This window comes from Mustela nivalis (assembly GCF_964662115.1).
Source record: "Mustela nivalis genome assembly, chromosome: 5".
Taxonomy (NCBI): Eukaryota; Metazoa; Chordata; class Mammalia; order Carnivora; family Mustelidae; genus Mustela; species Mustela nivalis.
The window spans coordinates 82848468-82950282 of record NC_139024.1 but is presented as its reverse complement, the minus strand read 5'-3'; the positions used below and the strand labels follow the sequence as shown (position 1 = coordinate 82950282).

General features: G+C 52.5%; 1 protein-coding gene across 4 annotated transcripts; it reads left to right on the top strand.

The window, feature by feature from the left end:
• The first annotated feature begins 11700 nt into the window (after positions 1-11700).
• CPNE5 (copine 5) lies at positions 11701-100492 on the top strand. 4 transcript variants are annotated; one of them, XM_082732108.1, is made up of 22 exons: positions 11701-12475; positions 26608-26648; positions 27436-27482; positions 48296-48399; positions 50055-50094; positions 50328-50404; positions 52146-52205; positions 54337-54387; positions 54681-54744; positions 66512-66615; positions 71216-71320; positions 78408-78449; positions 80031-80106; positions 85837-85890; positions 89480-89541; positions 93510-93556; positions 95027-95208; positions 96042-96169; positions 96405-96507; positions 97094-97151; positions 97583-97656; positions 98794-100492. In XM_082732108.1, exons 1-22 carry the CDS (start codon positions 12381-12383, stop codon positions 99010-99012), a joined length of 1833 nt encoding a protein of 610 aa, XP_082588234.1. In that variant the 5' UTR covers positions 11701-12380; the 3' UTR covers positions 99013-100492. The 4 variants fall into 4 exon arrangements, with proteins under 4 accessions (XP_082588234.1, XP_082588236.1, XP_082588235.1 ...); XM_082732109.1 differs by having other exon boundaries at positions 12281-12475; positions 54340-54387; XM_082732110.1 differs by lacking the exon at positions 54337-54387 and having other exon boundaries at positions 12272-12475.
• The last annotated feature ends 1323 nt before the right edge of the window (positions 100493-101815 follow it).

The window sequence follows — 101815 nt, the reverse complement described above, 5'->3', positions numbered from 1 at the left end:
GATGTTTGTCCAACAAGACATTGGGGGTAGGGAAGATTTTCCTAAGAGCATGGGGCAGTCAGCACCATAACCTGACCTTCAGCCTTGTCAACTAGTGGTGGCCTTGGAAGAGTGAAGAAATTCAAAGGATGAGCTTTAACTGCTTCTGACTTTGGCGGCTGATAATAAGCTTTTAGAAAATGTCCTTCTACCTTTAAAAATTTTTTTTTAAGACCTTATTTATTTATTTTAGAATGAGAGAGAGACAGAGAGCATGATGACCAGGGGAAGGGCAGAGGGAGAAGGAGCAGCAGACTGCCCACTGAGCAGGGAGCCTGACAAGGAAGGGGCTCAATCCCTGGACTCTGGGATCATGACCTGAGCTGAAGCCAGACATTTAACCGACTGAACCACCCAGGTGCCCCTGCTCTTTTGCCGTTTATTCCCACCTTCGTACACGGGACACGAGACCCGGCTGCATGGCACTGAGATCCTGTGTGGACACCAGGGTGGGTACGGTGGTGTAGGTCACACATATCACAGAAAGTGCAGGGGAGAGGTCATCAGCAATTATGACATTGAAGGATAAGGGCTCTGGAATCAGACTGGGGTTCAGATCCCACTTGGCAGCAGTGTGAAGGACAAATTTCCCAAGTTCTCTGTACCTTAGCTTCCTCAACTATAAAATGAGGATTATGGTCTTGACCTCACAGGGTTATTGCAAAGATTTAAATGAGCTAGAACAGGTCTCTAGAACAAGCACCAGCATTTAGAAAACAGCCCGTGGTACCTGAAGCCACCATACACCTCTCCTGCCTCTTTATCCCAACGTCAGCAACCTGACCTTGTATAGCTCTCCCTTCCACCGGGCTAGCCTCTGAGAGCAAAGCCCTTGTCTTGTTCCCCACCGGGAGCCCTTTCAGCACCTTATGCAATTCTTTAAGTTATTGCTGGATTAATCAAATTTAATTCTCTGTCAGGAAAAGATTAAGATCCATTTGCTGAAATAGCCTTACCCATCTCTAAAGCCAGGCTTTAGCTGGTATGGCAGCAAAGCATTTCCACTAAGCCCTCTGGAAGTCCTCAGCTTGATTTATTTTTGGATTTGTGTCTCCAGAATTTGTCAAAATAGCTTTCCCCACATAAGGGAAATGATTCCTACCCCCAGATCCTCGAGCCAATCTGAGCCGTCCCTGTGGCCCCTTCTGGCACCACATTCTTGCAACGTGTGGAGGAGGAAACATTGAAAAGCACATCTGTTTGAGTGGCAGAGTCTACTTCTTTGGCTTCATGGCCTCAGAGCCTCATTGCCTGTAGAGTAGGTTACTACTTTAGCTCAATACCAGAATAGGGATTTTCCAGTCACATTCTTTTACCAATAAGAGAAAAACAAAATGCAGGAGAAGAAAACTTGTCATGGTCTTACTCTAAGGTTGGCTTGGTCTGGTTTTAGAAATTGGATCTTCTCTTGTTCTTCCAAATGGGCAAGATTCATGATCTCTGACTACATCCCAAACCACAGATGTGCAGTTTGAGGCAGTTTGTGGACAGACACATGTGAGTTTTTGTGTGACCTCTGGTGGAGCACTTTACCTCTGGAACTTGGTTTCCTTATTTGTCAAGTGAAGATTAGAACCAGGCCCCGTTAGCCCTCAATTTCCGAATCTAGGTCATTCTGAGAAGATTCCTTCAGTTGCCAAAATTTCCGCTTATCATGCTGTTCTCGAAGTCTGCCACTAGGGGCCACTGTGAATACAGTTTAGCCTTGCAGCTGCTTCAGAAGGAGAGGCCTACCATTGCATCTCAGGATGTTACTAACTGGGGCCTGCCAACCCTAGATGGGGAAAACCAGCAACTAACTATTCAGACTGCAAGGGGCCCGAACTGAGATGTCAGCCTGGCAGTAAGTGTGTCCTTCGGTACATGCCGACCAACCCTTGTTTCTGTCTAGATGGCAGGATAGGCCGAGGCCTTGCGACTGCGGAGCCTGGTTCTGTAGCATGCCTCAGTATACAGAGGCACTTTCTGTTTAGCTGCTTAATATTCTGCTTTACAACTGAATTCATTCTTTCAGCAACTAATCTTGGAGCCCCAATTTGATACCCAGCAATAGAAAATGTTTTTACAGAATCAAAGTCAACAGAAGGAAGCTTACCATGAAAAGTTCTTGTTACTCTTGTTCCATGCTCCATGGAAGATTCTTGTTTGGATTTTTCTCTTAATCCCCCACCTCAGTCTCTTAAGGTCAGCCTTCGTATGCCCATTTGCAGATGAGCAACCCAGAGACCAAAGGTAAGTAGCACAAAGCCTTGAGTGGACTGAATGAATGAATACAACATCTGGTCCGGAGTGAATGAATGAATATAATATCTGGTCTGGGGTTGCATGGCTAGTAAAGGCCAGGGCTAGGACTTGAGCTTGGGAACTCCTGATCCCAAGTGCAGCCCTCTTATTTCCACTTTTAGCATATGGGGGAGGACAATGGCATACACAAAAAGAATGATCTGGTGGTGGGGCAGGGCTTAGAACCTGAATCTCTTGCTTTGCAGGTGGCCTGTCCAATCTGACCGTTGCATCCTAGGGTGTCCCCAGGCAGAGGTGGCTGGGGGAAGCTCCAGCCTTAGCCATCTCAGAGCTCCTTCCCAGCAGTCTGAACCAGGCCTGTGGAGGCACAGCAGGAGGGAAGCGGGGAGAGAATGACCCTAATCAGTGTGTTTATTGGATCATAACTGTATTAGCCTCACAACTCAGCAAATCTCCCAGAAATCACTTTCCTCTCCATGAGGATCTAGCCGCAGCTCCATTAAAAGCTGCTGGCCCACGTGTACCTGTGAGGAAGCTCTTGTAGAGCAGAAGCAGCGGGGGAAGAGGGAGAAGCAAGATTTCTACTTCCTCATTACACTGAAAGGGAAAATGGCTATTTCACATTCACTGTAGAGGAGAAACCCCTGAAGGAAAGGGAATCCGAGGTTCACGATTGTCTTGTCGGCAACATTCGGCTCAGAGAAAATGTTCTCTTTGCGCCTCCCTTTTTGAAAGCACTTGTGATGCTGTTTAAGATAAAACAAGAGTCGGGAAGGAACTTGTGTTTGGGGAGCATACCAGGTGCCAGATGCTTTCCACATATTATTCCATTGAAGCTCTCCAAAGGCCTGTGAACAAGGCATCATAATGCCCCATTCACAGAAGCATCCATTCCACGGGTGAAGGCCTCCTCACTCAGTGGGCTGGGCCTCGGCAGGGCTGAGCTTCAAGCTGGGGGTCCGCTCTCTCCCTCCGCCCTACCTTAACCTCCCGTAGGTTCGGTTTCTACCTTTGCACCCTCCTCCTTCCCCTCAAAAAAAACCATGGAAACTAGTTTTCAAACCAGGTCACTGTGCACCCATGGCAGCTTCCTTTGCCCAGCCTCTGTCTAGACTGAGGACTAGCCCCCCACTCTGGTCTCAAAACTTTAATGATTTGATGATGGTATTTTTCTTCCCTGGTCGCTCTCAGCACATCCTCATCTAATTATTGGAGGGAGTGGTAGTATGGGTATTATTCCCACGCAGAAAAGTAATGGAGGGGGGTCAAGGTTACAGCGTGAATGGAGAAGCGGGCAGTCTGCCTCCAGCCCCTCAGACATGCATGCACGCAGCCTCCAAGGCCGTCAGCAGCAGCTCTGGGAGCCTGACACCTGAGCCTCACCCTGGCTCCTGATAGAATTATCAGAGAACTGGGGAACACATACTTCCCGTAATCAGGGCAACTTTTCTTAGCCAGGGCTGGAGGGGAGCAAGATGTGAAGTGTGTCTGATGAGCTCCTCTTCCAGGGCAGGGCCCAGAGTTAATAAAACCCAGGCAAATCACGGCAGACAGCTGGAGATGCAAGCAGGCGAGCTCCAGGGGCAGGGCTGCAGGGACGTGAGCTGCCACACAAAGCCAGTCTCGTGGCATCTCGTGTACGTTTTAGTTTTCTTCAGCGGCCAGGCAGGCAAACACAGACAGCTTGGCATGAAAATTAATTTAGGCCTTAAAAAAACTGTTTCATCCTCAGTGGATTTTTAGGCCGCCCCACTCCAGGTGCAGCCAGGGGAGACACTAAGGAGCAGTGGTGACAGAATCTGAGGGATGGGGCAACCCCGCAGCCCTGAGCCCATCAGCTTGAGGTAGGGAGGGGTAGAGAGTGCCGTGGCCGAGGCAGGCCCTAACAGCAACCGGGACAGGGGACAACGGTAGGGGAGGGAGGTTTCTGGGAATAGAATCCATCAAGGCCACCCAGGTACAAATCCAGCTGTTCTGTCCTTCATCCGGGCATGAACATGCCACTCTGGAACGTGACAAGTGTGTTGGTTAGAGGTTGGGACTTCAGGGAGGGACACAGTTTGCTTTTTTTAAAAAGATTTTATTTATTTATTTGACAGAGAGAAATCACAAGTAGATGGAGAGGCAGGCAGAGAGAGAGAGAGGGAAGCAGGCTCCCTGCTGAGCAGAGAGCCCGATGCGGGACTCGATCCCAGGACCCTGAGATCATGACCTGAGCCGAAGGCAGGGTCTTAACCCACTGAGCCACCCAGGTGCCCCCACAGTTTGCTTTTAAGTTCATGAAGAAATGTGAGGACTCACCCTCCATTTCCCAAGATGCTCAAACAAGAGGAAATGGGCTTAGATCAAGTGGAGAGAGGGTACAGGAGGCTGGGGAGCAGACTGGCTGACTGGCAGTAATGTATTCAAATGCAATTAAGTCCAGTGAAAACAAAGAGGGAGGCTGAGGCCCGGGAAAAGTCAGGCTGTGGAGGACCAAGACCCAAGGCTTGCAAGGCACACCCCTTGCTAGTGGGGAGAGGAGAAAAAAAAAAAAAAATCCACCTAAGAAAAGAGTTTTGGAAGTTCTGTGGAAGGAGAAACTCTGTCAGGTTGGAAGAATCCACTTTAACTTCTCGAAAGTGCTAGGACCTGAAAGATGGGGAGGATTGGGGCATGGCAGAGAGGAAATGGCAGGAGGAAAGGCCAAGGGTAGCCTGGTGTGGCCAGTTCTGGTTGGGCATAAAAGCCCGATGGTGGGTATGGGGAGGAATCCCCTTGGCTTTTATTCTGGAAGGCCCAGAGATGGCACATCTGTGTTTACCAATCAACAGAAAGTCAAGGGGGCCCATCTCTTCCTGAAGGAGCCAAGGTGAGAGAAGATTCTTGAGACTGATTTTTTTTTTTTTTAAGATTTTATTTATTTATTTGACAGACAAGAGATCACAAGTAGGCAGAGAGGCAGGCAGGGGGAGAGAGAGGGAGGGAAGCGGGTTCCCCGTTAAGCAGAGAGCCCGGTGTGGGGCTCGATCCCAGGACCCTGGGACCATGACCTGAGCCAAAGGCAGAGGCTTTAACCCACTGAGCCACCCAGGCGCCCCCCGAGACTGATTCTAATCAGAGCTCCTGTTAGTTTTTCTTTCTGGTTACTGCCTTTTGGTAGGACAACCTTGGGCCAATCTCTTCTCTCGAGGACTCAGTTTCCAGACCTATAAAGTCTAAGTCGAGTTATCTTCAAAGGCAATAGCACGGAGCTTTCTAATATTATCACTAACAATACCAAGCTAAATACTGGATTTAACTATTGGGGGGAGGGTGACAGACTATGATGTCTATGCTGAACAAAGTGAGAAGTGGGTCAAGGCCCCAAACACAGATCAGGTGTAGACTGGTGAGGGGCTAGGGGCCTGGGCCATGCTGGCAGTGGCTAGAGCTCCTGGTCAAGCCCTGAAAGAGGCCTGGAAGGATGCCGCATGGCGTTGGGTAAAGACAGGACTTTGGACCCACACAGTCCTGGGGCTGCATCCTGTTACCACTTGCCTGTGTGAACTTGGGCAAGTTAAGGTACTGAACTACTTCAGACCTCAGTTTCCTTATCTGTAAAATGTAGCAGATAATGCCCTTATTCTACAGGTTTCTCGAACATTAGTCCCAAGCACGTGCCCCAATTCCACCACACACCCTCTGAGGAGACGGGCTGTCCCTTATCGCTCTATCCCTGGTGATGAACTAGTGTGGCTAGTTTGCACAGCTGCTTTGCACAGAGGAGTAATTGCCAAGAGAGGCAACGGCATCTCGGAGTTAGGATTAAATGCATGACATGTTTAATTCTACCTATTCTACCTATTCTATGGTGGGTTCTCCGTAAAAAACAAATGCATAAAAAATTCCTTCCCATCTCTGTAGTACCAGCCAAGGGGCCCAGAGATTCTTGGTCTGACAGTCGTCACACAGTTCAATGACTGAAGTCATTATAGATCCTTAATATGTATCTGCTGGACAGAAGAAGGCTAGATGAGATGTGTGTGGTGGGGAAGACTGCCCCCCTGTTTGGGACTGGTAGGTGGAGGCCGAGGGTCCTCCTGAATGAGCCGAAGTTTCAGAGGGAAGGGGTGGATTTTTTTCATTGAGTCATTTGACAAGCTGAGCACCTGCGATGTGCCAGGCACTGTCTTAGGGGTGGGAATGCAACACTGAATAAGGCAAGGTCCCTGCCTGCATAAAATTTACATCCTAGTGGGACACAGACAAGGAAAATGGTATAAGGGACAGTAAAATGGATCGGAGAGCAGAGTAATGAGGCACTGTGTTGGGTGGTGTGGTCAAGAAAGGGTCCATGCAGAGGGGGCATTTGGGCAGAGACCCAAGGGACTGGGCTGAGGGAACAGCAGGTTCAAAGGCCCTGAGATAGAAGTCGCAGGGCCAATGAGAAGAAGGTCGGTGTGGCTGAGATGGTGAGGAGAAGAGAAAGATGAGAGGACGTCAAAGAGGTCACAGGGAGGAGAGGGGACTGAGCCCGTAAGCAGTAAGTCCTCGTATCAAAGAGTGAGATGGGAACCAGGGAAGGATCTCCAGCAGAGCCAAGCCATAACCTGACTTTGGTCTCAAGTGGATCCCATGCTGCTGGGAACATTCCAGTAACTAGGCTGTGTGGGGTGGTAGGTTCCCCTGACTTGGAAAAGCCTGAGTGGCGGGAAGGAAGAAGAGCGCAGGAGAAGGGAGAGAGGAAGCTAGTGCTCACTGGGCCACCACAGATGCCAGGCCAGGAGGAGGTGGAGGGGCAGATCCGAAGGCAAGAAAGGCTGCTGGGTGGACAGCAGAAGTGCCCTGGGGCTTCTCTCTGCCCTGATGACAGCTGGCCCCAGCTAGCTGGTGCTATGATCTGGGGAGAAGGGGAAGGGAGGGACAGTGTGGGGTTCTGGTTGGGATGGTAGGGCGCCTGGCTGGAAGACTGCCACCCTCAGGGAAGAATGGGGGCTGGAGGTGTAGAGAGCTGTGGACAGAACATGGCTTCTCCCCACAACTTCTCAGGCAGGTCCTCGCTGCTCGTGGGTGCCTGACCTTGCTGTTTTTGGTGGCATTTCTTGTCAGGGGAAGAGTTCAGGTGACCTTGAGCCCATCGTTCTCCCTCTCTAAGCTTCTTAGTTAAAGAAGGGGTTTAACTCAGTGGTCTCCAACCAAGCCCCTTCTAGCATTTCTATTAATGGATGGAATCAGACACTACATCTCTCCCACCTCCCTACTGCCATGGTCGTTTCAGGTTTCTGTCATACCCTCTATCTTTCCTCTTCTCCCCAGGGCTGCCATGTACAGTAGTGGGGAGGGGGGGTATTCACTGCACAAGGACACACAGCCAAGGGAGTAAGTGGAGGCTCAAAGCCTGCCCACACTCTGCTCAATGAGCCATGTGCCCTGTTTAGCTCAGCGTTTCATTTACCCAGAGTAAAGAACACATCTTTCTAGTTTGCTCTAAGTTGCAGGATGGACAGTCCTCACTGCCCTGTCCCACACAGAGCCCTTCTTCTGCTCTTCTGTGTCCCTTTCCTCCTACCATCACGAGTCTGACCCAGGGCAGATCTGAGGGCAGCATTCACACAAAGTGTCTTGAGAAGGGTGGGCAGCAGCTGGCTCCTCTCTGAGGCTCTCTGCCTCCTAAACCCTGTGGTGCTTTTCCTCTTCTTATCAATGCTGCAAGTTGCCTCTCAAAATTGCTCTGCCGTCATTAACACCGCGGATTAGGTCAGACGAGACCGTGTTTGCAGTCTTGGATGGCAAAGGCAAAGCGCTGATGCTGATTATTCCAGATCTTCTGGGCATGGCCCGTTCCGTGCTCATAGTTCTTAATCAGAGGGACGAGCACTGGTTATGTGGCCGGCGGGTGGGGTGGGGAGGTGGGCGGAGCAGGGCCATGGTCAGTTCTAATCTGGCTGCCGGGCCCAGACAACACGTCTGCAGCACTTGCTGGCCTGGCGGCCAGCTTGCCTGAACATCACAGGTGACCTAAGCAACTTGGCATTAGCTGATGCCTCAAAGAAGAAGTGACCCATCCGATGGCATGCCTCTGGCTGCTTTTGAACCATGAGTGATTCATCTGAGCAAGGAATATGAGCATTTGGCCTTAGGCCTGATCAGCAAGCTTTGTGTTCTGGGGTTCATTCTGTTGGCCCTGTAGCTGGGTGGGGAGGTCTTCCAGACACCAGCCGTCCTTCGGTGTCCCCTTCTGAAAAGCTCCTGCGACTGGAGGAGGCCTTGCATCGTGGCCCCTCACCCCTGGCCTTGCGTTCTACCACCTCCCCCGTCATCCTGTCCTCCAGCCACGCTGCCACAAAACAGCATTCCTCAGCCACTAAGCCAACGACTGACCAAAAAATTGGGGCATACACACCCCTGCTCTGTCACCCCTCTGGTGGACTAAGTTTGAGGCATGTTCTACCTAGTCTGCCAGAGCTCCTCAGTGGGGATGAGCCCTAGGCATCCAGGGATAACCGGCTTGGTAAACCACCTGTATTGCCTGCTTACCTGTAGTCTCACCTCTGTACTCTCCTCCCCAGGGTGTTTCCTTCTTTTCCCAAATACACCACTCACACTCCAATCTTTCTCTCAGGGTTGCTTCTGGGGGAACCAAACAGACATCACCTTCAACGACCTACTCAAGATCACCTTTATTTAAGAGAGAGAGTTCTTGCTCACAGAGGGAAGGGGTGCAGAGGGAGAGGGAAAGAATCTTAAGCAGGCTCCACGGCGAGGACAGAGTCTGACACAGGGCTCAGTCTCAAGACCCTGAGATCATGACCCAAGCTGAAATCAAGAGTCAGATGCTGGGGTGCCTGGCTGGCTCAGTTATTAAGCATCTGCCTTTGGCTCAGATCATGATCCCAGGGTCCCAGGACCAAGCCCCACATCAGGCTCCCTGCTGGGCCAGAAGCCTGCTTCTCCCTCTTTTACTCCCCCTGTTTGTGTTCCCTCTCTCTCTGGGTCTCTGTCTTTGTCTCTGTAAAATAAATAAATAAAATCTTTAAAAACCAAAAAAAGAGTCAGATGCTTAACTGACTGAGCCCACGGGAAATCCCCAGACCACCTCTTTTTGCACTTTCCCCTGACCGTCCCTGTTCCCACTCCTGAGGCAGAACTGTTGGCCACTCTTCCATTCCCAGGGCCTTTATAGCTCCTTCAACAACATCCCTCATGCTGCACTGTAGCTTAAATGTCTGCAAGTCCTGGGATCCTTACTAGCCTGCAGACTCTTTAGGGACAAAGTCTTTCTTGCCTCTATATTCTTGGAGCCTAGGACAGCCTCTGGCACAGAACAGGTACCTGAAACAATGTTTTGCCAAAACCCAGCAGTGGAAATACAATGACTGAGAGGGAATGGAGAAACAGACAAGTAGAGAATCCTTCCAGAAAGAGGCCCTGGGGCTGCTCTCCCAGGTGCTGTCACATTGCAAGGTAACATGATAGAGCTTCAGTCTCACTACTCACCTGCTGGACAACCTTTAGTGGCTCCCTATGGTTGGGAGTAGGTCCCTGATTTCATAGATGGTTTTTAAGACCATCATCTGGCCCCATCCCAAGAGGCAGTCAAACTTGGGTTCCAACGACCAGGGTTCAAATTCTCACTCTATCAGTTCCCAGCTGGAGGTTCATGGGCAAGTTCCTTAGCCTCCCTGGCCACTAGCTTCCTTATTTATTAAATGCAGACAGTAATGCCTCACACCTGTAATTATTTTTTGAGAATTTAAAATCATATATGGTCATTGTAAGATATACTAAAACCACTGAACTGTATAGTTTAAAATGGTGAATTGTATGGTATGGGAATAATAATATGTTTAAAAAAAAAACACAAAATTAAGCATGGATTCTAAGGGGTAGGCTCTTTGAAAATTGAAAGGTGGTTATCAAGAAGTTTCCCAAGCGGCCCTGGCCGTGGGCCAGGCACACAGTAGGTCTTCAGTAAGTACAGCTGGAATGAACAGATAACATATACCACAAGTATGTCTGGAAAATCGTCTAGGAGAGGTATGTGGGGGGTGGGAGGGTGGAGGGCATAGAAATTCCAAGCCCAGAATGACATCTCTCAGGAAAGGAGGCCGGAATTAATCTCTGGGGAGATAGGGCCACAGGCTCAAACCGAGAGTGGGGCCTTTGGACTGGGGCTGCCCCTCTGCCCCCTTGGTGTCAGTCCCGGGTGGCAGAAGGAGTCCAGTTCGACCCAAGCCGTGGGTAAACGGGAAACACTTAACCTAAGCCAAGGAATATGCTTTTATATTCATCTTTGACACTCTGGCTGTTTCTCCTGTTCTGAGAATTGACTTCAGCCAGCGGCTGAAGGCAAGGACCAGAGGGCGTGGCTTTTCCGGGTCCAGCCTCAGGCTCTCCGCAGCCCGGGGAGTGGGAACTGGGGTGCGGGGGGGGGGTCCCCTCCTCCCGCCAGTGTCAGGCTGTGGGCACAGTAAAAGGGGTTCCATCTCAGCAAAGCTTGCACGGGGACTGAGGAGGGGCTGCGGGGGATTTTCTGGAGACGAGTTTATGCATGCAGCCCCCGGAGAGAAGCCACAGCGCGTCGACCTCCGGGTCTGGAAGGGCCTTGCTGAGGCAGAGTGGGGCCTGTCCCGCCTTGAGGCCATGAAGGACTTGGCTGGGAGTTGGGGGTACCTGAGAGGTACCTCTACTGTCCCCTCGCTCCCAGGGGAGGGATCAGAGCCCGGCACACAGCAGGCGCCTACTCGGTGCTGGTTAAATAGGAGCCCAGGTTAATCCGGCCACCTTTCAGTCTGGTGGAGGAAGCTTCTAGACCCCAGGGGCTGGCTCAGCTGTGTAGTCACGACTGGCCGGGGATGGGGAGGGAGCTGACGTGTGGCTTATGTGGCTGGCTCCCGGTGGCCAGGCCCCGTGGGAGCCAGAGGAGGATGCGGAGAGCCCGTGCACAGACCCTGCCTAGGCCTAATGGCCCTCCGCGGGAAATTGAGGAGGCCCCTCGGGCCATTGGGGTGGTCCCCACACCCCTCCGGAAGAGATGTGATTCTGTTTATAGGCTGACACCTGCCACCCCCACCCCCCCGTTGGACGCACCCTCAGCAAAGAGCACCCCCAAACCTCTTGGGGGGTGATGTCTCTTTTGCGCACATCGCTCCCACTTAGTCCCGCACGGACCCTTCTCAAACAGACACCCTTTGATTCTCAAACCCCCCCTTTCTCTTCCAGTCGGAAACCCCTGAGCTGCTGGGGGTGGGCGCAGAGGGAGCCGCTCACCGCCCGGACCGTCTCTGGGTGTCACCACCCCCCAGACTCCCAGCATCTGGAGCCGTATCCCCACGCCCGCCACGCGCACGCACACACACGCACACACAGAGACTCACGCTCACACAGACACACTCACACCCGTGCGCAGACCCCGCCCGCGGCCCCGCCCCGGCCCCTGCGGGCGCCCCCTCCGGCGCTCGCGGACCCGGCACGCAGCCCGCCCCAGCTGGCGGGAGGCGGCGGCTTCGGGCAGATTTGATTTTCCCGCAGCCCGGGCGCCCTGAAGCCCGAGCCCGAGCCCGAGACCAAGCCCGTGCCGAGGAGGTGGCGCTCGCACCGGGTCCCTGGCCCCGCTGCCGCCCGCGCCGAGCTCCAAGGAGAGGCGGCGCAGCCTCGGCGCTCCGGGCTCCGCGCTGCCGGCGTCCGGCCACCCCCGCCGCCCGCGCCGGATCCGGACCCCACGCCCCTCTTCTCTCTTCCCTCTCCCTCACGCCTTCGGTCCCCACCCGAAGCTGCACGCCCCTCTCCCCATACCCTTCCCCACGACTCCGAGCGTCCCTCCCGGTGCCCTCTCCCCGCGCCCCTCCGCCTCTCTCCGCTGCGCCCCAGCTCCCTGGGCACCTGGCCCCTCTCTGCCGGCCCCCCAGCCTCCTCGTCGCGTCACCCGCACCCCCTCCTCTATCCGCGGCCCCCGCTCCCTCCGCCCCCCCCTTCCCTCTCTCACTTCCCACGCCCCCTCTTCGCGCTCCTCTCTCCTCCCTTTGCCGCCCAGCGCCGGCTCCGGAGTTGGGGGAGAGCCCAGGGTTTCAGTCGCTTTGGAGGAGGCGTGAATCGCGCAGGGATTGACTAATTGGGGGTGGGGGGCGCGGTGGGCGATGGAGCAGCCCGAGGACATGGCGTCGCTGAGCGAGTTCGACTCCTTGGCGGGCAGCATCCCGGCCACCAAGGTGGAAATCACCGTGTCCTGCAGGTGAGCCGCCCGCTGGCCGGGTCCCCCTGCCCCGCCCCTGGACCCGGAGCCCCGCGGCCCCCGCCGCGCCGACCCTCTACCCTCGCGCGCCCCCTTTCAGAGTGTCCTTGCCTCCAGGACCCCCCCTTGCCTGTCCAGCGGGAGCCCCTGCCCAGCCATGGGTGGTGACGGCGGAATGGGAAGGCAGGCTTGGGGTCGTATCGCGGAAAGTTTGGACTCCAGGCGGCTGCGGAGAGGAGAAATGCAGACACAGGAACAAGGGTCCAGACGCCAGAGGAAGGAGAAGGAGGTAGTGAAAGGCTATCCCAGGCTATTTCTGATCAACTCCTCCCCAAATGGAGAAGTGAGTGATTTGCCCCATCCTAACCAGGCATAAGCAGCCTCTGCCTTTTGTGCCCTTCTCTCCTCTCTTCTCCCTGCTCGTTTGCCCCAACACCCTCCTCTCCTCCCCGCCCACCCAGTGTCCTAGACCCCAAGATTTAAAGCTTTTCTTCACCTCCAACAGCAAAACTGACTCGTGGAAAGGGATCAGATTGATTCATTCATACTGAGCTGTGGATAACTGATAATAACTTCAAGGGGCATCATTAAAAACAACAACAACAACAACAACTTAGGTACAAAATCTTAAGCGAAAGGACTACAACACTGAGTGTGGAATTTGAGAGTCCAGTAGGGGAGGGGAGGTGTGTTTTTGTGGGCTACCACCCCCAAATCCTCGGTTATGTTACAGACTTTGGGGGTATCTCCCCCTGTTTCTCCTATCTGAGGAGAAGGCTGCCCCAAGCAGTAAGTGGGTACTGGTGGAGAAGGGGGATTTTTCTCTAGTTCAGTCATGGCCTCGGGCTGGCCTATGGTCACTACCTGGCTGGGGCTGTGAGGGGTACTGTGGCCCAGGCATAGCCCCCTTGACGTTCCCCTGGAGATGCCATTCCTCCCCCCTCAGGTGACCAACAGCATTTCCCTAGTCCTGGCTGTATGCTTGTTCCAAATCGCCCACCTCATTTTTTGCCCAGGTCCCTCTCTGGTCAGACCCTCCACTCAACCTCACAGCCTCCCAACCCTCTTTTCCAAAGTTGTGGCACTGCTATGTGTGTGTGTGTGTGTGTGTGTGTGTGTGTGTTGGGGTGGGGTTGTAAACCGAGCCAGAGGTACTGGGCTGATGTGTGAGAAAGGGAGGGACTGAGGGGATTTGAGGGTGAGTGGGAGTGAGGGCTGGTGAGGTGGACCACAGTCCCCCCACCCCCACCCATGCTGGGGCCTTCCTGGGTCTTCTGTGATAGCTCCCACATGTCTCCGCTGTGGTCCTGCACATCCCTATCATAATTATCGCCCGACACCATTTGCATCTTGCCATTGCGCTGCTGGGAGATTCCTGATGGCCCATTAGCTCTCATCTCACCTCCTCAGCCATCAACAGTTGCCAGGGCCTGCCTTCCCTCCCTTGTGAAGCACACACCCGATGCTCCCTCCTAGCTTGTCAGGCTCCTGTCAGAGCTGTCCTCTGGATCCTTGTCACCGCGGAGCTCTGAGCAGCCTATTCCCTGTCCTGATTTCACCCCTCCTTCATCTCCACCAGTTCGTGTCCCCCCCATCCTGAAAACCCTAGCCTCATGCCCCCCACTTCCAGCCATCTTTCTCACCCATGAGACACCCAGCTCAAATCACACAATCTTCTGTGTTCTCTGGGTCCTGAGTCCTCAGCGGGGGGTCGGGGTATTACAGATCGAGTGCTCAGCCTCTGAAGGCAGTGTAGACTTCATCCCTCCTCCCCCAAAACAACTGTACAAAATAAGCATTTGAGGCAGGGATCCCTACCCTGGCTTTGACCACAAACCCTCCACTGTAGTGGAGAGGAGACAAGGCAGAGAGCGCATGGCGCAGTGGCTTCGGGGTCGACACCTTGAAATGGATGCTGCTTCACCCTTTGCAACAAACTTTTAGTCTCCATCGCCCCCATTTGACAAGGGCACACAAAGAACCTGCATTCTAGAAATCTTGCTGAGGGAGCTCCCGTGCTTAGACGAGTGGTTGGCATGTATTCTCCACAAATACTTTTGGAGGAATCAACTTCCAGAAATCAAGGGTTGAGAAGCACCCAGTACACTGCTTTGCACTAGCTTGGCATGTGGTAGGTGCTCAGTAAGTGGTTACGATGATTCCTGTAAGGCAGTAGTGCTTGGCCCCTCCTGTTTGCTCTCTGAAAGTGGAGGTGTCCAAAGGACTCAGACCTTTTGCTCAAGAAGTACCTATGGATGCCTCCGAGTGCCTGGGGAAAGTGGTTTGGGATCAAGTCAGGGATCTCTTCCCCCTCAAGAGACGTGACCCATCAGCCTGAGGAGGGCCTGCCTCGGGGCTTCTGAAAGCCACAGGGGTGGGAAGTGGGTTCTGGGAAGAAGAATGAGGAGGCAGGAGTCACCTGGAATAGAGGGGAGACAAGAAAACAGTTTGCGTGGGCGTGAGTTTGTAAATCCATCTCTTTGCCTCAATAAGGTCCAACTACCTGGGTTCTAGAAGAGAGAGAGAAGGAAAAGGGGGAGGGGGCGAAGAGGAGCATGGGGAGGAGGGAGGGCTGCGCAGAATGTCTTTCTTCAGCATATTCTACACTCCATGGTCATAAGTCTTCCTCCATTGTATCCCATGATCCTGACAGGGTCCCAGGAGAGGAGGCTAAGGGATGCCCTGCCCTGGGCATCCAAGTGACACATTCTGGTTGGGCAGGAAATAGTAAGGCAAGCAGAGGGTTTGGTGGGGTGAGAACTCCAGTAGGCTCTAGAATGGGCAGCTGGAGTTGAGGGGGCCCAACATTTCAGGTAACTGGAAACTAGCATTTCTGGGAGCCGGTTACCATCCCGCTGTGCTCTGCTTCTTAGGAAGGTCCCTGCCACCCCCTGCAGCCCCAGGAGGCTATCTCTCTGCACTTGCCTCTGGGAAGACCCAACCCCCCACCATGCTTAGCCTACAGCACTCCTCATTGAGCCCAGCTGCCTGGTAGAGGGGCACATTTGAGCCCCAGCACCAGCCAAACCTCCGCTAAAAACACCTGACACTGTGAGATGGGTCATATTTGTGTCCCTGCTTTGGGTAGAGTATTTCTTAGACTGAAGATCTATATTGTCCACTCCCAAACAGTGGTTGTTAGCAACTTTGGTAGATTCAGGGTCAAATATTGTAAAGCTTCTGGTGGTTAGGCTCAATGGTTAGGAATGTGGGCTGTGGGGTCTCTCTACCTGGGTTCAAATCCCAGCCCTATCCTTGAGACATTGCATAAATGACTCAGTTTATGAGTCTGTGCTTTAGTTTCCTCATCTATAAGAGATGCGCACTAATTCTTCTCCTTTTTAAAAGATTATTTATTTATTTGTTTATTTAACAGAGAGAGAGAAAGAGAGAGAGAGAGAGATCACAAGCAGGCAGAAAGGCAGACAGGGGGTTGGGAGCAGGCTTCCTGCCAAGCTCTATCCCAGGACCTGAGATCATGACCCGAGCAGAAGGCAGATGCGCACTAATTCTTATCATAGCTATGAGGGTGAAGTGGATTCATCCACCAGTGGTAATTTGCCCATTATTTGACACCTGAAAGTAAATTTTCAAAAAAAAGTCTGTCTTTCTAGCTGGGTCCCAAGGTTTGTCTGGGTCCTGGAGATCTGATCCATCGAGAGATTTTTATTTGCCCCTCCCCCCAGCTTTATTGAGATATATTTTACATATTGTGCACATTTAGATTTTCTGAGGGGTTTTTTGGGAGTGAGTAGGATAGATGGTTTGTGGAACCACATACCAGCAGACATTATAGAAAATGTGAGCCTCAAGCTTCTCCTCCCTCTGGCCCTCTGTTCCAGACCTCTCCTGACTCTTAGCCTCCCCGCCAGACCCAGTCAGAAGTCAAGCTATCCAGCGTCCCATTCCCCAAAGTCCTCACTGTTTTTCAGGTCTCTTTATGCAGGGATCTGGACCAGCAGAGTGTGGCTTAGAAAGAGTGATTTGCATTTTTTATGTAACAGGAAACCTTTGCACTTCCACGGGGTCCTGCTGGAAGAAGGGGTGCATAGTTTCACATGGTGGGGCTCCTGAGACCCATCGGGAGGTCGAGGAGGGGAGGGTCCAGAGGTGGGCAGTTGCTGGGCCCTGCTGGGATCCCTCAAGCAGCTTCCCTGTCCCTGCCAGTGGGCGGGGCTGGTGGGCAGCTGTCATCTCTGCCCCCAAGATATTTTCTGCTGTCTGTTCAGGTTGGTGGTTTGCTGCCCTGGGGCCTGAGAGGCAGCCTCGCTCAGGAGCCTGGGCGTCTCAGAAGAGGGTGTGAATGGGCTCTGAATGCTTTCTTCTGACAGGCTCGGGGAGGTTGGCTTTGGGGAAGGAAGAGCCTGGGCACTGCGTGACAGCTGTCAAAGCCAGAGCTAGGAAAAAAAAGGTCCAACCAGCCACTGAATATTCCACGGCCCTCCTTACGGGGGGATGGAAACAGTGGGCTTTACTGAGTGCTCACTACATGCTAGGCGCTTTACATCTGTATTAGGCCGAACCATATGCAGTTGCCTATATTCAGCTGTTTTTGACCTACTTGATTAGCAATTTGGCTCAAACTGAGATTATGATGTTAATTTCCAATTGCCACCTAATACATTACCACAAAGCTAGCGGCTTAAAGCAACAGCCGTTTATAATCTCACGGCTTCAGTAGGTCAGAAACGTATCTGGCCTTTCTGCTCAGGGTCCCCCTGAAAGCAAGCTGTCTGCAGGGGCTGTGATCCCAATCTGAGGCTCAGGGTCCAAGCCAAGCTCATTTAGATGGTTGGCAGAATCCAATTCCTCACAGCTGTGAGATGGAAGTCCTGTTTTCTTGCTTGTGGTTGGAATGGGAAGGTTCTCAGCTCCTAGAGGCCACCCTCAGGTCCTAGCCATGTGGGCCTCTCAAAACATGGAGGTAAGGAGCCTTTAGGAGAGGCTCCCCAGTCTGCCATGACAGGATCCTTTCTAAGTAACAGTAATCACAGGAGTGAGTGTCTACCCTATTACCAGGTCCCACCCACACTCAAGGGGAGGGGATTATGCAGATTTGTATGGGGGTGGGAGGGTAGAACTCTCCCGCACCATCTTAGATTTCTGCTTTCCTGCAGTTACTGTATCTTTTTAACCTGACCACAATCGACAATCAACAACTGTGTAAGGTAGGGAGTGGTATTTTCCCTTTTTTGCTGATTAGGAAACCAGAGCTCAGAGAGGTTAAGGGACCTGCCCAAAGTTATAGTTAGCATATTTTGGAGAAAGGGCCCCAAATGCAGTTTCCTCAGACTTCAAAGTCTTGAGGCCTTCTTGAGGTTGGGGGTTGGGGTCTCCATGGGGTCATGGTAGGGGCCTGGGTACCAATGATAGTAGTTGTCATCAAAGAGTTGGTGTTCTCTCTCCTGGGATGGGAGAGGACTTCCTTACTCAGTGATGGCCTCTGGCTCTGTGTGGCAAATCCAGAACTGGAGAAATCCCCAGGGAGCAGAGACCAGAGAGTCGTGGGAGGGCAGCCAGCTTTCATGTAGCTTACCATTCCTTCTCTCCCAGCTCACAATTCTCCCTGCTTAGACCCAATTCTCCCTGCTTAGACCCATTGGTAGAGATGACCTACCATTGGGAAGAGAGGGTGGGGAGGAGGTAAGGGGAATAAGACTGGGAAGCTTTGGAGCACAGAGGAGTCAGGTTCAGCTAGGAATCCTTTGGCTATAGATATCAGAAATAGTGGCTCGAACACAAAATATATTTATTTTTCTCAGATCACAGTGAGTTTGGTGGTAGATTGTCTCAGTGTGAGTTTGTCAGCTCACTTTGCTGTCAAGGACCCAGCTAGCTGTATTTCTACTCTGCCATCACCCCAAATGGTGGACCTCTTTCTTACAAAATGGTTGCCTCTGTTCCAGGCATCACAACCACATCCAAAGATAGGAAGCAAGGAGTGTGACTGGGTGGCTCATGGGTTAAGTGTCTGCTTTTGGTTCAGGTCATGATCCTAGGGTCTTGGCATTGAGTCCTGCTTTGGGCTCCCTGCTCAGTGGATGTGGGGAGTCTGCTCCTCCCTCTTTTGCCCCCTACACATGTTCTCTCTCTCTCTCTCACTCTCTTTCTCCCCCTATAAATAAATAAATAAATAAAATCTTTTAAAAACCCAAACAAACAATAACAACAAAGGTAGGAAGCAAGACAGAGGGCCAAAGCCCTCTCTTTGACAAGTTCTTTTTATCTGAAATTTACCCTCCCTCCCCAAATCTCTCACCACATTTGCCCTTCTATTTCAGTGGCTGAAGCCAGGTCTTATGTGCACCTAGACTAACATATTCGTTAGCAAGGGCTGCCATAACAAAACACCATAGAATGAGTGGCTTAAACAACAGAAATTTATTTCCCACTGTTCTCAAGGACAGAAGTCTGAGACCAAGGTGTCAGCATAGTTAGGCTCTGGAGAGACTGTCTTCCTGGCTTCAGATAGCCACCTTCTCACTGTGCTATTCCATGACAGAGAAAGAAAGAGTAAGCTCTCTAGTGTCTTTCCTTGTAAGGGCACTAATCATGAGGGACTCACCCTCCTGACCTTCAATTATCCTAATTACCTTCCAAAGGCCACGTCTCCAAATACTGTGACATTGGGGATTAGAGTTTCAATATATAAATTTTAGGAGGTACACAATTCAGTGGATAGCAACAAGGGACAGGAACCTACCCTCTAGGACTTTGAGTGTTTTCACCAGACACTTGAACTAATGTAGATTCTGTTAGTGGGAAGAGAGTGAGGCATGCTTGCTGGGTGGACAGCCATGGCCTCTGCCACAGGAGAATTTCAAAGGGATCCATAGGCTACCTGAGCTCCCTGGAGGTGTGAGGGGCCTAGAGTTTGGTGTCTCTGAGGACTAGCTCTTCAGATTTTTCTGTGGTCAGTTGACAGCCCATGTTAGGTGACCAGGGACTTATTTTCCAAGCTGACTACCTCTCTTCCTGTTTCCTGGGCAAGAAAAAAACCACTAAAAACTTAGTGTGATAATTTGGCAAACATTCATGAACAAAGCATTGCAGGGTACCTCTGTTCTCTACTATTACTCACTTCTGATGACCTAGCATAGTGCCTAAAGGTCCCAGTAGGAGAGCTGTATGCCTTTGGACACTGAAGAATCCTGGGCAGGACACTGAAAGTCAATGCGATTCCTGGCTTATCCTCTCTTAAAATCTTGGCCAGGTCATTATTTCTTTTGCCTCAGTCTCTATTTGTAGAATGGGGGGAAATATTGGTCCTGTCCCCATTCTATAAGGTTGTTATGAAGACAAAAGAGATTATATTTGTGAAGTTTTATATAAACTGGAGTGTGCTAAATAAAATTAATAATGACAATAGGTACCAATAACTGAACGCTACTGATACATTCATTCCTTCAGTAGTTAACACTGATCCTTATTTGCTATTGAGAGTCTTCACAGTTTGAAGTGCCGAGGATATAGTGGTGAACAAGACACACAGACCACCTCAGAGAACTCCAAATGGTGTGGTGTGGTAATAGAACAAATACATACTTTTAAAAAAATTAATTCAATTATGTCTGATAGGGACAGGTGCTCTGCAAGTACGTTTGGGGTTGATGGGGACACTTTAGACAGGACAAGCAGGTGACATTGAGCTGAGATCCAAAGGATGAGAAAGCCAGCTGGGGGAGGATCTGGAGGGAAGGTGATTCAGATAGGGAGAACAGCAAGTGCAAAGGCCCTGTAGCAGAAAAGGCCTTGGTAATGCTTGCAAAACTGCAGGGAGGCTACTGTGGCTGGAGTAGTGTGATACAGGGAAGGGAAGGAGAATGAGATTAGAGAGGAAATGGGGGGCTGGGAGAACGGTGTGGAGGGGGTGTTTGGGTTACGGTCTTGTGACCCATGCTAAGGAGTCTGATGTCCTAACAGCATTTCGGGGTTTGGGTTGTTAAACAGGAGTAATGCGATCTGACTCTCTTTTCTTTTTAAAAGATTTATTATTTATTTGAGAGAGAGAGAGAGTAGTGGGGAAGGGGCAGAGGGAGAATGAGAGAGGGTCCCAAGCAGACTCCATGCTGGGCTCCATCCCAAGACCCTGAGATCATGACCTGAGCTGAAACCAAGAGTCAGATACCTAACCAACTGTGCCAGCCAGGTGCCCTGATCTGATTCATTTTCTAAAAACTTTCTCTGGTTGCTGTGAAGAGAATGGCTATTGGTGGGTAGGCTAGGGTGGGGAGAAACAGGAGTTGAAGACTGTTGCTAGGCCAGAAGCCACCGCAGCACCCAAGGGAGAGACAATGGTGATGGTGGTGTGGGGGAGATTGGACAGACTTGGAATGTGTTTTTGAAGGAGAAACCGTTAAGACTTGATGGATAGGACAGGAGGGGGCATAAGGGCAAGAGGAATCCGACAGACTTCCTGCATTTCTGTTTTAAGCTATTGCCTTCACAATAGTGGAAGGCAGGGACATGACCCCATGGACAGATGAGGAAACTGAGGTAGCTTGTCAAGGGTCACAGCGTTACCATGTGGCCATGCGGGGGGACTCAGCGTGGATGCCTCTGAGGCCAGAGCTCATGCTCTCTTCCTTTGGCCACATGGCATGGGAGGGATGATTGTTGCAGTAATTAATAATAATAATAATAATAATAATAATAATAATGCAAATAGTCTCAGGAAAGAGAGCTCTTGAAACCATGTGCAAATTGCTTTTTAGACCTTGGTGAGGTGGCTTGGCAGGGAGACAGAGCTTGCGGGTGAGGAGCCAGATCTGAAAGGGGAGATGGGCGAGTGCCAGGGGCTGGGCGCCAACATCCCTTTCCTCCCCAGCTCCCTTCTTTTCATGGATGGCTTCTGCATGTCTGGGTGGAGAGCAGGGCAGGAGGGAATGGTAGCCCTCCAGTTCCTCTCTGCAGCTGTTCCCTTTGGGAGCAGCCCTGATGAGGTCAGGGGCAGGACACGGGAGAATAAGATTGGGAAGGGGTGCTGCTGGTTGGAATGGGAGTTTTGGGAGAGCCTGGGTTTGGAAATGCAGACACTTCCCATGGGCACCTCTAGATGGGTTTGGGCTTCAGAGTTCAATCTCAGCATGTTCCCCCACAAGGTGGATGGTACTGTGCGCACATTTCAGCCCCAGCTTCCTGGCCTCTAGAATGAGGTGATGCCAACCTCCTGTCATTGATACATAGGGTAAATGGGGTGTCAAGGGTTTAGTACCCAACAGAAGACTTGGTGTAGACCATATCTGCGATTAATGTCCCCTGCTCCCATGTTCTTTGCCTGCCTATGGTGTCGGCAGGGCAAGGCGTTTGAGGCTGAACTGTTCTGTGGGCAGGGCTGTGTCTCCCGCCTCAGACTGCAGCTCCCTGAGGACACGGCCATATCTTCTGTCTCTGACTGGAGAGTCCCAGCCTTTACTCCCTACTCTTGTAAGCCCCAAGATGGGAGTGCGGGACCCTCAGGCTCCCTCCTTTAGTACCAACAAAGAGGTCTTATTATAACCTTTCCATGCTTTCTCTCTTTGCTGGGGCCCTGGAGACTTCTGATCTCAGCCCCCAGTGCATGGTTGTTTTCTTGCGGCCATTGAATTGAAAAATGATTCCTTGGGGGAAAGCAAGGAGGAAAGGGGCCCTGGGTTCCGTTTCCTGGCCTTGATTTAAGGAACAAAAGAAGCTAAGCTCCAGGCTGCTGTGCGGACAGCTGAAGGGTTTTATGCTCTTTTGGGGAAAAAATACATTTGCCTGTTGGAAAAAATTTCTCTTTGAGCTCTCCAAAGACAGAAAGTGGAGAAAAAGCACTTAGGTCTGATCTGTCTATGCCCTGTGGTTAGGGCCCTGCTTCGGGCCAGAAGACCTGGTTTCCTTCCCCTGGGCTTCTTGCTGGTGTGTGTCTGTGGGAAATTCACCCACTGTCTCTCGGCCTGGAAGTCCTCAGTGTGTTGGGGTGAGGGTCACGGAAGAACTTTCTGGTGCTGCATGGGTGTACATTGTTACAGTGGGGGAAACTGAGGTCCTCAAGACTGCTGCCATCAGAAGCATGATGTGTTTGGGTGTGTGTGGGATGAAGGTGGGTGTGTATGGTGGAGAAGTTAGTTGAAACCTGACTTCCAGGGCCTCATCCAGACCTGCAAAACTGGGCCCCGGGTAGGGGCCCAACCAAGAATCTACCTTTTTACAAGGAGGGACAGGGGCGAGTCCCAGGAAGTGAGGCTCCTGAGGGGGGAAGCCATTATCTTAAGGCCACAAGAATAGGCTCAGCGGGCCACGGGGCTTCAGGTAGAACAGGCATTGAGGTGAGGCACAGAGAGGAGCGAGTGTGAAGGGACCAGAGAGGGGTGTAGGACGCAGGGACTTGGGCAAAGGGGCAGAAGGGCCTCAAAGCTGAGCAGGGGAGAGGACAGGAGACGAAGGAGGAGCCTGAGGCTGAGGTGAGCAGGGCTGTTGTTGGCCAGTGGGGTGATTCAGCACAGACTCACAGTGGGGTGCTGGGGGCATATGCGCTTGTGGGGGGAGCTTCTTTGAACAGGTGAGGGCAGAGGTGGCTTGTGTTGCCCATCCCTGTGTGTCTGTGGGAAATTTTCTCACCAAGGGAACCTGAGCACCCCCCATGAGGGAGACTGCCCTGCTCAGCACCAGGCATGGGATGACCAGTCCTCTGAATAGCCCCGCTTTGCGCAGATGCTCCAGAGCAGTCCTGACGAGAGGAACTGTGTTAGTCCTACTTTTCTGACAAGGAAACTGAGGCACAAGGAAGCCGAGTCATTTGGCCAGAGTTGGGATGTGAACCCAGGCACTTAGCCATCAGGCTGTGCAGCTAACAGAAAGTATAGGGGCCGTCCCTGAACGCGATCGGACACCACGCAGGTGGAGAGACAAGAGCCTCCCTCTGCCATGGGGCCATTCCTTTGGTCTTCCTTCATCCAGCCCTCTGGCCCCCCCCCCTCGCCCCCGCCCAGCTCTGAGTCAGGTGCAGAGCTGGCCCGCAGCAGAGGTCCCTAGCATGGAGGAGCACCCACCGGTGTGAGAGATCGACACGCCCCTCATTTTGCAGCCCAGGGTGTGCTGAGCAGGGACGTGGGGTCCTACCAGTCAGGGGGTTGTGCACTACAGGCCAAAGAGAGCTCGGTCGAGGGGAGGAGAGATGGTTGTTGATCAGGGCCTGTTCAGGGCAGGCAGTGTGGAGGAGGATAGATTGGAATGAGTCTGGAAGGATGATGAGGATTATCTCAGCAGGGCGGAGGGACTGGGGTCTTCAGCCTCCTCAGGGGCTGTGGTGAGCTAACCCAAGCCGCAGGACTCAGTGAGAGGCCTGAGGCCATGGGGCAGGGAGCCCCTGAAGCTACGTGGCTCGTTCTATTTCTCATTCCAGATGTGTCCCTCTCGCCCAGCTGGGAGGGTGGGCGGAGCCAGGGAAATCCCTGCTTGCTTGTCTTTGAAGCTAGGACCCCTTCTCTCCTTCTCCCTCTGTCTCTCTGTCAGTCGTCTTCTGTTTCTCTGTCTCTCTCTCTCTCTCACACGTACACACACACAGAGTTCGAAATCCAGGGTCTCACTAGCCTGAACATGACAAAACCTGAGTTCCAGAGCCAGAGCCAGACCCTGGAGAAGTCAGAGATTCTCTCTGAGTCTCATATTCCTTTAAAAAAAAAATTATTTTATTTTATTTTTGTCAGAGAGAGCACAAGCAGGGGGAGGGGCAGGCAGAGGGAGAAGCAGGCCCCCAGCTGAGCGGGGAGCCTGATGTAGGACTCGATCCCAGGACCCTGGGATCATGACCCGAGCCGAAGGCAGCTGCTTAACTGACAGAGCCTCCCAGGTGCCCCGAGTCTCACATTCCTGATTTATAAAAGAATTGGAAAAGGTGACCTCGGAGGTCCCTTCCAACTTGCGTGTTCTAAGCTTTTGAGCTATTGTAGAATTTCATTATAGAATACAAAGATAAACCCCGACACTCTTTAATAAATTCCCGGTCCCCCTTCTTTATTGCTTCTAGCTCCTCACCCTGCCTCAGATTTCACCAGAATAAAGGTTCCTTTTTGGGGTGAAGGCATTTTGTCCTTTACTGAAATCAAGACAGGCATTCGTGTCCCCTAACCTAGCATCCTGCAGGAGGAGAACAGGTCAGCCCTCTTCGGTGTGACTGAGCATATGTAAAAGTGGTATCTCACCTGGCCCTGAGCCCCCGCGGCCACCCCCTACCCACCCCTTCAGCCACCTTGTCTGTCATTTCATCTGCTGCTCCCTGCAGGGGCCTGGGAGTTTTATCAGATGGTTTCCAAAGTGACAGCTGGCTGGGAGCAGGTCTGGTGCAGGAGCGGTGGAGACCAGCAGAGGGGGTGTGTGTCTTGGGGTCATGGAGGGCTAGCTGGGGGTGGCTGCCTTTTGGGAAGAGATCCCTGAAAGAAGAGAGTGGAACAGAGGTTGGGGATCTGGAGATCCCCCCGCCCTCAGAGACACCGCTGGGAATCTTGGGGACTGAGGCTGGGGTGGCTCGTAAACATAATCAGGGTCTCCCCAGCAGCAGGTGGCAACTGCATCTGTCTGTCCATCAGCTGGTCTTTGGCTCCCATCTCAGGATGAGGGGCAATAATTGACTGTGGGGTCAAACTGCCCTATAGGCTGTCACTCTTGATGGCTCTGGTGAAGGAGCCAGGATAAGGACTCCTTACAGGTCTTTCTGGCTCTACCTCTGTTTGTTCCCTGCCATTCCCTGGGCCTCAGTCTCCCCCTTCTCTGGGAGAAGATGAAACAGATGATCCAGAGCGTTCCATCCAGCTCTGACAGTTGGAGTTTGGTGGTCAGGGAGACACACAGACTAGTGAGAATTGTTTCTTCTTTCTGAGAAAGGGGTTCATGTGGAGTGGAGGGAGGAGGAAGAAGACCCTTGGGGACCTCTGGGCAGAGCTTACTCATAGGATGGAGTCAGGAACAAGAGAATGGAGGATGCCTGGCAGCTACCCGGGGTCGGGGGTGGGAGAGAACAAGAAACTGGGTATTTATCCCCCAGATCCTGCCCCCGGGGGCGGATAAACTTCCTGGTATTTGCAGCTGGCTTGCCAGAAAGAGCCCTCTGGAGAGAAGTAGCATAGGAGGAAACCCTGGGTGTGTCCAGGAACTAGAAGGGCTGAGGAGATAGGATAGGGAGTCCACAATCTTTAGGACTGGCTCTATGGTACGATGAAGAAACAGACGTTCAGAGAAGTGGAATCACTTCCCAGACTGAAACTGAGGTTCCAGTGGGCTGTGTTGCTTTGTAACAGCTGCATGTCACTGTGGAATGGAAGACACCAGAGGTGCAGGACCTAGCCCTGCCTGATCCGTCTGTGCCTCCACTTCCACATCTGTAAGATGGGATGATGCCTGCTCCGTACTGACCTTACAGGACTCTGTGAGAATTGGGAGCTAGTACTTGCAGAACGCTTAGCTACGTGCTTGACCCATCCCTGGGGTTCAAGAGCGGGGGCCGTGATTACATGGAAGCAGAGCAGGAGCAGCGGGCCCCCTCTTCCACACCTCTCAGTCCCTCAGTGTCTCCACCATCCTGCTGACGTGCTTCCAAGTCTGATGATCAGGGCCACGTGTTAGCTCCCGGCCTTGGCCTTGACCACAGAAGGACCCTGTTCCAATGAGTCTGCATCCTGTGGGAAGTTTCACTGGTTCATCTACCAACATAGGTGACAAATGCAATAAACTGGCTCTACCTAGAGCCCGCAGGGAATTATGGGACACTATGTGGCTAAGTTTTGTTTGCTTGTTTTACTTTTTTTTTTTTTTTTTTGAGAAGTAGAGATGTCTTACGAGGAGAATTTCTAGAACAGGCTAAGCCATTGGGCAGATGGAGATGTGGCTCAAGAGTGAGGTCCTGCAGGATGTGGGGTACCCAGAGTGCATGGCATGGGTTGGAGGGTAAGAGTGGACAGCCACACTCCTCAGGAAGCAGGGCTGAGGGGCCTCCAGGGCCCGCTCTGTGCCTGCTTTAATGAGCACCCAAGAGATGTGTGCCCAAGGAAACTTCTCTTCCTATTTTGCCTGCGGCCAGGCCTGAGGCGGTCTCTGGGTCTCACCCTGGGCCTGACTCCCCTGAGACCCTTCTCTCCTCTGGCTGTGCTAACTCTTCCTCTCTCCCCCTCTTTTAGGAATCTCTTGGACAAAGACATGTTTTCCAAGTCCGACCCACGTAAGTCCTGCTCTGACACTAATAACAGTAACAACAACAGCAATGACATGGTGACGGATGGTAGTGACACACTTGAGCCCTTCCTGAGCTCTAATGAGGCGCTAGGCCCCTTTCCCGGCCCATCCAGGCTGTTTATTGTCTCACTGATACTGTCTGGAGGAGAACTGGGGCTCTGACCCTTCCCAGGCCGCAGGAACCTATGAAAATTCAGCCCAACCAGGGGGGCTGGTGGGGGTCAGGGTGTCTGGGGGCCAGAAGTTCTCAGTCCCAAAATGCAGTACATTTCAGAGCCCCAACTGGCTGTGGTCTGGGGTGTTGACGAGCACTGATTTTCGAGTCCAGGGATCTAGCCCTGAGCAATGCCATTCAACTCTCTGACCTTTGACGGGTCTTTGGGGAGCCTCAGTTTGCCCATCTGTGGAATGGGGCTGATGATAGTAATAGGCTTCATGAAATTGCCTTGGGCTCTAAAAGGATGACTGATTTGGGTTTCAGATGCTCTCTCCCGACACATCTCTGCAACCCAGTCCTTCACGTGCCCTCCATCATGTTCTGGCCTAGATGTGAATTACCCTCAACCCCCTCCACGAGGGTCCTTCGAGAGGAGGGTCCCCTTCTATATTCTAGGCCCCCTTCTCCAAGCTGACCCCCCCAACTCCAGACTCAACAGTGCTGCCCAGGCCAGAGTCTCCTGAGGTGCCCTTCCCCTCCAGAGATCTCCCCATCTGGAGCACCCACCTTCCTCTTGGCCTGGGGTTTTAACCCTCTTTTTCTCCTCTCCCCACAGTATGTGTTATGTATACTCAAGGGATGGAGAACAAGCAGTGGCGGGAGGTAGGTGGTCCTTTCCCCATCCCAGACACATCGCCTGTCCCTCGTTGTCTGTTTGTCTGACTCTGGAGACATCCCACCTGATGTGTTTTGAAATGCAGCATTTAGGCCCTTGGGAAAAGTAGTAAGGTGGGAAGAACATGGAGTTTTATCCCTGCTATTTTAGGAAGAAGCATGGTGGAGGGGAAATTTCCTGCCCTGTGTAAGCCAGGCTGAGGAAGAGGTACACTCTTGCCTAAGGGAGCCCCAGTCTGGGGCGGGGGGGACATAGCTGTGCCCTCAGCAAACCCCATTCTGAAGGGGAGACATAGCCCTGCCTCAGGGAACCCTAGTCTGAGGGGGGAGACAGGAGACACAGCCCTGTTCTCAGGGAACCCCAGTCTGAGGGGGGACACAGCCCTGCCCTCAGGGAGCCCCAGTCTGAGTGAGAGACAAAGGGAGTCCAGGCCCAACAAAAAAGACCTCCTCTGGTGGCCTAAGACTGGATATAGCAGCTGGTGCCCCGTCTCATCTACCCCGGCCTTCGTTTGGTGTTCGACCAACGTGAACATTCAGTTAGGAGATTGCCTTGCCTGGAAAGCTTCAGTGACTCCTCTCCGTTTTGAATCAAGTCCCAGCTCTTTAGCGGGGCTTCCAAGCTCTGCCAAGAGCCTGGGGAGTCCCTCCCAGATGACAAGACCAGAATGAGAATAGCCAGTAAAGCTTCAGTAACCCAGGGGCGCCTGGGTGGCTCAGTGGGTTAAAGCCTCTGCCTTTGGCTCAGGTCATGATCTCAGGGTCCTGGGATCCAGCCCCGCATCAGGCTCTCTGCTCGGCAGGGAGCCTGCTTTCTCCTCTCTCTCTCTCTGTCTGCCTCTTGTGATCGCTGTCAAATAAATAAATAAATAAATAAAATCTTTTTTTTAAAAAAAGAAGGAATGTTAAAAAAAAAAAACCCACAAAAAAAAAAAAAAAAAAACCCAGCTTCAGTAACCCAGACTTTAGTAACCTCATCTTCCTTGTCTGTGGCTTGGCCAGAGCATCACCTGTCCTTACGCCATCACTACCCCTTACCCCCAGACGTGGTAGGAGCAAGTGGCTAAAGGGGGTGAATTTTATCCATAAAATGTATGGGAAATATTTCCACAGGGGCTGGGCTAAAGTTTACTTTTTTCGCCTTCTCTAAGACTCTGAGCCAATTAAAGCGGAAACCAGATTGCTGAGGAAACATTTAGCCTACTTAAGTGAACTAATTACTTTTGAGGCCTTTTGGCCAAGCTTCATAGAAAGCAGCAGTGTGCTAATGTCAGAGTGATTCATTCAGGAAAGTCTGGAAGGGCCTCTTCAGAAGGCACTGCTCCGTTGGCCATTAATGACATTCAGTAATGTCATAATTGTCCCCATTCGGGTCAGGGTTCCTGACTGTCCCTGAGACGTCATCACCACCTGCACCATTGGGGCAGAGTGGACGAAAGGCAGGAGGCCTCGATGCTGGCTCTAGCCCTTTCTGGAGGTGGAATCTGGAGCAAGTTGCTTACCCTCACTATGCCTCAGTTTCCCCATATGTAATATGGGGATAACACTGCCCTGGTACTCCTGTGGCGAGGGCGAAACAAGGCAATGGATGGAAGGTGGCTGCTGTGTAGTCATTGCTCAGTAAATCGCATTGCTTGCATCATCCAGAACGTTTGGAGCCTCCCAGTCACTCCCACAATGGGTCGATATTTGCAACAGTAAGCACTGATATGTCCCAGGCAACATACCAGGTGCAGTGGGGAAAGAAGGAGGTAGTCAAAAGAACAGAGCTTTACCAAAAATGTGAGCTGGCCCTGGAGTTTGCCGCCGGGAAGGGGAGAGTCACCTATGTGAATAAATCCTAACGGAGGAAACAGGGAGTAGAGAAGTATCAGTGAGAGTAAGAGGGGGGTTCACGGAGAGAACATGCTGACCAGCATGCCATGTTTCGCCAAAGCACTTTTGATAGCTTGTTGGACTCTCACAAATCACATGTGATGAAACGCAAGGCAGGGAAGCTGGGGGCCCAGCAGCACAGCTGGTGGCAGAAGAGACGGCACGGAGGGGGGGATCCAAAAGGAGCAGGTCAGTCCAGCGCCTGGGTAGCTGGGTGAGTAATAAGGGGCTATTTATGAAGGAGAGCTCAGGGTTTAGGGAAGCCATGAGGGGTGACAAATCACCAGGCTGGCAACAGTAGAAAGCCATTACTACTCCAGGCCTGAGGAGGTCCGTGGAGGCCAAGGTTCCTGGAATCCCCGGGGAACCTTAAGATGAGCCCGGGCAACCTCACTCTCTTTCCACCCTCTGCTCTCCTGCCGGTGCCTCTTCCTGGTATAAACCCCACTGGGAGCCCCAGTGGAGGGTCTCCCTCCTGGGCACAGGGCAGGGTGGACAAGCCAGTGGATCCAGAGGGACAAAGAGGGACAGTCCAGAAGGGACAGTGAGCAGATGAGCGAGGTGGGACAACAGAGAGGAGGAGGCCACCGAGGGCGACCTGGCGGCTGTTGGGCTGAGGACAACTGGGACCATGAGGTCAGAATGTCAGAGCAGGAGGGTCCCAGCCCCAGGGACAGCCAGTGCCACGCATAGCCTTCAGGGGTGACGGTGGCTGAGCTCAGGCTCTTTCTGGAGAAGGGAAGATGCACGCAGACATATTGGGGCCCTGTTTCTTTGCCTGATTCTCTCTATGACCCGCAGAGGACAGTATTAGGAATGGAAAATTTAAAGCAAAATCCGGAATCCATCTCTGGAACTACCCCTGTGGTGGAAGACTGCTTTTGCTCGTAAACAGGAACCGGCTCCCACCTGCTAGTTCATTGCAAAATGTCTGTTAGCAGAACCTTGGCCGAGAGGTAATCAGCCTGTGACCAGGAGTCGTCAAGTGCGGGCACGGCAGTTTCTGCAGGCAAGGTCCAGACCCCAGGGTTTGCACAGGCTGCAGAGGGATGAAAGCTCTTCTCTCAGCCCCTGGCTGTGGGGTTTCAGCTGATTTTAACTGTTTGGGTCATTTTAAATGCCTTCTGAGAAAGCTCCAGCTTACAGCACCTAAATCTGTCAATGCATTTTATGAAAATTGACTCAAGATGTAATTTTAGCCCAGGAAATTGAGCCCTATTTGCATCAAGGTTGGCCAGGGCCTTCTGCATGTCCCAGGGAAGACAGGATGACCAGGTAGGAAGAGTCCTAGAAACCTTCTCACAGGGAGGAGGCTGTAATGGGGAGCGTCTCTCCGTTCCCCATTTGAAAAATGTGTGGGCAGGTGATCCCTGCCCCTCCCTGGCCAGCCAGCTGTCCTGGTCAGGGGGGCCCCTTGGAAATGAGGAGATGGATATTACAGAATTTTAGGGTGTCCCACTGCTGGACCCACACTGCTTGTGGGGATTGTCACCAATTGCGACCACGCCCGCACATCCCTGCCAGAGCGCTATTTTTTTTTAAAGTTTTAAAAAAAAATAATTTATTTATTTGACTGAGAGAGAGAGCTCACAAGTAGGCAGAGAGGCAGGCAGAGAGAGAGGGGCAAGCAGGCTCCCCGCTGAGCAGAGAGCCTGATGTGGGGCTCGACCCCAGGACCCTGAGATCATGACCTGAGCTGAAGGCAGAGGCTTAACCCACTGAGCCACCCAGGCACCCCCAGAACACTGTTTTTGAGCAATCTCAGTTCCTGGAACATTCAACACCTGCTGGGAAGGACGGTTCATCTCTAAATGTCAACGAGAATGTGTGGATACCTACTGTGTGCCACCGTAGAATGCCAGGGATGCAAAGGGGGACCACACGCCACCAGAGGAACTCCCTCTGGGTTCTGGAAGGTACCAATTAGGGAACAGCAATAAGAATACTAATAGCAGAGGTGTCTAAGTTAAAGTGTCTAACTTCGGCTCAGGTCATGATCTTGGGGTCCTGGGGTTGACCCCTGGGGTCAAGCCCCTGTTTGGCCCACACTCAGCAGGAAGACTGATTCTCTCTTTTCCTCTGCCCCTCCCCCTGCTCATGTTCTCTCTCTCTCTAAAATAAATAAACAAAATCTTAAAAAAAAAAAAAAAAGGAATGCTAGTAGCAGACACTGCTGTAACAGTGATGTTCTGGGCACGGATTCTAAGTATTTACATGTAGTCACTAATTAAACGCATTAATTAGTGCATTAAATGCACTAATTAAATATCATGCAGAAGGTATTATTACTATTATTATTATTGGCCCCATTTCACAGAGATGGAAATTAAAGCAGAGAGAATTTAAATGTGAAAGGAACTTCTGGACCATTGATGCTGTAGGATATCTAATAGTTATATATAAAGGGCAAAATTCTACTAATCCCAAATTCGACCCTCCCTGGGTGCACAGAGCAAGCTGATTTTCTCTTCCGCATGCTCTTTCTCTCAATATCTGAGGACAGCTCACACAGTCCACTTTGGGGCAGATTTATTTGTTTACTTATAAAGATTTTGTTTATTTGAGACAGAGCACAAGTGAGGGGGTAGCGGCCAGGAGCAGGGTGGACAGAGGCAGAGGGAGAAACACGGTCCCTGCTAAGCAGGGAGTGCGATGCGGGGTCTCAATCCCAGGACCCTGAGATTGTGACCTGAGCTGGAAGTAGACGCTTAATCGACTGAGCCACCCAAGCACCCCAACTTATGGGCAGATTTAGAAGGTGACCATTTCCATCTGTCCTTCCTCTATCACTTTCTCTTGTCCCTGTCCCTCTTGTCCCTCTTGTTACCTGTTGGGTTACATGTTACCTGTTGGCTTGTCCCTGGAACCCGGGTCCACACATCAGTGTTCTCCCCAGAGCTGGACCCACTTCTTTGTCCAAACTGCTGTCCAGACAGGATTCCCCCAGCTCAGACTTCATGATTGGATTTTTGACCCTTGGTGTGAGATTTTGCCTTTATCTTCGTTACGTAGTAGACTTGTCATTTGGTAGGTTCCATCTATTGTTTGGCTGTGAAGATTGTGTTGAATGATGGTCGTGCATTTGGCATCTTGGTTCTGCCTCCTAGACCCCGGTTGGCTGTGGTTGCAGTTCACGTGAATGATAAGGGATTGCGTGGGATGGAGTGTTGTGGTCCCCCACTGGAGACCTTGTCCCAAACGGACCTCATTTCTCTAGTTGGTCTTGGAGGTATGCTGTTCAGCCACCAAGGAGCTACATGATCTGGTTATCATCTATCCTGCGTTTCTCAATCTGTTCTCTAAGCGCTTCCTTGATAACCATCCTTTGCCTTCTCAGATGAGGGCCTGAACTTGATGTCTAGAACACAGCATTCCCATCCTAGCTCTGAGATTTACTATAGGACATGGGTGAGGTCTTTATCTTCTCTGAGTCTCAGCTTACTCATCTGTAAAATGGGACTCGGAGTCCTCCTTAGGAGACCAGCTAAAATAACTCTTCTGAAAATACCGGAAGTACTAATGGCAATGTGCTATTACCCAGCTTGAGCACCCAAGTGCTCTGTCACAGTGGGAACAGTCGTATGTGGAGACCCTGTGGACTTTCCCAAACCCGAGTCCCCTTCTCAGTCTGGGGCTCTAGGACCCAATTGGCTCTAAGGAGTGAGGGCTTCCAGGAAAAGAGAAACATCTCATCCTTGTGTGGGAGGGGTCCTTCCTTAGGAGGGCCTCTTCCAGGAAATGCTGGACCAAGGGAGGCCTTTGTCACTGTGCTGTGTCCAAATAGCATGGCAGTGTGGCACACTGGCACAGTGGGGAACCCCACTCCCTGCCCCTCTAGTGCTTTTGTCCCAGGGTGTCTCTTCATAGTCTGCCCACAACACCCTGCGTCTCTGTGTGGTGGCCTGTCTGGCTCTTGCCCCCTTCCAAACCCCGGTCTTCCCTGGCTCTCACCTTGAATTTCATCCCATGCTCACCCCCAGCAGCCAGCGTTTTTTCTGCTTCTCCTGAACAGAAAAGGGCCTTTTCGTGGTTCCAGTGGCTTTCAAAATCACAGCTCAGCCATTCAGCGGTTTCCCAAGCCTGGGAGACAAACATCAGCTTCTTAGCTTGGTGTCCAAACCTCTCCCACTTGGGCTACCCTAGAATTGGCTGTATGGAGGAACTGGCATGGAGTGAGCCCCTGCAGGTGCGCTCCTGGCTTGTCCCTAAGGCTGCAGCCCTCTGTGAGGAGCTTCAATGGGTCCACATCACAGCTGGGAAACTGAAGCCGGGAAGGTTGAAGCGGCTTGTCCACGGCCACGCTATGAATTGGCTCAGGATTGGGATTCACATCTGTGTGGAAGCCACCTAAGCCGGATGGCTGTCCAGAGCTGCCAGGCTTTTAGGGGTGCCAGCTCTGCTTCCACACAACCTTGACCCTGGAGCCCACGTAAGCATGAAAGCCGGACTCAGGCTTACTTCTGCCCTGTGCACCCGCTGGCTAAGTTGAACCATAGGGATTTGCAGTTTGAAAATTTGGTGAAATAATTGGCAATTTCATGTCATCTGATGGTCAGGTTAGACTCTCATCTAATATTAGCAAGTGGCCCCTAGTGACCTGCTTGTCCTTATCAGCAAAGTGAGGTCCCAGGGCCTGCTTGTTGCCTTAAGGCACACTGGGGGCCGACCAATGAGAGCTGATGTTCCGGCACCAGGGAGGGTCAGGCAGCCTCCGCTGGCAGGAGAGCCCTGGGGTATCAGAAGCCCAGGCCCACTCCCAAGGCATGAGGTCTCTGCAGGTTCTCACACTGTGTTTGTACAAGTGCTTACGGGTTTGAATGGCACTTCAGCCATATGTGTGCCTCTCTGCACCTTCCTGTTGGCGGTGAAAAACGATTGGTAACCTCCTTCTGTGAAAAGGGTTCTCCAGTGCCGGGGAGATAATGTACTGGAGATGATATCTCCTCGTTTGGGCTTTCAAATGTGACAGCCATCCCTAGGATGGATGAAACTCATTAAAAAATTTTTTTTTACTTTTACTTTATTTTATTTCTTTAGAAGATTTTTCACTTATTTATTAGAGAGAGAGAGTGTGTGTGAGCCGAGGGAGGTGTGGAGGGAGGGGCAGAGGATGAAGCAGACTCCAGTTGAGCAGGGACGGGCTCGTCCCTGCTGGACCCGATCCCAGGACCCTGGGATCATGACCTGAGTCAAAGGCAGACCCTTCACTGACTGAGTCACCCAGGCACCCCAAAATTAGCTTTAGATAATATATTATAGACAATAGAACAAAAGCCAAGCTGTTGGACTCCAGGCTTCTCCCACCTGACAGTGTGTCCCCTGCCTTCTTCCCTAGCTCTGTCCTTCCTCTTGCACCCGGACATTCAGAGTCTGGCCTGCTTCCACCCTCATGCTGTTCCTCTAGAGGAAATGCCTTTCTTCGACTCTGAGCTACCTTCGGCCCTCTCTGAGCGCCCCCAGGCAACCCTATCCCAGCAGCCAAGACGGTGGCCCAATAACTCTGATGGTTTAAGGTACTCAAAGAACCAGCCAGGCTGGTTGAAAAATCTGCCATGTTACAGCAGGATTCCTTTAGAATGTGCCTGGTGTGGGCCTGACATCACATCTCCCACTTGGTCCGGATCCTTAGAACGGCTTTTATCTCCAGACCTCAGCGAGGTGACGGAACTTGGCCCAGGTGACAAGGCTAGAAAACCAGGGTTCTCTCCCTATTGAATCACAGAGGAGGGGTGGTGTCGTGGGCAGTTCCTGGGTTTGGGTCAGGACCTTGGTTTTAGAACTGTGTGACCTTGAACAAGGCGCTTATCTTTTTGGACCCCCTGTTTCTCACCTGTAAAATGGGCAACTAGCAATCCTTACTGGCTGGATTTTGTAAGTGTTAGAGAGAACATAGGATAAGGTGGAGGAAACAGGTAGGCGGTTGGTAAGAGGTAGCTCTTGTTCATGGTACCATTGATGGGCTGTGGGTGTCGGGCAACGTAGCACCTCCGTCCCAGGTAACCCCTTCTATATATAGATAGCAACAGGGAGGCAAACAGGCAAAGTAACTTGAATAAGGGACTGTGATATCCTCCAGGGTACAAAGCTGTAGCAGCAAGGTCCCTGCCTTCAGAGACCTTATGGGGAGCTGGGGACACCAGACACAGGTATGGAAGGAACTAAAAACCTTGTTTTCTTCATTCTCGTGAGAGTGTTGTAGCAGATCCTCTCAGAGGCCCCGAGTTCCAGAAGGTAGCTAGGCCAGGAGCTACCCAAGCAGTTTAGATGTGAATTCTCAGCTCTTCACAGCTGGGAGAGGGCCGGGAGGGCCTGAAGGGCTTCCAAGGGTAGGTGACACCAGATTTGGGAATTGAAGGATAGTGGGGAGAAGAAAGAGCATTCCGGGAACGGGGCTTGCCATGAGTGAAGCCTGGTGGTGGAAACATTCTGTGTGTCTGAGAGCTGGCGGTGACTCAGTCTGGCTATGGCCCGGGCTGTGTTGGAGGGAGGGGAGAGATGAGCTGATGAAGGGAAGGCCGTGCCCCATTGGGAGCCCTCCTGGGAATACAAGGCCTTCGATTTAATCACAGTTTCCAAAGAGTCAGCAGTCAGTGAGCAAGCATTTATTGTACACCGACCATATGCCACCCACCGATTCAGACATATAGTAGAGAATAAGACAGGCAGAGTCCCTACTCTGGAGAGGCTTATTTATTCAGCAAAGAAGTTGGATAATTTCAGGTATTGTTTGATGAGTGCTGTGACAAAGATAAAAGACAGCATAATGAGATAGAGAGTGACCAGGGTGGAGGGAGTCCCTTCTGAGGGACAGGTGACTTAACTGAGTCCTGAGTGTTACCATGCCTATGTCTGGGAGGGGGTATTCCAGGCAGGAGGTACAGCAGGTGTGAAGGCCCTGAGGTGGGAGCAAGCTCAGTGCACTCAAAGGACAAAAAGAAAGTCTGTGTAATTGGAGTGCTGAGAACAATGAAGACAGTGGGCAGATCCTCTAGGGTTTCATAGGCCATGTAAGAGTTCAAACACTGCTCTGAGTGTTGTGGGAAACTATCTGAGAGTTTTGAGCAGGGTAGGGATGCAACCCCGTTTATGTTTTGGAAAGACAACTCTGGCCACCGTGTGCAGAGCAGATGGCAGGCAAAAGAACAGAAACAGGAAGACACATTGCAGTCTTGTGGAGCTCCTGGTTTAAGACAGTAGTGGGCAAAGGCAGTGGGGATCCAGTTTGTTCAATGGTCAAGAGTTTAGATGCGAAATGAACTCACCCTCTGCCACCATACTCTGAGCCCAGTTTGGGATCCCTGATGACCAACCCAGGACCCAGCCCCAGTCACACTACACAGATCTCTATCAAAAGATTTCCCTATCAAAAGGAACAAGTGGATCATTATTACTGTTTTATAATGGATCATTATTATTGTTAAACTTCAAAGCAGGAGACAAGCCTCACTAGGAGGTGGGCGCCAAGGCAAGCATGGGGCTGGCTTTCTGGGCTCTCCCGTTTTTGGAGAGAGGGGTCTGCCTCTTCAGGGAAAGGTTCCACTTGAGCCTTGGGACCTATGCAACAGGCCCTCGTGGCCTTCGCTCTTGTCCTGCAGCTGGATTTCCAGGGCCCTCCCTTGCAGTCAGCAGGAGCAAGCAGCCTGGGACCGAGGCCTGACTGGGGACCAGACGGGTCACAGGCACCTGCTCGTAATCTTAGGGTTAGGGCTTTAGAATCTGCTTTGGCACAGCCAGGTGCTGTCACTGTGTCCCTTGAAATCTTGACTCTGTCACTTCCTTTAAACTCTCTGAGCTGTAGTTTCTTTTTCCTTCTGTGTAAATGGGATCCCGACGCCTACTCCCTGGGCTGTGGTGGGAACTTGAGGACAGAATCGCTCAGCACAGTGCCTGGCTGTGCTTGACACTTGGAAATATTATTATGCAATCCTGTCAAAGCTGGGAAGAGGCTGTACCCCCTGTCCTGCTTCTCCCTCCGTAGCAGGGATGACGTTTCCTAGCACTGGTATGGTCTCTACATGAGCAATACCCCATAACTCCCCTTAGCCCTCACCACACCCCAGATGAGTAAGCAGAGGCACAGAGGGGTCCCCGCTTGGCCCAGCCCCTCAGCTCGAGAGTGTGGAGCTGAGGTGTGCGATGGTCTTCTGAGTCTGCCCGTCTGGCCAGGCCGCTATCGGAGTGGACTTTTCTAGATCCAGGGTTGGATGTGGTGTGTCAGGGCCAACTGTGAACTTGTGTGTGGCTCCTACTGCCCTCCCCTTAGCCGATCAAAGCTGTTCTGTGAGTTCTGTGTAATACATTCGACAGGAGCCCAAGATTTCCTCTGAAGAAAGGAGTTTGCTTTTCTGGTAAACCCTGAGGTTCTCGAGTACATTGTTTGGCAGCTGATAAATCTCTTTTCTCTTTAGTGTGAATGTCCAGGTGCCTGCTCTTTACAGTTGTGGCGGAGCCACTGAGAGTGTGGGTTCCAAAGTTAGGGTGACTGGGTCTGAATCCGGGCCACCACCTCCCTGGCTGGGGCTCTTGGGCAAGTGCCTCAGCTCACAGCCTGCTGTGAGGAATAAAGGAGCTAATTTTGGTAAAGCGCCTGGCAGGAGACAATGTGCAACAGTGACTCCATAGAAAGAGGCCTTAAGCGAGAAACCAGGGCTTCACCTGGGGGAAACAACCATTGGGGGTATCCCTTCAGACACCGTTATGCCATTCCACAGGAGTGACAGACATTTTGGAGTGCCCTGGAGGTACCAGTGCCTCTAGGGCAGGGCTCACTCAGGGCCCTCCTTGCACAGGTGCCGCTGGACGCTGGCTCAGCCGCCCAGGCAAGATCAGGGCACAGGCTGGTGGAGTGTTTTGCCAGCTACTTGGCAGCTAGGCTCATTGGTAAAAGGGCCATTCCCCCAGGAGCTGGGACGTTTTAACAGATTATCTGGAACAATGGCTAATTAGGAACTAAGCCTTTTGTCAGGAAGTCTTTCATTATAAGCTTGGCTGCGGCTGCTGATGTCTGGGGCCAGAGAGGGAAAATTCTCAGTCCAGGCCTGAGCAGGGAGAAGGCCTTTGGAGCCTCCGTTCTCCTTACTCACCTCTGCCCTTCCTCACCTAGAGGCCTTAAGGCAACGGGAAGTGGTCTGGAAGGTACCAGGCCACAGAAGTCATGGTTCACTCTGCTTGGCTTTAGGCCAGCCCCTTCCTCTCTCTCGGGGCCTGCTTTTCCTCACTCTCCAAGGAGAGGGTGGCTACAGACTCCTGCCCCCGCCTCTCTGTGAGGGAACCTCAGAGAACTTTCCAGACCCCAAACCATGCAGGCCTGGCCTGGAACTAGGTCCTCTGTGCTCCTCCTTGAAACCTCGGTCCTCCTTCCTGGTGCCCAGACCTCAGGCCATTCTCCAGCATCAGGCACCCAGTTGGACCCCTGTTCCCAGCACCCAGCTCGCTGCCTTTTCCAGTTTCTATTTGAGTCAGATAGCTTTCTGGCCTCTAATTTTAATCCCAGTGAACATGATTCATGAGGGGCCAGGGCTGGGCTCTCTAGCAGGGCTTTTAGAATCCCCAATTAAGGAGCCATCAATTATATATGGAAATTATAGGGGAGCTCCGGCTGGGGATGGGTGGGCAGCTTTGAGGTGGAGAGCAGTCTGTCAGTGCTGGCCTCCTTCTGTCCCAGGAGGCATAGCCACTGGGGGCTTTGCAGCTGGGGGGAGGTCTCTGGAGCTTCATCCAGCTGTAATTTGTAAAAAGGCCAGAGCTGCTTAAATCTGGGGCCGTGAACATCGTTCAGGCTTGCAGAGCAACCCACTCATTACTGAGGCAGGGGACCCTGGTGAACACCATGGGAAGCCACGACTCCGTCACTCCTGGGAGCCCTGGTCCTCCATCCCCACCACTGGGTGCCTCTGGGAGGTCCTGCTGGCCTCCTGGAGCTCTGTTCTCTCCTCTATCAAATGGGGGATGACAGTAATAACGTCTCCGTGGGGTCACTGGCGGGGGGCGCTGAATGAGATCACGGGTGTGGAAGGTGTTTTGAAGATGAGGAGTCACGAAAAGAAGAGGTAGGAGGAGGATTTGATGGAAGGAAGACCTGAGAAAAACCTGACAGAGGGGGTGACAGGCTTCTGGGAGAACCAGAGACCACTCTGGGTGGGAACTGACCTGACCTGGGCTCCCATTATAGCCCTTTTCCTAAATAGCCGTGTGACACGTGTCAAAGCACGGTCCCCCCACCCCGCTTTTCTGCCTCTCTCTTCTCATTGCTTGAGATGATTTGATTCCTTCCAGCTCCAGAATCTTCAAGTTCTAAGTCAACTTGTCAATCAGTAAATCCTTATGGGAATCATAGGAGGGGCCAGGAGTGCCTGTGTGGTCTGTAGGGATTGGAATTGTGGGTGGGGGGTAAGCAGAGGAATAGGTCAGGGGCACTCACCTGTGCCCTGTGACCTAAAGCCCCCCAGCAGGAAGAGTCAGCAAGGTGGAAGAGAGAGTTAACATTGAGGAAGTTCAGAGGTTTGGCTGCAGGTAAGAAAAGAACAAGAATAAAGATTGAATAGGACATAGTCCAAGCCTCATTCACAGTACTGACTTCCTACTGGTTAATGACTACATTGACTCCTTACTGATTTGGAACCAGACCAGAGAGTCTGGGTTCGAATCCTGTTTCTCCCACCCACTGGCTATAGGACCCTGGGCAAGTCACTCCAGCTCTCTGGGCCTCATCTTAGTTAACTTATCTGTAAAATGGGAATAACAGCCATGTTTCATAAAGCTGTTATGAAGATTGAATGAGAAAAAATGTGGAAAACACTTAGCACCTGGCTGTCTTTAGGGCTACGTGAGGATTATTCTCAGTATTGAAGATCAGTAGCAGACATTCTGGATCAGGCTCCATGCACGTTCCCTTCTGTCCTTGCCCTGGAGAGGGAATGATTTGCTCTGTCTTAGCAGTTGGGGAAATGCACCCTCTTAACTATTCTAGGTAGCCTCCTGTAAATAATTAGCAACAGAACCCTGGACAGTGGGGGGTCCTAAATCCAAGCCTAGCTACCCCTCTACTTCACCCTGGCTCTGGGCCCCAGGGCCCTCCAGCTGTGGGCATTTGCAGGGAGTTACCGGGGGCTTGTGTGGAAGGAGGGGTCCAGACTTGACAAATCTAGAAGCAACAGAGAAAGCTTCTTTCTAGGCTGCTTTGCTTTGTGCCTCCTAGCCCAGTAGTCGTGTGTCTGAGCAGGGACTGAGAGGGTCAAGGGCTCTCCTCCCCTCCCTCTCCTCACTAAGCAGCCTCCACGCCCAAGGGGTCTTTCCGCTTCACTTTTCCTGCCAGTGGCAAGAGAGTGAATTTTCTCCAGGCCTGGGTCTCTAAGCAAGCATTACACATACTACTGCCTTTTCCTTCCCCCCCTTGGGCTTTGCTGGACCCAAGCTTGTGGGAAGCCCATGGGCAGGGCAGAGCTTAGATCTTAATGGAGTAGCTGTTTGGTAAGAGCAAAGAGACAGCCCTGCATTTTTCTCTCAGCCTTGCCTGTGTGTGGAAGATGTCTGGAGAAAAACCGCTCAGAGCTGGGGCCTTTTGGGCATGGAAGATGAGCAGAGTGTCAGCAGCTCCTGCTGGGAGCCTCTTAGAGATAAGGCTGAGTTTAGCGACCCAGGAAAGGCACACCTCCTGGGTGCCTGGGCCAGGGTTTGGGGTTCAGGAAGGACCAGAGTGTAGAATCACTAATTTAGACTTCATTTTAGGCCCCGGGCTGCCTTCTAAGTACACTACATAAATCAGATCATGTAAGCCTTCAACAACTCTGTAAGGTGTGGATAAATTGTTGTTCCCATTTTACAAAAGAGCAAACTGAAACACAGTGGGGGAAAGGGATTTCTCCTGTCACATGGCCAATGAGAACTACAAAACCAGATTTGAACCCAGGAAGTGGGGCCCCAGACTCTGCTCTCTGTACTTCACTATTCACTGCTTTCTGGGGGAAAACCTAAGATGTGTCTTCAAAGCTAGAATCATAGGTTCTTAAAGGTTTCTGTAGGCATGCTTTCCCTTGGAGAAACTGATGGAAACCAGAGCTCCTTCCCCTGGAAAATGCAGACACATACAGACAGACATTTCATTCGATTTCGGGGAGCCACAGACCCACTTAGAGCTGATTAAAAGCATCAAACTTGACTCTAATCAGGTAGGTGGCCACTTTCTATAAAGCCAAGGACACTGGTGTGGGGAGCCCTGGTCCTGGAGAGCTCCCACTGGCGCCCTTAGGGTGGGACAGCTGTGCTGAGACCCTGCATCCCAGAAGGTGGTCGTGGGACATCAGGTGTCTTGGCCACACAAGTGGGGGTCATGCACTTTATTGGTGACAAGAGCATTCCACGTGTTTCAGCAGAAGGAGGGGGGTGGGGACTGTTCTTGGTTTATGTTCACTTGAGTTGGCAATTGTATGTGTTAGGAACGTGTTTGGTGAGAGAGAAAATAGATCAGTCAGGGCCCCAGCAGAAGAGCAAGTTTCCTCAGTTGGTTTAACCGAGGAGATTTGATGGGTTTCTTTCGAAGGTATGGGTGAGGTGGAGGATTCGAATCTGCAGGAGGTCGCCCCCCACCCAGGACCCAGCACCAGCAAGTAGCTGCTCTCACTCAGGGCTCGAAGGGGCAGTGAGAGGACACAGTGCTCTTGTCTGTGAGTGAGAGGCGGACCATCATTCTGGGAGAAGAAGTACCTCCTGCCAGAACCCAGGGGCCAACGCTGGGCCAGAGTGGGAAGAAATACCCTATCTTCTCTCTCCACCCATCTCCCATCTGCTGGTGCCTCCCGTTGGCCAAACCCAACCCGCAGGGCAAGGGAATGAGGTTCAAAGGGGAAACCGGGTCCCCTGGCGTGTAGAGCAGGACAGAGAAGGAGCTGGGTGGGCAGCCATGAGAGACCCTCTGGCACAGAGAATAAGCTTCCAGATCCATCCAGGCCTTACTGCCAGCCCTGTGCCTCATTGCAGCTCAAGAGGCCCATGTCTTGACAGGATCCCCCACTCCTGGCCTCCTAGTTGGATGTGGAATGGGGAGACCTTAGGGTCTCAGGCAGGGAGACCTGCCTGAACCAGGTTTTCCATCCCAGCCTGGCAGCAGCCCTTGTCCAGAGGGCGGTTTGGCAGGACCGCTGCCCAGCCGGCCCCATAGATGTCAACTTCTGTGTGTAGCAGAGCCCCGGGGAGCCATCTAATTTAGTCCTCAAAGAAGTTTCAAGTCTTCTTTCCCTTTGGGGGTCTCCCTGGAACTGATGATATGTAATTAATGCTGTTTAATTGATATTCTTGGGGCTTAGTCATAGAGGTTTTAGGAGCCCTCGGGAGCATCTTTTGTGGCGTGTTAGGAGCTTTTCCCACTGGGTTTTGTTGCCAAGAACAAGACATGAGCTTTGGAGAGGGTGAATGTCCTGATTTCCAGGTTTCGCACTCATCTGTACTTTCTCTTTCTTTCTCCCCTCCTGGGAGGCTCTTCCAGGCCTTGAAGTCAGGGAAGTCCCCCTCACCTTTATTTCTGATTGCTCAGCCCCTTCCCCGGTTTCACACCAAGCCCTCACTAGTCTGCACTTACCCCCATAAGCAACAGTTCTTAAAGGCTGTCTGTATCAGAATTGCTTGTTAAAACAAAGATTTCAGGGTTTCTCTCCAACGTTGCTGACCAGAAAATCCCTGTGCCCACTGATGTTGGGTGGCCTACGCCCCAGACCATGAGCAGTACCATTCTCAGAACCTGGAGTGTGGACAGAGGAGTTCAGAATGGACGAGAGGGAGGGACAGGCACTTCCAGGGTGCTGGAAGAGCGTTCAGCACTGGTTCAGCTCCGATTATGATTACAGGCGCAAATGGTTAATCCCTCTCCCCTTCGCCCCCAAGCCCAATTTGCCACACATCATTCAGACTATATGCTTCCCACTGCTCCGTGCTAACACCTCATCTGTCCAAGTCCCTTCGGGCTTGGAAACTAATTCTATGTGGAATGAAAAACAATCAAATTGATGTTTTTAAAAGACATCAGTTAGGTTGTTTCCTAATGTCATATTTAATAGGGGTATAAAATTGGAACTGACAGAGACCTAGCGGCTTCTTGGATTTTCAAAATCCAAGTTTGTTTTTTTTTTTTTGTCTTTGTTCCCTTTGTGATTAGCCCAGGTAATGAAGGCTATAAAACATCTTTAGTAAGTCCCTCCTTGATTGTAGATTTCACAGTTGTTTGTGCCCGGCATATGCTAATTACCTCTGCCTGTTGAAAATTCATCACTGCCCAGCCTGGCTCAATGGCCCCCTCTCCTCTCTAGGAGATCTGGGGGGCCTTTGCAGTCCCACTCCAAGTCCTGTTTCCAGGGGAACTCCATTTTCTTCTCTGGCAGAGATCAATCTCTAGGGAATTCCCCTCTATTGAAGCTTCAAGTGCCATTTTAAAAGCGGCGCTGTCATCTTCCCTAATGGGTGTTTTCCTTGGAGTCTCTGCTGAGAGCCCGGTGGGAGAGAGGCGGCACAAATGCTTTCTCCCTCTGGGCTGGGGTGTATCTAAAATCCAGCCAGAGGCATTGTTTAACATATTTCGGGGAGCTGTACACTGAAGAGGAGGTAGAGCCCTTTCTTAAAGGAGGATTCTCTCACACCTGGATGTTTACCCAGAATACTCTGCAAGAAAGCCATTAGGAGAAATTTTCCTTTTGTCTGAAGACTAGAGGTATTAAGAATGAGAGCAGAAGAGGAGAATGCAGGAATTCTCTTAGAACAAGGATGGATTATACATTGTAAGATTGTTACTGAATTTAGGGGATATGCCAGGAACCCAGTCTTAATTGACTCAATATCTACCCCATTGCCTGTACACAGTGGGGCTTTTATAAATATTTGTGAAGTAAATCTCATCTTTATTTGATTTTCATAGTGCTTGAGAACATTAGATGAAGTAAAACTATAATGCGCTTTGGATTACACATACCTGCATTTAGGTCCCAGCTCTGCCTAGCTGTGTGACCTTGGGCAAGTGACTTAACCTCTCTTGATTCTGTTTCCTCACTTCGAAAATGGGTAGGTAGTTACTCACGGGGGTGGGGTGAGGTGGGATGGGGGTGGCAGTGTGAGAATCGAATGAAATAATGATGCACTTGATCTAGTGAGCATTCAGAAGGGGTTCAGTAAATGTTAGTGTTCTTCCTCCATTAGTGGTTCTCAACTCCAACTGTGCATTAGAATCACCTAGGAAACTGAAAAAAAAAACAGTTGTTCAGGCCCCACCCAGGGAGACTGGGTTTCATTGGTCTGTGGCGGGATTTTGAGCATGGGTATTTTTAAAAAGCTCCTATTAAAGGATACATCCTCTCTAAAGGTAAAATGAACACATGGTAAAGATTTGTTTAACTTATTAATTAAATGAAGGAACCAGTAAGATGTTACAGCTGGTTCAGATGACTCAACACACATTCTCTTGACCCTTGAACAACACAAGTTTGACTGGCACAGGTCCACCGATACACAGATTTTTTTCAGTAAATAATTTTTTTTTCATTTAAATAAATTTCTTCTTCTTTATGACTTTCTTAATAACATATTCTTTTTTCTGGCTTACTTTATCGTAAGAATACAGTATGTAATACATATAACATACAAAATATTTCTTAATCAACTGCTTGTTGTCTGCAAGGCTTCCGGTCAACAGTAGGCTGGCTATTAGTTAAGTTTTGGGGGAGTCGAAAGTTATACCTGGATTTTCGACAGGGTGTGGAGGTCCACTCCCCTAACCCCTGCATTGTGGCAGGTCAGCTGTATACAGGCAATCAGGAATGCCGAAATTAATTTAAAAATAGATGCAAAGTTGGTCAGTATCAACAGGACAATAATCAAATAATTGCATTCCACTGAGCCAAATGTATTTACATTTCTACGGATAAGAATCATTTGCATTATGATGTGCTTTCTGCAATTTTCTGTTATAGAATAGCTCAATAATCATGAAGGGTGCAGATCTCTATGAAGTCAGATGCCTGGACCAGTCTGTGAAATAGGACACCCAGTAATCTGTCTTTGTGTCAACATCTTTCACTTTTTGCCCTGGGGGCTTCTGGTGTGTAGCTGGGGAAGACCCTGTTGTAGAGGTTTGTCTATGGCTCTGTTGTGACACTGTGTTACGGTTATTGTTTATAAGTTGTTTCACCAATGACAGAGAAGTCCTTAAGTAAAGGATTCACGTTCTCTTTATATTCATAGCTCAGCACCCAGCTCTTTGTCTGGCCTATAGTAAGTGCTGAAAAACTGTTTGTTGAATCGGTAATTGAGTTGGATGATACCTCTAAGAAGTAAGCAGGACACGTAGTGTTCTCCCATCTTCTGATGAGGAAATAGAAGCTTTCTTCAATCAAGTCCCACAATTAGCTTGTGATAAGCTTGCGACTCAAACCCACTCATCCCTTTCCTCATTCAACCTTACTTCATTCAATGGTTTCTGAGTCCCCAGTGCATACCAGGCACTGAGAGCAGTGACCAGCCTTTGCCCTCGAGAAGGACCTCACAGGGTGCACCTGGGGCATGAAAGGCATGGGCCAGAATGCCTAGGTTGTGACTTGCCCTCAGCAATGATCAGTTGTGGAACCCTAGACAGGTAACTTAGCTTTTCTGTGCTTTTGTTTTCCTATCTGTAAAATGGGGGAGCCTACCATAAAAGAACGAAATAAGGTAAATACGGTGCAAAATGTGTCACGTGGTTCCTCATACTTATAATTACTGGTGACTATGAGAATGGGAGTCTGTTAAACGATGGCCAGTCCTGGGCTGCAAAAATGAGGGGAACTTGGATCCTCAGCTGTTCGAGAAACTTTAGTGGGGTGGGAAGAGCCTCAGTAGGTCGTTGTCAGGGGACATAGTAAGTGCAGCCATAGAGATACCAGGTGCATTATGGGAGCACAGGGGAAAGGTTGGGAGTTGTAGAGCAGGAGCTCCCGGGGACTGGGTCTTCAAGCATTAGCAGTGTTCTCACTTAGGGGGTCCTCTAGGAGGCTGCGGCAGGGGTTGAGTTCAGAAAATGAGGAGCCCTGGCCGAGGTCACAAGGGAGGAAGTGGGTACAGGGGAAAGGAGAGAGGTTCGGTTGGTGGAATTGATAGAGAGTAAAGTCAAGATGATGCCAGATGGAGTGCTCAGATGACCCCACACGTCCTTGGGTGGGAGGTTCCCTTTGCAGCTTTCTAACTTAAATCAGGGTACAAGTGACTACTGGGCTAAGTCCCAGAGAAGAAGATCTTGCCCACCACACAGGAGAGGTACCTGTGTACTGGCATTTTTCTGAGCTGCAGAGCCCCATTAAGGGGGACTAATACTCGGGATTAATTTTTTATTTTGGCAATTACCGCCCAAATTGAAAAAAATGAGTTTATGTATTCAGAAATATTCACAACTTATTTAAAATATTTATCATGCATCTGTCTGTCTTATTCACTTTGTAGGGTTGGTATCATGCCTTCATTTCATGGAACACAGAGCACACTGCTTTTACACTTGATCTTTTAGCCTTGTGTTCCTTTTTTTAAACAAAATATCACCAGAAATGTCCAGTGTATTGAATAGATGTAAGAAAAAAAAAACCAGATGTAAGAGAGAGCTGTTTTGATGGGCCTGATGGCCAGGAAACATGTCCCCACTGCCCTCCTCCATAGTGCAGGGAGACCTCGAGGAGCTCAGAGCCCTGTGAACCACAGTTAAACCTGAGAGTTGTCAAAGGGAGGTCAAAGGGATATTTGTCAAAGGGATATTTGGGAGTGAGGCCTATAATCGGTCTTTTATCAAATCCTCCAAGTGACTCTGGTGCCCAGACCTGGGAGTTACTTGCCTTAAGTCATTTGGGGAGTTTAAGGGGATTCAACTTTTGAGTGCCTAGAGTGTCTGCTGCAGGGAGAGAAAGTTAAATCCGTATATTAGGTATCTGTTGCTGTGTTACAGATTAGCCCAGAGTTTAGCAACTTAAACAACAGGGTCATAAATCTGGGTGTGGCTTTGTGGGGTCTTCTACCTCAGGGTCTTCTATAAGGCTGTGGTCAAGGTGTTGGCTAGGGTCTCAGTTGTCTTGAGCTTCTGCTGGGGCAGGGTACGCTTCCAAGTTCCCTTGGTACTTTCGGGAAGATTCAGTTTCTTACAGGCAGGTTGGCTGACAGCCTGGCTTCTCACTGGGTGTTGGCCCAAGGCTGCTCTCAGTTCCTTGCCACACGGACCTCTCCATAGTGCAGTTGGCTTCCTCGAAGTGAGCAAGCAAAAGAGAGTGAGAGAGGGTCCCCAAGACAGAAGTCATGGTAGTTTATAACATATTTTGGGCAGTGGCTTGTGCTCTATTCTATTCATTAGTAGTGAGTTGTGAAGTCCAGCCCACCTTCAAGGGGAGGGGAGTGCGCATGGGCGGGAGGTGGGGATCTTAAAAGCTCCTACAATCCCTTCTTCCTCCCTTTCATTTACAATGGTGACATCAAATAATTAGTCACCTAACTGTGGAATCAGAGAAGGATGGTGGTCATAGGGGTGAGCCCAAGTTCAGCAGTGGTTCAGAGGGAAGTAAACCTCTCTGGGTGGAAGAATCAGGAAGACTTTCTGGAGGAGGCAGCATTAAAAGGATTTTGAAGAAATGGAGGACGTGCCACTGGCAGAAAAGGGAAAGCCAAAGTGAAGGGCCTGCTCAGGTATTCAGGTATCAAAACCTTGCAACTTGGGTGGAGCCAAATGGAGGTCGGGAGAAGAAAGCCGAGGTTGGATTTGGAGCTGGGGATGGTTTCCATTGTTAGATGGAAGAGCTCTTGCCCTGACTGGGGATAGGGGATGGGGGCCAGAAGGCAAGGCTTCCATTCCTACTGGGGCCAGGACTGAGGAGCTTGGAGCCCCGTGCTCTCGCCTGCCCCACAGCCTGGTCCTGAGGTCCACACCCTATTTTCTCTTGCAGTTCGGACGCACCGAAGTCATTGACAACACACTCAACCCTGACTTTGTGCGCAAATTCATTGTGGATTACTTCTTTGAGGAGAAGCAGAACCTCCGTTTTGATCTGTAAGTGTTTTGATCTGTAAGTGGAAGCTAGTACTGAGGATGGGTCTGTGGGGGTGGGGGGATCATAGATGGGAGAGGAGCTCTAGGACCTGCGATTGGTAGTAGTTTCTCTTACCAAGGAAGGGAATGGGTGCCATGACATTAGAGGGATCTCAGGTTTGGCCTGGGACAAAAACAATTAACTCAAGTTCAGACCCACCCTCATCAGGAGATGGAAAAGAGGTGGGAAGAGAGAACAGAGGCTCCCCACCATTTGTCTCCCTTAAGTGTGGGAGGACCCCAAGCAAGCCACCTGACTCTGGGGGTTAGATCTTGGGGGCTTCCCGGGAGCCTTTTTCTCCCCAGGTGATGGGGACTTCCCCATTGACCTCTCCCTCTGTCGGAGCTTATTCTTTTTTTTTTTTTAAAGATTTTATTTATTTATTTATTTAACAGACAGAGATCACAAGTAGGCAGAGAGGCAGACGGGGGCGGAGGGGGGGGGGAAGCAGGCTCCCTGCTGAGCAGAGAGCCTGATGTGGGGCTCGATCCCAGGACCCTGGGATCATGACCTGAGCCGAAGGCAGAGGCTTAACCCACTGAGCCACCCAGGTGCCCCTCTCAGAGCTTATTCTGGGAGAGGGGTGCCCTCTGGTCTCCCCTCCTGCAGAGGTAACCTGACTTGATGGGGCCTTGGGCATGTGCATGTGTTCCACAAAGGTGCAGACCACCCTTCTGTTGAGGTTAAAGACGATGATGGGATTTCAGTCTGGTGAGCGGGTGCGGGGAGCCTTGTTTCATTGTTTTTCCTAGGCATGAGGATGGTTAGAAAGGACTGTATCCCAGAGGACTGTGGACAGAGTGGGCCAAAAGGGGGTTGGGGGCTTGCAGGAGCAGAGGAAAAAAAATGCAATGGAAGGACATGACTTTGGAGGGACTGAGGGAGGCCTTATAGCCCATCATAGAGAAGACACCATTTGGGGACATTTTGGAGAAAGAAAGTGCTAGAGCAAGGGTAGAGTAAAAAGGACTGCTCCTCAGTGGGAGGCTTTGGGGCCTGGACAGCCAGTGGGGTTAGGCGGGGGAGGGGGATGCTGGAAAAGGGACTGCAAGAGTGGCTCCAGGTCAAGGGAGGGGCCCAGGTGCAGATGGAAGAGGGTAAAGTGTTCATGCCTCTCCTGTTCTTGAGTGAGGAGGCCCCAGGTCATGCTGGGCAGGCCTGGGCAAGGTGAAACCATCAGGAGGTTCAAAGGCAAGGTATTGAGCTCCAAGGGCACCTTGCCTTAGCTGGGAAGATGGGAGAACAGGTTTTGAAGGGCAAGGTGGCTCAACCACCTGAGAACCAGCCAGGGTTGCCAAGCAAGTTTATTTTAGTTTTTCGGTCTTTAACGAGGTATAACACATACATAGTGAAGTACACAAATCTTTAGAGTCCATCCCATGATGCATTCTGTATCTGTTTACCTTCATGTAACCATCAGCCAGATCAAGAGACAGAATATGGCCAGTACCCTGCAAGGCTCCCATGTGGGCCTCCCAGTCGTTACTCCCAGAAATATCCTACCTTCTCAGAGCCTGTATTTGGGGATGTGGGGGTCTTGACTCAGATCAGGGACCCCAGCAGTTCTGGACAGGATGCCCCAGCAGTCTTTACCGTCTCTGTGTGTTCCCTGCAGTTACGACGTTGACTCGAAGAGCCCGGATTTATCCAAACATGTGAGTTCTGCCAGTGACTGCCCAGAAATTCAGAAACTCTCTTCAGTTCCAGAGTCTGGGTTAGCCTCGAGCTTCCCTGGGACACAGACCCATATGTCTGATGCTGCTTCTGGTTATTTCAGAGTCTACCCACTTCTAGGCATGGGGTGATGGGGGAGGTAGGGGGGCCGTGGGTAGAGTGAGTGACACTGGCTTTTTTTTTTTTTTTTTTTTTTTGTACCCTGGGCATGCAGGATTTCCTGGGCCAGGCCTTCTGCACCCTCGGAGAGATTGTGGGGTCCCCTGGGAGCCGCCTGGAGAAGCCCCTCACGTAAGTGTAGAAGGGAGTGGGGCCTGTTTAGGTTGCTTCCCTGGGGATGGGCCAAACTCCCACCCACCCTTACTTAGGTCAGGGTAGGAGCGCAGCAAGCCGCCACTCATGCAGGGTGATTAGGAATAAGGAGACCCTGGAGACCTTGCAGGGCCATTAACCCAGTGAACTTGGAGGGACCCAGGTTCAGTTATTAGAGCCCCGTATTCCTGGGAAGACGTGAGACACTATCTAGTCTACTCCTACCTCCCACCCTTGCCAATGTAAAGGGAAGGAATCGATGCCCAGAGAGGGAAAAGTGACTTGCTCAGGGGCCCACAGCTAGGAAATAGGAGAGCTGGGATTTGAATTCAGGGGTTCTCCTCACATAGCATATCCCTCAGATTATTTACCTCTTACTGTAGGCCAGAGGTGGGTAGGGTGAGGTCCTCCTCATCTTACCCTGCCCTGAAAATCTGCATTATAGGGCTGTAAGTGCTTTTAGGGGAATGCTATTCTTCTAGGAAGACTCTGGGATAAGGAATCCCAAGGCTGCTTCTGGTGGAAGCTGCAGGCGGCTGTAGGGACCAACCAAGGGTAGCGGGACTGCCCTCTCTTGTCCCTATTTCTCAGGAAGCCCTAGGGGCAGAACCCAGACAAAAGGAGACTGCAGACTGGGACAGGTGTCCTGGCCACATGACAGGATGGGCAGGAAGGGGACAGCAGGTTGGGCTGGATATCAGCTCCCTGCTGGCTTCTGCTAAATTCGAACTGGGGGTGCTATCCCCTCGCCATGACCAAGAAGTGCAGAATGCATTATGGTCAGGAACGGGGGTCTCTCTCCCAGCCCCTTGTCTCTGACTCCCACTAACTGTATGTTAACTTCAGGGCCCCTAAGGAGGCCTCTCTGTCCCTGAAAATGTCTCCTTCTCTGGGTTCACAGAGAATAATGATATATGCTATCATTTATTGAGAATAGGAAAAAAACATCCAGGTTTGGAAGGCTCTGACATTTATAGAATTTGGGGTTCCCAGAGTGAGTATGTGTGTCTGCCTATTCGGCTCCCAGATGTGGGTCAAAAGACTGCTTGTCATTCCAGTCTGTTTCTTCCCTGCTGTCCCCCTGCCCACCCATGGTGGACAGGCACACCTGCTAAGTGGATTGAGGAAGACCTCCGCAGGAGACAGCTGGGGAGGCAAGCCTTGGAGGGGGGGGCAGCAGGATCTTGGAGATGATGGATTGGTGAAGGAGGGGGATCTGTTTCCCCTACTGAAAATGTCCTGTGTCTGTCTCATCGTCTCCCTGCTAGACCCATACACAACACCTCCCTTTCCCTGGGGCGTCTCTTCAGGACCAGACTGACATCAGCTTCTCTGATCTCCCGTGATTCTCTCAGCAGTCTCCCCATTTCACAGTCTAGAGGTAGAGCTGTGGTCCTCAAAGCGTACAGCCTTTGGCTGCCACCCCCCCTTAGTCTATGGGGCTGCCTGAGAACTTACATTTCTAACACATTCTCCGGGGATGCTGATGGTGCTGGGCCCCAGATCACACTTTGAGGACCCCCGAGGTAGAGTCACCCAGCACCTCACAGCAAGGTTTGGGAGGAAGACCTCTCTTTCCTCTGGCCTGCAGCTCTTGGTCCTGTTTTGATGTTTGATGCGGAACAGACACCTGTCTCCAAGAATTCTGATGCCAAGTGCTATGTCCTCTCAGGACCAGGGGCTGACTCATGACATGCTCTCTCTGCCTCTCTCTCTACAGGATAGGAGCATTCAGCCTGAATTCCAGGACAGGCAAACCCATGCCAGCTGTTTCCAACGGGTAGGTCAGCAGACATCCTTGGCCCTGGAGTCCTCAGACATCCAGCCGGCTCTGCAGAGGGGGCCTCAGTGTCCAGGCCTGGGCCCTGTTCCCACCACTGTGCCTTCAGCCCCGGTCAGGCAGGGCGGGGATGGGGGGTTGGGGTGAGAGAGAGAGAGAGAGCACCAAGTGTGCACAAGTGCCACTCTGCAGCCGGCCCCTCCCACACCCGGCTGCAGCTCCAGCATCCCCAACCCCAGTGGCTCATGGGACTTCTGGGAGCAGGGTGGGGAGCAGCGGTAGGGGCTGCTTCCAGTGGCCAGCAGGAGCTGGGCACTTGCCCTGCCTCTCTCCCTGACCTGGTTTCTTCTGCCTCCTACCTCTTGCCCTTCTCCGCTCCCTCTGTCCCTTTCTTCGTTTAGCTTCTTACCCCACTTCCCCTCCACTGCTTCCACTGCTGGATGTCAGCCTTCTTTCAGAATAGATTCTGCTAAATCCTTACTTTCTGTATTTGCTCCCTGTCACTGGAGGGCCTGCCTTGCTTGCTCCCCTGGCCTCCACCCCAACCATCTGCTTTTGGAGGGCTTCATGCAACGACATGCAACAAAGACACACCACTCCCCTGCCCTGGTACTCCTTCCTGCTCCCCCTCTCCTGGTTGGAGGGAGGATCCTCATCAGAGGGTGTGGGGTGGAGCAGGATAGGGAATATCTGCCCCCGTCCCGCCCCGGGTGGGGGGCCAGCCTGGAGGGGCTTGAGCATTTTGGCTGAGAAAGCAAAACTCCCCTCTCCTTGCTGAGAGCTCCTAGGAGCCAGGGTCCCAGCCTCTGGGCTGGCTGCTGGGGCCGCTGGATATGGGAAAGGGGCCTCTTGGGGCCCTGGGTGCTCACAGCCCAGGAAGGGTGTGGATGCTTATTTACATGGAGAGTTATGGAAGCTGCAGTTGGAGATGGAGCAGGAGTCTGGGAGAGAAGCAGCCAGGGAGGGCCGGAAAGGCAATGGGGGAGCAAAAGGAAGGCCCTAGGCAGGTGGGAGCGGGTTGGGTCTGGAGGGGAGGGAAGGGAAGATGGGAAATCAAAGAAAGGCCCAGGGCCCAGAGGCAGAGGGAGGAACAGATGGAGAAACACTGGCGGAGGAGGATGGTGTGAGGATTGTCTCTCTGGTCAAACAAATCATGTCTTTATACCCGGGAGGGCCAGACCAGAGCAGGGGCACTCTGCTCACCGGCCCATGTCTAAGGGGACAAGCTGGCAGGCCTGTGGCAGGGGACCCTACTCTGCTCTCGTTTTGTGGAGAGATCTGGGCTGTCTCAGCCTCGGGGGCCAGCGCCCCTGCCTCCTGTACTTGAGAGCCTCTTCCTCCAGAAGCTGGCACTGGGGAGAGCTCCATCAGTGGTTCTCAAAGTGTGTTCTGCCGACAGCAGGCTGGGAGCCTCAAGGCTGGCCTGAGGTGTGGGGCTGGATTTTAGCAGCTTGGGGAGATTGTGAAGGAAAGGAGGCAGGGAGCGAAATGCTGCTCTTTGGGGGCCTTTTTTGGTGCCATGCGCTGCGTGTGCACATTCTTACTCATGGAACCTACAAACATACTCATTCTCTGGGCAAGGAACCCGGGAGTTGGAGAGGTACCATCATGAGTCCAAAGTTAAACAGCTACTGGACAGCATGACATTTTTTCCCCTCCTTCCCAGTGGCCCCTGGCCACACTGGAGACCTACAACCCCGGGTTTGTCCCAAACACTGGACTGGAATGGGCTGGTGCCCGGGAGAGGGGGCCCTCCTGACCCAGTGGGGAGGTGGTCCAGGTTCCCTGGGCGAAGCCCCAGCTTGGGAACTCTACCTCTTGGTGGGGATTCTCTGGGTGGGCCGACTTCACATCATGGTTGCCCACCTCACTGAGGAGCTGCATGAATGGCCATGGGATCTCTCTTCCTTGGAGAGACCCCAGCCAAGGTGTTCAAGGGGAGGTAGCCATGGGAGAGAGCCTGGACAAGCTACCACTGGGAGGATACCAGCCCTTCTGCTTAACTCCCTCCTGCTGCTTGCTCTCCCACCCATGATCAGTCAGAGTGGCTCAGAGCTGAAAGGTTCCAGGACTCTGGGGGTCAGCTGGGTGCAGGGTGGGGTGGCTGGCCCACGAGGTCTTTTGCCCACAGAAGTGGTCTTTGGATGGAAAATTTGAGAACCACTGGTCTGGAAGCCTCCGGGTGAGTCTGGATGCTTTTCCGCTTCTAGGACTTTCATTGCAGGCACTATACTTCCTGGCGGGCTCTTGGGGGAGCAGGGGGTGGGGCAGCTCCAGGCCTGGGGGGCCTGGCCCAAGAAGCAAGTGCCCTAGGCCACACTGCCACAAGTATTTCAGGAGACTCTGTCTTCTCAGGGGCTCTGGGCAGATCTGCTGGTTGGGGAAGGGGGAGGCTGAGGAAGGCCCATTCAGGGAGTGCTCAGGCTTTGTCTGTCTTTGTCTGGCTCTCCATTCTTTCATCTTCTCCTCTCCCAGTGGGGTCCCAGGGAAGAAATGTGGCACCATCATCCTGTCCGCTGAGGAGCTGAGCAACTGTAGGGTGAGTGGCAGAGGGAATCAGGACCGGGTCTGGTGGGGGTGGGGGTGGAGCCATGGCAGAGGGCAGACTGTGCTCCCTGTGACCCCAGGGCCACACGTGTTGTTAGAGGGATCTGAGGAAGTCAGGTCTCCCCAGTTTTACCTGGCTGTCCAAGAATTCTGTAACATCTGAGCTAGAAGTTTGTCTCCTTTTATAGCTGAGCCAACTGAGGCCCAGAAGGCATGGAACTCGCCCACAGTTAGTGGCAGAGCCAGCTGCCACTGGTCCCCGGGCTTCTAGGCTGGGGCTCCTCCATTCCTCGTCATGGTCCTCTCTCCCTGAACCAAGACTGCTTTGGCTCCAGCCCTGGCAGCAGAGGGCTTTTTCAGTCGTGAGCCTGGGTGCTTGGCAGTTAGCTGTCATGTTTCGCTTTTAGCTCTGGAGTAGGGTGACACCCTGCTTGGGATTGAGGGAGTGAGGACGCGTGGTTGGGGTGTGCGTGCTGTGAAGCCAGAGGCTGCAATCCCACGCAGCCCTTGGTTTTGCTCCTTCTGTGGGACTGTGGAGAAGAGGGAGATGGGGACAGCGGAAGGGGCAGCTGAACACACCAGGAGGGGCTTGGGGGACCAGATGGCTAATAGTAACCATGAAACACAGTAACAATGATAGTTGTTATTTGTCAAGGGGTGGGTGTTTTGTGTAAGTTGTCACTACTCCTGACAGCAATCCCAAGAGGTAGGTACTGTTGTTATTCCCATTGTATGAATAAGGAAATTGAGGCTCAGAGAAGCTAAACTATCTGTTTGAAGACAGTAAGTGGTAGAGTCACGGTTCTAATCCGGGTCAACCCAATTCTAAAACGGAGGCTCATTCCCAGCCTTGCATGCCTCTCTGGTTGATTAGGAACCCCAGGTGGGAATGGGTGTGTCCTCAGGAGAGAAGGATGAGGTAGCCAGAGCCTGGGTAACCTGGGAACCCAAATTCATCTTGGGCTCAGGTAAGAGGGCCTGGGAGGGAGGAGGAGAAACAAGATTTTCTGACCTTCAGGGAAGTCAGTGCAACTATGGTTATTTGTTAACTGTAAATATTTGCTATATTAGAAAATAAAATCGATAAATTAAAAAATATAGATTAACTCATTTAAAAATGACAACAGTTTAACCCATTATAGGATAACATAAATAACAACTTTTTTGGAAAAATAACTGTATTTTCCAAAACAAAAGTCATTTAGTGAGAAGAGTGGCCTTGTTTTGGACTTTTTCTAAATCTCTTTAATGTCAGGCTAAACAGAAGAGGGCTATTGTCTCATATCTGTTTCTGTAGTCAATCTGTTGTGATATCAGTGTTAGGTAACTTCTAAAAAATTCCATGTCTTATTGATACTATTACAAAAATAGCTTTGGCCTCACAGACCACCCCTTGGAGGTCCCTGGTCCATACTTCGACAACTGTTACTATGGGGATATAAATTGTTAGCCAAGATTAATTGAGAGATTACACTGAACGGTTTACATGGTTGACTGATTTATCTGTATTATTATAATATGTGATGTAAGACTGTAGGTAGGTAGTATGAGATATTATCATATCTGGTATATTACAGTTTTTATTTTATGGAGAGGTTAAATGACCTGCCCAAGGTCACTTAGCCACTAGGTAGAAGAGATATGAACTCACGCAGTCTGGTTCTAGAGCCAGGATCTTTAACTGCCAGGCGGTAGGGTCCCCAGCTCTGCTTTCGGGGGCTTCCGGTGGGAAAGAAAGATGCAGAATCTCAGTATAATGATGACCGCATCAGCTTATACCCAAGTGCTCGTTCTTTTGGCTTCTCTGGCTGTGTATTTTTGGTAGATCTGGGAACTTGATGGCAGAGCCACACCAGTCCTGACGCCTGGCCCCAGCCGGGGGCTTGGTGTGCAGTAGGCATGCACAGGGATCTCTCGGGAATCTGCAACTGAATGAATGTCCAAATGGTTAGCACCAGATGATGGTGGAAACTCTTACAAGTGTGTATGCTGACCATCTGGAAGTTACTGGGGTTGAGAAAAGGGAGAGGAAACCCAGCTGACATATAGTAGAGCTATTTAAGCTCCCTGAGCCTTGGTTTCTCCACCTGTATGTTGGGCTGATGGGGTGCCTGCCGTGAGGATTGAAGGGGTTCGTGGAGGAGGCTGGGCCTAACAGGTGTCTGCGGAAAGATGGAATCTGAATTCCTTGAAGCCTAACTTGGGTTTGCCCCCAGCTTCTAGCTCAGTCTGTGACTTCCTCCCTAGTTTCTTTTTTTTTTTTTTTTTTTAGATTTTTTTTAATTTATTAATTTGACAGAGAGAAATCACAAGTAGTTGGAGAGGCAGCCAGAGAGAGAGAGAGAGAGGGAAGCAGGCTCCCTGCTGAGCAGAGAGCCCGATGCGGTACTTGATCCCAGGACCCTGAGATCATGACCTGAGCCGAAGGCATCGGCTTAACCCACTGAGCCACCCAGGTGCCCCTTCCTCCCTAGTTTCTAATTAAATCAGGTAATAGAAGCGAAAGTGCTTTGGGAATTCTAAAGCTCCAGACCATGCTGGGTGCTGTCTTTGGTATGGTTTCCTGGGATTGGCAAAACAGCCCGTGTTTAGTATTTATTAGGTGACTCCCCCTTCCTCCTCCTCCCCCACCTCACTTCATCCAGGGGTGGTAGCCGGTTTCCTCGTTCCAAGCTGTTCCAAGGCAAGGAGGTGGGGGGTGGGCTCCCTTCCTTCCTCTTGAGATTGTCAGCTCCTTTTCTTTTGGGGCGCCTTTGGCTGCGTTCTGTCTTTCCCTAGAATACTTGCAAGGAAAAGAGACTAATTCCCAGCATCTGGCTGAATGAAAATAATTACATCTGAACCACTTCGCTTCTGTGCTCCAGCCCGGCATTCAGTGGGAGGATCAAAGGAAGAGGGTGGAGTCTGAGGGGTGGGTTGTCCCCTCCCCCCAATCCGTACCAGAGCAGGGCTTTCTGCTCAAGTGAATACATTCTGCCTAAGTAGACAAACCCTCTCTCTATCCGCAGGGACTGTGTGGGCGGTTGGGGACGAGCGAAGGACTGGAGTGGACTCCGGTGGGTCACCTGCACGCTTTGATAGGTTATAGAAAAAGCCTTGCTCATCAAGATTTTTAAATTTACCGAGAAAGTTGCAACAATCAGAATTTGATCCAAAATACTATTCAGTGATACTTGATGTGGATGATGATGAGCTTAAGCTCTTGAAGGGCCTCTGAGTCACCAAAGATTTAATTATGTTCTGTACCGTCATTGTTCCCTGTCACGCTGACCGACATTTGCATAGTCAGCACAGTTGACCTGAGCTCCTGGTGTTTGCAGTCTGTTTGATCCTCAACCCTGGGGCGGGGAGGTGGGGAGAGGTGAGAGGTCCCAGCCCACAGATACAGAGAGTATGTGTATCTCATTGAGATACACAGAGTATTGTATCTCATTCACTGGCACATCTCACTGTCCAGCCTCAGAGGTCTCAGCTGTGGCCTCCTAATTCTCAGGGAGTACTTCCCTCACCCACGGTGAAGCTGTAAGCTTTACAGTATATGGAATAGCCATGGGCTTTGTGATCTTTGTGGAGCCAGGATCCTTCAGCAGGCGTGGTGAGTGGCTGGGCTTCTAGAGAGTTCCTGGCCAGATAGCGATCTTCAGGGCCTTCCATTCAGGTCCCTGTACACACTGGCAAGGGAGCAGCTCGCCTCTCACAAGCCAGGGAAGTCAAAGCTTTTCACCAGTAACTGCCCCTAACTGCCCCTAGCTGCCCCCGCTCAGAGATCACCAGCCTGCTCATGTGTTCATTTATTTGCTTTGGCAAATAGGCCTTGGCTCAGTTCTTGCCCTCCCAGCCAGCCAGAGTTTCTAATTTAGTGTGAGAGACAGAAATGCCAACCAGCAATCACAGTACAGCAGGGGTCCTTAACTTCATCAGACCCATTGCTTTTTTTTTTTTTTTTTTTTTTTAATAGCAAGTATTTTATAGCACTCTTTACTGTCCTGAAGGAAAATCCATGGATAATACCACATAATAGGGCCAAATACATACAGGTGAAGGAATAAGCCCTTGCGGCTACCTAGAAGAAGATGGGTCCAGGCAAAGAGAACAGCTTGTGCAAAGGCCCTGGGGCAGGGAGGTAGTGATGAGTGACACCAGAGAGGGGAGAGAGTAGGTGGGAATGGGGGCCAGGTAGTGCAGGATCTTGTAGTGGGCCTGCTTAGCAGTTTTGAGTCTTGATAAAGTCAGGACTCTCGCTGTTCTCAGGACAGACATCAGGGAGAGCCTAGTGTCTCCATGCAGCCGAGGGAAGAGTCCTGGGAGAAAGGGAGAAAGATAAGGAGAAAGAGGCAGGTTAAAGCGGGGCGAACTGGTGAAGCTTTTCTGAGACTAGGAAGTATGCAGGTTGATATTTGGGAGAGATGTATGTTGTGGCTAGCAGAGATTGAAATGTCCTGTGTAATCCATAATCAGCAGTCACATACCACCCTTTACAAGTTAGTTTGTATTTTTTTTTTTTTTTTTTTTTGGTCTTCAGAATCATCCCTCTGGTTTAAAAAAAAAGAGAGAGAGAGAGAACAAAACAAAACATTTTTTCCTGATGCTAAAAAATAACATGGTCACAGTGGATATGATAGAAAATACAAAGAGATAATCATTGTTGACATTTCGGTATATTTGCTGCATTTCCTCCTTTCTTTTAGGCATTTATGTACATAGCTTTTTTCCTTCTAATTAGTAGAATATGGTATCCAGATTTATTTTCCCATGTCATTAGATATTCCTTGAAGACCTTTATTTAATAGCTATATAATTCTTCCTCTATCATATGGATGGCCATAATTTATTAAATCTGTTCTCTTAGAGGAAACAGTTTCATTTACACTGCCGTGAACATCCTCCTAGCCAAATCGTTCCATTTTTCTTTTGAACTTTAGCTGATGGATTTTGGTTGGTATCCCAGACACATAGGCTCCAAGTGTGGGAGGGAAAACGGTCAGTCTGGGGTTTTCAGCGTCTGAATGACCAAATCAACAGATGTACAGCTGATGAGGTTGTTTGAGAAGTCAGTCATGAAGACGGCAGAGAAAGCCCAGCTTGACCCCCACGTGGTTATTATAGACAATGCGTAGCTACAGGCCTGATCTCCTAGATCAACTCCTACACCCACCATCTGCATTCGAATCAGCTGTAGGCTACGGGGTCTTCGTGGATATCCCCAAATGCCTGTACCCCAAGCCCCGTGCTTCTGCAGTCTTATCCTGACAGACTGGGGCTCTGGGCCCTTCTGTGAATGCGGGAGCCCTCCCAGAGGTTGCAGCTCACAGAATCACTCTTGGCTCTGGGTTGTGTTCCCTCCTGCTGACGTGCTGAATTTCAGAGTTGGAGCTGACGATTCTTTTTCATTTTAATCGATATCTTTTTTTCTTGGCAAACTTTGAAAAGAAGCCAGTAAATGTCACCGTGTTTCCACCATCTATCGAAAAGTTCTTTTTAGGGTGTAGCAGGAGGGCAGGGTGGTTAAGAACTTGGGCTCTGGATCCAGACCAAATGCCGTTGCTTACTAGCTGTGTGACTCCGGGCAAGCTACTTGACTTCTTTGTGCCCCTGTTTCTTCATTTGCAAAATTGGCTTTTATTTGAATTGGGGATGTTTTATTTGTCACGGGTTTTTGCATTGATTTTGATTTTTCAAGATTCACATTAAAATCTTGATTTTGGGGGTGCCTGGGTGGCTCAGTGGGTTAAATCTCCTGCCTTCAGCTCAGGTCATGATCCCAGGGTTCTGGGCTCTCTGCTCAGTGGGGTGCCTGCTTCCTCCTCTCTCTCTGCCTGCCTCTCTGCCTACTTGTGATCTCTGTCTGTCAAATAAATAAATAAAATTAAAAAAAAAAAGAAAAAAAAATCTTGATTTTGATGACTGAGCTTTTGGGGGCCTTTTAAATTTTTGTACCTCCCTTACTATTGTTCTGATCCTGGAGCATGCCAGCAAGGCCCAGCTTCCACTACTCCCCCCCAACCCCCATGTTGCTACCCTCTCCTGGCCTTCAGCCCACCAGCTGCCCTCTGGGTCTGAACTCTAACCTGCAGGGGCCCTCTCTGGGTCAGGGACAGCTAACAAGCTACAGTAGGCCTGGCCATCCGGAAGTGAATGGCTGTTTGCTGTAATCTCGCCAGCAGCCTGATTAACATGCGGAAAGATGCAAATTGAGGCAATCCTGCTGTTTTAGAAGAACTTAATATGTTTTTTAAAACGACAGGGCGAAAAGGCAGAAATTGCAGGAAATTATATATTGCAGGAGTTGTTTATCTTCACAGTGGATTTCAGAGATGGTTCTGGTTTGGGAAGAGCATTTCACGTGCTCGGAGAGCCCCACCCTCCAGCTGAAGCTTCCAACAGCGGGACCTCTGACCTCAGCCTGGATTGGCTGCTTCCAAATCCTGGGGGCCCAGTCCATCTATCGCCACTCCCCATACTCTTCCTGGGGTCCATTTACCAACCTGCCTTTAAGGGGAGCGGTCAAAGCAGCGGTCAAAGCCTTGTCCATATGATATGACTATTGACCTAACTCAGAGCCACCTTCAAAAGCGCAGTCCCTGGGGAGGGCGCTGGAGGACAGGCATTAAGGAGGCTGCATGGTGATGGACTGCGTGTTCTAAGCAACTGAGGAGTCGCCGAATTCTACCTCTGAAATTGATAATACACTCTATGTTCATTAATTGAATTTAAATAAAATAAAATGAAAAAGAAAAAAAGCAGAGTCCCCAGATGGCTACAGGGCCTTGTCTCAAGGACTCCCCATGGGGGTATGTGCACCCAAATGGGAAGAAGCCTGCCTTGGTCATACCCCAGAAGTCTTACAGGCAGGTCTGTTTTATCCCTGTGGATATGGCAATGGCACCACAGTACCGACGATCACAAGAGGCTTTGGGTGAACACTTCCAGGTCTAGACCGCGTTAGGGAGGGCGGATCAGGCTGAGCAGCAGAAAAAGCGGCCAGCAACACCTCACGGATTTGCCACCGGTGGGAATGAGGTGTGGCTCCCCAGAGGATTTTTCCAGTTAGCTGAATTTCAGAGCCAGGCTTTTTTTTTTTTTTTTTTTCCCTTCCCCTGTAATTTTAACTAGTTTGCACGGAGGAGGCCTTTTCTAAAATGGATTTCACACTTCTCTGACTCCTCAAACTGAGGCTACAGAACATAATTAAACTTATCAGGATGATGCGGGGTCATTGTGTGAAATCTCAATTATTAAGCTTTGGAGCTAGACCGTCTGGTTCTGATCCCAGCTTCTCCTCCAGATTGCTGTGTGGCTTCAGGTAAGGGTGTTAACCTCTCTGGGCCTCAGTTTCCTCATCTTTGAAATGGGACTAATAATAGTTTCTGCCTCATGGGATTGGTGAGAGGACTAAAGGAGCCAATAGCCATGAAAGGATATGCTGGGCACAGAGCAGGCAGAGCCATATTCTACTGCCATTTTTGTAGGTAGACACCAGTGAATCATTGTGGTTGCATAGGGTTCAGCCCAGGAGTAGATGGGCGGTCCACAAGCATCGACTCCCATTCTTTTTTTTTTTTTTTAAATAACATTTAGTATATTATTTGTTTCAGGGGTACAGGTCTGTGATTCATCAGTCTTACACACTTCACAGCACTCACCATAGCACATACCTCCCCAATGTCCATTCCCAGCCACTCCATCCCTCCCACCTCTCTCCACTCCAGCAACCCTGTTGTTTCCTAAGATTAAGAGTCTCTCATGGTTTGACTACCTCTCTGGTTTCGTCTTGGTTCATTTTTCCTTCCCTTACCTTATGATCCTCTGTCTTGTTTCTGAAATTCCTCATATCAGTGAGAGCATACGATAACTGTCTTTCTCTGATTGTCTTATTTCGTTCAGCATAAAACCCTCTAGTTCCATCCATGTCGTCGCAAATGGCAAAGACTTCATTTCTTTTGATGGCTGCATAGTATTCCATTGTATATATGTACCACATTTTCTTTATCTGTTCATCTGTTGATAGACATCTGAGCTCTTTCCACAGGTTAGCTATTGTGGACATTGCTGCTATGAACATTGGCATTGATTCCCATTCTGACAGCAGCTCCATGCTCCACACTGTGGACTGGTGTTTGACATTGGCCCTTTGCTTTACTCCCCCTGACGGGGTCACAGGGGGCATTCCTACTCCATTTTTCCAGAGGTGACCACTCAGGCTTAGGTGACATCGCTTGCCACAGGCTGCTCAGCGGATAGGTGGCAGAAGTGTGGCTCCAAGCAGATGGCCTGGGCTCCTGCGTACTGTTTTGTTTCAGGTGTGGTGTGGGGAACAGTGGACCTCCGAGGGGAGCACTGAGTGGTCCTGGGAGTGATGAGCTGTAATGTTCTACATCAACTGTTCCTCCTTCCCTTCCTAACCTTTCAGGGCTTTGAGGGCTTCTCCTAGGAAGCACCCATAAGGGCTTTGGCCCCTGGATTTTATGGCATTGCTTTTGGCTGTTTCAATATATGTAATAATTTTCGAGTCAGTCACTGCAGGTTGCTGCGTGTGGCTTGCCTGTGTTCATTCAGTTGACCTCCAGATGCGAGGGGTCACACCTGGAGTTCCAGACAAGGCATATGCTGGGGAGGCTGCAGAGGCTTTGGACTCTTGAGTGCCAGCCTTCTCCACTACCACCCCCATCCCCATATGCTCCCTGGGGCATCAACACCGAAGCCTAAATCACCTGGCATTAAAAGACAGCATCGCCCCCCGCCCCATCCAGCAGGTTACTTTACAGATAAGGAAACTGAGGCAGAGAGCCCAGAACTCAGCGCGCCTTGCTGGGCTGTACCCCCTGCTGTCCTCAGCAGACTCTGAAGGTCAGTGTTTTCTGGTGCCATGGCCCCCTTCCCCCATGGGGAGGAGGAAGAGCCGGCTTCGTGAGCCCATGAGCAGTGCAGTCCCGTAGGTCCTATGCCGCCTATGCTTGGTTTAAAGGCCTGCTGTCCCATTTTCCGTTTGCCACTGGCCTCACCAATTCTATAGCCAGCATTGGGAGCCCACCTTGTCCTAGGCCTCCTTCTTTTCTAGGTCACAGAATAGAGCTCCTCAAGGAGGCATTTAAAATGCTCCCTCCCTCCAACACAGGATAGGATTGGAACTTTCTGCTGTGGAGATGCAGTGACTGCAGGGGGCAGGTTTAGAAGGTTAGAGACCTTTCAGCAAGGCTGAGGGGGAAAGCCCCGCCTCGGTGACCCTCTGTGTGACCTTGGACACAGGACAGGATTTAAAACCCTCAGTTTCCTTATCTGTAAAATGGAGAGAGTAGCAGAGTTACTTCATATGGCTGTTGTGCAGATTCAGTGAAATAATGTGCATAAAGAGGAGGCCTCATACAGTGACTTGCATGTAGTAAGTGCTCAATAAAGAAGTCGGTCTTTTATTCCAGGTCTGAAGTCCTAGATTTCTCTGGAGGCTTAAGATTCCTGGGTCTCCTAGGCCTTGCAAGCCCCCAGTCCAACTCCTGCTTCCTCTCGGGTGGGCCGTGAAGAGGGACAGGAGGAAAGCCATCATTACCTGGGCCCCTCTGTGTGCCTCAGCACGGCCCCTCCTCAGCATCTCCCTTGAGGGGGCACTTGCGGCCCAGGTTAACCAGAGGCCAGCCCCTCCCTGTCCATACCCACCCCAGAGTCGGAAGAAACCAGAGCAGCAGACCCCATGAACTGGACAGCGCTCTCTCTCTCAGGGAGCAGAGTGGGGTGCCAGAAGAGACATGGCTTGGAAATCCATTCGTACGCGTGGAATTGCCGGTCTACCAGTTGCCCACTGGTGATCTTGGCCAGGGTAGCTGCTTCCACCCCCTGGTTCCTCATTGATAAAAAAAGCAACAAAGGATTACTTCAAGGGCTAAAGGTATAAGGAGCTCAGTGACTTGGCCATGCCTACGGTATCTAATAAATGTATGTTGAATGAATGAATGAGAAAAGGGAGGGCTGCTTTGTGTTTGCTATTGTCAGGTGTCCTGAGGGAAGGTGTGTGAGGGGGTGGGGCTGGGGCAGGGACACAGTCCACTCCTGTCATGGGTACAGGGAGGGGCAAGGGTACAAATAACCATGATAGCTTGCATGTTCAAGGCCCCTGGTGTGCACCATACCCTGTTTCCAGCACTATCATCATATTGACTCATTTCAACCTCACACCAAGCCTATGAGGTAGGCTGCCAGTACCCAGTTCTACAGATGAGAACACTGAGGCCAGAGAGGGTGAACAACTTGCTCTAGGTCACACAGCTAGAAAGGGACGGAGCTGGAGCAGGCAGCCTGGCCCCAGCAGCCATATTCTTTTTTTTTTTTTTTTCCCTCCCAGCAATCATATCCTTAACCATTATACTATCATACCCACCCCCAAACCTTTGGCCATGTCCTTCAAACTTGGGGAAAGTTACCTTTTCATCTCTGCCACCATTTTGGTTCTCACAGGGCTGTAGGACACTGATCTCATGAGACTGGCCCCCCAGTGAGAGGAAGGGGGCAGTGTGAGAGCTAGGTGACTTCCCGACAGGCCCTGGCTCTGAAGGGCAAGCTGGGCCCCAGGGACCTGACGACAAAGCTCCCAGCCCTGGCCACCTGGCAGCTGATTTGTCCGGATGCAGACCTTTCAGGTTGAAGAGGCCATATGGTGATGGCTGGAGAGGAGGATGTGGGGGCACTTCTGCCCAGGGCCCTGTCAGCCGCAGCAAACTGAGGGATGGGGGGCCACGGAGGGGTCCAGCAGTCCTCTCCGGGGCCTGGGTAACTTCTTTGTGCTCTTGGGCTGAGTCAGGGCAGTCAGATACCAGGGCTCTGCTTCTCGAACTTGGGGGAGTCACTCCATTCTTTGAGCCTGAGGCCTCTTACCTTGGAGAGGTGGGTGGGTTTCTCATGGGTTAGTGGGCATGAAAGTGATGTCTCATTTTTTTTTTTTAAGATGTATTTATTTGAGAGAAAGAGAGCATGTGAGCAAGGGGAGGAACAGAGGGAGAGGGAGAGGGAGAGGAAGAATCCCAAGCAGACCCCCAGCTCAGCACAGAGGCTCCATCCCCTGACCCTGAGATCATGACCTGAGGTGAAACCAAGTGTCCGGTGCTTAACCGACTGCGCCACCCAGGAGCCCCAATGATGTTTCATCTTGACCGTCTGCTGGGAGCCACCCGGTGTGTGAGGGGATGAGGCAGTGTGGACAGAGTGAGGGCTCTGAGGTTGGCAGACCCAGCTCAGAGGAGCCTTGGGTGAGCTGATTCAGCTCTCTGAGCCATTGTGTGAAAAAACAGAGTTGAGGCACATCAACACTGATGTGACTTCACTCTGCCAAGGGCTTTGCCTCTAGTCCTTGCAACAGCCCTTTGAGGTGGGTGCTGTGATCAGCCTTGTGGTACAGAGGGGAAACTGAGGCACTGAGGGGTTGCCTCCCTTGTCTAAGGTTGCACAGCTAGAAAGTTTAGAACCAGAATTCAAACTGGGGCAGTGGGTTCCAGAATCCACCTGCTTCACCCCCAGCCTCTGCCCCCTACCCTGCACTGCTCCATCAGACCTGCCCAGTGGGGTTGTTTGAAGATGGAATGGGATCCCCCAAGTATTAGCCCAGGGCCTGGCCCTTCATTGGTGCAGGGCAAACAAAACATGCTATCCTTTAACCAGCTTGGGGCTCGAAATCCTTCTGTTTTCCAGGGCCTCGGGACTGTGTTTCCACGGGGATTGGGGCACCCTCCAGCCTTCTCCTGCCTCACACCCTTGTTCTGCCTCCTTCCTACCAGGATGTAGCCACAATGCAGTTCTGTGCCAACAAGCTGGACAAGAAAGATTTCTTTGGGAAGTCCGACCCCTTCTTGGTGTTCTACAGAAGCAATGAGGATGGAACGTGAGTTCCCTGACCACACTTCACCCCCTTTCCAGCATCGGGCAGGGAGGGGTGTGGCGACCTGCCAAGCAGGGGGGCTTGGACTTGCTTCTTTCCAGTGGTACCTGGGCCTCCTACTCAGCATGGAAGTCAGGGGCTCCCAGTGGTACCCTGACACGTGGTTGGGACCAGTGGGAGGTAAGGGCAACCCCGAAGCCAGGGTGCCATTCTGAGGGCCTCAGCCATGGTTGTTGGAGGTAGAGGGGAGTGAGCGAAAGCTGGGCTAGGGTGGGAAGGAAGGATCCCTCCGATAGCCCCTTCCTTCTTACACATAAGTCAGCGCATATCTCCAGCCCACCCCTCCTCTGCCCGCAGCCCTCGGAACACCCACACTAACCCACGCACCCCCCCACCCAACTACCACACGCCCAGCATGGCAAATCAGGACCCTGTTACCTGCCCAGCCCCACACCTTGCCAAAGGCTTCATTCAAAACTGCACGCGTCTTTAAATCCCCCATTTCCTCCTCTCCTCTCCCTAATCTGGAAGCCACCCACAGTATGACGGAAACACACACAGCGCGGCGGCAAATGTAGGTCAGCTGTGCACACGGATGCTCAGATTCCAGGTTGAGGGTCTGGGGACCTCTGTCCACCCCACCAGCTCGCTGTGTGACCTGGGGCAAGTTATGCCCCCTCTCTGGGCCTGTTTTCTCATCAGGAAAATAAGCCAGTTGGATGAGGCAGTCTCCACCGTCTCTTGAAGCAACATGGCTTTGGGAGGCTGTGGCCACTTTGAGCTGGGATGCTGCCGAACCAGGAAGCCATGGGGTCAGGGAGGTTAATTAGAAAGACACTGCTGGAGAAGGAGAGGGAGAAAATGGATCCATGGGGAAGGAGAAGAGAAAGGCAAGAGAAAAGCAGAGCGCAAAGCAGGTGTGCCCGGAGCAGAGGGCAAAAAGGCCTCCGCCCAGTTCCCCTGGATTCTGGAACTGTGTGTGTGTGTGTGTGTGTGTTGGGGGGCAGGGAGGAGTAGGAGGAGGTGTGTTTCAGTTCAAGAGAAAACTGATTTTAAAACCTGAACGAACAAAACAAGGGAAATTAGGTGTGATCATTTGCATAACAAAAGGAGTCTTTGTCTCACCAAAGGACTCCCAGCAGGATTTCTTTAAATAATTCTTGTTGACTTTGACTTGACTTGAGGGAGGGAGGGAAAGGGCCCAGCGATGTTCCGGGCGCCCACGGAAATGTCCACACAGGTCCCCTCCAGAGAGCCAGTGCCTGGTCGGGCCGGGTTTGTTTCAGAGGTGAAGGCCAGCGGGGCCAGGAGAGAGGGATTGGGGTTTAGGAGCAGCGGAGGGGTGTGTTGCAAAGTGTTTGCCAGTGATTGTTCTAGCAGAGCCTGTGTAGGATGGGTGGGGAGGGGGTAGGGAAGAGGGAAAGACTCGTGACTGACACCGTGAACAGGTGGGAGGTGCTGCACCGCAGGCGAGCCTTGCTGGGGGGAATGCAGGGAGGAAGTGGGGAGGGGAGGGCGGGGCAAAAGGACAGTGAGCAGACCTCATTGGGCAGTACTGGGGTGGTCACTGAAGTCAGAGCCCCTTCCTGGCAGTGGAGCTGTGGGAAACCCAGAGTGTTAAAAATGGCAAAGGAGCTGGTCCAATGGGGGAGGCGATGGGAGTTTATTTGGGGGTGAGTTTCCCTTGAGGCACGGGCTGGATCTCTCCAAGGGCAGCAGGAGAAACCCACCCAGAGCCCCCCAGAGGGTGGGGCTGTCTGTGGGCACAGGTCAGAGGCTGACCTGGTGGAAGCAGGGTGGTTACCCAAGGTTTGAGGAGAGACCAGTAGAAGGTTCGGGTGACATTACCAGTTAGGAAGAGGTCAGAAGGAAGGTCAGTGAAGGAACCCAGGGAGTGGAATGTCCTGGGGGTAAGGGGAGGAAGCGCCCACGGAGCACCCATGGAGCTGCTGGTGCTGTACCTACTTTGTCTTCTTCAGTCCCGGTCACCCCTCCAGCTCTGCCAGTCTGCCAGGCTGCCCGCTGTGTACCTTTAGGCAAGTCTCTTAACCCAATGGAACTTTCTGGAATGATGGGAGTGTTCTGTCTCTCACCATCCAATACAGTCGCCATTAGCTACCGTAGCTGTTGGGTATGTGCAAAGGGTGACTGAGGACTTTAATTTTTAATTAAATTAAACTTTAATTTAATTTAAAGGTAAATAGCCCCATGTGGCTAGTGGCTACCATATCGGACAGTGCACCTCCCCAGCTTGGTTTCTTGTTATGTACAGTGGGGATAAGCCTACCACCTTCCTCACAGGGTTGCTGTGAGGACCAAGTGAGTTCATATGTGTCATTAGAACAGGGCGTGGCAGTATTAGCTACTGGATCCACCCCCCCAATCATTTTACAGTGAAGGGGAAGCTCAGAGAAAGTCTCTTGCTCAGGGAGGCACAGCTGGTAGCAGGGGTCCTAGGACTGGAGCTTCACCTGTTAGATCCTCGGGTTCATGGTCTCCCACATCACGGCCTGAGCGGATATCGGGGTGAATTGAGTTGAGCCAGAGATGTCTGCAGGACCATTTCCATGCCAGGGCCTGGCCCCAGGGCAGCTGCAGCAGGGAGTCCAGGGGTCTGTGGATTTGGTGGTGAGGGGCTTGGAGGACCTTAAAAAAAGCAGCTTCAGATCAGAAGCCCGAGGGAGGCAATCAGGCTAATAGTGCAGAAGACCTGGTCAGGATACTGGTTGGCAAGGGAGAAGAGACGGAGAAGTCGGTGGGTCCAAAGAGATGGAGGGGCTGGGAGGGTCCACAGAAGGTGGGCGTGACTGTTCCAGGTAGTAAGTCTCTGGAGCCCAGCCCCAGGCTTCTGCGCAGGCGACCTTCCCTCCCTTCACAGCCCAGGGGTGGCTCCTGATTCTACCTCTCACGCCCTCCTCCCCAACCCTTTTGTCTTCCTGCCTTACCTGCCTGCCCCAGCTTGGGCAGCCATGGCCCCCTCCTGTCCCCGTCCTCATTCCCATCCTAGTCACCAGCTCCAGGGTGTGTGGGGAGGTCTCCCACATGTATCTCCACACTCCAGTGGGCGGGCGAGAAGGAGCAGAGAAGAGAAACGCTGAGCCGCGGTGACAGGAATGACATTTTGACTTGAAAATTGCCAGAGAAGAAATGGCAGAGGCTGTGTGGGCACGGGCGGGGCCCAGGCGCTTTCCTGCGTGACCTTTCTAGGCTGGTAGGTGGCTGGGGTGGGGGTGGGGAGGCTGGGAAATCACAGGGGGACAGCTTGTGCCCCCGGCCCCCTCTCTGGCTCCTGGCTGCCCCTCTGTGTTGGCAAGGGCAGGCTGCTACGATGCGGCCAGCAGGCACGCACGGGGAGTGGGCAGGGACGCTGGACTGGAGCCCGGCGGGGTAAGCCAGTCCGACACTTTCAGTTTGCAAAGCAGGCTCCTGGATTCAGACTGGGAGAGCCGAAAGTGTCTAAGAGATTGTCTAAGCCAGGGGCCTCACTTTCACGGCCTTTAACGCCAGGGAAAGCTGTGGAACATACATCTATTCATTAGTTGGTTCCTAAAAAATATTTAGCGAACGCTTACTTAGTGTCAGGCGCTGGTCTGGGCACCAGAGATAAATCAGTGATCCAGGAAGACCAAACAAACCCTTGCCTTCACAGAGCTTGCGTTTCACCGACAAACCGTACAAGTAAATAAGGAGACACATAGACTGTGTCAAATGTCAAATGATAACAGGTAAAATGGAAAAAAAGCATGGAAGGGGACAAAGGGATGTCAGAGACAGGGGACCAGGGGTTAAATAAATTTTATATCAAGGCGGGTGCTTTTATCAAATGGGTGACACTGGAGTAAAGACCGAAAGGAAGTGAGTAAGTGAGCCATGGACATGGGAATCTGAGGAGATAACGCTCCAGGCAGGGGAGCAGCAAATATATGAAAGTCATGCACCCAAGGTCACCCCGATTTTAGGGTTTCACAAACCCTTAAATCCCATCCACAGATCCTTCCGCGGATCTCAGATGAGGAACGTCTGACAGTAGCCAACTCCCTGAGTTTATAAGGGAGGATCAGCTTACTCAAGGTCACACAGAGAGGGGGTAGGGGGGCAGAACGCATTATCTCCTGACACTCCCCACCTCCCCCTGGGAATCTCTCTCAACTGTCACCAAGAAATGGCCAGCATTATCTCCTGACACTCCCCACCTCCCCCTGGGAATCTCTCTTAACTGTCACCAAGAAATGGCCACCTGCCTGGGGGGCTCGGTTGGTGAAGCATCTGCCTTCAGCTCAGCTCACAATCCCAAGGTCCTAGATGGAGCCCTGCTTTGGGCTCCCTGCTCACTGGGGAGCCTGCTTCTCCCCCTCCCTCTGCTCCTCCCCCTGCTTGTGCACGCTCGCTCGCTTGCTCTGTCTCAAATAAAAAAATAAAATCTTTAGGGGAAAATGGCTGCAGGTAGTGTCTGGATGCTGCTAGTGACGGGGAGCTCATCGCCTCATGAAGCTCTAGCTTCCACTGTCAGGCAACCGCAGAGGTTAATCGGTTGGCCCCTCTGTTGACCTGGATTCTGCCTCCCTCGGTTGGGGCCTGACACCTTCCGTCTCTTCTTCACCAGGTTCACCATCTGCCACAAGACCGAGGTCATGAAGAACACCTTAAACCCCGTTTGGCAAACCTTCTCCATCCCTGTGAGAGCACTCTGCAACGGGGACTACGACCGGTGAGATGAGACACTGTCCCTCACAGGGGTAGGGGGTAGGGGGTAAGGTGTAGGGTATAGGTGCTGGCTGTCTGGGCAGTGGGGGCGGAGCCCCCCAGAGCTGTGCTGTTCCTGCCGCTTGCCTCCTTGGGCTGTGTCTGCCTCTGTTCCCCACCCCGCCCCGCTGCCCTGCCGCCGTCCCCCTGGTCCTGCAGCCCACTGCTAGTGGGGGACCTCCCCAGCCAGGGGGGATAGGAAGCCAGGGAGCCCCGGTGGGTGTTGGGTGTCCCCGCCTGGAGCTCTGCAGCCTGTGTCTTTGTGATTTCCAGTGGAGGGGCAGGATGGGGGCTCTTGATGCAGGCAGAGGTGGCCACGCCAGCCCCAGCTCCTAGCAGATGGACTCTGGGGAGTCAGGATCCCAAGATAAATGGGGTATGAGGGGCGGAGTATGGAGAACTCTTGGAACTTTCTTGATGTGCGGCAGCCCATCCTGATCACACGTCTGTCGTCTCTCACTGTCATTGTTTGAGTGTAGGTTGTTGGGTGTAGGTACCAGGGACCTGGTTTCTAACTCTGGCTCTGTGAATAAAAAGCGCTGTCAACCTGGGCAAGCTTTGACCTGCCTGAGCCTCAGTTTCCTTATCTGTAGAATGAGTTTTAAGTATCCACCTACCTTCAAGGGCTGTTTAGAAGCTCCCATGAACTTCAACCTACAAGAAAGCCCTGATGTGCATAAAATACTAAATCCCGCATTTTGTCCACATTTATTGATTTACCACCGTCTGCTGGGCACCACGCTAGATGCTGGGAATTCAGCAGGAGACCAAACATGCCGTCTTCACCCTTCGCCCAACCTTGTGGAGTTTACATCCTTGTGGGGGAGGCAGACATTAATCCGATCACCACACAAAGAAACAGATAATTGCATGTTGTGTTGAGTGCCGGGGAGTGGGAGCGCAGTAGGATGGCATCGGTCTGTGTGAAGTTTCGAGAACCTGGCCTGCTTTCCTGTTGATTGCTGTTGCCGGTGGATGAGCTGCCAGATGGGATGGAACACGGGGCCTCTGCAGGCTATCCGGACAGGAGCACTGGGGTGTCACAACGGACCTGGCAGGGGATCCTGGCTGATGCCGTTGGCAAGGGCTCCCTGGGACCCTGCTCACAGTGTCTCCTGACTGGGTACATGTTGCGGGGAGGAGTGGGAAGGACAGTGCGGATGGCCTTCAGACATCCCTGTCTCCCTCCAGGAAACCCTCAGGCGGCCCTGTTAGGTTGCTGATCCAGGAGATGAGGTGACTCCTTTTCCTGCCTCTTAGCTGGGACAGATCCGCCAGTCTGTTCCATGGGCGGTCGCTGAGTACCTACGATGTGTGCTCAATGCTTCGCCTGCAGCTGTGTGGCTTTCAAGGGAATATAGCCACGTTTCCATCTCTAGGGAGCCTCGAGGCTGACCACAGGGAGCTCAGATGTGCACACATCTGCATTTTAGATAGCTAGATAATTGTGCAAAATGAGACTGGAGACAAAAATAGACATTGCAGCCAAATGAAGCCCTGTTACATGTCTGGCCAGTCCTGGGGCTTCCGGGGGCTGTGGAGTGGAAGGACAGTCTGGTTGGAGCAGGAGGGTGAGAAGGAGACTTGGGGAAGGCTGGGAGGTACTGTGGGGGGTGGTTCTGGTTGCTGGAAGAATGGTTGAATTAGCGAGAGGTGACAGGGAAGGGGGGCAAATTGGAGGTTGGGGGATGGGAGAACATAGCAGTTCAAGTCTCACAGGGTGGGAGGAATTGGCATCTCTGGCTGTTGGGGGCTCAGCCGACCCCTGACAACCCTGCACCCTGAGAACCCAGCCTTGTCAGTGACAGTGAGGGGGGTAGTTGGGCTCAGACAACAGGGCTCGCTGTTCAGCCACCAGTGGAAGTGAAGTTACGGGAACACCTCCAGAGCCCACCCCCATCCCTCCCCTTGCAGGCTGAGCCCCAGACGGGTTTCTCTCCAGCATCCAGGACCCTCTCCACAGCCGGGAACAGACTGACCGTGACGTGACTGACAGTGGTGTTAATGGAGGGGGCCAGGCCTGTCACGCGGCTCCTCTGCCACCGAGCTCTAGGACGACCTATGTACCCAACAGCCACTTGGGCGGTGCAAGTGTCTGGAAGGCCCTCACAGGGTAGGAGAGGGAGGGGTTTGTGCAGGAAAACAAAGCCATTTCCCTCTCCCCACCCCCCCGAGGTACCTCTGGTAGCTCACAAAAATACATTCAGTTTAATCTAGCAGCCGTGTCTTCCAAGCCAGCCAGGCCACGGACATGCTGCTGGGTGCTGTGGGCATAGTGGACATCAGATCCGAGCCTCCCTGTTAGGTTACTCCCAGGCCAGAGTGGGAGACTATGACATTATTACTATGACCCCAGGTAGTAGTAGTAGTAGTAGCAGTAGTAGTAGTAGTAGTAGTAGTAGTAGTAAATGCTCTTGTAGCACTTCTGTGGTCATTTATGTATGTAAGCTAATTTCATTCTTCCAACAATTTCCTCTGAAAAAGGTGCTAATACTATCCACATTTTACAGGTAAAGAAACTGAGGCTCAAAGACGTTAACAGCTCACCTAGGATCTTACTGCCCATCAGTGGTAGAACCATTATTTGGAGCCAGGCAGGCTGCCTAGAGAATTTGTATTCGTGTCCCTCATGCTCTGGGGCCAAATGGCTAAGACGGGTGTGAGTGGGGCACATTTAGTGGAGGGCTTGCCCAGGGACTTGGGGCAGGTCTGCTTGGAGCCTGGAGGTGAAGACTTGAAGGCCTGGCCATCTGTCTAAATCTGGGAGTGAAAGGGATTTAGAGGACGTTTGTGTTTGGAGCTGAGGTTGAGAGGGAGAAATGGAAGAGTGACAGGGACCCTGAGGGGGCAGCTGTGTGACAGGCACAGCAGTGCTCTGCCAAGCAGAGAGGAAGACAGAGAGCTGGCAGAGGTGAGATGTCCCAGGTCCTGCACAAGTAGGGAGCAGGAGAGAGACACAGAGATGGTCCGAGAGCTAGGAGGGTACTGGGAGAGGGCGGCTGGGGCAGAGCCCTGGGCTCGGGGAGAATCCAAATAGAAGTATCAACTCCTCCCATGAAGGAGAGAGCTGGGAGGGCGAGAAGCAGGGATCTGTGAGGCAGGAGAGTTTACTTGGAATGAGGGGGTGGAAACCAGTTAAGATGACTGAGTCTTTCAGACATGGGTCAAATTGTGCCCTAATTGGTTTAAATACATTACCCTATTTTGTGAATTTAAGTTTCACGGCAACCCTAGAAGCTGGGCCCTAAGGACATGCCCATTTCACAGATGGGGAAACAGAGAACTAGAGCTTATGTATCTTGCCCAAGCAAGGAGAAGGTATATTTCCCTTCTCCAGAAACTGCCTTCTCTAGAGGCAGAGGTCCACCTCACCTTTGCTGTCTCCAGTTCAAATCCAAGCGAGCCAGCTGGGCAGAGCTGGGGACAGTGGGGCTGGCGTCAAGATCAGAGTTGTTCCAGCCCTCCTGTGGGGTGAAATGGGTGATGACAAGAAGCCCTTCCCCAGCCTTTTCTGAAGCCCCTCTGCTCTGGCCTTGGGCATTCTGCAACTTGAGGATCTATTCACCCTTGAGCCAGCCAGATTCTCCTGCTTAGGCTGCCGTCCCTCACTAACACCTTAATGTTGAATGTGTGGATGTAAAGAGGGTAAGTTGTACTGGGTCCTCCCCTGGAGAGGGGAGATGATTCCCCAGGACTGGGGGCTCTCACATCCCAGAAGCTACACACTTCTGTGGGACTGCTAGAGAAGGGAAATACATCACCCTTGAACCCTACCGCATGCTGAGTCCTGGGAGGGGGCCCAGCTACTGCATATGACCAGCTGACACACGTAGAAGCTGAAGCTGAAGGCAGAGGAGGGAAAGCCTCTGCTGTGTGGCTGTGCTTACACAGAGCTCCACCTTCCAGCGTTGCTGCCTGTCCCCCTGAACCCCAACACCCGTCTTCTTCCCCGAAGCCTCTAAGACTGTTGGGCTGACTCGGTCAGTTTAGGGCCAACCCCTGGAGTCCTGTCAGCCTAGTACCTCTTCCTGCCCTGGAGAAGCTCATTAGGAGAGAGACACAGTTCTGCTCCAAGGAGACTGTAGATAGAGCTGTCGGTGTGCAGGTGTTCAGAGAGGGAAGCCTGCAGTCTTTGCTGGCCTCCCTTGGCCCCGCTGGCTTGCTAAGGCTCACACAGACCCAGCTCTGTCCCCGCAGCCCCAGGCATCCAGAGACCCACAGGACACTGGCTCCTGGCCCCAAGCCTGGCTTCACAGCTTGATTTGGAGAAAGCCCCACCTTCGCCCCCCATCCCCTGCCCACGCTCCGGGCTTCCCTTCATGATTTTGTGTAAGGAGGGAATTGTCACTGCATGATAACTTCACAGAGTTGTGAGATCTCAGTCAGACGACAGATATTTAATAATATTTATATTACCTACTATACGCCAGGCACCGTTCTAGAAGCTGAAGATTACAGCAGGGAACGAAACAACCCACATTTCCTGGTCTCAAGGAGCTGACGTTTTCATGGTGAATAGCAATTGCTTGGGAGACAGGGACTTGGACGAAAGGCTGGAGTGTTTTAGGTGGAGCAGAACATGTGTCCAGTCCTGGTGTGAATGACACATGAATGATGTAGTTGACTTCTCACAATGCCAAAGTGGGTGTGATGATCCCATTTTACAGAGGGGTAAACAGAGTCCCTGGGGCCTTTGAGAGGGCTGGGCTGAATTTGCACAGGAATCTCACCCCTGGAAGTCTCAACCTCAGCAGCAAGTTAAAATTCCCCAGGGAGTTTTTAATACGCCCCCTGCCCAGGCTGTACCCCAGACCAACTGATTCTGAACTGCTGGCATCAGGATTGCTAATACGCGCCCCGCCCTGGATCCAGTGTGCAAATGATGGGGGAGCCCAGCCCTCTCCTCTAGAGAAGGTCGGTGGCTCTGGCCAGGCATTCCAATCAGCCAGGGGATGTTCCAAAACTACCATCCAGACCAACTGAATCAAGCCCTTGCGCCCTGGGATTAAAAACAAGAAACAAACAAAAACCAAAAACCTCCTTAGTGATTTTGGGGGGTATCCAAGGCTGTGTCTGTAACTGGGGTCCTCCTGTAGTTTCTGAGTCTGTGGCTGTCACTGATCCAGTCGCCTGAGTGGCTGGTGTTGGTGGTCTCAGGAGAGACACTCCTTGCTGGGGCCCCGAAAGTCCCCTGCAGAGCTGCATGGGTCTGGGAAGGACTGGTTGACTTTGGCATTGTGGGTCAGGGTCCTGGCTCTGGCCCTGGCCAGCTCTGGGCACATCCCTTAGGGCTTGGCTTCCCCAGCTGGAAATGAACGCACACAGCAGAGCCGCGGGGTGTGTGTATGTGGGGAAACTTTAAACTAGATCCCAGGCTCTGCCCAGAGACGCCAGGAACAGGACTTGGGGCTGTGTATGTCTGACAGGCTCTGTGGTGATCAGCCACATGGCCAGGCTTGGATACCACTGAGGTTACTTCCAGCCTTGTCTTTTCAGGAACTGGAAGTTGCAGAGCCCAGGTACCCAGGCGGGAGGGTCCCTGATTTAAGTAAATTTCCTATGAAAAGCAATCCAAGTGTGGCCGAATGCCAGAGTGGAGAGGGGGAGGCATTTTTACGGAGACCCACCTGTGCGCCTTGTGGGCTCTGCCAACTCCACTAGTATCCTTCTTGAAAAGGATGGTCTGTGGCTCAGAGAAGTTCAGTGACCTCTCCAGGTCCCACAGCATCTGCACTCCAGCCTCTTTCCTCTCTTTCCAGTCACCAGCCCCCTCCCCCCCCTTCAGGGACCTAGATTTTTTTCTAGATTTTTTACCCCACGATTCACTCGAGAGAGACACAGTATTTTGTTTTTCCTAAGAATTTAAGAGGATTCCTTGAAATGACGGGCTTCCATGCCTGCCCCATTTACCTAGATGGTCACAAAAATCCGGGGTGGTGCACGACCTCCCAGACGTTCCTCCATGGGGGGACAGTTGATGCCTGGCGGCGGGCAGATTCGTACCCCGCCCTCTGGCCCCGGGAAGGCTCATCTACGGGGAGACAGCGCCTCCTGCTGGGGGCCGCGCCACCCCGAGGCCGACTTCTCGAAGACCCAAAGACTGGCTGCGGCCCCGGGGCGAGATGATCTATAACTAGAAGACAGGCCCAGGCAGCTGTCTCTGCGAGCCCCAATTCCGACGGAGGCTGGAGACCCCGGCTCCCCCACGCCTCTGGTTCCACCCCCCCACCCCCCACTACCCCGATCCTGAGCCTGCAGGGAGACCCTGGCAGCTGCCCCTTCCCCGGGCCTCCCTGGAGGACCACTGGCACCAAGGGTTAACCCGCGGTCTTCCACCTCCCTCCTCCCACCTCTGGTCTGCTAGCCTGTTACCATGGAAACGGGCTAAAAATAAAATGGGCTCCCAAAGCCCAGCCCCCTGCACAGGAGTCAAAACAAACTAATTAAAGCAGCCAGGCTAAAATATGAAGATAATTACACCCTCACTCAGGAGCCAGTCGTGGCAATGGAAAAGCTCAGCAGGCCATTCCTGACTGGGGGAGGCCCTGGGGCCCTCCATGCCGGTCTGTGCTGGTTCCCCATTGCTCAGACTCCTCGGATGGGGGTCCCACCAGTTCGTAGTCTTGTTATCCCTCCCCAGGAGAGCGCAGGGCTCTGGCCTGAGATCCCAGGGTCCCTCTGCCCGCCCCCGCCATAAATCCGCACTATGGCTTCTTTCTGCACTATGGCTTCTTCCCGGGACCTGTGTCCCATCTGGGGTGGCCAAGGAGAAGGTGGGGTGACTGAAGTCTGAGACTGTTTTTCCATATCGTTCCTGAAACTCAGGCAAGTCCCTAGGCAGCTTTGAGGATGCCTCTGTGCCCAAGACCTTTACTAAAAGGCCTAAAGATAGTTCCTTTGTCTCTGGGGCTGTTGTGTGTCCTCTGAGGGCCCTAGAGCCTGGTGGATGTCTCAGTGCACCTTTCTGGCCCAGGAGCATGGGAGGGACCTTGTCTTCCCGGCCATGCAGGTGCTGGGTCAACCCACCCCACCACGGGCGCTTTGCCTTGCAGGACCATCAAGGTGGAGGTGTACGACTGGGATCGGGATGGCAGGTAAGCAGGCAGGAGGACAGAAGGTGAGCGGGGATGAGAGCAGCCCCGAGGGGTGGTTGGGCCCTCCCCTCAAAGCGGGAGAGCTAGCCAATGCCCTGAGGGGGTGGGCTATGGGGAAGGGTAAGCTTTGATGCACACGAAGGGTCCCTTGAGCCATGAGGCTGTCCCTGAGTTGGGCCAAGCCGGGCCAGGAGGAGGACAGTTCTGTTTGGGTTGTGGGAGGCCAGTACCCTCCCTGTCTGTGCCTGGAAGGGCCCCCACGGAGCAGTGTCACTGGGAATTCATAGATGAGGACAAGAATGGGCCTCTCCTGGCTCTATTCCAAATGTCCTCTGGACTCTGCCATTCTGTGGCACTATGAGGGGTGTTGTAAGGGGACTTTTGCCCCATAATCTCCATCCATACCCCTCAAGTCTGTGATGCTGATAGGGGGTACTGTAAAGGGCTGTGCAAACAGAACTCAAGGTAGACCCTAGACAGTCCAGGTGGCTCGCCTTTCCCTGAGGCCTTCTGAGACAGGATTCCAGTGCCACAGAACCTCTGTTAACTCGCTCTGTCCCCCTGTCCTCTCCTCTTTACCAGTTCCATGTTTCCTCTTACCCCAGAGCTCCCCATACTTCTCCTTCACTGGGGAATACTGGGGATAGCCTCCAGCTTATAGCATCCCGCCATCAAGGAGCTTGTAGTCTGAGTCCCAAGAGCTATAAATACATAGTCAAAATCCAGAGTGGCTTCCAGGCAGAGGCAGGCTCCAGGGACACCTCCTAGGCCTCACTCTCCAGCTGCTCCGGAGCCCCCCCCCCAGGCTGCCTCTCTCGGGGGTGGTGACCCCAAAAGGCAGCCAGCCATGGGAGAGATGGTGAGCGGGGTTCTTCTGCGGACAGGTGTTGCTGCTCTTACCAGGAACACATACTTGATGGGGCAGAGTCCCAGAAAGTGTGACCACCACAGAAAATCTCCGGCTACCTCCACGGACATGATGCAAACGGTCTTTTCAAAGACTGTTACTGGAAAAATGGCAGATACACAGAAAAAGAGGAGTCTAATGAAGGATTTTTTAAGCCTATCATCTGAATTTAACAAGTGTTACATGTTGCCACATTTGCTCTATGTTTTGCTGCTGTAGTTTAAATTACAGACATCAAGGCATTTCTACCTCTAAATATCTCATTGAGAACATCTAAAAAATAAGGACATTTTCCTACAGAACCCTGAATGCCATTATCACACCTGACATGTTGAACAATAATTCTTGAATGCCGTCTAATATTCATTTCATATTTAAATTTCTCCTGTCCTCCCTGAAAGACCCGGCCCTGCAGGTTTTGTTCAAACAAGACTCCAAGTAGAAGTGGGCCCCCTTCCCTGGGGCCCTGCTCTTGGCTAGGTGACCGCTGGCTTTCCTGCTCCACAGGGGACACAGGGCTCTTCCCAGGGGCCCAGCCTGTGTGCTGGCGTGTGCCCCTGGAGTGGAGGTCCTGGGCAGAATCGGGAGCCCAGGGCTGGGGTGTGAGAGTCAGGGAGATGGGCAGAGGCAGTACCCAGTGTGGGCCACTGTCTCACAGAGACCTTCTCTTACAGCCATGACTTCATTGGGGAGTTCACCACCAGCTACCGGGAGCTGGCCCGCGGACAGAGCCAGTTCAACATCTACGAGGTGAGGTGGACACCAGAAGTGCAGGGTTTGCTCTGATTATACTCAACTTCCAGCCACCGAGGACTACTGTGGGCCATGTGCTGGGCTGGGGTTTTCTCGTGTTCTGGGATGTGGCTCTTATTGTCTGAGTCTCAGAGAAGCGAGGGAATTTGCCCAAAGACACGTGGGTCAGTAAGTGGCAGAATAAAGAGGCAAACAATGTCAGCTTGCCTGGCTCCCCAAATCATTGAGTTACAGTGTCCCCACAAAGCGTTCTTCCAACAAGATGGGGGAGGAGGGGTTCCAGTGAGGCAGAAGTTGGGGCTGGGGGAAACCCAGGGTCCTGAGTTCAAGGTGGCTCTCTGCCTTCAATCAGAACAATTTCAGGGCCTGCTGAATATCTTACTGTTTCTGGAAGGGAAGAAACAGAGGAACAGGACTTAGGCAGCCTCCATCTGGATCTGGAGAATCTGGACAAGCCTCTCCCCACCCTGCCAGTCTTTCTGGAGATAATAGTGCTTGCCCTCCAAGGATAGTTTCTGCCGCTGAGTCTTCACCTGTGTGTGCTTGCCCTCCCGGGATGCCCTCTCAGCTTCCAAATTTAGCTTGAGTTCCAGCTCTTCTGGTGGCCTTCCCAGCACTCTGGTCTCGTGCTTTCTTCCCCATGTGAGCCTCATAGATAGTACAGTCTGTGCTAGACCCACTTAACCGCAGATACTTCTTCTTTTTTTTAAAGATTTTATTTATTTATTTGAGATAGAGAGCAAGAGAGCATGAGCGAGGGGAGGGGCAGAAGGAGAGGGAGAAGCAGACTCGCCACTGAGTAGGGAGCCTGGGAACATGAACTGAGCCGAAGGCAGACGCTTCACTGACTGAGCCACCCGGGGGCCCCAACCACAGATATTTCAAACCCTAACAACTGTCTGGGTTCATATCCTGCTGCTATCACGGACTGGCTCTGTGACCTGGGCTATGTTTCTGCACCGTTCCGTGCCAGGCCCACTGAGAATGAAAGAAGTCACTAGGACAGTGTCTGGCCCCTAGTGAGCATGACGTCACTCCTGTCTTCCAGCATCTTCTGTGGAGTGCAAGGAGAGTGACATCTCACAACAGCCCTAGAGATGGGCTCTCTCCCCACAGGGGCAGCCACTCAGCTAGTGACATTGAAGGGCCGGTTTTGACTCCCATCGCAGAGTCTGCGCCACTCCATACTCTCCCTTCTTCACCCCAGGTCTCTGTTCTGAGTGGGCGGGTCGCGAGTTCCACTGGACAGGAGCTCCCTGAGGGCAGACTGGGGGGATAGCCCTTCCTGGAGCCTCCCTTCACATGGGCCTTTGCAGTGCCTTGTGCACCTAGTAGGTGCTGATGGTCCGAGCATGTCCTGAATTCAGTTGAACGAGGCCATTGTGACGATGGAGCGTGGGTGCATTTCTTTGAAAGGGCTCCTATCCTCACAGTTAATTGCTTTGTTTTCTGCATCGGCAAAGGGAAGGGCTGTCTTGTTCTCCCACCTAGGCAGTGTGTATAGGGGGGGAAGTAGGCTCCAGCCTTCTCTGGCTGCCTTTAAGAAGATTTTTAGGGAAGGGATTCTCTCTTGGAGTTTGGCTTTTAAGAGTGCTTGACAGGCTCAGAAGAGGCTGTGATCTCTCAAGCTAAAAGCAGGAAAGGTTGGATTGACTTGTCGTCTCCATCGGAAAACGCCATTGGGTAGAAAAGGAATGAAAGTCTGGCAGTCCAGGGCGTAGGAGGGAGGCAGGCCTTGCCCCCTGGGTAGTGTCACTGGTAGGCCTTACTAGAGTCCAAACTGCCTGAGGAGAGAACAGGCTTCTGCTGGGAAAGACACCCATCTTGGGCCCTGGTGTCGTCACCCTGGGTGTCTGACTCGTATGTCCATCCAGCCACTCGGACTCAGCCTTCCCAGACTGAAGGCACAGGCTGAAGCCTCCCCACAGCTATGCCCACTCCCTGGCCAGCTGGCTCCTTCTCCTGGGCTGCCATCATGGCAGCCATGGCACCTGGGAGTCATCCTTGACACCACCTATCCATCCCCCACATCCACTCCACTGAATCCCACTACTCCTACTGTCCACGGACTCTGACATTTGTTCCCTTCACTCCTGCACCCCCCCCCCGCCATCATGTCACCTGTATGGAGGTGGAGGGGGCTTTGCAACAGCCCCCCTAATGGCCTTCCCCCCTCCTTCCGTCCTTTACTCAGAACTCCAAGGCCTCCTCCAAAATGGTAAACTGATCACATGGCTTCCCTGCTTAACCTTTGGCTGGGCAGCCTATCCACTGCCTGGCCAGGATTCACACAGAGGGGAGGGGAGGAGGTTCAGAATGACGCCCCCACCCCAGCTGAGATCCTGCAGGGCCCATTTCCTACAAGGTGGAGTCCGACTCCTCCCCAGGGGCACCATGCACCCCCAGCCGCCTACAGTCTGCGACAACCAGTGGGTGTGTATGAGCAGACCCATACCTCCCACCTCTAGCATGCCCCCAGGGTCTTACCTTGGCCCCTTCTTTCTGCTCACCACCATGTAGCCCCATTATGTTCTCTGAGGCTCTCTGAACCTCCCTGCTGGCTCAGTTCTGTGCTTCACTTCATGGTTCTCTCCTGGGGCTCCCTTTGCTCTTTTCCCTTTGGATCCTTGGGGACTCCCTTTGGGTATGATTCCTCCTCCAGGAAGCCTTCTCTGCCCGCACACTCACTCTACCCACAAAGTCTGAGGTAAATATCTCTCCTCCGTGCTCCCTCCCATGCCTCTCCCACGCCCCTGGCTATTATTACCTGTTTATCCTACTTCTCACCCCCTTAAAGACCATGAGGTCCCCAAGGGTGGGGGGTGTTGTCTCATTTGCTATTGTATTCCCGAAGCCAGCACAGCTAAGCCAGCACAGCTCCTGGCCCCTGGGAGCAGCTCTGTGGCTTGCTTGCACTGGAGGCCTACCCGAGACCTGCCTGGGGGGCCTTAGGGCCCCTGGGGGTGTGAGAAGAGGGAAAGAAGGCTGAGCTTTCCAGCCTGGGAGTTGGGAAGTTCCTGGCCTGGCCCCTAGGGGGCGACAGTGCCCTACGTGGAACTTCAGGGTGTGGCCCCAAGAGGCTAGTTGGTGGGGGTGGGGATGTGCGCTGGGAGTGCTGGAAACCTCAGAATAAACAGGGCGTTTCTTCAGTGCCCACTTCACATGAGGATCTGAGAACAAAACATGGCTTTAATATTAAAACAGTTATAATTAGAGAGTGGAAATGTGGAATACAGGCTAATTTAAAGTTAACACAGAAGACTTCAAAGAAATGTGCTTGTGGCCAGGTCTTTGGGCGACACCCAGACCCCCAGGAGGCCATGTTTATTCTCCTCAGCTGGGAGGGCTACTTGGGAATACAAGTTTGAGATGTATTCAGTTCTCAAAGTTCCACATCCTCATGAGACAGATTGGGACACCGAGGCACCGTACGGCATTGGAACTTTTCACAAAGCTATCTGTGAACACATCATCAGGGTGGCCTTCAAGTCCGTGGGGGCTCTGAGATTGTTCTGGGCTTCTCTCCCCAGGTACACGATTTCCACCTGCAGAACTTGCCAGCTCTCCTCACCTGAACCTTCCACCTGAGTCCCCAAATCCAGCTCTTCCTTCTGTCTATGTGGTTACCCCTGACCCCTTTCCCTCCAGCCCCCACAGCCACGCCCTGGGCCCGAGGTCTGTGGTCACTTCTTGACAGTGCTGTTTTCCCATAGCTCAGTACCTGTTCTAACAATCCCCAGGCCCTCATTACCTCTTACCTTCGTGGGGGCGGCAGTAGTGGTAGTAGTAAAAATTAATAGCGGCTAACACTTAAATAGTATTCACTACATTTCCAGACCATGTCCTAAACGCTTTACTTGTATTGACCTATTGAATACCCAAACCTCTCTATAAGGTAGGTACTTTCTATTCCTATTTTATAGATGAGGAAACTGAGGCACAGGGAGGTCAGGTAACTTGCCTAGGGTCACACAGCCATTAGGTGGCAGAACCGGGCAGGTAGACATGCCCCTGATGTCTCTCCTTCTCCCCTCATACTCATCTCTACCAGGGCTGCATCCTAGAGCCTGCTGTGATCATGGCCCCCTCCCGGCTTAGAGGTCATCAGAGTTCCCTGCTGGCTGCTGGGTGTTGTTCAGACATTTAACTTGGCATTCTAGGCTCTCTTCCAGCCAGCCCAGTTTGCTCTTCCACCTTGTGGTTCTGCTGTCCTGTTCTGTAGCTGTCTCCTCTCCTCCAAACTATCTCCTCGGACTGGAATGCCCTCCCTCCAGCTCCCCATGCCCAAACCCTTCCTGCTGTCAGTGCCTGCCGTCAGATGTCCTGGGAAGGCTTCGAGGATGCTCAGCGGCCGGGAAGGGTCCTTCCTTCCTCCAACTCCTTTCACGTTTCTGGCTCCCCATTTTTGGTGCCTCTTGTCCTCTGTCTCCTGAGGACATATCTTTCTCCAGCTGGAATGAAGATTCTAGAAGAGAGAAATTGGTGTCCCCCTCTCCCACCCATAAGTATTTGTTAAGGAATGTGTTTGTATTTGTTGTCAAGGTGGCACCCAGGAAGGCAGCACTGACCTTAGGGCAGGAACCTGGTTTCTAATTTTGTCACTACGCAGAGCCCTGTGTAACCTTGGGGAAAAGGCTTCTGTCCCTGGGTCTTAATTTCCTGATCTCCAGGAATGGATATTAACACTCATTCAGACAAAAGAGGCCTCTGCTGATGACAAAGCCGGCCACCCCCATGCAAAAGAACAGGGGATGGGGGAGGAGGGGCCATGAGTTCACCAGAAGCCTAGAGAGGACAGAGAGGGTGTGAAAATCAACCCAACTTGCTTCCTTTGATGGGAGATGAGGGCAAGGTTGGGCCTGAATGTCCCCCATGGAAACAAAAGACTTGGTGAGGCTTCTGGCCCATGTGAAAGGCCCTGGAAAGCTCAAGGGGAAGAGGGCTCACTTCTCAGCCTCCACGCTACCCACATCTTGGACTCGAAGATTCTTTGCGGTGGGAGGGGTTGCTGCCCAGAGCATGGCATGGTGTTCAGCAGCATCCCTGGCTTCTGTCTTCTCCCCGAGTCATGACAACCAAAGTGTCTCCAAACATGGCCAAATATGTGGGAGTGGTGGGGGGGGCAGTTGAGACCCCTGAGTTAAGCACACCCACAAGCGATTTTTTAGCATCTACTAAATAAGTGCTTAGGTCTGGTTTGGAATGAAACTGTTCACATGAGGAACAGTTAAGGAAGTTCTAACTGCTGTGTTGGCAGGGGGGCGTGGAGGGGGAGCCCCCAAGGCCCGAGGACAGCCCTAGGGCTGAATCTCCAAGGAGGAGCAGGGAAGATGGGAACTGGTGGTGGGGGAGGCATTCGGGGTGAGGGGAGCTGTTTGAGCCAACACACAAAGGCAGGCACAGACAGGGCCCCTTTGCGACATCGAGCCTCCTTTGGCAGCATTGGGTGGAGGGCGTGTTGGGGGAGCAGTGGGGAGGAAGGTTAAATAAATATTATTCCTGGTGTGTTCGGTTGTGGAACACTGGATCTAATCAGGAATGCATAAATCTAAATGCCAGTTCTCTCACAAAACCTCCCTGGAGCCTCCTCCCCCAGACCCCCCAGTCTTACACCCCCCATTCTTCTTACTAGGGCTGGAGCCATACCCAGGGATTGTTAGAAGCTCTGGGAGCCCACCCCTGACTGCTTGGAAACGCTCCTGACCTAGTACCTGTTTTCTCCTGCAGGTGGTAAACCCAAAAAAGAAAATGAAAAAGAAGAAATACGTGAATTCTGGCACGGTGAGTAGCCACGCCCCTCTCTGTAGCCGGGTGTGTACATCCTGAGTCCGGAGCTAGGTCTGCCTTGTCAGGAGTTGTGCGTGTCTGTGTGGGCTCGTGTGGGGTGTGGAAGCCAGACCTGGAGAGTTAAGGGTGGGAAGGGTGGGGCAAATGGAGCCACAGCCCTGGGGTGGGGGTGGGCAGCCAGTGTAGACGGTAGATGGGCCACACCACAGGCGCTGTGATACAGAATGAGAAATCCCAGAGAGGAACTCCCATGGGGACTTCCTGCAGAAAGGGAGAGGAAAAGGAGTCGTGAGCATTGAGCCCTTACTCTGGGAAATTCCCCACCGAGGTACTTTTCACAGGTTGTTTCCTTGAGAGGTAGACATTATCATCCCCTTGTCATAAAAGAGGAAACCAAGGCTGCCAGCAGGGAAGTGACTCAGTTAAGGTCACAGAGCCAGAGAGGCACAACCAAGGTCCTAGAGCTGGAGACGGCAGTCAGTGCCCGTTTGCCACAACGATCCTAGGATTACACGAGCCATGTGGCATCTGGGCACCTGCTCTTCAGGACATCCATGCATTTATCCAACAAACATTTCTTGAATGCTGCCATGTTCTAGGCATGAGGGATATAGCTGGGAACAAGACAGACTCACATCTTTACCTTCCTGGTACTTATATTTTAGTGGGGGAGACAGAAAACAAATACATATGCATACATATACCTGTATTTTTCAGGTGGTTATAAGTGCTGTGGAAAAAAGTATAAGAAGGTAAAAGGTTGGGGTGCCTGGGTGGCTCAGTCAGTTAAACTTATGTCTTGGCTCAGATCATAATCCCAGAGTCCTGGGATCAAGCCCTGCATCGGACTCCCTATTCAGCGGGAGACCTGCTTCTGCCTCTCCCACTCTCCCTGCTTGTGTTCCGTCTCTCGCTGTATCTCTCTCTCTTTCTGTCAAATAAAGAAATAGAATCTTAAAAAAAAAAAAAAAAAAAAAAGAAGGTAAAGGGTTAAGGAATGCCAGAGACAAAACTATTTTATATTAAGTAGTCAAGGAAAAGCTTTTCTCTGAGAAGGTGACATTTGAGCAGAGATTCAAAGGTGAAGGAGCAAGCATTGGGGCTACTGGAGAAAGAGAATTCTAGCTGTGGGGATAAGCACATGCTGCAAAGGCCCTGAGGTGGAGGCCACGGTGCCTGTCTCAGACAAGCCAGCGTCTTTCCCCTGCAACTATATTCAGAGTTGTACCCCTCCTGTCCCTTCCTACTATGGCAGTCCAAAGCCCCAGAAGCTAATGCGACCACAGTTAGTCATTGGATTTAAGCAAACTGCAACTCCAGACCTGGATGAGGTCCTATTCAGGGAGCTCTGCGGCTTTCTCTGAGGTACCTTATTGTCTCCATCTGTAAAATGGGTTCATAAATCATCCCTACCCTCCTTACTGCACTGGCTGGCTATGACAGAAGGCTGGAAATTCTCTTTTCACTCCAAGGAGATGAATTGTAATGGCTGGCAGACCCCCAGAACTTTCCCACATATTCCCGTGTCCCTAGGGGAGGCAGCACTTTCCCCAGCTGAGAAATCCTGGATGTACAGCTCAAAAAAAAAAAAGAAAGAAAGCTTGAAAATCACTGATCTTCTTCAGTCTTCTTGAAGATAAGGAAACTGAGGCCCAAAGAGGGGACACGATTTGTCTCGGGCCAGTCTTCAACATAAAAAGTTAGTCAGGGTCCCGGATTTTTTTTTTTTTTTTTTTTTTAAGATTTATTTATTTGAGAGAGAGAGAGACCTCACATGAGCGGGAAGGGCAGGAGAGAAAATCTCAAGCAGACTCCCTGCTGAGCACATGACCTGAGATCATGACCTGAGCTGAAATCAAGAGTCAGATACTCAACTGACTGAATGACCCAGGTGCCCCGGTCCAGGACGCTTATTAAAATGCATATGCCGAGTCCAGTTCCCTAGGGTTCCATTTTAGGAGGCCTAGGCTGGGGCCCAGGAACCTGCGTTTAGTGCTTCTCATACCTTCCTTACTATGTGCAGAATCTTCTGGGGACCTTGTTAAAATGCCAAGAATCTGCATGTCTGCATTTCTTTCTTTCTTTCTTTAAAAAGATTTTATTTATTTATTGATAATTTTTTTGAGAAAGAGCACAAGCAGAGGGGAAAGCAGACTCCCCACTGAGCAAGGAGCCCAATGTGGGGCTCCATCGAAGGACCCCAGGATTATGACCTGAGCCAAAGGCAGGCACTCAACTGACTGAGCCACCCAGGCACCCCTGCATGTCCACATTTGTAGCCAGCATCAGGATGCTGGTGCTGCTGGTGGGGGTTCGGGGACCACACTCTGAGCAGCAGGATCCTGGCTCAATCCGTATGGTCTGGCAAGTTAGGAAATTACTTCATCCGAGGGCCTTGGGGTTCAACCCCACCTGCAGGTTAGACTCGTGTGAGGAGCTTAAAAAGGATCCAAGGCCAGAACCCTACCCCCGAAACTGATGTAACTGGTTTGGGTTCCTCACCCAGGCTGCAGGAGGTTTTCAAAGCTCCCCAGGGAGTCTGGTGGTCATCAGTCAGGGTAGAGGCCACAGCCATAGTCTCCTCCTAGCGAAAGGAGGCTTTGTTCATCCAGGTGCCTAACACCCTAACCACGGCAGGTAGGGTCTCCAGGGCCCAGCACAGCACCCACAAACCCTCCTGTTATTTGGGTTGATGTCAAGCAGAGGCCCTCTCTGGCCTACCCAGAGAGTTTGTAAAGATAGCAGAGCCTGCACCAGTAGGGAGTTCCCCAGATTCTAGGGTAGAGCTCTCCGACACAGGTAAAGGTTTCCTGCCCCAACCTTGCCCCATTTAATTGATTTTGGCAGCCGGGTTTTCACTTACTTGTCCTCACAGTCCTAAATCATTATTGTAATGAGCCTACAGGTAGCTGCCTGTCTAGGCACAGTCAATGCCAAAGCCATCAGGGGGCAGGGGTGAAAAGGCGTCTGCTCTGGGGCGGGGGCCCAGGTCGGTTACCTCCCGGGGAAGAAAAGGCTGCTTATGAGGATCTTGGGTTCGAGAAGGTAGAGACCAAGAGATACCAAACAGGTGAGTTGGGACAAGTGAGACTGAAGATACAAGGACACACCAAAGGGGCATGTTTTTCGGATGGATGGTTCGTGGGACAGGGAGCTCCTCAACATTGGCAGGTTGGTAGTGCCATGTCGGGAAGACCCCCTTGCCTTCTACACTCCATGCCGGTATCCACTTGGGGGAAACTTGTGCTCTTGGCTTGAGCCTCCATGCTTCAGGGACAGAGGGCGGGCCCTGTGGGGGTGCAGGTGGGGTCAAGGTCAAGAGGGCAGGCTCTGGAGTCAGACCTGAGTTCGCTTCTCACTTGGCTGGGTCCTGACAGTGTCCTTGGGCACACTGCCTCCCTCTTTGAACCTCAGTTTCTTTGGCTAGAAAATGGGATAACCATTGTGCTTCACAGGGTTGTTGTGGGTACTGTATGCAGTGGAGTGTGCAAAGCCGGCGGTGCTGCGTGCTCCCTCACTTGCAGCAAACCATCTCCCCACAGCTCTGAGCTCCCCACTGACCAAGCTTCCTCTTGTTTTCAAGGTCACGCTGCTTTCCTTCGCTGTGGAGTCTGAGTGCACATTTCTTGACTACATCAAAGGAGGGTGAGAAGAGATCCAGCCTGGTTTCTTTGGCTTTGGGGAGAGGGAAGGGGGCCCCACATATAAGCATGAGCAGCTCTGGCCGCTTTGAGACTCTGGACATAGCCTGTGAGCCCTGAGCCAACTCTAGTATCTGGCCTCAGACAACTTGCCCAGAGCCCTGGATGCTTCTGGATCCTGAGTGGCTACAGAGGGTGCTCCTGAGCCATGGAGGCCAGTCTGGGTCCCATCTGGATTGCAGGGACGGGACCCCGAGGTGGTAGGGACTCCATGACAAAGAGAACCAAGAGCTTAGGGAAGCAGAGCCCTGGATGAGGAAACAGGAGGCCCAGGCTCTAGGCGCTTCTTAGCCATGAATTTGTTAGATTACTTGGAGCAGGTCACTTCTCTTCCCTGAGCGTCAGTTTCCTCCTCTATACATGCAGAGATTGGAGTGAATTCTAATGGCCGTTCCTTCTCTGAGCTTCTGATGCCTGGTCTGGTGGGGGTGAGGGGCACTGATTAGCCTGCCCAGTGGCAGCAGGGACCTATGGGGGCAAGAGGTGCTGGGGGATGAGCCATCAGAGGGTCCCACAGCCAACAGGTGGTCAAACATGAGCTTAAGGAGCAGAAAGAACCAGAAGGGCTGGCATCCAGGCCAAGACAGGCAGGAGAGCCCGCAGGCTCTAGCCCACAGCTCATAGAAATAGAGACTGACTCCGAACTGAGGTTAGTGTGCTCTGTGCCAGAACAGGGGCCAGGTCAGGGTGTGGGGAGCTGAGAGCCCACAGGTGCAGGCAGGTGAGTGACTACACCTGTCTGGAAAGAAGACAGGCAGGACAGGTGCCAAAGGCTCATCCCAGCCAAGCGGGCACTTGGCTGCCGCCTTTTCCAGGGCAGAGGGAAAAATCGGGCCCTGGGAAGCCACACGTACTCTCCCATGACACCACACCCTGCTGCCTCGAAACTGGTTTCTAGGTTGCAAACTCTCCTTCTACCCGCTGAATACACACCTCTTCACAGTCACCTGGGGGCCTCCCACTGCCCTTCCTCTGAGCGCACTCCAGACCCTGCCTGGGCTCCCTTCCCCCATCAAAACCGCCCCGTTCCCTCGCCCATGAAGCAGCCTGCACTTACATTCTAGAACACCTGCTAATTTTCAAACAGTGCACATCCTATTTATCCTTCTTCTTTGCAAGGCGCCCCTCATGTACAGAACCCAGTGGGCAGGGCGAGGATGATTATGTCCATTTTACATAACTTGCTGGTGGCCACATGCCCAGCCAGCGGCAGGCCTCCTCCTGGCCTCACGTGCGGCATTGCTTCCACAGTCGTGAGTCATCCTGGCCCTGCCTGTCTCACAGCAGCCAGGTGGGCCAAGATGCCGGCAGACACAGTGGGGTGGAAGGGCTGGGTGCTGGGATGTCTCATCGAGAAGGAGCCCTCAGAGGCCAGCCTTCCCTGCGAAGCCGGCGCCGCAAGGCCGGGGAAGGTTCGGCGCTGGCGCCAACCCCAGGCCTTGCTCACACCTCTTCGTCCTCACCAGAGACCAGAGCCGGAGAGCAGGCTCCAGGGATCGAGAACTCGCTCACCTGCATGTCCAGACAGGCAGCTGATGGAGGCATTTGTCTCGGGCTCCTCTTCTCCCTGGCCTCCCTTCCCTGCCCGCCTGGCCCCAGAGGGTGGGAATGGCCACCTGGGCCCTGGCTGTGTTCTGCCCTGCTCTGCCCCAAAGCAGGGGGGCATGGAGAGCCTGCAGGGAGGCTTTCTAGCCCCTTCCTTCGCCAAATCATTTTGGAACCCAGAGCAGGGGAAGACCAGTTTAAGGGGTAAGACTTACCTCTTCCTTCACCCTGATTTGGAAGAGCCCAGCCAGTGGTGTCCTCAGTTGTGGTCCCATAGGCCAGAACCGCCCTCCTGATGGTGGCCCTGGGAGCAGAGCTCTTTCCCTGTAGCAAAGACAAGATCTCTTTACTTCCCAGGGAGAGATGACAACGAACAGTAGATGAATAGGACAGGTCAGCCGCTCTAACAAATAATCCCGTGACCTCAAGGCTTAATACAAACAAAGGCTTATTTTTTTATCCATGGGGTGGCAGGGGTGGGTGGGAAGATGTACCACACCATCGGTCAGGGACCCAGGCTCTTGCCATCTTATTTCTCTGTCTCCCTCAGAGTTTGGAGTCCCCTGGACACCCTGCCCCCAGGCAGCAGACAATGGGAGAGGGCGTGGGCTAGACTGCTCTGGCCAGCAGACCCAGCCCTGGGACTCCTGCTGGGTCCTTCTTCCTCCCTGGGGGACAATGGTTCCATGAGCAGGAGCTCATGCACAGTCGGGTGGAGAGAGGGCTGTGGCTGATCTTACATCGGGCCAACTTGGAACCACCCGAACAGAGCGTCCCCACCTGTGATCCCAGAACCGCTCCTCAGAATCCATCCGTGGAGGAGGGCAGGGATTGTCTGTTGAAGAAGCAGACTCTGGGGCCCCGTCTTAGGCCGACTGAACTGGCATCGTTGGGAGTGTGGCCCTGAGCTCTTCTTTCTAAACCGACTAGCTCTGTGGTCACTGGACAATGAGGCCCACAAGACAAGACTTTATCCAGGGGCTCCTGTCTTGTCAGATTCATTCTGTCAGTATCTAGCCTGGACCCTAGAGCAGCAAACCCTCAGAAAGCTTCAACCCTGAACCTGAATCTTTAAAACCAAGCTTTTTTATTATGGAAAATTTCTAAATACACTCAAAACTAGAGAGAAGGTATAACAAACCCCCAGGCACCCTTCACCCAGGTTCAACAGTTAACCGGCCCCTGGCTATTCTCCTTCAACACATGCTCCCTTTCATTCAGTTATTTTGAAGCAAATGAAGCAAATCACAGTCATCAGATTTTATCCCCCCAATACTTAGGGATATAGCTCTAAAATATAAGGACGTTCTCTTTGTAAAATTCAACTGCAATACTATAAGTAGTATAATTACACCTAAACATCAAATAGTTTCTTTTTTTTTAAGATTTTATTTATTTATTTGACAGAGAGATTACAAGTAGGGCAGAGAGGCAGGCAGAGAGAGAGAGAGGAGGAAGCAGGCTCCCTGCTGAGCAGAGAGCCCGATGCGGGACTCGATCCCAGGACCCTGAGATCATGACCTGAGCCGAAGGCAGCGGCCCAACCCACTGAGCTACCCAGGCGCCCTCAAATAGTTTCTTAATACCAAATATCTAGGCAGTGTTCCAACTTCCTATTTCTCTTATAAAGTTGTTCAGTTAGCTTATTTTAATCAGAAATCCGGGCAAGATCCATATATTGCAACTGGTCGATTTGTCCCTTAATTCTCTTTTCATCTGTTGATTCCTCTAAGCACGCGAGGGCTTGCTAAAACAGAGCCCTGCTCCCCACCAAGGGATTCAGATTCACAAGGTCTGAGGGGGGAGGGGACTCCCTCAGACTGGGTTTTACTGGCTGCTTCCCCTGGCTGTCATGGAACATGTTCCTCTGTCCCCTGTATTTCCTGTACACAGCTGGGAGAGAGCTCTGGAAGCTCAGTTGGATTCAGGTTCAAGTTTTTGGCAAGACAGCAGTATGGGGGGTATTTGGTTCTTCCCTCAGAGATGCATGATATCTCTTTGGCTCTCTTTTTTTGCCAAATAAGCGTTAACCCTGCATCTGACACTGAATTTGAGCGAGAAACACAGTGAGAACTTCACGGGACTCAGGTGGGCCCAGGGGCAGGGTTTTGGGAGGAAATAATTAATTGTCACCATGTGCCCACACAGAACACAGTCCGTTCAGAGAGCTTCAGACACTGCCTTCCTCTTAGGTTCACAACAGTCGTTTGTGGGGAGGCCGTGGCTGGCATGACTATCCCCGTTTTCCAGAACTGGAAGAAGATGAGCGACTTCACCAAGGCCACGTGTCCAGCAAGCTGTGGGGCTGGGGTGGAGGCCGGATTTTTCCCTGTCCAGGTGACTCCCCTGCTGCTCTTCCTCTTCCAGGACCCAGATCAACTTCACGGTGGCCATCGACTTCACCGCTTCCAATGGTGAGTGGGGGGATGGGCAGAGGAGTTGGCTCGGGGCTGGGGTCTGGAGCAGGGAGGGCTTCTCAGAGCTGTGGTAGTTGGTCCTAGCTGGGACCAGCTCTCCCATATTCTCTGGCCTCATCTTCACTGAAAAGGAGGTCCTTAGGGCCTGGGGAGCCAAAGGGATTACCAAGATGGTGAAGGTGTCCCCAGCCTGGACTGTGGTCACTAATCTGGGCTCTGGGCCCATGAGGAGCGCTGGAGAAAAGATGTTTCCTCATAGGATCAAATCTCACATCCTCCTACACAGCCCAGTCCCCAGGCTGGAGGGGAGCTCGTTGGTCATCTGTGAGGGCAGGAATCCCAGTTCCCAGCTTCGTTGGGGCTGCCCCAGCTCCCTTCCCACCGGGGACCTTCACCAGGGTGGGGCTCTGCCCAATTCACCATGAGCGACCAGTGCCCAATTTCACACTGTTGGATACACCTCCCTTGGAGTCTGGACCCCCGCTGGCGGTACTCCGTGCTCACTCTCATGCCTGTCAGAGCAGCCCCGGGTTGGGACTTGTGGGATGGGCCCCAGAGTCCTAGGGTGGTAGGATTCAAGGCTGGGAGGGGCATTGCAAGAATCCCACCTGCTCTGTCCTCACAACACTCCCATGAGGTGGGACTGTCACCCCCACTGCACACACGAGGACCTGAGACTGAGAGGTAAGGACCCACAGGAAGAGCACGCAGCTGGTCACAGGGAGAGACAGGATCTGTTGGTTGGCAGTCTGTGACATAATGCCTTGGAGGAATTAATAAGTAAAATGTGGGCTTTTCTCAGTGGGGATGAGGGCTACAGGGGTGACGTAAGGCAGCAAGAGGGATAAGGGAGTATTGGGGGAGGCTATGATTTTCAGGACGCACACTGGGAAGGGGACCACACTGGGAAGGGGACCCTTGAGTAGATGAAGCAAGCTACACGCACCTATACGGAAAAGTGTCCTGGGGCAAAGGGATATGCCACTGTGGAGGCCCTGAGGTAGGGATGGCAGGGGGCTGGGCCTGAGTGAGGGGAGGGGCTGGCAGGAGGCAAGGAGGGAGGTCACTGGAGGCCTGACCCCGAAGAGCCTGTGGGCTCCCCCGTAAGGACTGTGGGTCTGGTTCTGGGCAAGATGGGAGCCTTCAGAGCCAAGAAGAGGCATGGCCTCGTTCCTTGGGCTGGACTCCAGGCAAAGGACCGAAGCTGAGAGATGGTCTGGGCAGCCGCCTTCCCACAGGCAAGGGGATGGGGCTGTCACAGAGGACAGGAGAAGCCGGTGAGCGGGTGCATGTATTTTGAAGGCTTAGCAATCGATTTACTGAAGGATTGAGGGTGTGGCAAGAGAGAAAGAAAAGAGTCAAGGATAAAGAAAATCACGGGTGCCCCTGGAGACCCCCCTCTGCATTCTGAGCCCACAGTGCTTGGGGTGTCAGAAGCAGCAAATGTTCTCATGTCCCGTGTCGCAGGGAACCCGTCGCAGTCCACGTCCCTGCACTACATGAGCCCCTACCAGCTGAACGCCTACGCGCTGGCGCTGACTGCTGTCGGGGAGATCATCCAGCACTACGACAGCGACAAGATGTTCCCTGCCCTTGGCTTTGGGGCCAAGCTGCCACCCGATGGAAGGGTGTCCCATGAGTTCCCGCTGGTAGGAAGTCCTGGGAGGTCAGACCGAGGGCTGATCAGGCTCGGGGCTTGGCGACAAGCCTGGGGTGGAGGGCTCATCGTCCTGCTCATCATCCCTGCCCCAGGACAGTCAGTGCCCCCTTTGGAGGCAGGGTGGGTAGGTTGCCTGCTGGGGGATGGGTGAGCTCATAGCAGGGCCTCCAGAAGCCCACTCCCCACCTTGCTCACCAGCACCTCCCCTCCATGTCTGATGCCACTCACAGTGGGCTCTGGCCTCCTTTCCCTGACAAAACCAAGGAGAGGTGGAGTGGAGATGTGCTTGAACTACCCGTACCCCCCAAAGCCCCCAAAATAAGGGTAAAGCGGTGTGCACTGGGATAAGACAACTTAGGATGGTCCCAGGAGCTCCCTGAGTTGGTGCTGAGACGGGGGGCCACCTCCTCTCCCTCCCTCCCACAAGCTGGGAGCACTCCATCATGCCAGGCATGGTGTTGCATGCCAGATACAAGAAGACAGATCAGCTGCTGGTCCTTCCAGAGCTGCTCAGACCTGGCAGTCACTGGAGGATGGGGTGGTTTGCCCAAAGTTTCCTGAGGGGAGCAGCCAGGGCTCTCAGGGGGGCCAGTCTGAGCAGGAGCAGGGAGTGGGGCAAGGAGCGGGTTTGGGCTCTGCTTCCCCAGAGTGTGCGCTGCCCGCGGGGCTCCCTCCCCTGCCCACTACCTCCCACCAGGGAAGAGTCCTGGAGATCCCAGGCCCGCTGGCCTTCCCCACCCTGGCTGTGCACAGGCCCGGCTACCCTCCCTCCTCCTCCTCCCTTCTTCCTGGGCTCAGCCTTCCTCTCCTCGGCGCCCCCAGAATGGCAACCAGGAGAACCCTTCCTGCTGCGGCATTGACGGCATCCTGGAGGCCTACCACCACAGCCTGCGCACTGTGCAGCTCTACGGCCCCACCAACTTCGCCCCGGTGGTGACCCACGTGGCCAGGTGAGTGCCAGGGTCCCCAGACGCCCATCCCCAGCGGCTCATGCAGCATCCATCCACAGCTGTCCTCTCTGGAACGTGGGAGGGGCGTCTCTTCCATTCACCCACCTTTCAGGGAGCCCTGACCCTAAAGAGACTCTCCTCCCGCCAAAGAATCCCCCCCACCCCCTGCCAAGTGTTATGGGGGCGGGGAGGGGTGCAGAACGGGTCAGACAGACTGCAGCCCCCGCTCCCCCAGGACCGCGGCCGCAGTGCAGGATGGCTCCCAGTACTCGGTGCTGCTCATCATCACGGACGGGGTCATCTCGGACATGGCGCAGACCAAGGAGGCTATCGTCAATGTGAGCTGGGGGTGGGGGGCATGCCTTCCCACTTCTTTAGAGAAACCCCTGGGAGGAGGCTACGCGGGCAGTGAGATTTGGGGAATGGAAGGATCCTGTGGATGAGCTCTGTATCTAACACCCACCCCCCACATGGGCCATTCCCTCCCGATGCCTGTGGCTCCCTTGTTAATCTGTCTCTTGGACCCCTGCCCCAGACCCCAGCCCATCCCTGCCAGGAGGAAGTGGGAGCCCAGAGTGGGGGAGGCCCAGGAACATGACTCCCCTTACTGGGTGGGCTCCCAGTATAAGGGGCTACAGCCCCAGCTCCCACTTCTGGCTGCCCACATAAGAGATGTCCCACTTGATGGAGATGCAGGGACAGGAGAGGGGATGGGGGGTATCTCACAGAGGCAGACCTGGCACCCATTTCCCCCTCTTGACCCTCTCTTCCTCTCCGGTGCCCCACGGCTATTTCCCTTGGTTCGAGTCCCGGCCCTTTCATATGTTTCTCTGTGTGTCTTCATCCTTCTGTCTTCCATTTCTCCGTCCTTCTGTCCTTCTTCCATGGACCCACCCCATTCTGTCCCTCCTCCCGATCTCCCAGGCTGCCAAACTCCCCATGTCCATCATTATCATCGGAGTGGGCCAGGCGGAGTTCGATGGTAAGTCCCCACCCCCTGATGTTTCCCCAGAGGCATCACGCCCTTGGGAATGACCCTTCCCCAAAGAGTGAGAGCTCCTGGGTGGGTGTGACTGTCTGGGTGAGCAGGCAGGGTGTGAGGGTGTGTTTGTTTGTACAGGGAAGGGTGTGTCAGGGTGTACACCCATCCCATATCCCAAGGCTGTGGGGAGCAGGTCCAGTCCTTCCTCCCTCCCCCAACCCTGGGAACGGAGGGTGGGGGAGCCAGAGCACTGGGCTAGAAGTCAGAGACGCACCATGTTGGGCTCCTCCTATCTCCTCATTTCTAATGATGGGGTCTGGACTGACCATCTCTTCCTGTATTGGCCCGGGATTGGAGGACAAGCCCACTGTCCTGCCAGGCCCGGGTGCCCACCTTAATTCAGTGTACCACCAATGCCTGTTTTCACACAGCCATGGTGGAGCTGGATGGCGATGACGTGCGGATCTCCTCACGGGGGAAGCTGGCAGAACGGGACATTGTCCAGGTGAAGCCCAAATCCTGCCTGTCCCAAGGAAAATGCCCAAGCCCTTCTAGCCAGGCCAACCTCATACCCCCTTTTAGAAAATTCTCTGGAAAGGGGCCTTGGAGGGAGTTCCAGGGTGGTCTGGTCACCAAAGAAGGGAACAGGAATCAATCCTTGGGTCACACTTGTCCCCTGGCGGGACCCTTCCCTACCATGTCTGAGACTTGCCCCCAGTGTTTTTGCCCTGACCGGAATGGTCTGCCAAGGCCTCCCGGAGCCGCCAGGCCTCTGTGGTTTCCTGCAGATCACTTGGGCCCAGTGCTTGCGCTTTCCAGTGTCTTCTGTGGGGCTGCCTTCCCAGTGAGATGGCAAACCCCTCGGAGGCAGAGGAGGCGTCTTTAGTGTTGCCAAAGCCTTCTCTGGGCATTGCCTGGTTCTTTGTATCCATGTCTTACCCTCTCATGTAGGATGGCACACGTAGTAAGCAGACAGGTCTTTGTCCTTCAGGCGTCCCTGCCCAGTCAAGCCTCAGAACGCACCTTAGTAAGCACTCTTGTCTGTGAACCTCCTAGGAGATTGGAAGTAAAGACTGACGTTCCCCAGACCCCCTGGGGTCCTTCCAAGGTTGAAGACCAGTCAGGAGGCTAGACCCCAGAGCAGGGGCAGTTCTGGGAGTAAGGCCGGGGTGGGGGGACCCATGGAAGGAAAGGCCTGGAGGCAGACATGAGCTGAGGCACTCAAGGGTGGGTCACCCTCTGGGAGAAAGCCAGAGGAGTGTGACTGTAGGTGTCCGCCCAGAGACGGAGGAGAAGTAGAGCAAAGGAGACAGAGAGGTTGGGGTAGATGGGAAGGCCCATTTCCCAGAAGCCAGGGTCTTCATCCAGCATTTTCTGATCACTGGCTGAGTCCCTGTGCTTGGTGCCAAGACTTCGGAGCTAAAGGACTCCTGTTTAGGGGTACATCTTGGCATGGAATACGTGCCCCGTGATACCTCATTGAGCCAATGAGAGAAGAGCCCCTCAGTGTTCACCAGCAGAGGGCTGGCTGATGGAGAGGGCAGAGGTAGGGGAGGCATGGTCCTGGGCTAGGAGACTGGGGAGGGGGAGGGGCTGGGGTCCAGCCAAAGACCTGGCCTGACTGTACCTTTCCTCCGGCCAGTTTGTGCCCTTTAGGGACTATGTGGACCGCACCGGCAACCACGTGCTAAGCATGGCGCGCCTGGCCCGCGATGTGCTGGCCGAGATCCCTGACCAGCTGGTGTCCTACATGAAGGCCCAAGGCATTCGCCCGCGCCCCCCACCCGCGGCCCCGGAGTCCTCGCCTCCACGGTCCCCAGCCCACACTCCCCCTGCCTCCCCCCTGCACACACACATCTGAGCGCTCTTCCCAAAGGTCCCTGGCCTGTGGTGGGTGGCTCCCTGGGGGGAGGGGGGACAGTAGAAGCACAGCTGGGGTCCCCAGACCCCCTTGCAATATGCCATGCCTAGCCTTTGTAACTGTGTGTGCCTGGGAGGCCAGCGGGGGACAGGGCCCTGAAGACTCTGCTCTCATTTCCCAGCCTCGTGGCCCAAACCTGGGGAGTTGGAGGGTACATGTGGTGGGGGTGAGTTTTTGGGCCTCTGCCCTTCTCTGTCCCCCGAATACCTGGTTCTAGACCAGACAGGAAGGGGTTAACGATCAGGAGGATTGGGGTCCCCCTCAGTCCACCTGGGCAAGCCCATCTGTTCCTCCGTGGCCCTGAAGCCTGAACTGGGTCTCTCCCCTCTGGGGCCCTAGGATATCCCACCCTCCTGTGCCGTATACTCCTACACTTGGCCCCTGATCTCTCACTCCTCAGTATCTACCCCATCCCTATTTCCAGTGAAGCCTGTGAGGCTGATGGGTCTGCAGGGATGCCTGAACATGTGACCCCTTCCCAGGGACACTTGCATGCCATGGGAGCACAGCAGACCCATGAAGGGGAGACTGTGATGGGAGGGCCATAGGCCACATGATGGGCTAGGAATGGAGGCTTTTTAGATACAGAGTCCTTTCCGGTGCCTCTCGGGCCCAGAAGGATGCTGGCTTTAGATCCATAGGCCTGTCCCTGGTGTGGGCCCACAAGCACCTCTACAGTTGACTCCTGGTTCTAGGCATCCTCTCCTCCCGCCAAGGCTGCCCAGTGCCCTTGGAGCCCAGTCCTCTGCTGCTCCCCTGGAGGCCTTGGAAGGAGCCATCCAGCTCCAGCACTCCCATATTGCCACTTTCCCACAGGGATAGGAGACAGGAGTCCTGGGTTTGAGCCTGTGGGAACCCAAGCAAGGCCCTTCAGTCTTCTGGGACTCAGAAGTAGGGCAAGAGGGTTGACCAGATGGTTCCAGGTTTATCTTCAGCTTCGGTGTCCTGAGAGTTCATTCATGCCATGCCCAGCTTCCCCATCCCACGCCTCAGCAATGTGACCCCTTACTCCAGGCCGTCTTGGCCTTTAGGGTCACTCTCTTCCCTCCTGTCACCTCAAATCCACTCTAGTCCTTCAGCCTTGGGCTGTGAAGTCTGAGCCTAAGCCTCTGCCTCTGCTGTGGGGAAGGCTGGAAGGGTAGATCTCACCCCTGGGCCCCCCGAGCTGCCCAGCCTTTACCCACACAGGGAGCAAGTCATGCATGCCAGCCCCTCCCACAGCATGGGGCCCCTCAGCCCACGACATGTCCCATGCCTGGGTGGAGACCAGGCCCCCAACCTGTCCACTGCCCGACACCGCTTCCCTTCCCGTCATGCATGATGGTGGTGTTTCTATGCTGTCTGGTCCTGTGCCCGTCTCTGAGACAGTCTCTGTGTGGAATTTGCCTTAAACTGAAGTAAATTGGGTTCTTTTAGTAAAGTTCCTTGCTTTCCTTTCTCCTGTGAAGAACAAGTGTGTTGCTGTTTGACAGAATCCAAGCTCTCCTCTGTCTCTCTTCTCTACCTCTATCTAGCTCTCTTCTATTCTTTTGTTCGATTAAGGATTTCCTGAGCAACTACAATGTGCCAGGGCCTGGGCAGGGTGCTCAGGGTATAGCAATGAACAAAACACTTGCCCTGTCTCCGCACAGAGCTCACAACAGACACACAAATAAGATGGGAGGGCGCCTGGGTGGCTCAGTGGGTTAAGCTGCTGCCTTCGGCTCAGGTCATGATCTCAGGGTCCTGGGATCGAGTCCCGCATCGGGTTCTCTGCTCAGCAGGGAGCCTGCTTCCCTCTCTTTCTCTCTGCCTGCCTCTCTGCCTCCTTGTGATCTTTGCCTGTCAAATAAATAAATAAAATCTTAAAAAAAAAAATAAGATGGGAAAACCCAGGAAGCACATAAACAAATAGGTACATAACCTAATTTCAGGTGGTGGTAAGAGTTACAAAGACAAAGAATGGAGAAGAAGGGAGAGTGGTGTTTTAGGTGTGGTGGTCAGGGCGGGCCCCTCTGAGGAGGTGAAGGTTGGAAATGGGAGAAGGAGGCATGTTGGTATCCAAGGCAGGAGGAACAGCAAGTGCAAAGGCCCTGAGGGAAGAGGATACTTCACGTGAAGGGCAGTAGGGATGCTTATGTGGTTGGAGCTGTGTGAAGAGGGGCAGGGGCCAAGGATAGTTCAGGAGATGAGATGAGGGAGGCGAAGAATCCAGAGCACGTAGGCCCTTGTAGGCCATGGTAAGGGCTTCAGGATTACTGTGAGTGAAACAGAGCCAACAAAGAGGTGAGAGAGGTGAGTAACACGATCAGATTATTCTGGAAAACAAGTGGGTCACTTTACTACATTAGATCACTGACTCATCCCTCAACAAGCATTTACTGAGCACTGGTGCCAGGCCCGGCTCAGGTTTGGAGACACTGATTCACACATGGTTGCACCCTCCAAGGGTGACCTCTGCTTTGGAGCAGTGGACAAGGAAATCCTACCACTCTGGGCTACCCATGCTAAGCCCATGGGAGGGGCCAGCATCTTGGGCACCAAAGGGGCGCTCCTGACCCAGCCTGGATGACCCATAGGCAGGTGCCAGGAGCGCTTGTGTGTGATGGGACCACTCCTCTTTTCTGGCGGGATTAGCATGTGGACAGACTGTGGGCCTACAGATGTGCCCACATCAAGTGTGCAAGGTGCACAGCCAGATTGCACTTGAGGAGGATGGTAATCTCTCTCCTCCTGTTCCCTCTTCATATATAAATCACTGTGG

Coding starts and splice junctions, on each gene's coding strand:
- CPNE5 (XM_082732108.1), top strand. CDS start 12,381: ATGGAGCAGCCCGAGGACATGGCGTCGCTGAGCGAGTTCGACTCCTTG. Junction 71,321..78,407: donor TGCAACGGGGACTACGACCG/GTGAGATGAGAC, acceptor TTTGCCTTGCAG/GACCATCAAGGTGGAGGTGT. Junction 95,209..96,041: donor TGTCCCATGAGTTCCCGCTG/GTAGGAAGTCCT, acceptor CGGCGCCCCCAG/AATGGCAACCAGGAGAACCC.